The 144,179-nt window shown below is 36.9% G+C and overlaps 1 long non-coding RNA gene across 1 annotated transcript; it reads left to right on the top strand.

Moving 5' to 3' along the window:
• Window positions 1-30,066: 30,066 nt before the first annotated feature.
• On the top strand, window positions 30,067-114,785 carry LOC141543753 (uncharacterized). Its single transcript, XR_012482513.1, has 3 exons — window positions 30,067-30,264; window positions 113,744-113,871; window positions 114,185-114,785. It is a non-coding gene; the product is annotated as an uncharacterized LOC141543753 (long non-coding RNA).
• The last annotated feature ends 29,394 nt before the right edge of the window (window positions 114,786-144,179 follow it).

The raw sequence follows: 144,179 nt of genomic DNA, 5'->3' as shown, positions 1-144,179 counted from the left end.
ACAATCCTTGCTTGAGGGTACCTGACCTTGCTTTACCTGCATGGGGAAGTGTTAGAGACTTGGGTTTTCAAAGGATGGAGGGAGAATGAGCAATTAATTATTTGAAGTCACATTTTAATTTTTTTTTTTTTTTTGCATGGAAGAGGGGCATTTAAGAGCAGGTGGAAGATCTCTCTAGAAAGGAAAAGGAGGAAAAAAGAAGAATCGAAGACTTTTCTTTTGCCTTAAGGCAATAAATTCAGTAATGTGTCTGAAATCACACAGTCAAGATAAACTTGAACCATGATCTTCTTAATTCCATATTGCCTCTATGATAATGGGGATTAAAAAACAAACAACAGATCTTTGCTTTCATTGATGTAGGGACCTTCTAGTGAGGAAATTCCCTCTATCAATGCAGATGGGAAATATATAATCTTTAGAGAACTGTCAAACACATTGAAGGGATAAGTGATTTGCCCAGCAAATGGTTTGAGGGTATGATTTCTGGGTGTACCAGAAGATGTTTTAGGGCCACTTGGGTTATAACTTTCAAGTGATATGAATCTCAGGAGATTTTTCTTTCCTCACTCATGGCATTCCATCTCTAGGACAATTCTTTTGGATAAACAGGCTTCCATACTCCCTCCTGTCCTCCAAAGCTCCATTCAAGCCTCCTGAAACTCCTGCAGGAAGAAGTGCCCTTCCCCATTATCTTATTTTTGCTTTATGTAAAGGGCTGAAACTCTGAGTAGGTGCACTGGAATCAGACAATGGAGCACTTAAGGCTAATTACCCATTGGACAATACTCTATTAGCATATGCTTGGAAAATGGCCCTTCCCACTATTCTGTGCTGACTCCATCTTTTGTTGTATACAGATAATTGTAGGAGGGATTAGGGGGTGGAGTAAAATAAGCCAGAGTCACTTTTCGTGGAAGAGAAGGGAGGTTGTGGAGAGCTTGTGTCCATTCCCTTCACTTCTACCCCTAACAACCAAGATAAAGACTAAGAACTTTTGCTTATCCTGACTCCGGCTGATTCTAAGGCATTCAGGGTGCTAACCCAGATTTCACAGTTTTACATCCATGTATCTTGCAGATACTTACATGTCTATGAATATTAGAGTCAGAATCCAAGAACCTACTTTTGAATCCCTACCACTCACTGCTATGGGACACTGGACAAATCATTTGACAACCCTAAACCTTGGTTTCCTCATTTTTAACAGAAGTGAATCAAACAAAATGGCTTCTGAGTCTCCTTCCAGTTTCAAATGGATAAACCTAGGAATTGATGAACCTGTTTCCCTCCATAGAGTGTAAGCTCTTTGAGGACAGAGACTGTTTCACTTTAGTCTATTAATTGCCAGTGACTTGCACAATGGCTGGCACTTAATGGATGCTTATTGTTGGACAAATTGATCTTGTATGCACCATTTATTAAGACTCCAGGGCAGGATTTTGCTACTCCTGGTGCTGACTTGGAGGTTGGACATGTTTGTTGTTGTTTATTGTTGTTTGTCCTTTGTTCTCAAGATGACCAGGATATCTGGGGGGAAATGCAACTGAACTGGATTTAAGTGATAGAAGCTATTTCAGGTCACCTGCCTCACCTTCCCCTCCAGAGCCATCTGCATCCAGTGGCCAGATCTAGATCAAGATGACTGGAGATGGTCCTGGATGCAGAGGGAGGCCTTGGGCTTTTAAGTTAGGGTCTTCAACAGGTCTCAGTTTGATTGAGGCAACACCCATTCAGTGGGTTAACATCAGGCTGGATAAGCACTGTTGTTTATTGCTAAGTCTACAAGAGTGAGTTGATTATCAGCTGCTCAATTTTGAAATACCAGGAAGAAAATACTTTTTTCCCAGGGGAAGTTGACTTTAACCAGAAACAGGGAAAGAACCTAGAGTTTGTGACTAACCTGTCATGATCCCATTTTTGTGGTTTGTAAGAGATTAGACATGATGTCCTCTGGGGCCTCTCTGCTATAAAATTCTGTGGCTCTCTGAATTTCTAGGTTTCCGGCTGAGTCTTTGATCAAGTTGGGGTAGATTTAAGCATCAAGAGATTCAGAAAATTCTGACTGCTAGAAGATTTAAAACTGTGCATAGGGGAAAATATATCTCTTGAATTCTTTTGGTTTGCAAAATGCTTCATGGATATTGAGTGGGTCTCACTTCAACACTTTGAGGTAGATAGTAGAGATATTATCTCCCCATTTTACAGATGAAGAAACCAAGTCTCAGTATACAAATGGTTTGATCATCATGACACAACTCTTAAGGAACAAAAGTTGTATTTTGAATTTGTTTGTTCATTGTGCTACAAATTGTAGCTTGTTACCTCTCAATAATAACCTTCTTTGTAAATTTTATATTTCCGAGAGAGGAAAGATTGGATAAAATGATTCTTTTTTGTTTGTGATGGGGAGGAGGCAACAGATGGATAGCATGCTGGATTGTGATTGGGAAAATCATAGAATAGCTGAAAGGAACCTTAGAGGCCTACAACTTCAACTCTCTCATTGCATAGCTGAGGAAACGAAGGCACAGGGAAGTTAGATGATTTGCCTAAGTAAGAAGTAGCAGAGGTAGAATTTGAATCCAGATCTTCTATTAAATCAGGCATTCTTATTATATGCTTAAAAAAACTCAGCCTGTTGGCTTGATTTTTTTTTTAAATGAGGGGTCTATGAACCTAGTTGGAAGAGAAAATTATATTTTTATTTTCACTAATGTTTAACTGAAATATAGCATTTTCTTTGATTATTAATTTTAAAATAAAACAAACTCTTTCCAAGAAGGGGTTCCTCCAAAAGGGAGTCCCTGACACAACAGAGGTTGGGAACATTTGATCTTCATTTTAGTGAGTCAGAGGCTTTGCCACTTCTGTGATCTTGGGGGGTCACTTCAATGGGTGGTCATGTATTTATTTGCTTGTAAAATAGAGGGGTTAGATGAAATGATCTTTACATTTATGATTTTATGGGAGAACTTCTTCCAACCAACCAAATGCTTTCCTAAGGGCCCTCTTTGTCTCATTCCTGCCCCCTTGCCTGACCTGGATTGCCAGCTCTGAACGTGGCATTCCCCCAGGTTTCAACGTGCTCTGTGGTCCTGAAAAGTCACTAGACCAGGTGCGTCCGGCCGGAGGAACTGTGCTGGGCCAGGTGCAGAGCAAAGGGAGGCACCTGCCTGGAGCTGGCAAGACTTTTAAGAGCACTGCCGTAATCCCAAATAATAATAATGACAATAATAATGGTGATAATGTGGTACTCTGCATTTCTGCCGAGCTGCTCAATCAGAAGGTCCAAGGACTTGACAAAGATTGTGTCTGCAGTCCAGGATGTGCCGAGAGTGCTCTCAGGCTGTCAGAGAGAGAGGAAAACAAAGGGAGCCTTCTGGGGGAGCCCTATGAATAAAGAGAGCAAATATTGTTAATCCTCATAAAAAAATAATTGTAATTATAATTATATAATTTATAATTCCTGGCAAAGACACTAGAGTGGCTGGCCATTTCTTTTTCCAGATCATTTTTACAGATGAGGAAACTGAAGTACATAAGATTAAGTGACTTGTCCATGATCACACAGCTGTTAAGTGTCTGAGACTGGATTTAAACTCAGGAAAATGAGGCTTTATGACTCCATACTGGACACTATACAATCCAGCTGCCCAGATACAAACAATAACAGCTAGCATTTTATATAGCACGTTAATATTTGCAAACCACTTTTTATACATGCTCTCATTTGGTCCTCAAACAAATCCTGTGAGTTAGGTATTATTTTTAATCCCATTTAATGAATAAGGAATGAAGTGGAATAAGACCCACTGACTTGCCCAGAGTCACACAACCTGTAAGTGTCTGAGACAGGATTTGAACTGAGATTTTTCTGACTACCTTTAGTATTCTTTCCATGTACCATCTAGCTGTCTTAATAATAACAATAACATATTACTTATCCATCCATCCATCCATCCATCCATCCATCCATCCATCCATCCATCCCTCCATCCATCCATCCCTCCAATCCATCCATCTATGCCTTCCTTTATCTAATCATTCATTCATCCATCTATCTTTAAATCTTATTTATTTATTTTAATTTATGTATTCTTTTATTGTATGTGAAGCACTGTGGCTGGTCACACTGGAGAGACAAAAAATTAACATGAAATTTGCTTTTTGGAAAGCTACATTGAATAGCAGAGAGAAAAGCATGTGCGTAGTAAAACAGAAAAGTCAAATTAATCAATGAACAAGCTTTATTAAGCACCTACTATCTACTGGGCATTATGTAAAACTGGGGATAAAAAGACAAAAATATTATCCCTTGCAGAGGAAAGGAAGGGATACTGCAAGAGTCCATATGGTTAAATATTGTGTTAGCTTTTAAAAAGAAAAGGTAGATTCTGCAAAACCTGGGCTGATGTGAATCCTGGAAAAATCCTAGAACCTAGTATTAAAGGAAAGTGGTGGTCATCGTGAGCCTGCATGGACTTATTATGAACAAACCACACCAAGCTAATCTTATTTTCTTTTTCTTTATTTTTTAGGGGGCAGCGATAGGGGAGTGGGAGTTATTAACTTGGTAGATCAGAGGAAGAGAATAAACATTTATTTTGCTTCTTCTATGTATCAGGCACTTATTGAGTACTTTTTAAATATTATCTCATTTGATTTCACAACAACTCACTGAGGTAGGTACTATTATAATTCCTATTTTCCAGATGAGGAAACTGAAGCATACAGAGATTAAATGACTTATTCAACTCACAAAACTAATAAATGTTTGAGATTCAAATCTAGATCTTTCTTCCTGACTCCAGACTCACTGCTCTTGCTATTGTACCACCAAACTGCCCAGATTTCAGCATGCCTTTTAGAAGACTTTTACTATGTTTTTGTGGATAAGAGAGAAATGAGAATCTGAATTCGCAAATGGTTGAATGAATGAATTCTGAGTGCTGATTAATTCATTGTTTCCAACCCAGAGTCTTCTAGTCATCCATCCCATTCTTCATGATTCCTCAAAGGTCACCAACCCTTGCTTCAGCATCATACAGTGAGTTCTATCAATATCTTTGATTTCATTCATCCAGGCCAAATGTCTTGAACTTAGAAAGTTTAGGAGCTTCCTTGACAACTTGTTAAGAAAGTTATCTTGGATTTCAATTCTCTGTTTTTTCCTCTCTATTCCTTTCTTTCCCTTTGGAGAACAATTTTCTTTGATAAGCAATAAAGCAATATAAGAGTGACATAATTTAATTCTCTTATCTGATACCTACATTCCCTAGTAATCTTATGCTTTCTTGTTCTCTCCATAGAGTAATGCCCTTGGTCATGTTCCTACTTCCCTCCCTCCCTTCCTCCCTTCCTCCCTTCCTTTCTTCTTCCTTTCTTCCCTTCCTTCCTTCTTTCCTTCTCTCTCCTTCTCATTCTCTTTTCCTTCCTTCTTTTCTCTTTTTTTCCCCAGAGAACAATTAGAGCTAATATATGAAGTAGAGCAGAGCCCTACAACTTTTTAAAAAATGAATTATCATACCACTTTACACTCTCACATTGGCTAAGATTACAGAAAAAGATAATGATAAATGTTGGAGGGGATGTGAAAAAATGGAACATTAATACATTGTTGGTGAAGTTGTGAATTGATCCAACCATTCTGGAGAGCAATTTGGAACTATACCCAAAGAGCTCTGGTCCAACAATATTCCCTACCCCTTCTCTATACTCCCACAGTGACTGCTTCCACTCCCTGGCTTTTCCAATGCATTTGACGCAGTGGCCAAAATCATCATCTGGCAGCTTCCTTTGGCTCCCTAGTGCCCCTAACATAAAAGACAAACTCATCAGATTGAGTGTAGAGCCCCAACTGGATCCAATCTACCCTTCATGTGCTCTCTGCTTCCTAGTCAAACTAACTTGCCAGTGCTTTCTCTTCCATTTCCTGATGCCATGACTTTGAACAGTCCCATCTGGAACACAATCACTCCTCAACTGTATCTCCTAGAAACCCATGCTTCCTTCAAAGCTTACCTCAGCTTCTGTCTCCAGTGGAAAACTGTTCCCTTTTTTCCCTGATTGTAAGTGTTCTCTTTCCCCTCAGTTATTGTGTATATATTTCTCCATTTCTATGCACTGTTTCCCTAGAAAGTTTAAGCTCCCTGAGACCCAGAGCTATTTTTTCTTTTGTTTTTGTATCTTCATTGTCTAAGAAAGGACATTAAATATTACAGACATTTAATAAATGTTTGCTGGATGAGACTTGGATAATTTTCCATCATTACTTCTAAGTTTCTATTAGGATTCTTTTGTCAAGTCCTTTCTATTACATTTCTTCTTCTGGTCATGGCAAGCATGTCCTCTGTTTATCCACATCTTTGTATCTTTACATTATTTGTATTTTGTATTGTATCTTTACGTGGTTTCAGAAATTTGTTGCTGTATTTCTTAATAGTCCTTATTCTTGTCAATCTTAATTGCATTAGAGTGCTCTATTATATTAATGTTCCACAATTTATTTAATCATCTTCCTATGATTGTATAGCCAGATTGTTTTGTGGGGTTTTTTTTGCAGTTATAAATAATGTTGCTGTAAAATATTTTAATAGCATATTATTTTCTCCATAGTCTTAGCAATGGGGTTATTGTATCAAAGTATATGGCTATTTTTCCAGCTTTTATCATGGATTTCCAGGTTGCTTTTCTAAAATATTCTTCTTGTTGAGTCATGTTTCATTTACATCCAGTTCTTCATGATCTCCGTTGGGATTTGCTTGGCAAAGATATTAGAGTAGTTTTGTCATTTCCTTCTTCAGCTTATTTTACAGACGAGGAAACTGAGGCAAACTGGGTTAAGTGACTTGTGTGATTGTCACACAGTAAATGTGTGAGGCCAGATGAGAACTCAAGTTTTCCTAATTTCAAGTACAGCACTCTATCCACTGCACTACTTAGCTGTCTCCAAGTACTCTAAGGAGTTTTCAATTCTACTAGCAATGAATGTTTACTTCTGAGTAGATTGGAAGTATTTCTGCAAAAGCGCAAGCTCTCAGGATTGGAATGTGAGCTTCCTAAGGGCAGGGACCATGTTTTTCTTTTCTTTTGTTTTCTTTTCTTTTCTTTTCTTTTCTTTTCTTTTCTTTTCTTTTCTTTTCTTTTCTTTTCTTTTCTTTTCTTTTCTTTTCTTTTCTCTTCTCTTCTCTTCTCTTGTCTTCTCTTCTCTTCTCTTCTCTTCTCTTCTCTTCTCTTCTCTTCTCTTCTCTTCTCTTCTTTTCTTTTCTTTTCTTTTCTTTTCTTTTCTTTTCTTTTCTCTTTTTTTCTTTTCTTTTCTTTTCTTTTGCTTTCTTTTCTTTTCTTTTGCTTTCTTTTCTTTTCTTTTCTTTTCTTTTCTTTTTTTTCCTTTCCTTTTCTTTTGCTTTCTGTTCTTTTCTTTTCTTACCTTTATTTGTTTCTCAAGAGCTCGACACCATGTTTCTGTCTAGTTATTTGCATGTCGTCTCCCCTATTACACTGTGAGCTCCTATAGTGCAGGATTTTTTTTTTCACTTTTCTTTAAATACTGAGCACTTAGCATAGGGCCTAACAGGTCAGTTGTTGTCCTTCATTCTCAAAAAATTCCTAAATGACATCACTGTGTTAGTTAAGTTTGTGTGTCCGACTGTGGCTGATCAGATCAATATGAGCTCAGAATGCTCTGCCACAAGTCAGACACAAATAGTCCCTATGAACATAGGGTTCTCTAACTTTGTGCATCTTGCATTTCTTCTGAGCTAATCATTTCTGCCTTGCTCACAGAGCACAGGACCTTCTCTGAGGAGGGAGCCATGCTGGGCGGTCCCGTGCAGGGGTCTCCCATGTTATACAATCAATCCTAAAATTCTTAAGAGAGATCTTGGGAGCATCCTGATTTCTCTTGTTGTGACCACCTTGGGACTTCTTGCTCTATGTAAATTCTCCATAAAACAATCTTTTTTGCAGGCAGACACTTGGCATTTGAACAATGTGGCCAACCCTCTGAATGGCAGACACTTGGCATTTGAACAAAGTGGCCAACGCTTTGAATGGAGTTGGAATGCTGGGCAGGGAAAAGAGCAAGGTCTTGATATCTCATCCTGCTGGGCGATCTCCAGAATCTAAGACAATTCAAATAGAAGCCATTTAGTTTCCTGGCTTGGAGCTGCCATCCTGTCCATATTTCACAGGCAAACAACAAGAGCTCTGTAGACCTTCAGTTTGGTAGTCAGTCTAATACTTCCCTCTCACAAGAAGCAAGTAGCATGTGAATAATAAATCCTTGCTGACTCAAATTCAGTCCTTGCTTCCCTAGTTTACTTCAAGACGCATCCAAGGTTCTACAAGCAGCCTTGTCCAGGATCATCTATTTGCCCTACATACATCACATGTACAGCTACTTGTGTGTTGTTTGCCCCATTAAATTGCGACCTAGTTGAGGGCTTAGCTCAATAGTTGGCACATAGTAAGCACTTACATAATGCTTATTAATTTTTGGAACATATATCAAGCTAATAAGAAAATTAATTCAAGAATATCTTCTTATAACATTCTCAATGAATGGTTTTAGTTCATTTCTTTCAATGACAGCTCTAATTGTTGGGAGTTCTCTCTTTCAGATATCTGTCTTTGTCATGATGAGTTTTTCATGAAGAGGAACCATCCTAAGCTCTGCAATCTGTGAATGTGGACAGTGGATGTTACTGAGAAAAGGCCTTTTGGACTCAGATGTTCTAATTCTTTCTTTTAAAAAATATATATTTTTACATTCATTTAAATATTTTTTAAGTTCCAAATTCTTTCCTTCCTTGCCATTTCTCCTCTATTCACTGAGAAGGTAAGCAATTTAATTATACATGTGTAATTATGCAAAACATATTTCCATATTAGCCATATGGCAAAACAAAACAAAAACCTACAATAAGAAGCAAGAAACATAAAATGAAAACAAGCAAGTTTAGAAAGTGAAAAAAGTATGTTTCAGACTCAGAGTTAATCAGTTCTCTTTCTCTTTCTCTACAGGTGGATAGCATTTTTCCATTATGAATTCTTTGGAATTGTCTCAGATCATTGTTTTAATCAGAGTAAGTTTTTCACAGTTAATCTTTGTTAGAATATTGCTGTTACTTTAGATAATGGTCTGATTCTGCTCATTTCATTTTGCATCAGTTCATGTTTTAAGTTTCCAATTTTTTTTGAAACTATTCCCCTTATTTTATATGAATAAATAATTTTTTTAACAGAATCATACTCCATCACAATCATGTGCCACAATTTGCTTAGCTATTTCCCAACTGATGGGCATCCCCTTAATTTCTAATTCTTTGCCACCACAAAATAAAACTACCAAAATATTTTTTATATGTAAATTCTTTCCCTTTTTCTTTCAGTCCCTCCAATTTCATCATATGTAGTACATTTACCCCTTTCTCCTTTGATGAGTATAATGATTTATACACAAACTGCCTTATTTTAAGGATAAACTATCATGATTTATTTTATTTTTTTCAGCATCTTGATAAAGGAAAAAACCTTTCAAAATTAGGGAGTTTATCAACTTAGTCTGTTGTGTAAGTGATTTGTCTCCCCTAATATTGAGGGAAGGAAATGTCAGTTATGTAAACCCAACTCAGAATTCAGAGAGAGCAAAAGAACCCATGTTAAAATGACATCAGCAAGAAATCACCTGAAAGCCATGCAGATCCCTTCAAAGGGATTAAAAGAAGAAGAAACGTGATTGTTAGAGCAAGCCTTGAATTTATTTGATTCCCTACCATGGCAGCTGTCCATGGAGGAGGGAGGGGTAACCTTCACACTTTGGCTCAAAGCACAAGGAGAGAAGAATTGTGAGCTGAAAACAGTACAGCATTTTCCTAAGCCTATTTTTTTAGTGGGGGGAGAAGCATTTGAAAACCTATTTCTCTCAGGTATCTTGCAGTAACATTGCCTGGATGTACATACTTTTCAAGATAACACTTCGGGGTTTTGAAAAGATGTTTTCTTACCCGTGCCCATATTTTAATTTCCTTTTCAAAAGAGGCGTGTGCGTATTAAAAAAAAAAAAAACAACAGAAAAACCCCTTCATTTCTGTGAGATGGTACTCAGCAGAGTCCATGGAAATAAGACTAGTTGTCGTCATTGAACAACCTCTGAGATGGGGCAGTAGAAATAAAAAGGGGGGAGAGCTTTCAGTGATTTCTATTTTATCAATTTAAACAGGTTGGTCAGATACCATATATGAAGATCTTAAATGAAAGTGAGAAGAGGGAGAAAATTATAGAACCATAGAATTAGAGCTAGAAAGAACTCCACAGACATGTAGTACAATCTCTTCATTTTACAACTAAGGAAACTGAGGTACAGAAGCATGCCCAAGGTTACATAAATAATAGAGAACTAGAACATGAACATAGGATCTCTGTCTCTAAAGTCTTTCTACTCTACCATCTCCCTCTCTTGAGAAAAGATCAACATGAGGTCAGTGTTCTCTCAAAAGCATAGTTTCCCCTCATGGGCATCCTTGAATTAAATTAAGCAGAAACCAGTTTCACTTTTTGCTGGGCTTCCTGGCTTGATTTGACTTGACAGTTGTGTTGAAAATGGATCTAGGGCTAATGTCACATTGCAATTTGCAGTTCCAATAGCAATCTTCCACCATGCAAAGGGATGAGACTGAGAATTATTGATAGAGTCTGTGTTAGGGAAGAGTAAGAGCAATTTTAGGGGTAGGGAAGTAAAAGTTCTTCTAAGCTCTCACAGGATCACATAATATTATTGCTGTATGGCCTTCATTCTCGAAAAAGACCATGACATTAGGGAAGTGATACCATGACATGCCAGTGAATTGGATTTAAGTGAGGGAGCGCTATCCAAGGTCATCCTCTGGAGCCATCTATATCCAGAGCCAAGATATGGATCAGGATGACTGGAGGTGGCCCTGGATGCAGGGGGAGACTTGGCCTTTTGAAGTTGTGTTAGTTTTCCTGAAGGAATGCTCATTCAGTGATTGGATTAAGTAAGAAATGTCAGAGAATGGCCTTTACCTAATTAAAGAAGGATTTCTAAAGAGCTTCTAGTCCACCTTCATATTCCGTTGAATAGGAATATTCTAGGGATAGAATAGAAATATTATAATGTTCCATAGGAATATAGAAACTTCCTATTCTATAGAAAACTGAGAGGAGGATAATTCTTCCAAACTTTCATTGTTTCTAAGTGGAAAAGCCAGTTTCCCAATACTGTGTTGTTTTCTAATTACTATTGTATTTATTTTGAGTTCTTGCTCAAATTATTTATAGGAACTAAACCGTTATTTTTGTTTCCCAATTTACCTTTGTCAGGTTTACCACCCAGAATCCTACTAGTTGCTTGGGGTCTTTTCACATTCTATCAATCAGAAGAGCCCAAGAATCCATCACATTTGTCATATTCATACATTTCCATCTCTACAACATCAAACACATTATTCCAGAATAATGGGCTATCACGGATGAGAATGAACAGTTACCAAATGGTATCCAATTTAACTTCCATTAAAACTTAAGTGTGACCAATTCCATGTTTAATGGAATTGTTTCTGCAAAGAGTTCAGATCGATTAAACTTAAAGGACACTATATAATTGTGTAAAATAGCAGGTTATAAACTGTGATGACCATTGCTGAGCCAGTCCCCACCTGCCCTCACCTTTCAAAGCACTTTCTATGACGGTGTACCCACATGTCCATATTTTCCGGAAGAAACTCTTTATGCAAGCAGACAGACTTCCAATCATAATGTTCCATTTGCCACCATTTATCTTTCCAGACTCTGTTTGATACATGAGTTTAAGCATGCTCACAACCACTCTAGTCACACGTAGCCAACTTACTAGCTCTAATTAGCTCCCTTTCCCCAGATTGACTAAGTGCTTCTCTAGCCACTTAGTGGCTAGAGAACAAGCCTAGCGTCAGGAAGACTCATCTTCCTTAGTTCAAATCCAGCTTAGACACTTTACTAGCTATGTGACTGATTAAGTCACTTAACCTTGTTGCTTCAGTGTCCTCATCTGTAAAATGAAGAGGAGAAAGAAATGGCCAACCACTACAATATCTCTGCCAAGAAAATCTTAAGTGGGATCACAAAGAATCACATGTGACTGAACAAAATTTCAAAAGTATTTCAGCTATTATTAATAATAATGATATTTTAATTATTAATAATACTGTTTTAATTATTGAAATAATTATTAATGATAATATTGACATTTATTTAATTCTTTAAGGCCTGCAAAGCATTATAGTACATTATCTCACTTGAGATGCAGAAAAACCTTGTGAGGAACTTCCTACAAAGATGGTTAATCATATTTTCTTGTTGTTGTTCAGTTTTAGTTACATCTGATGCTATGATTCCATTTCAGCTTTTCTTAGTAAAAGTATAGTAAAATTAGTAAAAAATTAGTAAAAATACTGGAATGATTCACTTTATCCTTTTCCAAATCATTTTACAGAGGATGAAACTGAGGTCCAAAGAAGTTAAATTACTTTCCTATAATCAGAATACCAGTAAATATCAGAGGCAGAATATGAATTCAGGTCTTTTTGACTTCAGATCTGGCACGCTCTCATACCCTACTACTTCTTACTGATCAATAAACATAGCTCTCTAATGAATAAATAAAATGCTTTTCTAATAAATAACTTTAGAAAAATGATGGATTTTCAATTTATAAATTTCTATTCTTCTTCTACTTGAGTCTAAGTTTTACCTTCTTCTCCTGAAATTATTTTGTGGAAGTTCAATGCAATTTGATTCAATTGAGGTTCATTTCAATTCAGTTCAGTTAATTGAGGAGTCATTTATTTAATGCTTACTGGGTGGAGGATAGTATGTTAGATGAAAGGAAAAAAAAAAGATGAAATCAGCCCATCTTTACCTTCAGAGAGCTAGCACACAATCAATTACAATGCAAATTCTACAATAACCATCAAGAAACTATCCTTTACAAAGAAATTCAAGAGAGAAGAAATGAGAAAACATCAAAATTAAGGTACAGTGTAATGGAAATGCTTGTTTCATTCCATAAATTAAAAATTAAATAAATTAAATAATGAAAATGGAACTAACTTCTGAATTGAATCTTGAATGAAAGAAAAGTTTTCTGAGGAGGAAAGCTATTATGGTAGAGAGTACAAGCAAAGGCCCAGGTGTAGGAAGAATGAAAGACAGAAAGTTTGGGACAGAAAAAGAGAAGAAATGTATTGAGAGAAGTGTCTGAAAAGAAAAGTTGGGATCCAATTATAAATTGCCCTGAATGACAGGCTATGGAGTTTGTGCTTGTGGGATGGTTATTGAGAAGGCACCTAAAATTTTTGAGCATATGTGATCAAAGGTGAGCATAAGGAAGACTGGATAGACAATTGTATGGAGATTGAATTAGAGTGGAGAAAGATAGGAGGCTGGAAGATGGGTTTAAGAGGCAAGTAAAATAATAAAGGGGAGAGATGATGTGACATGAACTAGATTGACTACAATGGGATCAGAGAAAGGATGTATTTACAAGAGAGTAGCAAAAACTTAAAATTTTACAATCTAGCATAACTCTAAAAGTCATGAGAAGCCTTAAACAATTGTAGAAACCATTTAACAATATTTTGAAAAAAAACAGAATATCATCTAAAAAAAAACCCTAAAATACATAATAATTTTCTGGACCAAATTATATTCTCATGTGTGGTCACAGTCAGCCATTGCATTTACATTTAAAGATCCAATCATCCATACAACTGTTATTAAATCCAGACATATATAGTAAGACAAAAATTCTATTTTCTTTTATATTCCAGGTGCTTAGCATAATGTCTGGCAACAAAGCAGGGGATTAATAAATGCTTACTGACTGATTAGTACATGGTGAAAAATATTTTATGAGATTTATTGAATTTTCAATAATTGAAATTCATTTCAACTTGGTCAACTTGCATATTTTGGAGAACCAAGTCCCTTAAACAAATGTAACCAAATAAGTCTGTTCTAACTGAGGCCCAGTATGGTGAATTTAAATAGTTTATCCATGCCTTTATCATTTTCAATATCTAATCACTCAAATGCAAATATTAATAGGAGTGCTATGACTAAAAAAAGAAATGATTATGCTACAGCTGGTTTCTGTCCTTGGTCAAGTTTGTCCTGGTTTATTTTCTGTTCGTATGAATTTAGTGTTGATAATAGGTTACCAACATTCGCATCAGACACATACTTGGATGGCTGGTACGTACCCAGAAGAGGACATGATATTTTTTTGACATTCAGATTCATCTTTCCACTTTCTCCCCAATAAAAATATGAAGAAAATGATGCTATAAAAACATGAGACCAGAAAATCAGGAATGAAATGTATGGTTTTGGGTGATGTGGAGTAGTAAGAGTCACATTGCTGGAAAGAGTTCTTAGCAGAGGCATCCATCCTTCAGAAAGTCAGCAGCCTCAAAAGATCAGCAAAGTTGAAGATAAGCCTTGGTGATCTGACCTAGGCACTTGACTTTATCTACAAAAGATGTGCTACCATTGATAGACAGTATGAGTTCCTCAAGAGAATGCTTGGAAGAATGTGTCAACTAGTTGACTTTTACATCCCAAATGTTGGAAGTTTTCATCCTACCATTGTATTATGGGAAGTGATGGGGCTTCTGTAGATCTTGCCCTTCTCAATTTTTGGGGACCTATCATCTTCGTCGACCTATCATCTTCATCTTTGATTTTCCCAGGAGATCAAATAAAGTGTCTGTTCTTATTTTTTTTAATGGGATTAGAAGAAGTTGTCACTGATGCAAATTAAGCCTATATTAGATTAATTTGCCTCTTGTCCAAGAAAGCTCTTAGGAGGTCCCTTTCTCTGCATCATCCCAACCACAACTGGAGAAGAAACAAGTACTTTTACACTCCAGGACAAAATCATCTTCCCTTTATTCTTTATTGCTATCATCAACCATGTCCCACTTTCTAGCCTTGACATCTTGATCCTTTGAACCCAATGATGGTTACCTTAGTTTTTCTAAGTACTTACTGAGAGCTAAGGAATTAATCAAATAAATTGAGGAAAGGGGTCAAAGTGATAAATTCTCTATGTGTAACAGAAGTAGATCAGTAAGCTGAATGGATATGTTAAAGAGGAAAGATACCTTATTCCCCTCTATTCAAAGTATGAGCTAGTATTATCATTATTTCTCCATCAATGAGAGTTTTCTTTTATTATGCCTATATAAAGAGACTTTAGAAGTCATCTAGTCCATTGGTGTCAAACTGAAATAGAAACAGGAGCCACTAATCTGTACATAAGGATCCCTGTGGGCTACATGTTGAATTAATTTTAAAATGCAAAGTTAACCCATGCTTTATGTTTTTCACTTATTTTTATTAAATATTTCCTAACTATATTTAAATATGGTTCTGGCTGTCCTTCGAGCTCATGTGGCCTGTTGGTCACATGTTTGACACTTATGATCTAGTGTTAACTCTTTAGTTTTATAGATGGGGAAACTGAGGCATGGGAGTTAAATGACTTAAACAAGGTTTAAATGATAGTAAGTAAAAGAGTCAGGATTTGAACTTTAGGACCATGACTCTAAGTTCTTTGTAATTTTAAAGTTTATAAAACACATCTTAAAACAAAAAAAAAATGCTATGCATACAAATACACATATGCCTTATGAACATACCAGCACTTAGACATAGAGGTAAATGGACAACAGAGAGAGGGCAATTTGATTCAATGTCCCACCTGAAAATTTATGAAAACACCTGAAAGGGAGTTAATTTTAGCTGAGTATGAATAAGTTGCTCATTTATTTATTTTTGTTGGTTTGTTTTTGTTTTTGTTTATTTTGTTTTGAGTAGTTTCTGAATAGAAAATAAGAGGATAAATTTTCTGCTTTTCATCTTCAATGTCTGGTTTTTGGAGAAGACATCACTCAAAAGCAAAAATATCATCAGGTAGATCTTTCTTGCCTTACTTGGGATTTTATGTATTGCTCCATCAAAAGTAGTCTTTTTTTTTTTTTTTTTTTTTTTTTTTTATGGAATGTGGAGTGGGAGAAAAGGAGGTTGTCTTAAATCATCAGTAACAAAAATAATGATCTGATACTCAATTAAAGAAGCAAAAAGACTTAAACTTTGAGTCTTTTAAATGGATAATTCTTTAAGTAGGTAATTCTTTTAAGTAGGACCCCTTCACAGCCCTGTGAAACAAGAGACCATCCAGGAACTCTTGAACTGTTTCAAATTGTTTTCAAATGGGCCTGGATGCTGTAGAGAAATGCATAATTTACGACCTTAACACTTGATTAGGTGTTAAATGACTGTCAGGAGAGATGTCCTTGGTAATCCAGTTATCATCCAGCTTCTAATTATCACTTCACAGTAGAATCAAGGCTGGATAATTGAGAATCAACATTATTAAAGGCCTTGAAGTAGGGATTTTCTTATGCAGCTAAGAAATTACTTCTCTACCCAGAATAAGTCTAATTTGTGAGAAGAACTACTATTGGTAATTAGGTTTGGCTTTATCTAAAATATGAGAAAGTTTCATTTAATACTTGGTTGTCTGTTTAATTTTTTTCATTTTCACATTAAGACAATGTATGTAGTAAAGGGAGGGAAGAAAGGAGAAAGCAGGATGCAGCCAAGAGAAGGCAGAATGTAATTAAGAGATGATGACTTTACCTCTCCCTTGTCCATCATTACTAAGGATATCCCTCAGTTGAGACCCAATTTCACCTTGTGTGAGTTCCCATTGATCTTCATGAATTATTTACATTACAAATGCTGCATCATCCATTAAATGGAGAATGAAGATAATGGGCCAAATTCTGCCCTTGATTGATAACTTACGTCTCATTCTCATGGAATTCAGGAGGAACTAACAGAGGAGTGACGATAACCCATTGTAACTCTTAGAGCTTCTGAGAGTTCTGAGTTCCAACAATTTTTCATCTTATGACTTTGCAGTTACATTTCCTTGAGTCACCATTGATACCAAACATGTATTAAGAGCTTAAAGATCTCAGAAATGAAGTGGCAACTTGAAATCGGGAAGACCTGGATTCAAATCCTGAGCTCTGTGATCTTGGCCACGTCATGGAAGGTAATTGAATTTCAGTTTTTTCATCTGTAAATGAATTTAAAAAGCATCAAATTCACAGGCTTGTGAATACCAAATGAGAGAATGTATGTAAATTACTTTGTAAATTGTAAATCACTCTATCCATGTGTTTTTAGAAGAATATTTTTATTATTATTATTTTCATTTTCTCAATGAAATTCAGGTTTGATCAAACTACTATTCAACTAGTTTATATTATACACTTAATTTTCTCTGGATTATTGCAAAGTGGAAAAACTGCTTTTTATAATTGAACAAAAAAAATTGGCACACATGGACATCTGTAGGCTCAATGAAAACATGTTTGGGGGAAGTTCCATGGACAAGATGATAAGACATATATACCTCCATTTGCTCCTACATGCTTTTAATTTCATCCTCTCAGATTGCTGTATCCTGAAAAATTTTCAGTTCACGTAGTTTAGAGTCTTTGAGTATTTGGCATGGCAAAATCTGTCATAAATATTGTTTTAAAGATTTTTATGGATTGATGTTATATCTAGGAGATTAATGGCAACAGTTCTTCCTATAATAATTGTCTAAGGTTTTGTTAGCATTGAACTCTTAGAGATGTTTTAAGGTTTGTATTTGTTGTATAGGGATTTATTATCTGTTACTTTATGAAAATAAACTATACATGATCCTAGCCATCATGTTGTGTTCTACTGTGCATTTAAAAGATGCTAAATGATGTTACACAGTTCCTACCATTCTCTTGTATAATTACAATTGCTCTGTAAGTCTTGGCTCCTTATGGATAACTTATCTGTAGTTGTGGAAGTTGATGATCTGGTCTGAAATAGCCATAATAATATATAACATGAGAATGTCAATTCTCCACCTTTTTGATGAGATTTCATAGATGTCCTGGGATATGGTTCATTAATATTTGATGGGCTTTTATTAGGAAATTGTCCAAACCTGTTATGGCCATTACATAGTTTTTGAAAGTATATGTTAAGTATTGCCTAGGTGTTGCTTCAAATGCCTTCTTTCTGTTGAGCTTATAATAATTCTCTTTAACATAGGTAGATAATAGCATTTTCCTTGATAACTTAAAGCTTGATGTGTCTTGCTTGGAGAAATCAAGCTGGAAGTTTTCATTTTTTGTCTTTTTTTGGCATACATTAATAGTTTCACACTTATCAAGTCCAAATAACATTTTTGTTTCATTGGAGAAAGATTCTATGAGATGGAGGAACAGTTTCTTTGTTTTTATAGCATGTATTAAATATTGATATCAAGTACTATAAGAGATTATTTCGATATTTTGTAAGAATTCCATTTTTAACTTGGAAGCCATACTTAATTCTGTTTAACAGAGTATTTGATAGACTTGAGACTAGACAGAGAGAACTTAAATTACCTCCATGAAAGAGGCTACCCTTTATAAAAATTGTTCTTGACATATTTGAAAAAGAGAACAGTTTTTCATGTAGACATGTGATACTTTAGCATTTTTGCTATATTTGGGTTCATTTTTTATATTTGTATATGAGTAAGACATGAGTGCAGAATTGAGTCAGAGGCTCAATTCTGAGTATAATACTCAATTCAGAATATAAATGTTATAATACATTCGATTAGCTCATCTAATACTACTTTAATTGATGACAAGTTGCTTTTTATATCTGTTACTTCTTGGCACACCCTTTTGGCTTCTCAACCAACATTTTGTTTTCTTGTAAATGTTTATAGATATTTTAAAATATATGCTAATCTGTGAATTCTTTTTTAATAAAGCACATAAAACATAATTAATCTATATTTGGAAGGATCCACTGTTATTTTTATCTTTTGATAGTAGATATGTGATACCTCTGTTGAGAAAGGTGGGTCTGAGAGGAAGCTGGTGAAGTGTTTTGCCAGTAATTTGTATGTATCATTATGAGGTATTTGAGTGAACAGTAATTGGTCTGACTTAGTCCCATCCCCTACTTTCCAATTTTAGAAGAGAAGCTAAAGTTTCATAAACTCAGAATGAAATTCTTCTGTCATTCTTCAAATTAGTAAATAATGATTGATTAAGTTAACAGTGTCTAAGCTTTCAGCCTTACACTTGATCCAATTTTCATTTTCATTGGGTTGGACTTCAATGACTATATAGATATTTATTCTCCTTTGGTGTTTCTCTCTTGTTCTGATTTCTTTATTTCTCAAGTGTCTGTAGGTAAAGTTTTTGATTACCTTTGACCTTTTTATTTTGTCCTTTGTGCTGCTTTGACTTCCTGTATTGCTTTAATCTTTTGATTTTTATTTTCACTTGATGATTAAGGGAATATAGAATTTCTAATGCACTTTTTTTTCAGATTCAATCCTATGGTTTTCACATTCACATTCATGGTTATAACTAAGTTTGTTTCCATCCATCAAATCATTTTATTATATTTCTTAATTTTCTGCCACTTTGCTTAAAAGAAAAAGAGACAAATCAGCATAATATTTTTGTAGTTTATATTGCTTAGAAAAATCTGATGGCAGTCTTCTCTCCTTTTTCCCCAGCCTAAATCTAAATGACTAGATCTTAAATGTTCTTTTCTTTTCCTTTTTAAATTGGCTTGTGTAGCTTTGCTTGAAATAGTCCTATTACTAATTTCATCTCAAACTCTCTCTTAAAAACAAGAACAGCCTTTTACTAAAGGTGGATTTGAACCTGTGAAGATGGGTCTTTTAGATTCTAAGCCCACTTCTCTAATCACTGTGTCATTATTTGCCCAATTGGCTTTTAATTTTTTTAAAAGCACCCAACTTTACTTATACTTAAGGATGGTAGAAATCTAAAAGGATAACAATTTTCCCTCCTTTTTTTATAATGTAAAATAGCTGGGTCATTGTTTTCAAATTATTCAAATAATGTCATTCTCAAATTTTTTTTTTTTTTTTTTTTTTTTTTTTGGTCCATAGTCATTTGCACTACGAATCTCCCCCCTGTAGAGGTATGAATTTTTGGAAATTATCAATTCTATTAAAAAAGTTCATTCTTTCTCCTCTTCCCAACTAGGCTAATTCAAACTTTTTAGGACTGTTTAGTATTGGGCATAATTAATCTTCATTGGCTTTTCAGGGTATTGTATTGCAATTTTTATTTTCCTCTCTTGTGTGATTCTCACTGAGGTTCCTTAGCCAAAATATTCCTTGCAATATTTTTCTTTTAGAATTTGTAAATCATATTTATGAATGTCTTATGCCTGGAATTTTTCTCTGATAGTGTAATATGGATTTTATTATCTATATTTTTTCTTCTATTTCCAATATTTTGGACATCTGGAAATTTTTTTGTGATTTTTTTTTTCCCCTGAAGCATGGTGCTCAAATGTTTTGTTACTTCATGCTCTTTTGGGAGCTTGAGATCTCTTAAGTTATCATCTTTCTAAAACTTCTTATCTAGATCATTTTTGATATTACATATATTATGTTTTCTTCCAATTTTGCTATGTTTTTACTTTAATCCATTATTTCTTATCCTTTTTAATTTTGACTTTCATTTCTTCCTTTAAAAATTTTAAATGCCTCATGAAAAATTAACATATACTATGAATGCCCTTCATTAAACTTTCCTGTCAGCTATTTACTTTAAAATGAACCAAATTTAAGGCATAACAAAATAGCATAAAAGTTATTGCTTCTAAGTTTCCTCTATTCATTTTTTGTGAGTGACCACCATTTTACTTAGGCATTTTTAAAAAAAGAATGTTTCATATTATTTCCCCCTACTATTTTGACTCAGAGATCTAAATTTCACTAAACATATATACTTATGTACACACATACACATATATGTATATTTTAAATCAGTTTAAACCATTCTGTGTTGACATCTGGCCATTTCTGGGCTTCTAACAATAATTATTATTTATAGTTATTACAGAATCGTTTTCTCTTCTAGAATTTTATACTGGTATTATGTTAGAATTATACTGGTAGACAGGTTGCCAAGATAAAATCACTACAATCTGACAAATGATTGTATATATAGGGGAATTAGAAAAGTTTTGAATGTTGACAAGTTTATTATCCTGGGTAACTGGGAGGATGATGGTATTCTCTTTTTCCAATTTTACTTACTCTATTTTTAAGGCCTGGTTTTCTTTAGAAAATTTTGGTATCTCCTTTTCCAAAGCTCTCATTTCCTTCCCCCATTTTTCTTCTCTTTTAGATGCTTTTTGAATTCTTTCAAGAAAGCCTTTTGAGTTGGAGACCAACTCGTATCATCCTCATATCACACTTTGAAGCTTCATCTGGAGATGTTTTGCCTTTAGTACTTTCAGGGTTTGGGGTCTGTTCTTCCTTGTCTCCATAATAGCTCTTGATGGTCAGAGCTCTTTTTTCTTTTTTGCTCATTTTTAAAGATGGAGGCCTGCTCTTTGGGTAAAGGAGAGATTGTTCCAAGCTTCCTCTACAAGGGAACAATGGCCTCACAACTGCCCTGGGGCCAGTGCTGCTGGTTTCCTTTCCATACTGGGTGTGTGTGACCAAGTCCCGCTCATTAATATTGGGGTTCAGGAGCTCATTATTTATCTTCTGTAGATGTGTTGGATGTCTCACAACCAGTCTGCTGAACCACTGATTTCTGAACCAGGGTAGAATAGCCATTACTGCTGTATTTTGCCTAAGGGCCTCCCACTAGATTCCCCCTGTGTGTGAAAGGCTTCCCTGTGCTGTGGCTGCTGGACAACCTCTCCCCATTCCCCCATCCCCCTGTCCCTCCGACCCTGATCGATTGAGGCGGACCTCTCTTCCAAATATCTTCTGCTGAAAATCTGTTACACTCCAAATATTTGTGGCTTCTGTTATTCCAGAACCCGTTCAGAGGGAGGATTTGGTGTTGATTCTGAGGAAAGCCAGGAAGAGCTCAGGCAAAGACTTGCCTAGTATCCACCACTGGAAAAAGGACAGACTGAGAAAAATGGAATAAATTCCATTTTAAATATGAAGAACTTGAAACATCAAAGGGTTTTCAAGTGGAGAAGTCTAGCAAGAAATTGGTAACACCAGCTTGGAGTTCAAGAGACACATTAGGGATTCTATGTTGTTCAATAATGTCAGACGCAGCTGATGGGTTCATGAACCCATTTGGGGTTTTCTTGGCAAAGATACTGGGTGGTTTGCTATGTCCTTTTCCAGCTCATTTTACAGATTAAGAAACTGAGAAAAACAGGATTAGGTGATTTATCCAGGGTAATAGAGCTATGACATGACTTGAGACCAGATTTGTATTCAAAAAATGAGTCTTTGTGACTTCAGATGTGGTACTGTATCCACTGTGTCACTTAACCCTTTATTAGAGAAAACAATTTGTGCATCATCTACTTAAAAATAATATAATTGGACCAATGGAGATAAATAAAATCATTATTAAAGAAGAAATTATAGAGAGATTGGGATGAGAACTCAGGGCAAAGATTCATATCTTTGAGCTGCATGTAGATGATGAATTAACCAAAAAGATGTACCTGGTTAGAGATATTACTAAGGAGGAATGGCCTATTCTGCAACATCATTAGAAATCTCTTTTTCCTTTACTCCATTAGCATGTCTAGCACTTTATAAATTAAGCTGCTATAAGTAAAGACAGTAGCCTTTCTAGGCTCCTGACTTGGTGACTCAGATGGAACTAGAATTTTATATCTCTTTCATCCTTTTAAAGTAGAGGTTTTTGGGGATATGTAAACTTTTTAAAAAATATGAAAACTCATTTCAGTTTAGTTTTCTTTGTAATCTTATTTTATGTAAAATAAAATATGTAGGATTATAAGGAAAACTAATATATAAAACACATATAAAACTATATAACTATAACTATATATTTATATTTATAGTTTATCTATCTATCTATCTATCTGTCTAAAATACTCTTGTCTGTGGGCTTCACCATACTGCCAAAGGGGTCTAAGATATAGAAAAAAGGTTAAGGACTTATGTTTAAAGTCTTTTTTAGTTGGACTTGTGGTTCATGCATTTTAAACCTTGAACTTTCTTTGCTGTTGTTTAGTTGTTTTTAATGATGCCTGACAATTTGAAGTTTTCTTGGCAAGATACTGGAGTGATCTGCTGTTTTTTTTTCTAGTTCATTTTACAGATGAAGAAACTGAGGTAAATAGGCTAAACTGACATGTCCAGGATCACAAGAGGCTAGATTTCAACTATTCCTTTTTCTTAGTCCTATACTCTATGCATTCTGGTGTCACCTAAGTGCCCTTTGAACTTTCTCAAATGGCTTGTCTTATACCATGTCTACACAATTAGGAAAGGAACTAAAAACAATGTTATAAAAGCCATGGGAAACAAGAGTAGGTAGGAAGAGGAAGCTACTAACATTGTTAAAAGCTACATACTGCTCAAAAAGGAAGAAGAATGAAAAAAAGGCCATTAAAATGTAAAAATTGTTCACCTTTGCAAAAGCATTATTAGCTAAGTGAATAAACAGTGATGGTGAGGAATTAGGGATAGCAAATGTAGAACTCTGTCTCTAGGAATTTGGCAATAAAATCAACCAATTATTGAAAGGAAGCAGTGGAGTCAACTGAAGATATATTTTAAATGTTTTTAATGTCTTTTTTCATTTTTTAATGTTTCAATATTTACTTTTATAAGATTTTGATTTCCATTTTTTTCTCTTCCTCCCTTTGCTCCTCCCACAAATGGCAAATGATATTACATAGGTTATTCATGTGCAATGATATTAAACATATTTCTACATTAGTCATGTTGTGAAAGAAAAATCAGAACAAAAGAGAAAAGCCATGAGAAAGGAGAAAAAGTGAAAATAGTATGCTTTGGCATACTTCAGACTCTATAATTTTTTCTCTGGATGTATCCACATTTTCCATCATGGGTCTGTTGGAATTATGAAGATTTTTTTAAAGGATGGGAGTAAATATAAGCATGTTTTTAATCATCAGTAAATATCTATGAAGTACCCACAATGTGCCGGGAGCTGCTATACTTTTGGAAATAACCATTGGATAGGTAAGTACTAGAGATGAATGAGAGAGGAATGGTGGGATTAGCCTTGAAAAGGGGAAGGGTTGTTTCTTTCTCAGAGGAAATTTAAGGAAGAGAAGATAAATGATTTTGTAGAGAGCTTTTGAGACATGGAGTAGAGGAGAAGAGGGAAACATGTCCCTGACCTCCAATAAAGTAGGAGAGAAGCATTGGGATGAGGCATTTTCAATGAAAAATTCAACAAAGGGATTATATATTTAGTCAGAAGAGAGCAGCAAGGTGGTGCAGTGGACGGAGCACCAACCCTGAAGTCAGGAGGACCTGAGTTCAAATCTGGCCTCAGACACTTAATATTTCCTAGCTATGTGACCTTAGGCAAGTCATTTTAATCCCAATTACCTCAGCCAAAAAAAAAAAAAAGTCATTAGAGGTCATATAGTCCAAATTATTTATTTTACACGTAAGGAATATGAAAGATTAAATAAATTGCCCAAGATCTTAAAGGTTGCCAAAGATTCTAAACAATCACTTTGAGGAACATAATGGGAGACAGCATCCTAAAATGCAAGGTTACTTTAACCAGTGATACCCAACAGCAGTTTTCACTGCTCATGCTACTCTGTCTATGGTGCAAAATGATGCAAAAGATTAATAATAATTTTCCTTAGTTTAATAAATATATACATGGCTCTTTTAAGAATTAAGAAGTATGATGAAATGGGTCAAGAACTAGGTTGGGGCTTAGTTGGTTCAAGTCTAGCCTCTGATCCGGATTGGCTGTATGATCCTGGGCAAATCACTTAACCTCTCAGTGCTTCTGGGTGATTGTCTAAGGCTAGATTGTAGAGCAGTCCCATATCTGCAATGGCAGGAGAACTCACTCTATTGCACACTAGTGTAAGCAAAGCTCCATACCAAAAAAAGTGGGGAGAAAGGAGGAGGACGTCACAAAAGGCAAACAATATTAAAGAGGGCACAGTCCTACTCTCCCCCATTCTGACACTTACCGTGTGTCTCTTACTTTCTTCAGCTATAAAAGGGGTAATAATGGCATCTACTTCTCGGGTTGTTGTGAGGCTCAAAGGAGATAATACTTGTAAAATATGTAGCCTAGTGCCTAGAACATAGTAGGCAGTTAAAAAATGCTTCTTCTACCCCCTCCCCCAAGTGGAATTCAGTCAGCCAGGATATTAGTGTATTGTAGATGGGAATTCTACCTAATGAGACCCTGTTGCCACGGATCCCATGATCTTTTAGTCAACATTTGCCCACAAGGATGAGAAATGAAACTAACCAATAACAAAAAGACAAATGTTTCCTTAGGACTCACACTTGGGCATGGTGCTACAGTGTTACAGAAACGCTCATAATTTGCTGCCATGATCTCATTTGATGTTCCGTGCATCTTGTGCAATAGAATGGTAACTGACAAAATGGAAATGTGGCTTGAAGGGTCTGCTCTTGGTGCAAATTTCCATTCATGGCCCAGAGTCTAGTTTCCTTCATTCTTTTTCATTGCTATTGCATGCAGGCCAACAAGTAGTGAAATTAAGCCTTGTTCTCCCTCCTCTCCCGCCTTTCTCCCCCATTTTGGCAGGTGTCTCGATTTCTATCTTTGAACAGGACAATGGAATGGCAGATGATCCGGTGAAAACAAACACTACGGTCCTGGCGGTTATTGTAGCTCTCGGTGAATAGTTTCCAAAAGCGGAAAGGCTCCATGTTTTAACTTAGTCATTATCCTCACTATTAAGTTGCGGCTAATTATTTATAAGTTAAGAAGGAAAGCACACTGGGCTTAGTGAAGAGTTGATTGCTATAATAAGTCAGAGGGCTAGACAGGAGTCTGAGTGAGTGTGTGTGTGTGTGTGTGTGTGTGTGTGTGTGTGTGTGTGTGTGCGTGCGTTCACACTTCTCCATTTCCCCTCCTCTATTTGTTAATGTGAATCTCTCCCACTTTCAGACCACAGTACACCTCTGCAATTTTGGAAGATGAACATCTTCACAGATCAGGTTTGCTGGAGTCAGATTTTGTCAGGATTCACATCCACCATTATTTTTCTTAGTCTTTCTCATTAAAAAAAATCAGAGGCAATGAGAATGTGGGGGAATTGAATTCAGTCAAAGTTGGATTTTATCCCTTTGCCTTAGGATTTAGCTTTAGTACTGGCTACCCCTAAAATAAGGCCTTTTCTGATTCCTCCAGGTGATAGTACCTCCCAAAAGGGACTAAGAAAGGAGCCCGTGCTTAGTACAAGAAAAAGAAGCCTCTTTTAAACTCTCAAAGTCTTTCTTTCTATTAAATAAAATCTATAACAACCATTACAGTCAGGACTTTTAATTTTTTGAATGTCAGGGACCTTCCTGGACAGTCTGGTGAAGCTCAGGAACTCCTCAGAATAATGTTTTTTAAATACATAAGATAAAATGCATAAGATTAGAAAGGAAACATTTATGCTGAAGTTTAATTATGAAATCATTAAAAAACCCTAGTGTGTGGGCTTCAGGTTAAGAGCCCCTGACTTAAATCAATTTCCTTATTTTAAAGATGAGGAAACAGAGGCCCAAGGAGGCTGTCATTTGCCTAAGTATCTCAGGTAATAAATGTCTGAGGTGGAATTTGAACCTATCTGTTTTCACTCTATAACCGGGTATCTCTGTTGTGTCATTTATTTTGCATTTTTGCATTTAGTTATACATACATACATACATGCATACATACATACATATATACATATATATGTGTATATATACATATATACACATATATATGTATATATATGTGTATATATATACATACATATATATATATATGTATATATATATATATATATATATATATATATATATATATATATATATATATATATATATATATATATATATATATATATATATATATACATATATATATATATATGTAAAACGTAAGCCCCTTGAGGGTAAGGACTATTCCATTTTTGACTGTGCCTTAATAACTCATATGGCAGATAGCCAGCACTTAATAAATGCTGTTTGAACTTAATAGATTTGTGTTGAAAGGTTTGAATTAAGAATGTCCAGAAAGATCAGTCTACTAGTGTATTTTTCAAATTAAGAAAGTAATGGCAAAAAACCCACATTATATTGGAAAGGATTTTCTTTAATTTAGTTTTTGTTATTTCTGCTAGACTTTTTCACTTAACAGAGAGAATGAAACTCTCCTACAGAGGATTCTCTTGGATATTCTATTTAGAGGGACTCACTTTTAAAATTCTCTTTTAGGTATTAAGGTGTTGCTGTACTATAGGTTAGATTTTGCAGATGTTTTCTGTTCCTTTGAATTGGGCCTTGTAAAAATCAGCAATCACTAGGTTTTTTTTGGGGGGGAGGTGTTTTAATGGATTTTGTATCAACTGAGAAAGCAAAGAATTCTGGGCAAAAATAAGGGATTTGGATTAGAGTCTTCCTGAGGTGACTTTCAGCTTGAAATATCCTGATTCTAAGAGCTTTCTGGCTTTCTAAATGTGATTGGGGAAATTAGACTTCCAGATCTAGCTTGTATCTAACTCTATGACTAGGGCATCTCTTTTGAAAGTAAGACCTCAAAAATCTCTTAAGAATTCCTTTGGTTGTAACACTCTATGATTTTGAGATCTTTATCATCTACCCTTTCCAGAACTGGGAGAAATAGGGAATCTACCACTTAGATGGGTATTGTGAGCTCAATCCAGATTTCTCCTCTTTCACAGAGATGATGTTGATCTTTCTGGTTCAAGGCTAATGTGACAATGGCTAGATGATTTGCATAAACTACTTTGAGCTCTTGGGAAAGGGGGAAAAAGCACTATGTAAAAACATACCTATTATTGATAAAATAAAAATAGCAATGCAAGCTTCTTAGGAGTCTCTGGAGAGTTTTCATATATTAATGGAAAAATTAAGTGTTATATTAAAGACTAGAGAAACTGTTTCTAGGTTTTCCTTTTGTTCCTGTAATTGTTGTTCCATTGAGTATTCATAGCAGCAAAATAAACCATCCCAGATATTTGTCTCCACATTGAGGATGTTGAGAATACAGATGACAAAGGGCATAATGAAAAACCATAGATATGGGATCCACATTCAGTGGTGCTGCTGCTGGTGGGGGGGGTCACTACAGATTTTTAAAATAAGATACAATCATGAAATTATGAGAGCTGTCTTTAGAAAATATATTTCTACTCTAAGAAAGATAATCCAAAAAGAAATGGAGTCTACAAGAGAGGCTGAAAGGGTTAAAAGCAATAGGGAAAGAAATACTTCCCCCCTTAATTATTATGTGGACTTGCTCGGCAAAGTGGATGCTCTTTCCAGTCTAAAGTATAGAAAGTGACAGATGGATCAGCAATAACTGAGAAACAGTTGCACATATCTGGCCAGCATGGTTTTGATTGTGTGTTGGACAGTAAGCCAGCCACAGACCAGACCTATTATTTTAGGAGCCTGGAAGGGAGCTGTCCAATGTCATTGTGCTAGATGGAAGGTGGGATGAGAGACATGCACATACACACACACACACACACACACATGAAGTAGTGGTACAATTGTGTGTGATAGTATATGTGTGTGTATATGTGTGTGTGTGTGTGTGTGTGTGTGTGAGAGAGAGAGAGAGAGAAAGAGAGAGAGAGAGAGAGAGAGAGAGAGAGAGAGAGAGAGAGAGAGAGAGAGAGAAAGAAAAAGAGAGAGAGGCATTAATAATCTCTACTCAAACACTCTCATATAACGAGGGACAAGTCATTTCTATTCTTTGAGCTTCTGTTTCCTTGTCTGTAAGACGAGGAAGTTAAACTAGGATGTTTTCCAGCTCTATACCTTTAAGATGCTAAACTCTTCCTGGCTCACTGATTGTTATTAGAGAACAAGTAGCATCTCCTTCTACTTAGAATGAGAGGGTGGCTACCTACTGAGTTTGTGAGACCCAGTGAAGCCCTATCACAAGTGGAATGTTAATAACATGAAAACATTTGTATTTCAATAAGAGATCTGCTTCTTGCATGATATTTTGTGGACTGCCTGTAATCACACAGAAATTTACAAGAAGGAAAATATTCTGGCGAGGTATTTAGTTATTGTTGTGATCATGATAAACATGACAGAGTTGTGGCAAAGCATGAGATAATGAAATATTTTGGCTTTAATTATAGAGTTCTATCTCAAATGATCCCACTAATATTTCGGTCTCAATTCTCCTCTGAGTCTGTTGTGTTTTTATATTGGGGTTGAGAGAAAGGAATATTATGGTATCAGGAGGTTCCCTTTGAATACATTAGTATGCAAGAGGGGTAGCCCATACTCCTCAGCCTCAAGTAATGTCAGTAACAGGCTGCTCTATGCCCTATTATCTTCATCAGCTGGGGACATCTATTTGATTGAGTTATAGAATCAATCAAACAAAAGGGTAAACTAGGTGTGAACAACTCCTAGGCACCTTTATTGAATCAATCAGTCAATCAAAGGTATTAAAGGTAGTTATTAATTGAATGACAGTAGATAACACCACATAGGAAATGTCTATTGGCTGTTTGAAGAGAATCATGAACACCTGGTGGGGCTCAGATAAAGGAATAAGCTTGTTCAGAATTCTAGCATCCCAATATCAAGTCAGCCTATTAGTGCTTTTTTCCAAACAAACTTCTTGAAAAGAATCACTTGTAGTGTGGAGGGAGAAGAGGGAATTTCTCTGTTTATGTTTCCTTCCCTCTCTCTTTATTCCTTCTTCCCTCCATCCCTTCCTGACTCCTTCCTCCCTCTGCTTCTCTTTCTCTCCCCCCTCCACCTCTTTCCCTCTCCCTACTTTTCTCCCTTCTCTTCTCCATCTTGTTTTTCCTTTCCTTTTCCCTCTCCCTCCTCTCTTCTTCCCTCTCTCCTTTCCGCCCTCCCTCCCTCTCTCTGTCTCTGTCTCTCTCTCTTCCCCCCCCCCACTCCAGAGAATAATTTTTCAAACTTCAAAAGATTAAAAGATTTGGACTTTCTAGTAATGTACTAATAGTACCTTTAGAACAGGGTGACAAAAGAAGCAGTTGCTTTGTAATTTAAGGACAAACCAGACAGAATAAGAAAAGGCAGCTTAGGACTCTTCAAGGACACTGCTCCTTGGAATCTAGCAGAGAGTTACACACAATAAAGAAGATTACACAAAAGGAGAAGAAACTGTGAGTTAACTTTTTTTTTTTTTTTTTTTTTTTTTTTTTTTTTTTTTTTTTTTTTGCCATGTGTGAGCATTAAACTTGATCCCATCTTTCTCTGGACTTGTGGGAGACTATATTCTAGACTTTTGGGGGAGATATTTTGGACTAATATATATATTTTTTTTTTTACTATATTACCTTAGTAAGTACATCTAATTAAATCTACTCAAGTCTAGGGTAATAAATGTACCAAGTCTGGTAATCAATGGTGGGGGAGAAGGGGAGAACATTGTATGGGAGCTCATGAACAACAGTCCTAGAACTCTGAGGGAAGAACTCTTTGGGGACTAAACCCACCTGTGGAAGTGGGAGTTGGGAATTAGCCCTGATGGTACTGTTAGAATGTGCTTACTCTTTTTCTTAGGATCTGCCTAGGATAATCTTTATAGTAGTAATGTTTCTTCCTCTTTTTCTTATACCACTACCCAACACAATACCCATTCAGTGGACAAGAAAGAGCTTTTAAATGACGGCCATAAGCAACATAACTCCATTGTCACAAAACCGTGGCCAATAATTGGAAACTTGTAGTTAAAATGCTGTTTTGGGGTGCATTTAGGAGTTTCATGACATTTAGCCCAATTTTGGGTTTCTTACTTAAAGAGATTGTATCTTGAAGCAAAATAGATGAGGTGCCTGATCAGAAGCTTGCTGAACTTCTGATAGTTCTATCACAGAAGATCTATCACAGGTCAGAATGAAGTCCTTCAAAATCCCAAAGAAATTAGGGAACTACTTTGCCTTCCTTTGAATCCCTCTCAAATGTCTTCTCAAATCTCTTCCAGGAAGTTTTATTTTTACCTGTCCCCCAGGTTGTTGACCTTCTACCTCTGACCTCATTTATGACTTTGTTTAATAATTTTCTGAACTTATATAATTATAAGTTATTTGAAGTCATATAAATATAAAATATAAATTATATATAAATAATAATATGAATTACTTTAATTTGAGTTTCTATCTTATCCCCTTACCTATCCATGAACTTCTTTAAGCCAGAGATTATAATACGTATATTTTGTCATTATATATTATATTATATATGTTATTTAAGATATGATTGATACTGTAGGTGCTTATTAAACATTTATGCTATCTGTAGCTACCTGAGCTTGTGAGTTTCTGAAGAAACACTCTTCACCAATATTACCAGTTATTATTTAGAGATTTAAATTTCACATGTATAATCGGCATACTGGCAAAGGTTTTGCTGGTACCATCTGTTGCTCCCATAATTTTGGGAATTTCTTAGATGACATGCTCTGGGATTGCCTTCTCTATGGAATTCATGATGAAGCTCTTCATTGGTGCCTTTGGCCTGCATTAAATTTGTCATTTATGTTCGTTTACGATGAGGACAGAGATAAAATGATTGTATATCACAGGGATGAGAGGAAGAGCTTCTTATATCAATGCTGTCCAGGATACATAGGCAGAAGACTCTTGCTCACAATGGGGTAAAATTCATGCTTCCTCCTATCTTTAAGTCAGCTTAGAGGCATCAACCCTTAGCAATGGGGCTTTTCTCTGATATTGCTGTATTATCTTCATCTTTATGATCTGGGATTAGGTGTTCTCAATGCAGATGTCTAGAGAGTCAATGACAGGAATATTAGTATTTGAAACTGTATACCTGGATGGAAAGGTACTGAGGCACAGTGGATCTAGAGCTTGCCTGGGAATGAATGAGACATGAGTTCAAATCCCAACTCTGACACATACTGGCTGTGTGACTGGGCAAATCACCTAACCTCTCAGTGTGTTTAAGTGCCATAAATTAAAGATCAGGATCAACCAAAACAAAACAACCCCCCAACCAAACATATTAAAAATGAATTCTAGGACCATGCATTTCAAATGGAAAAGGATCTTAGTGACCTTCTAGTCCATGTCTCTAATTTTATATTTCAAGTAGAGTTCTAATCCCCAAACCAGTGTTCTTTCTACTGTATTAAGTGACTTCTGCCTTTATGGAGAACAAGATGAAGGTAACTTGAATTATGTGGTGGATCTTTAATTTATATGGGTATTTTCCACAATATTTGCTCATGAATGCTTCAAAAATGACTGTGGTCATTTTATTCCACTGATATCAACAGGGGCCTTCTTCTGAGTCTTCAGGATGGCCATTTTGTTAGAGAATTTTCTACTTTTCATTGACAAAGGACAATATAAAAGCTGGTTAGCAAAAAACTAATTCAATTAAGTATTGCTGTTGGAGGTATTTTGTTCCTTTGGAATGGTCTGAGTAGGGAAAAATTTTGAAGTATTTGTATCTTTTGAAAATTAGCAGACTTTCATGCTTCCTCCCAGGTACTAGAGAAACAAGTACAAATCAAAAAACCATTACTGCCCTCAAGGAGCTTGCATTCTACTTTATGTATACTCAAATAAAGAGATGAAAAACAGGGATTTCCGGAGAGTGGAGCTGGAAGAGGTCTTATAAAGGGTTTTACAATTTTTTTTACAACTTTACAATTTTGGGAGCCTGCTATAGTCAATATTCTCCATGACCCAAAAGCACTGCCTACGGCATGCCTTAGAATGTGGCAAGGTTCTGGTTGGATCAGTAAAAATTGATTCTTTGATCAATAAAAATACTTGCTTTAAAATCAATGACACCATTTTTCCTCAAAATATTTGACATTTACTAGCTGTGAGATCCTTAACCCCAATTGCCTCTGGCTGTGTCTATTGCTTCTTCAGTGGATTGGATGCTAGAAATGGGAAAAGAAGCACATGAAACTCCAAGGATGGGGAACTATTCTTCCTTATCTGAAAAGTCATTCTAAGCTGGGGATTGGCATAGAGGAGTTTCTGCAGTAATGAAGTTTAGCCATGTTGATGGACTGCTCCTCCCTTGTCTGCCTCAGATGATAAACCAGGCTCTTCTGAATGCCATCCCAAATGGCTGAGGTCTTATTTGAATGCCAAGAGAACAAACGTTTACATTTAGCACCTAAAAAAGGATTGCACATCTTGATAAGTCTGTCAAATCAAAAAGGCCATTAAGAATAACCTGAAAATGTTTGTCTTGCTACTTGTCCATCAACACACTTTTCTATAAGTGGTTTAGAAGGTGCTGAGTTTCAAGCATGATGTCAAAATCAGTCAAAACAATCTGAATAGTCTAGACTCTGGAAAGAACTCTGCACCTTTGCTGAGGTGCTGATAGGGTTTTTGTCACCCTCCCCCCCACCAGCCCAGTGAATCTGTCTGTCAACATTACAACTCCTCCCCCCACCATCTAGAATTTCCTTTTTTGTAGGAAGAGATGAAGCTGGAGACGGTTCCTTATTAGAGAAATGAAGGGACATAATGGGCCAATGTTATGGGCAAGGGTTCAATACCGCTTAGCCTTCCATAAAACTGAGAATAGAGTGTCTCTGATAGTTTCCTGGATGGGTGAGCATAGGGTCTCCCTACTGCTGGAAACCAGGTATGGTGGCCCCCCACCTGTAAGCCCAACTCCCACAAAAGCTAAGTTGAAGATTTATGTGCTTTTACAAAGGGCTAAACTTATCAGCCGTTTGAACCAAGCCTGGCATTAATATGGGGAGCTCCTCAGGGTGAGAGGAAATCAGATAGTCTAAGGAAGAACAAGCCAAGGCAGGTCAGAAAAAGAAACTGGTCAGAACTCCTGTGCTTATCAGAGGGGGCTGTAAGTGGTCCCTATATTTCAATCTAAGTGACATGGAAAGACTCAGTTTTTAAAAAGAAAAAGAGAGGAAACTGGTAAGTTGAGGTGATTATACACATTGACAACATGTATCGTTATCCACGTCAATTGGGTGTGCCGGTTTGGTGCTAAGAGAGAATGCTTCTGGTTTTGTACCATCACCTGAGACCTCTGACTATATGAAGCAATGTTCTTCCTGACTCTCCATGACCTTGGTGGCTCTTACAGGACATATATATATACACACACACACATATATATATACATACACACAAACATACATACATACACACATGTATATATATTATATGCTTTATATTATTATATTATACATATATATTATAACTCGGCATCTGTTAGCATTTGAGATAATATATCCTAGAGACAAAGTCATTTCTGCAAAGCTTGCCTCTTCGCCCTTTTCCAAGGCTCATCTATCTGATTGCATCAAACCTTTCAAACAGTTCCTTCTGGAACCAGCCCTTCTATCTCTGTGTCAAAACTAAATTTCTGTATTACAGACAATTCAGAGACCAGCCGACCATCCACAAGATTACAACAAAACCCCCAATTCTGGCTAAGCCAACCGGTCTAGACATTTGCCAGAGAGGTCTGGATAATGTTAAATCTTAAATGCCAGACAAAGATCTGCCTGGATGGCATATGAAATTAGCACTTTAAAAGATGGCCAGTTTGTGACTCTTCAGATATGGGGAAGATACCATCTCAGTAGTCTTTGTGGCTAGGGGAAAGATGGCTAACTTGATGCTCAGTTTCCACTTTTAAGTCTATTCTGATCTCAGTGTAGGATTCCCTAGGTGAAAAAGAAAGTACCTTGAACCCCAGTGCTCCCCCCCCAAGCCTTCCAAAAAAAGCTTTTTGCTGTGAGATCTGACAATTTTACAAGTTCCCCATTTTGGAGTCATTGATACTGGGTCCTGAGGGCATGCTTTGGCTAGTCTAGCTGAATAGATGAAGTATGGCTCCCTTATTAACTTGTCAAAGTACGATGCAGCTGCATCATTTGCTCACCCATTTGCTTAACTTAAATAAAGGTTGGTGGTTAGGCTTCTGTTGCATTGTGCTCTCCTGCTAATTATCAGTGTATTTGTTTTAGAGACAATTAGCCACCTGGTTCATTCCCCCATTGAAGTCAGGTCATCATGAGTTACATCTGCTTTCAGAACTCTTCAAGTCCAAGACATAATAAAAAGATGATGGCTATGATTATAAAAATCGTGCAGGCTTGGGCGTAAGTCGTGGAGAATATTGAATTCCCAAAGAGGATTGGGTTACATCTCTCTTGCCGTGCCTTTGCCCGGCATGTCATGGAAGATGGATGGGACCCGAAAGCTGCTCTGCAGAGCCAGAAAGTCCTTTCGCCTGCAAACAGGAAGAGGATTTGCAAAGGTAGACACTGATAATGGCCAGGCAAAGTGAGACATGATTTCTCCCCAGGGCGCTCTGCTGATACAACAAAAAAGCGACAAGTAAGCACGTCTCTGTACTTGCAGAATTTGCATAAAACTCAAGTTGTTCAGACCTGTGGGTGTTTCCTTTGGTTAAAAATGTGTCCTATAAGATGACATAATATTATGCAGGATACACACTTACTTTTACAATCCCATATGTTCTGTTCCGCCCAAACTTGGCGTGTTGGAGCTCGGTTTTCATTGTACAAGGACTTAACCAAATTGCATAATGCACAAAAGGACCCATGTAGATTTCCAGGCCTGGTGAGTTGTTGATGAATGACATTTTGGTCTCTTAACCGGCCTCCCTATCCTTAATCCTCCCTCTAAGAGATCTTTTGCACAGGGAACAACAACAAAAAAAAATCTTCTGGAGCCACAGATCTGATCTTGCTACTCTCCTGCTCAAATATCTTTAGAGGCTCCCTATTGCCTCTGATGGAAAAACATATATATATATACACACTCAGTGTGACACTTAATACTTTCCTATTTTTCCAACCCTTTTTCGTATACTCCATTTCAAGAACACTATTTTCCAGCAAAACTCTATTACTTGCTGTCTCCATCTCCCATCACTCCTGAGCCATTTTCACAAGTGTCTTCTATGTCCAGAATTCAGTTATCTTTATCATTGGTTCCACTCTCTTCCTTCAAGGCACAATTTAGATGACACTTCCAGTCTTTCCTTATCTTAAAAGGAAATTGTTGATAGTTTTTTTTTTTAAACAGTTATTCAGTCAACAAGCATTTTTAAAACACTGACTGTATGCCTTCTGGGAATAAAAAGAAAGGCAAAACTCAAATAATTAGTATTCTCTAGGAACTCATAGTTTAATGGGAAGACAAGAGGCAAACAATTGTACATCATTTTCACTTCCAAATATTGTCCTTTCTTTGCCTTTAGTCATGTCTTGGAATAAAGAGAGAGAGACAGAGAAAGAGACAGAGACAGAACCCAAATCAGCAAAACTCACCAACATTCAAGTCTGGCAATCCTTACAATATTCCACACCCATAGCCTTCCACTTTTACAAGGACCAAGGGACAGAGGTTCATTTTCAACTCTTTAAAGTCAACCTGAATCACTCAATGTTTAATTGTTGTTATTTGCTATTATTTTTATTTTTATTCTTTCCATTCCCATATTATAGTCATTGTATAGATTATTTTTCTCATTCTGCATACTTTAATTTGCATCAATTCCTATGCTTTAAACATTTAAAAATCATTTTATTCTGAACTTAAACCTTTCCAAAGAATATTCCAACATTTCTTAATGACTAAAGGAAAGAATTCAGTATAAAACTGTGACTCTCCATTTCATACCTCCTGCTTCATAGAATCATTTCTGTATTCCTCTTGATAGTCATTGTTTCTTTCATTCTTTCCTGGGTTCTACTTCTGACTCTTTTTTTCTCCACCAAACCACATTAGCTTTTTCTCCCTGGAAGTTCACTTTACCCCCATGGCTTCCTCACTCTGAAAGTTCACTCTTCTCCTGTCCTCACATTGAAAATACAATCTGATCATGAGATTCCCATCCACTGATTGGTTATTTACTCCCAGACCAAATATTTTAAGGAAAGTGCCCAGGCCAACCATGCCTTCATTTCTTTCCAACTGTACTCCTAACTCTCTCTGAACTTTCTCTACCAAGCTTTGCCCAGGTACATTTCCCTTTCAATGCCTTTGTTTTTCTTTCCCCCATTGGAATAAAAGTTCTTTTCTTCAATTGTATTCTCAGCACTTAGCACAGTGCCTGGCACAGAAATAATAAATGCTTGTTGACTTGACTTGACAACATGGTGGTATTTCATTACATTTGTATCCTATAAACCATTCCCTAGTTGATGGCAGTATAAAAGAATAGGTCCTTAATGTTTGTTGAAATTGGATGCTTGTTGGATCTTGATTCTAAGGATGACCTGTTACATTCCAAGGAGCAGTATTGGACCATCCATGTATAAATGAGACCTTAATAGCTCCTAGCGGAATGCTGTAGTCCAATATGGAGAGAAGGTCAATGGACCCCACAGAATATTTTCAGAGTCAGGGCTAAATGAATGTTAAAAGTACAATAGGAAAGTGAATTCATTTAGGCAGCTCAGCATTTGAGACTGAAGGGCGTTGAGTCAGATGCAGCTGGGGAGCAGGTCAAGCACTCATATGGGAGGAAATAAGGCATCTTTAGAAATGTGTTAGTTATAACAACCCAGCAGGGTTTACTGCAACCAAATCTTTGATGAGTCAGAGGACCTGGATTCAAATCCTATCTCTGCTTCTTGCTCCCTTTGTGACGTACCACTTCAAATTCTCTGAGTCTCACTTAGCTATAAAATGAAGAGCTGGGATTCAATGATCTCTGAGGGCCTCCTACTTCTTCATTCTTTGGTCCTTTGTGCACCAGCTAAGCATATAAATGCAGCAAACTTTAAATTGAAAGTCAATCTTTGCTCAAAATAAGGTCTTACTATGCACCAGGCTTGAGTTACAAATAAAGGCACATCCAAACAAACAAAAACCCCACAACTATTCTTGCCCTCAAGAAGCTCACAGACTCATGGGGGAAACAACCTGAAAACAAGTATACACATAGAAGGTGTATGCAGTACAAATGGAAATTTCAGAGGGAAAGGGATTAATAGTGGGGAAAAGACCCCCCCCCCCCCCCCGGGAAGGCAGGATTTCAACTAAGTCATGAAAGAAACCAAGGAAGCCAGTATCCCAAGTTCTTGAGATGGGAGTACAATTTCCTCACATTACTATTGAAGAAAGAAACCCAAAGGGGCTCATTGGTCCAGACTTGGCAAACTGATTCATTTTGTACAACAGTATAATGTTCATGATTAGGATTCCTATATGGGTGGAAAAGTAAACTGTGGAAAATTTTCTAATTTCTAAATTATTTTTGGAAAATCTTTTGATTTCTAAGGAATATATAAAATTTCAATTTGACAAACTCTAAGTACCTACAAAGCATTGTATTTGCTGCTAGGGATACAAAAAATGAAAAAAAAAAAAAGTAATTCCTGTATTCAAGGAGCTATTATTTTCTTGGAGGAGATCAGAAAGTGTAAATCATATATGAAGTATTTTCAAGAGGGAGAGACTTCTAATTCCTAAAGATTTTTATATAGGAGATGGCACAGTTTATTGTATAGGAGATGCTTTGAAGGAAATTGTGGGATTTTAATAAGGTTGAGGTGAGGAAAGCCTGTACCACATATATAATGTTATGTATGGGGGAACGATTAGTTAGCAAGTCAGTTGTATTGAAATGGAAAATGAAGGAAACGGGGCAATATGAAAAAAAATAAAGTTTAGGGGGCAGCTAGGTGGTGCAGTGGATAGAGCACCAGCCTTGAATTCAGGAGGACTTGAGTTCAAATGTGGGTCAGACACTTAACGCTTCCTAGCTGTGTGACCCTGGGCAAGTCACTTAACCCCAGCCTCAGGGGGGGGGGGGGAGAAAGTTTGGAAAGATAAATTGGAGCCAGATTGAGATTGAGGGGTATCCTGGACCTGGAGAAAAGAGAGCCATTAATAGTTTTTGAGAGAGAGAGAGAGAGAAAGAGAGAGAGAGAGAGAGAGTGTGAGAAGAGAGTGACAGAGAATGACAGAGAGAAGGAAGGGGGAGAGAGAGAGACAGAGACATGGCCATATTTTGTTGTTTGTCCTTCATTCTCGAAGAGGACCAATGACATCAGGAAGGTGCTGCCATTACATACAAATGAATGGATTTGAGTGAGGAAAGCTGTGTAAGGTCACTTGGCTCACTTTCACCTCCAGAACCATCTGGGTCCAGTGACAAGATATAGAGCAGGATGACTGGAGATGGCCCTGGATGCCGTGAGCGAAGGTTTGACTGAGGCAACCCATTCAGTGATTAGGGATAGGTAAGAAATAAGGCTGAGAATGGTCTCTTGATTAGGATATGGTCATATATAAGTTTTAGGAAGATCCATTTGGCTGTGGTATGGGGGGATGAATTGGAGAGGAGAGGAACTAGAGACAGGAAGATTAAGCAGGTGGTTGTTAAAATAATTTAGATACCATGTGATAAGGGCTGAACCAGGACAGAAGTTGGGTGGAGATAGGGAGGATATCAAATGAAATAAATTGTAGTGTTTACCCAGTGCATGGCAGAGAATAAGATCTATTTAATTTTTTAATTAAGGTGTGATGATGATGATAAATGTGAGAGATTCTATGGAGGTAGAAGGGCAGTTCAGCACCTGACTGAACATAGGGGTTGAAGGAATGAGAAGAATTAAAGTAATTAAGGTTTTGATCCTGAGTGACTGAAAAAATGGTACAGCCATAAAAAATGGTACCGCCATCAACAGAAGTAAAGAAATAGGGAGGAAGCATGGGTTTAAGGCGAGGGAATAAAACGAGGCTGTCTCATTTTGACTATGCTGGCCAGAGTGGGGACACATTATAAGAATAAAACCCGATTTTCAAAGTGTTTGAAACAAATCAGGTCTTCAACATGGCCAGAAGACAAATGAAGGAGTTGACATTAGATGACTCTCCTGCTCTCCTCTCTGCAGGAAACCGATCTGGCCACAGGTAGGAAATACTGACCTCTTTCTTTTCAGTGCTGTTGACAAGTGACCGATTTTTAAAAATGAACGTGTTAAGGAACTCTAGGCCACAGCTAGAAACGATAAGAAATAATTCCACTAATTGAGATGAGCGGTAGTCCTGCAATTCTTGATCACCTGCATGCAATCCATTAGACGAAGATATATTAGGGGGAACAAAGGGAGCATGAGTAAGGGCAATTGGGTGGGATTGGCCTAATTTACTAATGCATGAATAAGTCATTCGGCTTGATTGTATATCACCACGGGTGGCACATATTCCCACTCCTGGAAAACAGTTGCCAGTTACATAACAACGCTAGGCCATGTGAAACAGAAGTAATATCCGGGGAGCACAGAGGATGGGCAATCTTCGGCTTATAGTTTTGCTCACACACAACCCACCCCAAGATGGACATAAAGCTGGGGGTGGGCACAACCTGAGGGGCTGAGACCCAAACGACATGAAAATGCATTTCCGTTGTCTGGGTCTATTTTTGAATGACTGGGTTTCTACAGACTCATCACAGGGCTGCCACAAACTTAATCCTGTTTAGCAATTATGATTTACTTCAGTTGGCTCCACTCGTTAGACAGTTTAAACTTAGATTTAAAGAATAATATCCACTTTGTTGTTCTACATAAACTTTGGGGGAAAGAACACATACTTAAAATGGCATTCTTGGCACAGAACAATTGAAGACAGAGACAAAAGCTTACTGTACTTTTAATATACATTTTTAAAAGGAGTTTTTTTTTTTTCCTTTTTAATGGGAACATCAAAGATCACTCTGTTCTAGCTAGGGGTGAGGTGGGGAGGGGGAAGGACTCATAAGCCAGTTACAGAAAGGATGTATGTTGTTTATTCGGACTTAAAGGAAAAATATATTTTTTCTTAAGAATTAAAAAAATATATATATAAAAGCAATCCCAGGAGTTTTAAACCTGTTGTTTCACTCATGGAAGCCTGATAGTACATGAAAGAAGGTGAGAAATTAGTGGCTTTTCCCCAACCTGAGGCATTTAGCAGAAGAACATGTACTTTGAGAAGGCTGTTTCTCAGGTTGCCTAGTGGGTGTAGTGTGTGATTATGGGTCTGTGTTGTGACACAGCTCCTGTTCTGTGTGGTATTTTTCAGCCCTCCTTCTTCAAGGGTATCAGCTTACGCCTTGCTAGCCTCATCTCTTAGAGTTATAATTAAATAACTTTGAGAGGGTTGATAATGGGAGATGGAGGCATTAGGAGGGAATGAAAATGGTATGAACTTGAAGGAAGCCTGCCAAATTTAGGAATCTATTATTTTTGTGTTGTTATCTCCTCCCCACTCCCACCCCATCCTCATTCTTCTTCCCTTCAAACACCCTCAAAATGGCACACTCAAAATGGTATTCTGTGTGTGCTGAAAGAGAGATGGCTTAAAAAAGTGATTCTCTTGTATTCAGCGCTGTGGGATAGAGCACGGGACGTAAGATAGCCATCTACAAGCTGTGGGATCCACACCAAATCACTTACTGCCTCGATTTCCTCATTTGTAAACTTTAGTGAACTAGGCTGGGCTAGTTATTCTCCAACATCCCTTCTTAAAGGGGATGATCCTATCATTTTATTTAGTGAATCTAAGCAATCTACTTTATACTTCAATTGTTCAAAGATTTCTCTCCTTTATCCTGGTATGGATATTTCACTTATATATGAAGATAGAAACTTTACTTCGAGTAAACAATTGTGTCTGAGCTTGGGTCATGATATTCCCCACACTGAAATAGGCTTGTCCTTAGATGATGGTTACTCATTCTATCCCAGATCCCTTTCATCAAAGGCCTTCTGAAGGGCCTACCCCGGTCCCTTCTCTGATAAATGAGCCCACAAGACCTCTCTTCCAGGCTCTGATGAGGTCATGGACTTGAGACAGTGTATCTAGCAACAAACATATTAATGCTGCCATGATAATCCCCGAAATGAAAGTTGGGTAAAATCTATTACAAAAAGAAGAAAAAATTTCATAGGTTAGCATTTCAGAATAAAAAAAGGAAAAGAAAAGAGATGTCATTAATCCATTGCATCTTAGTCATGTGGGAATTTCTTTTCATTAATGCATAAATTATTTTTTGTATAACTTTTCTTCCATCTAAGGCTAATCTTCCTATTCAAGCTCATCTTTGGTCTCATGGATAGTAGATCTCCTTGAGTGCATACAACTGACAGTCCATAAGCTAGATTAGATAATTCCTCTGCAAAACGGGTATAATAATATTATCTTCTTCCTAAATTTGTGGTAAAGCTCAAATCAGATAATATATAAAATACTTTATAAACCTTACACTATTTCTAAATAGTAGCTGTTGTTATTATTTGCATTTCATATGGCTATCAACTAGTGGCAAAGATTGATTTTAGGATCAATGATACGTGAATGTGACTTTCCCACCCCTCTTGTCTGAAAAATGTTCAATTAGGGATACTCTTTATTCCTACTCATTCCTATTCATACTCCTAAAGAGTATGAAGAATATTGATCTCAGAAAAGAGGCATGAGAATAATATAATCTTTAAAATTGAAACTAAGAAATCCTAAACATTTTTCTAGTACTTATCACCATTATCAAATGAATATTCTTATGATATCTTATACATGTGGTTCTGTATTAGTTATTACATCCTCTGATGGAGTGTTATAGCCTTTTCTTTCTTAAGATGGGTCAATATTACCATTGGAATACGTTAATACATTAAGGACTTGAGATTTCATCAGAGTGAGATTTCTCTTTACAGATGCATATTGTAACCCATGTAACAGTCTTAGAGAATTTCCTGAGATTCACAGAGGTTAAGTCCCTTGTTTATGATCACACATTCAATCAATCCTAGGGTTTGAGCCTAAAACCAGCAGAAGGCAGTATGCTACTTTGTCTCTCTAATGGTTAGATAGATGTATAAAAATAGATTCCAGTTTTGGCTAATTAGCTCCTAGTCATTCTAGTAATTCAGAACAAACCCATAATTACTTAGATAGTGGAATTCTTTTTTTTCCCATGAATTATCTAGGTTGGTTAGCTACATTACCTATAGACAGTGGATTATAGCACAATCCTCTACTTTGTTTTCACAATAGACAGGCCTAGTGAAGTTCAGCAATGAACTGATGAATTTTGATTGTAAATTCAATTAATCATTTATTAATTTATTTACTTGTTTGTTTTTTTTCATTCATCATTTATTTGTTGGTTTATATATTCATTTATTTATTTACTTATCTATCTATCATCACATATTTATCTTGTGCAAATTAGAAGCTCAGGGGCTACCCACAGGCTCTATCCTTATATTGATTGACATGACCTGCTGTGTTTCTGATCTGGATAGTCCCCTCCTCTGGCAGCCTGATGACCCTCTGCTTCTGTGGCCTTCATCATATTGGTGCCTGATTTAGTCTGAACACCTGATCAGCTTTAGCCCTATTGAGACTTGTAATTAATTCCCAAATTCAATTGATCCATCAGCCTCAGTCTCCTCAGTGGGCAAAACTACAGACATAATCCCAATGGCTAGATTCAATCAATTTATACAATAGGGAAAAGAAGGAAGAAACTCAAACCCAAATCCTCTTCCCTCAGGAAGATATTTTTCATTCATTACATAATTACTTCAATTTTCTATTTTTAGAAAATAAGTTTATTTTTTGCTATGCAACTCAAGGTAACTTAACTTTGTGAGGTTTTAGTTCCTTCCCTGGAAAATGAGAAGATTGGACTAGATGGCCTCGATTGTGCCTTGCCAATCTAAAGCTATGATTCTTTGAAAGTCTTTTTAGATTTGATATTCTATTGAAATTGTATTGGTAATACAACTTATGATGTAGCTATGAGTCCAGCAACTGCATTAGACACTGTATGGAGTTGTGTAGATCGAAGGGGTACAAGACAAACAGAAGATATGGATACTGTTCTTGAGAGCTTCCTATCTTGGTAAAGAAATGGAGATGCTTCTATAGAAAATGGCTAAAGAATAATGCAAGATGATAATGGTGAAATGCCAAAACATGTGAGAGAGATAACAAGATTCAGGAAGATTCAATCTATCGATCAGCAAGCATTAATAATTGTCTACTAGTACCAGTTACTGTAATAGTCACTTGGAATGCAAAGAAAAAAGTAAAGAAAAACAGAAACATTGTAAAAGTATGTACTAAGTACTAGGATAAAAATATGAAAACAAAAGCAGTTCCTGCCTTCAAGGCGGTTTCATTCTAATAAAGGGAAATAATAAACATATGGTGGTGGTAGGGTTATTTTGATCTGAATATAACAAAGATGTGGATAGGAACAGAGAAGAAATAATTCATAAAGCAGAAAAGATTGTGAAGAACCATAGTATAGAAAGTTTTGAATTTTGGAATAAGAAATGAGAAGTTGAGGTGGTCAGTGATAGAAAACCACTGAAGGTTCTTCTCCTTTTATGCCCTGAGGTTACATGATGAAAATTTTATTTCAGGAACATTAGTCAGAGAATTGTACAGGATGAGAGAGTAAAGTAGAAACAATGAACCCAATCAAAATTTCCAACTGTAACATTATAAGTTTTGAACAAATATTCTACCCATGACAATAAAGAAAAAGGAATAAATGCTTTGAAGAAAGAGTAAAAAGTCTTAGTGATTGAATTGAGGATACAGAAGAAAAGAGCTAGGAGACAACGGTAATGTCAAAATTTTTGTGCTTAAATATATGTGAGAATGGTGTTTTATGAATAAAAATGGGGAGCATGTGGGAGAAAACCAGTTTGGAAGGGACAGATATTGAGTTTAGTTTTGAACAAGTTAAATTTGAGTCCATAACTGGAAATCTCTATAATGTTCTGAATCTCTATCAAAGTTCTCCAAAAGTAAAAATTCAGATTGACCTAAAAGATTTGCTTGTGGAGCAAGAAGAAAAGGTGGCAGATGGGTAATATGAATTTTGTTCTGGTACCCATGTCATTTTTTAGATTCTTGATTTAATTTTTAAAAATGAGCAAAAATATATATATTTTTCCTACATCTTTCCAAGTGAAAAAACAAAAAGGAAAAACAAAACTCCCATAAGCATGGTTGAGCAAAATACATATGCATATGTGCACAAAATTAGTTATATCATTAGTCATGTCCAAAAAAAATATGTTTTGATCTGTAATCTGAATTCTATCACTTTTCTAGTAGAAGGTAAATAGCATGTTTTATTATGGATCCTCTGAAATTGTGATTGATTATGGCAGAGTTCTTAAGTTGTTTTTCTGTTATTATATGAGTTGTTTTTTCTAGTCCTGTTCACTTCACTCTGTATCAATTCCCACAGATCTTTTCAGTTTTTCTGAAACTATCTCTTTCATCCTTTTCATATACTATATCTTGTTCAGCCATTTCCCCAATTCGAGACCTTTTGTTAGTTTCTAGATCTTTGCCACCACAAAAAAGAAAGTTCTAAATACTTTTGCACCCAAAGCTCCCTTTCCTTTTTGATCTCTTTTGAAGTATAGGATTGTATGCTGGGTCAAAGGATATACATACCTGAGGAACTTTGGAGCATCGTTCCATTTTTCTGCCAGAATGGCTGTGCCAGTTCACAGTTCCACCAATAACAAACCTGTATTCCACAGTCCTTCCAATGTTTCCATTTATTAGTCAACTTTACTAAACTGATGAGTGTGAGGTGAACCACTGAGTTGCTTTAATTTCTATACCTCTGGTTAGTAGCATTTTGGAACATTTAAAAATATGACAAAATAAAAAAAATGTGGCTATTATTTAGCCAAAAATATGGTTAAAATACATGCCTATACATAAAAATATGTATTTCTTCCTTCCTCATGTAATGTTAAAAGATCAATGAAAAGACCTTTAGCACATTGGATAGATCCCTGATTATAACTGGTGAGAGGATGTGCACAAAACCCACACAGGATGGGTAAAGTTGGATGCCTTATAATCCTGTTGGAATCCCTGCTGGAGGAACTATCCACTTAATTTTAGATTGACCATCTATATGGAGATGTCTTATGGAATATATGCTTAAGTTCAAGGGAAAGGATGAACATGTTCCACTTGGTTTGAGCTTAGATTCCTGTTGACTCGAGTATTTACTTCCAACCATAAAACAGATGGGTAGGAGCAGTGGATCTCAAATGTATTGGGCGAAATTCTACATGGGTGAACAGGGGTGCCAAAAAGGCCAGGGAAAATGTTACCAGGATTCAGAAGATGGTAGATAGCACTCTATTCTACAAGAAATAGGGCAAAACATTGAAAATTGCTTTCTTTTCTAATTCAGACTCATCCTGGAGAATAGATGGCAAAATAACTCCCAAGTCAAGTGCTTATTGATGTTTTTGCTTATGAAAAATGTTGGAGCCACTTAGCCGCCTCTGTATTGTGTAGGTTCTTCAGGATGAGTGGGTAGCTGTGTTAGTCAGAAAGAAAAGCCATATGAGCTAAATAATAAAACTACAGATAAGCTTTTGTAAGAGAACTAATTTAAGTTGTTATCCTAGCCTCTTGGATTCTTTGCTTTGCCCAAACCAACTAAGATAGTGCTCTCATGATCACATAAAAGGGTAGTTTTATTGACTTGAACTGGGCAATATATAACTAAATTAAATGCATAATAAATGACAAAAATTTGAATTAAAAAAACCTTTTAATTACTAGTAACCCAATTAACTGTAATAAATCTTTAGCCTTCTATTTTGAAAAGAAAGAGTCAAATGATAAAAGCTGATATGTTTTTTGACATCACACTAATTTCCAGGATCTATGCGTAGGTATTGCTGCTAAAATGTTACTCTGATTTTTCATCAAAGTATGGAGATAATCCAGATCTTTGAAGGCAATGCCAAAAGAGTTTATCCTTTGGTCCATACGACAATGCTGGCAAGGCTTTCAGTGCAGACTTGGAGAGGAAATGGCTTTCTATCACTCAAGAAGTCAACATGATCAAGCTTGGAGGGACTCATTGCCAGGTCACAGGATGGCAAATGTTTGATTCATAGAGAATTGTCATTGTTAGGGGCATACGATCCCAGTGAATCACAGATATGAATTACTCAAGACTTTATTCTAAGGTTAGGGTCTAAGGCCTTCAACTTTTCTATTAGAAAGAACTCCTTCTCATGTTCATTTCCCCAAAAATTTGAGATTACAGTCATATCAGGCTTGTGGGAATGGGCTTCAGGGGGTTGAGGAAGGAATGCAGGTAGAAGATTTTGTAGCCTTAATTTAATCATTTCTTCATAGGACCCAGTCAAGCAGGAGATAAGAGAGATCTCGAGAATCAATTGTAAAATCAGTTTACCTCCTTGGAACTCAGTTTCCTTCGCAAATAAGAGTATGGACGTCTCACACTGAATACTGTCAAAGATAAGAAGAAATTGAAACAGTTAATGTTGGTTAGACTATGGGGAAAATACATTGTTGGAGAGCTGGGAGTTGGTCCAAATGTTTTGGATATCTTTTTGAAATTATGTAAGAAAAGTAATGATGATTATTAATAACACTATTTATGGAGAACTTTAAGGTTTTCAAGTCACTTTATAAATTATATCACTTGATCTTCATAACAATACTATGAGGTAGGTGCCATTATTCTTGCCATTTTGCAGATGGGGAAGGAAAGAAGGAAATAAGCATTTATTTCATATTTACTCTGTTTTAAGTATTGTGACAATCCTCACAGCAGTTCTGGGAGGTAGCTGCTATTATTATCTCTTTTTTACAATTGAAGAAACTGAGGAAGATAAAGGTTAAGTATTTTGCCGACAGTCACATAGGAAGTGTCTGAACTTGGATTTGAACTCATTTCTTTCTGTGTTCAAGGCCAGAACTTTATCCCCTTTTTGTCCTAAGTTGCTGGAGGGAGTGATGAATGTAAGGAATTCAGAGAAACATAAGAATATTATGAACTTCTGCAAAGAGAAATAAGTAGAATTCTAAAAATTCTAATTTTTACTCTAAAATTCTAATTCTAAAAATTCTAAATTCTAAATTCTAAAATTCTATGTTCTAAAAAATAATAGACAATGATGACAATAAAAGTAAATGAAAATATCTCTAAAAGGAAGACAAACTTTGGGTGACTGAAAAACTAGCAATAGTTCCAGAGAATGGAAAATGAAACAGCTCCTTTCTCATAGCAGGAAGGTGGGGAATCACCAGGGCAGGATGTTATATATGTTGGCAGAGGCTATCATCCTGTTAGGTGATTTGGTTGTTGTTGTTGTTGGTTTTTTTTTTTTTTTTTTTTTTTTTGTTACAAGAAATAACTCAGTCTGGAAGATGCAGGGGAGTATAGGAGTTTTCCCACAGGAGATGATTCTGATAAAAGGTATCAATAGAATGATTGTTTAAAAAAAAAGAGGGTTGTTTTAGCTTTCAAAAGTCCCATTCAGCTTTTAAATTCAATGAATCTTAGTTGAGAAGGGAAACCTACCATATAGAGTTTAAGATCCCAGTCTTTGAGGATCTTGTAACATCCATATCTATGTGTGAATTAGAAGCCACTCTAGAAACTATCAACTTAAAAGGACAAAAATAGCAAAGGGAGAGTCTAAAAATTTCTTTTTAATATACTACAGAAAACATGGATCAACAACTATCTCTTTGTGCAGATGGAGAAACTGAGGCAAACAGGTTAAGTGCCTTGCCCAAGGTCCCACAGTTAGTAAGTGTCTGAAGCCAGATTTGAAATGAGGAAGATGAGTCTTTCCACAACTCTGTACACTATGGTATTTTCTAGCTACTAGGGGCAGTATCTTTGCCAAGAAAATCCAAAAATGACATCACAGAGAGCAGAACATGGCTGAAAAACAACTGAACAACTACAAATTGAAGATGCCATCAACATTTCTACCATCCTCCATCCCATACGAAGGCCATATCACTATAGTACATGGCCAAACTTTGAGCCATCACTGAATCTTCTCTTTCCTGGGCAGTTGCTAAGCTCTATCATGCCTTTTAAGTCTGTCCATTTCTCTATTCCCATTACCTGAAATGTCTCCTTCGACACTTTGGTCTCTTGGGCTTCCCTTGTGTCCTTCAGGTCTCAGCATAATCGCTACCTTCTGAAGACCTTTTCCAGTTCTTCCTTTCTTCTTCACTCCAGCTCCCCAAAAGCTGGAATTTATCTTTGGATACCACCTTTCATCCACCCTCTCTGTCTTCAGTGAACATATTGTTTGTTGTCTCTCCCATTGGACCTCCCCATTGTCCCCTCTTGAGGACAAGGACCATGCTTTTGCCTTGTTTACATCCTGAGCACTTAGCACAGCATCTGGAACACAGTAAGGACTGGATTGCTTGGTGGAACCTAACTGGACCATTTGTTCTTGCCTTCTTCTAGATCTGCACGTCCTCTTGCCTCATTGCTCTCATCTTGATTGGGAGATTGGTCTTTCTTTCAAAGTCCAGCCTAAGGTCTGTTTCTCCATGAAGCAAGCCCTCCCTCACCTACCCTAGCTTTTCCTGTGTTAGCTCCCTCTCCCCTAGCCTAAGATTCTGTCTGTAGATGAACATTTCCTTTCATTAGATCATAAGCTCTTTGATAGGAGACCCCATGCCATCTGTCAGGATATATTTAATGCAGAACCTTGAACACTGTAGGCATTTGGTTTTTTGTTAAACCGAATTAGGTTGTTGAATGCAGGGAAACCCAGGCATATTTTGGTGATCCATTTTCACAAAACTGGACTTTTTCCATGGCAGGGTTCATCCTTGCTTGTCATAAAATGACTTTTCTATCCTGCATAATTCATAGAGCTGGATGTCGCCACATGATTATATAACAATGAAGCAATAAATCAACTGGAGAGAAGTAGGGCTATCCCATTTCACTGACCAGATATTTTTACTAAATTGTTGCTGGCTTATATTTGACCAGAAGCCTAATCCAATCTAATGTAACACATTTATTAAACACTTATTCTTGACAGAGGGCAGCTAGATGGCACAATGGATTGAACACCCAGTGTGGTGTCAGGAAGATCCGGCCTCAGATACCTACTAGCTGTGTGACCCTGGGCAAGTCGCTTAACCCTGTTTACCTCAGTTTCCTCATTTGTAAGATGAGGGAAATGCCAAACCACTCCAATATCTTTGCCAAGAAAATCCCAAGTGGGGTCACAAGGAATCAAATACAACCTAAAAGTGACTGAAATAAATTCTTTACCAGTAACAGAATGAGGTTCTGGGGATACAAAGACAGAAACAATATAGTCTCTACCATAAGCCTACAGTCTACTGGGTTAAGATAAGCAAACACATATTTATGAACATAGTAATTGGAAGAATTATTGTGTAGAACACACAACTCAGTCTTCCAACTCCCCCTTTTATCAGCAGGTCTTGGCTGCTATTTTTCCCTTCAAAGTTTTGGGGGAATCTGAGGGGCAAGGAGGTGATTTTCAGGTTTTGTAGTACACAAATCCCCATCAGTGTGCTTACTCCATGATTGCTAATTGATATCAATTAGAAGGCTAGACTTAATTAATTTTTAGTAAAAGTATAAGTAAGTAAATAAAAGAACGAGAATTCAATACTAGTTCTCTGCTTTTATTTCACTCCATCATATTACTTTCCATGTTTGTGCCAATAAAGTGCATCCTATTGCTTTAAACTTTTATCTCTTCTTTCCCAAAGTCCATCCTCCAAAACTTCTTCTTTCTTCCTCCTATCTCCCACCCGATCTCTTTCTACATCTCTCTGCTCTCTGGCCCATTGTATGCTCCATCTAGTCTTTTGTATCCACCCAAGTATCATTTCCAGAATAGTAGAAATGGTATTTGAAATGTGGATCCTTGATTTGTTAGTTAAATAGATATACCTCTTCTCTATCCTTATAGATATGAAAAAGAAAGTAAGTATTCTGTGAGTGGGAAGAGTCTGTGAGGCAATTTAGGACTGGGGTTCCAATTCTGGTTTTGGCCTTCCTCTGACCTCAGTTTCCTTATCTGTAAAATTAAGCAGAATGATTTTAAAGGTCTATTCCACCTCTGTCAAGTTGTGTGCTTGGTGCCTGGAGAGCATTTCTCGTACTCCTGGCTTTATCATCTCTCAGTTGAAGGTACTGGAAAAGATGGCTTCCAAGGACCCGTCCAGCCCTGGAGCTACAATGCTATATTTCTTGAGCAGGAATGAATGCTGTTTGCAAACTGAGCAGCCAAAAGTAGAGAATGGAGCTCTTTCAACCATTCTGCAATGTTTGTGAAAAGGGTAATCTGTGGAAGTTAGGACACTTTCATCAAAACCAAAACAAAGTCTTCTGATGTTTCAGAAAACTTTTCCCTTATTTTTTAACCTTAACGCTCTTAATTTTCCAAGGAGGAAAAATTCTTCTAATGGTGAACAATACAGGCAGGAGGAACAGTGAGTTCCAAACTGTCTGCTGCTTTTCAGCCTGGCTTGTATGCAGTTTATGTCAAAACACTTCAGCAAAGAAATACAAATACAGACTAATGTTTGAGTTCTTTTGTTGTGTTGAACTGGAGCCAGCAAAAGTATTTATATATAAATCCACTTGTGAAATGCATAACCCTCTCAATGTGACTTCTATGTCTGAGGCTTAAAGAGAATTCCAGCTGATTGACAGAAACTACAGCTCTCTCACAATGTTGGGTGGTGTGCCTGTGCTCATGGGAAGAACCCGCAATTCATTCTCCTCATTGAGATGGTTTCTGAGCTAATTAAATGGGAGTTCCTTAGAGCTGAGCCTGTAGCTGACCTACTATGTGCAATGTGCAAAAACAGAAACCAGCCTTGAACTTACCTTCCTCTTGTTCTTAAAAAGAGAGAAACAAATCCCAATTCCAATAGATGTACTGATAAAATCTACTTAGTGAAATCTTGTGACAAAACATACAGCAGTTCAACTGTACCCAATGTCATGTCAAATTCAGAGGTCCCCCTGCTAAGGCTGTCTGATTTTTTTTTTATTTTTTTCTTTCAATTTTTCTATCTGAGAGAGAGAAATATGCTTCTAATTTGCCTTTCATTTCACAAGAAAAAACCTAGACTTACTTATTGCATTACTAAGGGACAATATGAAATTGGATTAGGGATCCTCAGTGTTCGAATCCCACCTCTGATTATTTGCTTTGTGACCATAGGCAAGCTTCCTAACTTCTCAGCCTCTGCGCTGCTCATCTGAGAAATGGGAATAATAGCATAGCACCCTTAGCTATTCCCTCACAGGGTAGTTATGAAGCTCAAATATAAGCTAAGCACTTTGGGAATTTTTGAAGCACTACATAATGGCCTGCTATAATTATTGTTTGACTTTGAGCTCCTGGGGTCAGTACTGCCATAAATGAACATCAATACATTCAGTTTCTTTGTGACCTGGGAGAGAAGACATTGCTGCACTTTTTACCAGCTGATTCTCCCTGCCTTTGACCCCTTGCCAGATGTTCAAGTCATTTGCAAAATGAGAATAACTCTGTCACCAACATTACAGGATTGTTGCAATAAGAAAGTTCACATAAAGCACTTCGCAAACTTTGAAGTGAAATGTAAAGGCAAACAAATTATTATAATCATCAGCAATAATAACAATAGATATTATAATTGATTTTTGATGCTGGTTGATAATTATTATCAATAACATAATTAATATTTACTTAATCAATAATAAAATTATTGGTAATAATGAAAACTCACTGTTTACATTTTAGACATACAAAATTCCACAATAGATGAAAGCTGGAAGGGAGGATCATGAGAATATAGGCCTAAAGCTGGAAAAAACCTGGAGGACTATCAAATTCAACTTCCCCCCCCCCATTTTACAGATTTAAGGAAACTGAGGCACATCTAGTTTTAATGATTTTCCTAAGGTTAGGGGATAGTATGAATCGGAGGTTCTTCAAAGCCAGTGATCTTCATGCTGTAATCCATTTAGACTATCTCAGAACATTCTGTGGGAAGGTAAGATTTGCCCATCTTGCTATCAGATTTGAGAAGCTATATAGAGCAGTAGATGGAATGCTATATATGAAATCAGAAAGGGCTTGGCTCGAATGCTTCCTTTAATTTCAAATTATGTGACTATTGGTAAATTACTGACAAGCTTGAAGCTTCCCTTTTCTTATCTGTAAAATGGGTATGATAATAGTATCTTGTGAGGCTGCTTTAAGATTCAAATGAGATAAACTACATTTGAGACAATTGTTAAGAGATATACTCTGAGTCTTCCCCTTAACAAACTATCATAGATCTATAAACTCTCATAGATTTATAAATTGATTTGAAATCTCCTTGAAATTTAACAATATTTTTCATCAATACCATCCTTTTGGACCAATGATTTCCTTTATTTTAAAAAATATATATATGTATATGCATGTAAATGTATATGTATACATATGTGCACATATACAGCACTTATACACATGTATATGCACACATATGCAATACATGCATAAATGCATGCATATATGTATATGTATACACAAAATGCACATTTTTATGTGTGTGTATGTGTGTGTGTATATGCCTATTTCTATTCTTAATCCTAATGTCTTTCTTATTTTTTCACAAATTTCAGCCACTACCAATGATCAGTTTTGGTTTTTCTTGACTAAAAATTCTAGTTATTAAGCTATGTATTAACTTTAGGAGGGTCTAAATTGTAAGTGACCCAAAGGACAATGAGAAAACTCATGGTGGATGCATATAGACTGTTGTGTCTGGTCAAAGATACAATCTAGTATGTCTATGTTTGGAAAAGGAAGTGAGAAAAGAGGGAGTGAGAGGAGAGAGAGAGAGACAAAGCAAGAGACAGACAGAAATAGAGAGACAGAGCCAGAGAAAGCCAGAGAGAGACAGAAAGACAGAGGTAGACAAGAGACACAGAGAGAAACAGAGAGAGACAGGAGAAACAGAGAGAGAGAGACATACACACACACATACAGAGACACACAGAGAGACAGAGAGACAGAGACAGAGAGTCACACATACAGAAAAAGACAGAGGATAGAGAGGCAGAGAAACAGAGAGAGAGAATAAAAAAGAAAGAAAAAAGAAGATGGAGAATGAAAGAGATTGAGGAATATTTCCAGTACTTCATTGATAGTCACAAATTTATTTTAAAATTTATTTATTTAATGTTTTCCCCCCCAGTTACATTTAAAACAATTTTTTAAAATATTAAAAAAACTTTGAAAACTTCTAAATTCTCTTCCTTATCTCCATCCCCAGCCTCCATTAAGAAACCACAACACAAAATGTTTCAAAAGGCAGAGGATTGCCTCTAATGTGTTGGGCATATTTTCTCTCTAGATGTATAAGAGGATATGGACAAGACTTACAGAATGAGAAGTCAGAAAAGATGTGATCTGCATCAATGATCAGTGTGATCTGTATCCTATATATCATACTGATCTATTAACATATGTTCATAAGAAGCCCCTTCCATCTCCTTGTTCATTTGTTCTCTGAATTAAACTGAGGCTTTCTAGAAACTTTAGGACTAGAATTTTGGAAAGCACACCTTGGATTTGTAGAGGAATAATGAATGAATGGAAAAGCATTAATTCATTCAGCCCTTACTGCATGTACATCAGGAACTGTGGCAAGTTAAGGTACAGATGCAAAACTGAAGACAGGTTCTGTCTTCAAGGAGTTTACATTATAAAAGGGGGAGACTACATCCCGAGGGGAGTGGTGACCAAGGAGGTACCATTAATTTGATAAGTAGTGAGTTGTAGAGGAATAGATTGGCACACCCTTTCTAAAACAATGATAGACTTTATTTGGTTTTGGTTCCACTAGGGAGTGGGAAGATAGGAAGAAGGCGAATGCTACAGGGCGTGTTGACTGATGAAATGTCTAGAGAGGGAAGTCAAGTGGGGCTCAATTAGTCCTAGGTGTAGTGAGAAACTGAAGAAAGAATTAATCAGTGTGACAGACGTCAAGGTGACAGTTATAGTCACAAAAAGATTAAGTCCTCCAGGGTTTAGTTTCTGGGTTGGATAAAACAATGTTTCCCTCCCATTACACAGATGACAGCAGAATGCCATTGTATCCAAAATGTGTCAGTTGAGATGTTCTCTGATCATTTGACCAAAGATGAGCTCTGAATTTTATGGATCCCTCTTACCTTTCTGCAGAATTCTGGGTACACAGTTTGCTCTGTTTATATGTTTTATTTGGGAGACTCTCAATTTCAAAGATTTCTCATGGATTACTGAGATGTGATTTCTCCTTGTAGAAACTATACTCCTTTTTCTCCAGCTGGTTTATAAGTAGCTATACTTTATTATAGGTTTCTTATTTATTTTATAATGTTTGACCATGAAGTAAAAAGATTTTTTTTCATAATTCATTTAGGAAATTAACATCATGACTCAATAGTCCCAATCCATATAATCAAATACAGGAAGAGAAGAGTCAGGAACATGAATTTGCTTGGATTATTTCTGAGGGTCCTTCCTATATATAGGTATGATAGCAAATGTACATATGACCTGTATTGACAGTATCTTTATGAAATGGTGAAGTGATAGAGGAATATCTATATTATTCCACATGTAACTGTTGAGTCTTGAGAGTTAAAAAAAAAAACCCAATATTTAGAATTATTTGTCTATCAAATCTGCAAATATATGTTATCAGTTGAAATGACTATTTCCCTAACATGAATTGTTTCTCACCATGTAAATTTGTAGGGTAGTGACTTTGCATTCTTGAAAGCTGAGTTAGTAAAATGCAACCTCTTGAGGGTCTGACCAAGGTAAAAAAGTGTTGAATATGAGTTCATTCATAAAATGAAAGCTTGTTATCTTACAGCCAGGTTAATTACCTTTGAAGAGGTAATTATAAGTAGACTGAAGGATCACAACAATTTTTGATCATAACATCTGATAATCTGAGAGCAGCATTGTGATCTCATTTGGTGAAAGGATATGATATGAAATCATAAATTCTAAAAATTGGAACTTTTTAGTTGAGAGACTAATTTCTTTCAAGAAAATTCTATGGCTTGTTCTTATGATGAAATATACTTTTTCTTTTCTAAAGTTTATATTCCAATAATAATCCAATGAATCTATGATCTCATCAATGTGGGTACTCAGTTCAACAATGTAGGTTAAAAACTTCTTGCCTATGTCTTTCCCCCACTGTCATAAATCCTCCATGGAAGATCTATTCAATGGGCTAATCACTAAATAATTGGATGTAGAAAGCAAATGACATATTGTTTTCTCTGAGAGACCATAAGATCTGTAAAGCTATCAGTATCCAAAATGAACTAAACAAAGGCTTAGTTTTAATGCCAAGATTGACAACATCCTAATAACTTAGGCATAAAAATAAGCACTAGCCCAAATGTTCAGAGTCTAAAAGAAATTAAAGTAATAATTTTGATTTTATGAAATTGAAAAGCTTTTGCAATAATAAAATTAATGCAGCTAGGATTAGAAGGTAAACTAAACTGGAGGAAAACCTTTACCTCAAATATCTCTGAGAAAAATCTGACCTCCAAGATATATAGGGAATTAAACACAAATATATAAAACCAAGATCCATTTTCCAATAGACAGGTAGTAAAAATTAGTCAGTCAGTTAGTCAATAAACATGTATTAAGAACCTATTATGTTCCAGGGCTAAGTACTAAGGATATAAAAAAAAAGATGAAAGACAGTTTTTGCTCTGAAAGAATTAAAGGGGAAAAAGACATGAAAACAACTATGACAAATAAGATCCACCCACATTAATTGAAGATATTCAACAGTGGGTTTTGAAAGGGCATAAAAATGTATTTCAAAAGAATTGCAGACTATTAAGAAACATGAAAGATTGCTTCCAAGCATTAATAAAAAAATAAATGCAAACTAAAACAACTTTAAGGTTTAGCTTCAGCCCAGAAAATTGGTGATGATGACAAAAGCTAGAAATAAGGTTAAAGGGGCAGAGGGAAGATAGATACTCTAATGTACTGTTATTGCATCTATGAATTGGTTCAAGTCATTCTGGAAAATAATTTAAAATTATATGAAAACTGTCTATATTTAACCCAGAGATCCCTAAGGAGACCAAAGACAGGAGAAAAGTTTACATATATGTTTATGTATGTAGGTGTTGTGTGTATACCATCCATATGTATATATGAGAATATTTATTTATGCCTACATATGCAGGTAAGTTATTTACCATAGTTTATCTAGTATACTTGTTATATATTATGTATGTATAACCTATAATTCCTTATTCTCCACACACATATATACACTTGCCTGCCCTCTAAAATATTCACATTAACCCCTTTTATTATAGCAAAGAAACAAAAGTATAAGTTCAGGATGCCCATGCTTTGATAAACACTTCAACAAATTATGGTACGTGAATGTAATGAAAGCCTTCTTCAACCCCTCTTAAATCTAGTGCCTCCTTTCTACTGATTCCATATGTGTGTGTGTGTGTGTGTGTGTGTGTGTGTGTGTGTGTATAATGAAAGTCTTCTTTAACCCCTCTTAAATCTAGTGCCTCCTTTCTACTGATTCCATATGTGTGTGTTTGTGTGTGTGTGTGTGTGTGTATAATGAAAGTCTTCTTTAACCCCTCTTAAATCTAGTGCCTCCTTTCTACTGATTCCATATGTGTGTGTTTGTGTGTGTGTGTGTGTGTATAATGAAAATCTTCTTTAACCCCTCTTAAATCTAGTGCCTCCTTTCTACTGATTCCATATATATAATATATACATATATTTGTACATACACACACACACTCACACACACATACATGGCATCACTTAGCAATCTAGAAATAAGCATTTTGTATGGACCCTTTATGGAGGACTAATTTGAGGTGGAGGAATGACTTGGACATGAGCAGCATAGAATATGCAAGCATAGAAGAAAGATTATTATTATTAGAAGGAGGATCTACATCAATGAGCTCATAGATCCATTCCATGGATTGTCTTTTGCCTCTATTTGTATCCCCAATGCTGAGAAAGGTGGCTGGCAAATAGAAGGTACTGTGTGTGTGTGTGTGTGTGCGCGCGCGCATGTGTATAAATAAATATATGTGTGTGTGTATAAACATATATATGTGTGTGTGTATTGATTGTGCAGTAAGAAAATTACATATAGACAAAGGAAGATTTGTACGAACCGATGCAGTGAAGAAAATGGAATTAGGAGAAATATATATATATATATATATATATATATATATATATATATATATATATATATATATATATATATACACATATATAAATATATATATGCATATATATGTATATATGCATATATATATATATAATGATTGCAATAATTAAAGTGAAAATAATAGTAAAAGAAAACAAATCAAAATGCAATGGCTAATATTGTTTCCAGAGGTCAGATGATAGTTCTATGCAAGCCTCTATTTCAGATGGAGGGACTGGATTAGCAAACCTAAATGTTATATGTGGTGACAGACATAATTACATAAAAGGCCAGTTTCCTTGTTATGGGGGAAATGGGTACAAGACAGGGCTGATATATCAAAAAGATCAGGGATAAAAAAGTGTCGATTTTTTTTTTTTTTTTTTAAAGGACAAAGAACCAAGGGTAACTAATTCTACCGCTAAACCGCTTGTTGCTTTTAACCAAAGTGATGCTTTAGTAAGTAGCTCTATCCCTCTGAAATTTAATTATCTTGCCTGTCGAGAGAGACCACTAATGCCTTACCTTCTGCTGATGATTGTTGTAAGGGTGGAATGAATCTATGAGCTCATTGATGTAGGTCCTTCCTCTAATAATAATAATAATCCCTCTTCTATGCTTGCATATTCTATGCTGCTCATGTCCATATCATTCCTCCACCTCAAATTAGTCCTCCATCAAGGCTCCATTCAGAGTGCTTATTTCTAGATTGCTAGATGCCAACATAGCATTGAAGTGAAGATTCCTTGAGAATGGCTAGGAAAGAAATGGGATGGATTTGTAAAAGTGACAGGAGCTAATGGAGGAGCTCTCGTTTGGCCAAGGGAAGTCTGAAAAATGTTTGAAAGACTCTAAAGGTTGCTTTCCCTTTACCATCAGTTCAAGATGATGTCTACTCTATAGCACAAGTAACAGTTTAAGTTTCTGCATGCTATAAAAGTCTCACCATGCTACTTAACTGTGAAATATGGCGTATTTGTCACTTCTTTAAGAACAATGCACTGTGTTCCCCTTTTATTTGATTTTATTAACTATGCAGAGGGCTTGATGGGGTGAACTATATCTTCTCCAGATTGCTTTTATACCCATTTTATTTTGCAAACAGGATTTTTCCCTGTTCCACACAAGAAACTAATACTTAGTTTTGTGTAGATGGCACTGATAAAGACCACATCATTTTAAATTTTGCCTCATATCTAGTTTTTTTTTTCTTAGATTCTCCCACTCAATTCCATGACTAGCAATTTGTTGAAAAGGAGTAGCTGACATCACCTTCAATGGAGTTTTCTTAGCTCCTATCTGCCCTTCATCCTTGTTTCTATTAGGTAGGATCATGGTAGGAGCAAAAATGCGTGGGGAATTTTGCTGCTCACAATGAGTTTAGTCTTCTTTAGAAACATCTGTGCTTCAAGACTTATAGTGACATCAGAAGGGAAGCATATATATATATATATATATATATATATATATATATATATGTACATATATATACATATATACACACACACACATACACACATATGTATATATATATATATCTCCCTGTGGCATAAACACTAATACAATTGCTATTAGTAAGCAGTTCCAAGTCAATCTGTGAAGGCTTAGGAGATAAAAAGTGGTGTTGGTGCTTTGGATTTCCTGTCCATATTTAATGATTTGGGTACAGCATTCATGAAAGTGTCTAAACCTTTGTGTGGCTGAATTTAGATGTGTTATTGGCTATTCTTTTATATCTAAGAGGTTTTCATGGGTCTCTGGTGAGAATATGATAGGGTTAAAGAAGTGATCAAAGAAATTAGAAGGAATTCTCTGTGGGATTTTAGTCTCATTTGAATAATTCAATGAGCACCTACAATAAACCAAATTTTGTCCTAGAAACTTTATCTAAGAGACAGAAGGAAACAGTTAAGGAAAAAAAAAAAAGCTTAGACTTTAGATTCAGAAGACTAAGATCTCACTTTCCAATTTTTAAATATTTATTTTATTTTTAATTTATGGAATAAAACAAGTATTTCTATAACATAGTATAATAAAAAAGATGATTGTACACAAAACTGCAAATTTAATATGTACAACATTCTATTCTCTTTAAATATAAAATAAAGTTGTCATGTAAATTTATTTTTTATTTTCCCCTATTTTTTTCTTTCCCCCATCTCTATCCTAGGATTCCTATCATTGGACACAAATATATACATACACATATGTGTGTGTGTGTGTGTGTGTGTGTGTGTGTATACACACACATATATATATATATATATATATACATATATATGTATATGTAGTTATCCTTTCTATATTGTGACTTTCCCCATTAATTTTGCTATATTGAGGATTAGCACAGAAGGGAATTTTGGAGGAATTTTGTGGAAGCCACAGTAACACATGAAAGCCAGCACACAACCCAAAGCCTATGACAAAATACTTAATCCAAATTTCATAAGATGTTGTAAACATTGTATTTAAAAAAAAAAAAAAAAAGAGAAAAGTCAGACTTCTCTGGTACAAAAGGAGAGTCAAAAATTTTTACGTGGATTTTTCAGATTGCAGGGCTACTACACCCCAAACTCCTATGATGTGGAAGGGCTAATGGTAAAATTATTGTTTGACCTTAGACAATCCATTTCACTACATTTTAATCTCAATTTCTTCATCTATAAAATGAGGATAATAATACTTGACCTCCATCCCTCACAGGACTGTCAGAAGGGTAAAAATGAGATAATACATGTAATGCACTTTGTGCTCTAGAAAGTGTTATATAAATGTACAATATTCTTTATCTACTATATATAATTCACACCAATTCAAAACCATTACCTATCACCCATCAGTTTCAAACAATGAACATCAGGAGAGAGGCAGGTCACATGACAAAGTAAAGGAGAAAAGAGATGTTTGTAGACAAGATTGAAAGATTTGTCTTCAACAGTAGCAATGACAGTCAAAATCAGTAGAATTTGGAGGTGATTATTTTGATTCGTGTGAGAAATGAAAAATCATTTTTATGTTGAACATCAGGAGAAAAGATAAGTCGCTTTTCAGAGGAACGCAAAGCTGAGCCCAGACAGAAGTATATCCATAATATAAAGAACTACATGAAAAACAAGATAGAAAATGGCCATGATAACTGTGCTCCCAATAAAAAAAAGAGTGGGGAAACAATAATGATTATTCACTGATGGGGTGAAGGATGGTAATGGCCAAATCAGCCATTAGGTACTCAGCTAGCAGCACTGCTCACAGAGCACCATTTCTGACCAAGAGAAGTATGATCCGGGCAAGGAAAAAAAAAGGGGGGGGGAACTGATTATTAGCTGGAGATAATGATCAGCAGCTCGGTCAGAGCAGCCATCCACTTAGCCAGTGAAACGCAAACTGGAGAAATGGATGATGAAGTAGGACCAGCAAGAGAACAAGACACATTGTGCAGTTTGAAATAGTACCTTCCTTCAGAGGAGTCAGAACCCCACTCCCTGAAAATAAACATGCATTGTCTGCCCTGGCACCTTTCAGATGAGGGCTTTGTAGAACATGGGTTTGAATTACTTTCTGAGCACTGGGTTAGCCAGTGTTTGTCTATGTTACAAAGTGCATTAAAATGCTTTGTTCTCCACTGGCTGCCATTACCATCAATAGGTGACATGTTCAAATGCTAGCAGTTCTACACGTCTTTTTTATTTCCAATATATGTTGAGAATCCCAGTGAAAAAGGTGAATAGTTTTCCCCCCTGGGTTTTCATAAAATAGTGTTGACAGAAAAAAATGACATTCTAAGATGTTTTTTTCTTATAATACAGGGAGGGGGAAGGGAGGGAAGAGCAGACGTGTTAGAAAGCTATGTCTTATTGAACAGCATCATATTTGAGGGGAAAACTGATTGAACGGTCTCTCGACAGTCTTGATGGAAGGCAAACCAAATTTCCCTATTTGGTGCTTTGACGGTGACCGGTGCTTAATGCTTTGTAGAAGGGCTAGGACTCCCATTGTGCCTCCAAATTGTGCAGTAGTGCCCCTTGGGGAGAAATGTCTTTCTGACCCCAGCTTGCAATCAATTAACGCCATGAAGCATGGGACTTTACAGCTCTTATATTTTATTTTATCTCAGCTAGGGAAAATCTGGAAAACGCCAATGCTATAATGAAGAATATGGATGCTATTTGATCAGCTGGCCCAAAGGTTCCTTTTATTGTTCTGTATTGTGAGGGCAAAACCAAATGACACTGTCTCCAAAGTTAATGCTGTGTGGTTTTCTTTTTTTTAAACAAACTTCCAGTGTCTAACTTTTTAATTCTTGCCATAACACCAGCTGGCTCGTAATTAACCGCTGGCATCATCAATATCTCGTCAAAGTTAATGAGTTTTTAACATAATTTTTAACTGCTCTGAAGAGGTTACTGAATTAAAAGAACAAGAATAATGTATATATTTATTCACAGACAAACAGACGAATGAGTGTTAAAGGGCCTACTTTTAAAGCCATCGGAGCTGGGAATTTCAGAGTTGAGACCGACAATCCTATGGTCTTCACCATGTTCTCACCAGTACCTGTTTAATTTTTCAGCCTGTGTCATCGAGGCTGGAAGACTGGGCATCCCTGCTGTCTAGCATACGCTTCAGCATTTCTGAGGAAGAGCTTATTTGTACCCTTATTTGGAATCATCTGCCCTTTCCAGAGATTCAGAAGCAGAGGGATAAATGTTTAAAGCTTTGGCATTTCCATTCACCACCAATGCCATTTGTAGTAGCAGAACAACAATCCATTCATTGCCTTAAGGATGTTTTCAACTCAACATTAAATGGTACATTTAATCAGAGGACTCTAACTTCATCAGTTTATTCTCTCTCCCCTTTTTGCTTTTCACTCTATAGTACCAAATGGGGCCATAGGAAAAGAAAATAATTACTCGAAGGAGGCAAATATGAAACTTGAGGATGGCCACCAAACATTCAGAATTTTTGTAGTCATTGTTTGTGGTTCTAAATGTGTTAGGTGACCCCAAATAGTATTTAAAAACAAACTTACTAAAATTGATTTTAAGTGACATTACACAACTATACACAGAATGTTCTTATTTCAAAACTCATAACAAATTAACAAAAATCCCTCAAACCCTAAATTTTGAGGTGGGAAGGGACCTCAATGGCCATCTAATCTAACTCACACCTGAAAAAAGAATTACTACTACAACCTAGTCAACAAATGGCAATCCACCGTTGACTTGAAGACTGAGGGCTAATATACTATTTTTGGGGGGCAACCCATTTCACTTTGGTATGGTTCTAATTGGGAAGGTTTTCCTAATAAGACTAAATTTGTCTGTATAATTTGTACTCTCTGTTTCTGACTCTCTCCTCAGGAGCCAAATAGGACAAATCTAATCTTTCTTCTATATGACAGATCTTTACATACTTAAAGACAGAAATCATACTCCTCACTTTAAATGAATATCATAGATCTAGGCACTACATCATATGACTGCTAGAATTAAATCTATATCAAATGTCAGCAGAAAATGAAATCACCTGTCATTGACAGAAAAATGTAATGCAGAGTAATTTTTTTCTCATTGAATGAGGAAGACTCTGGTTTTATGAATGACAAATCATGACCCACTGGGCCTGGGATCATCAAGGAAAATAAGTAATGCAGGAATTCAAAACAATAGGAAATATTTTCATGGGGTTTAAGGATCAGTGATTTTGTTGAAATGTATATTTGTGTTCTATAGAACCTTTAATAAATATACCTTTAAATTTTACTTACTAAGAAATAGGTTGTCAAGGACTTAGCTACTTCATTCCCCTACCTGTCAAAATTTTAAAAACATATTAAAAATATGATTTATTTGGGGTAGCTAGGTGGTACAGTGGATGGAGTACTGGGTCTAAAGAGTCAGGAGGATCTGAGTTCAAATCTAGCTCCGAAGCTTACTTAACTGTGTATGCAAATCACTTAATTCTGATTGTCTCCAAAAACAAAATGAAACTTAGAACTAAGATCAACAATGTGATCTGTGTTTGAGAATTTTTTTTTAGAATTGAGCAACATTTGTTCTGTTTGATATTGGAGGGTTGACTTTTGGTTAATAATTATAAGTTATAGAAAAGAGGCAGATTTTGACTTAGCATGACGAAAAAAGGAAAAAAAAAAAAACTTCAAAATTGGATTGTCCCAAAGTAGCCTGATAGGGTGGTTGGACATCTTCAACTCAGGATCACTTTCCATTGTAGAATCCCAAGATTTTTTCAAGTTTTGATTGAGTATTACCATCTACACAAGGTTTTTACTTGATATCTACAGTTGCTCAAGTTCCCTTCCATCAAATTCCTTTGTTATCAACTTTGTATTTTATACTGACACAGGAACTTGTTGATTTTCTCAGTAGAATGTAAACTCCTTAAGGGCAGGTACCATTCCATTGTTCACAGTATTTTTCTACGATTAGAACATTGTGGTTTAGTCCTATCTAGGGAAAACTTTGTTCTCTTTATTTGAATGAAATTCATGAGACTTAAGGGGTTTGTCATTTCCATGCCCTTTTTTCAGTATCTGCCTTTGATCCCCTGTGTTATATAAACCCCTCTTATTATAACACTGATTTCTCTCATTATGATCATGCTTTTGCTGACTCATCCTGGCTCATCCATGTTTTCCTGTAAAAGCCTAAACTGGAGACTTCATAATTTTATTGCTATTCACCCCCTACTCTAAGAACTCTGTGTTGAGAAGAGGAGCCAACATGTTTATATTTCAGATAAGACCTTCTTTTCCACCTAATGCTTAGAAGAGAAAAGGCCCAAGCAGAATCGATCGATTGGGAACTAAAGTCATTTTAGTCTCTATAGCATTTGGCATATGAAGACTCTCTGGGTATAGAGGAATTTGGAAATCAAGGAGACTTACTTAATTTCAACTGCTTCATTTTTGACAATTGCTTCTCCAAATGGGTGATTTTATGGTGACTTGGTATCCCCACAAGAGAGGAGAAAGTCTACACACAACTTTACTTCATAAAATTAGAGTAGTTCTAAGGAATACAAAGGCAAGAAGAAAATATTTGTAGTATTTAAAAATTTTCTTAACATTTGAAATTTCCATAGAAAGTAGCAATTTAGGCTATGATTTCATATGATTTATATAAACATATCTCTATATATGTAGATATGTGTGAATATCTTATCTTTCTATCAAACTAACTTGTCTATCAATTCAAACACACATACAATCTACATTTGAGTTCAAATAAATCACCTAGATGATTTCCAAGTTTCTTTCTCCTTAAATCCTATGATTTGATACCATCAGGTTATATCCAAAATTTGAATGATAATAACAATAATAATGATAATAGCAATAACATGGGGAACCTAGGAGAGGGAGAACCTGGGCAATTAAGAAAAGAGGCCTTCATTCTGGAGAGCAATCTGGAACTATGCCCAAAAAGTTATCAAACTGTGCATATCCTTTGATCCAGCATTGCTGCTATTGGGCTTATATCCCAAAGAAATACTGAGGAGGGGAAAGGGACATGTATGTGCCAAAATGTTTGTGGCAGCCCTTTTTGTAGTGGCTAGAAACTGGAAGATGAATGGATGTCCATCAGTTGGAGAATGATTGGGTAAATTATGGTATATGAAGGTTATGGAATATTATTGTTCTGTAAGAAATGACCAGTAGGAGGAATACAGAGAGGCTTGGAGAGACTTATGTCAACTGATGCTGAGGGAAATGAGCAGAACCAGGAGATCATTATACACTTCAACAATGATACTGTATGAGGATGTATTCTGATGGAAGTGGAAATCTTCAACATAAAGAAGATCCAACTCACTTCCAGCTGATCAATGATGGACAGAAATAACTATACCCAGAGAAGGAACACTGGGAAGAGAATGTAAATTGTTAGCACTACTGTCTATCTACCCAGGTTACTTATACCTTCGGAAGCTAATAATTAATGTGCAACAAGAAAAAGGTATTTACACACATATATTGTATCTAGGTTATATTGTAACACATGTAAAATGTATGGGATTGCCTGTCATCGGGGGGAGGGAGTGGAGGGAGGGAGGGGAAAATTTGGAAAAATGAATACAAGGGATAATGTTATAAAAATTACTCATGCATATGTACTGTCAAAAAATGTATTAATATAAAATTAATTAAAAAAAAAAAAAGAAAAGAGGCCTTAAAGATGGGCAGGGACATGATCGAATTTGGATACCTCACATAGCTAATATGTTGTTCCCCTGTCTATATGTCACTCCAGAGGCAGGGTTTGAAATTTTATGTACTGTGGATTTTGACAGTCTGGTGAAGCCTAGGAACCACTTCTCAAAGTAATATTTTATAGTGTGTGTGTGTGTGTATATATATATATATATATATATATGTATATATATATATATATATATATACATATATATATATATACATATACACACACACACACACACACACACACATATATATATAGTGTATGCATATAAAATTCCAAAGGAAAGTAAGTATATTAAAAGACCATCATCAAATGTTACAAACAAAAACAGCAGCAATAACAATAACACACAAACACATATACACAGGCTTGATAGTTCTCAGGCTGACGAGTCTCTGTATTGGAAATGTAGGGTCTACACAGGGACACTCATGCAAAACTATGGAATTGAAAAAGATCAGGACCCACTCATCTTTTTTTTAACATAGCTATATTCACCAGTTAATGAGGCTGCTATCAAGAAAAGAACAGTTGCATCTTTTCTTCTTTGTTATAGTATCGATCCTACTAATCAAAACTATATATTTTTGGAGCATTGTTTTCACCTTAAGTCTAGATGCCCACTTGTCAGGGATGTTATAAAGGAGATGGAGTTTTACTTCAGACAAGGAGTTTGTACTACATGATATCTGAAGTCCCACTCCGGGGCTTCTGTGGTTCCAGGACTCTATGGAAGATGATAACTTTTGAGGTAAGATTTATTCTGTGACTTCCTTCTTGCTTCAGAGAAACGAGTCCCAGCACAAATTCCTTTCTATAAATTTGCAGAAAATAACCCCTCTGCCTCTGTTCTAGAAGATGATAGCATTTAAGAAGCACATGTTATGTGCCAGAAATTCTGCTAAGCACTGGAGATGCTGGGACAAAGGTTAAAAGTCCTTGCCCTTGGACTGGAGTTGACCACATGATTAGCAGGGTCATTGACTCCTTGATGCAGGGGCTGCTGAGACAATAATTAGAGCTACATGCCTAAATTTCCCAACAAAAACAAATCCATTTTCATTTTCAGAAAACTTGCTGTTTGGTCTATGTTTCCAATGGCTTCTTCCTTGTTTGCCTGATCTGGAACCATTTTCTGACTTGAAATTAGCCCATGGACCCTGGACTGGCACTGGCACTGTGTCTGACACTCCCTTGGAGAGTGTTTATAGTCTGTACAGGGTCTTATCGGTGAATGATTAAGGGGCTTTGTTTCTGTGGACTTGATATTTACCCACCAACTACTGCAGGCTCTGACAATTAACGTAGTCGTAAAAGAACCAAATGACAAGAAAGTAGTATTTGCCACATTTTAAGAGCTTTTCAATATTTAAAATATGTGTAGAAAATATCAACTCAGATATACTTAAAATTATTTTATAGCTACATATATATTGTATGTTATATATTATCTTATATATAATACATGTATATTATATATTGTGCATATATTATATATACATACATTTACATATACAATGTGCACATACATGTATATGTATACCAAGCACCATTTAGTAACAAATAAATTGAGCCAAAAGTTTTTTGATTATTTTCGAAGTTTATCATAGTTCAGTGAAGGAGTTGGGTTTTTTTATATCTTGTTCCCCTCATCGCTTCTCTTTTATTTTTAAAATTATTTTTATTCAGGGCAGCTAGTTGGTGTAGTGTATAGAGAACCAGCCCTGAAGTCAGGAAGACCTAAGTTCAAATCTGGTCTCAGACACTTAACGCTTCCTAGCTGTGTGACCCTGGGCAAGTCACTTAACCCCAATTGCCTCAGCAATATACATATATATATATATATATATATATATATATATATATATATATATATATATATATATATATATATATATATATATATTTGTTAAATATATTACACTTGCATGCAAAATTTTTAACAGTCATTTATATAATATATACATATATATATATATATATATATTTGTTAAATATATTCCACTTGCATGCAAAATTTTTAACAGTCATTTTTTAAAATTCTGAATTCCAAATTCCTTCCCTTCCTCCTTCACCTCCCCTCTCACTGAGAAGGCAAGTGATTTGATATCAGTTATACTTGCGAAGTTTTGCAAAACCTATTTCAATATTAGCCCTTTTACAAAAGAAAATAAAAAGTAAAACAGTAAAAATAAAATTTAAAAAATATGATTCACTCTGCATTCAGAGTCCATCAGTACTCTCTCTGGAGATAAATAACATTTTTCATCATAGGTCTTTGGAATTGTCTGAGGTCATTGTTTTGATCAAAGTAGCTAAATTATTCATAGTTGATCATACTTACTATATTGCTATTCTCCGTACAATGTTATCCTGGTTCTGCTAACTTCACTTTGTACGCATTCATATAAATCTTCCTAGGTTTTTGTGAAACCATCCTGTTATCATTTCCCATAACACAATAGTATTTCCTCATCACTTTATACCACAACTTGTTTAGTCATTGTGCCCTTGAAGGATATTCCCTAAATTTTCAATTCCTGGTCACCACAAAAAGAACTGCTATAAATATTTTTGTTGGTCTTTTTCTCTGTTCTTTGATCTTGGAATTTAGTAGTGGTATTACTGGATCAATGGATATCCATAGTTTGATATCCCTTTTGTATAGTGCCAAATTATTCTCCAGAATTAGACTAGTTCACAAATCTACCAAGAGTTTTTCCACATTCCCTCTAGCATTTGTCATTTTCCTTTTCTGTCATGTTAGTTGATTTGATAGGTGTGAAGTGATACCTCAGAGTTGTTTTAGTGTGCATCTCTATAACCAGAAGTAATTTAGAACATTTTATGACTATTGTTAGCTTTGATTTCTTCTTCTGAAAACTGCCTGTTCATATCTTTTGACTATTTATCAACTGGAGAATGGTTCTTATTTTTATACATTTGGCTCAGTTCCCTATATATTTGAGAAATGAGGCTTTTAACAGAGAAACCTTGCTGTAAAATCCTGACCCCCTCCCTTGTTTTCTGTTTTCCTTCTAATTTTGAACTACATTAGTTTTGTTTGCACAAAAGCTTTTGAATTTTATGTAATAAAAATTATCCATTTTATATTCTGTAATACTTTCTCTTTATTTGGTCATAAACTCTTCCCTTATACATAGATTTGATAGATACATTTTCTTTTGCTGCCCCAATTTACTTATGATATTACCCTTTATGTCTAAATCATTTTTTCATTTTTATCTTATATTGGTATAACATATGATATGTTAATCTATGCTTAGTTTCTGCCAAACTGCTTTCCAGTTTTCCTAGCAATTTTGTCAAATGTTGATTTCTTACTCGAAAATCTAGGGTCTTTGGGTTTATCAGAACCTATATTGTAGTTATTCCTTTCACATCACAGGGATTCAGGATGTAACACCCCCCATCTGGAAAATCTGCTTGAAAATTTTTAGACCTTCCTTCATTCCAGAGAAGTCTGTTTTATTTCTTTTTATTTTTTGGAGCATTTACAGTACTTTATTATAAAATTTCTGTCAAATATTTGGTCATAGACTGTGATCTGCTGGTCTTCCCATGTTGTCTGAGGGTTCTGCAAAACTATCCCCCAATTTCTTATGCTAACCCACAATATAACAAAACTGCAATGGGGAAGGGATAACTGTATTATCATTATTTACTACTATGTACTGTGTCCTGATCACTGATCCACCACTCTATTCTTAGCCAGTACCACATTGTTTTGATGATTACTACTTTGTAATATGGTTTGAAATTGAAAAATCTAGGCTCACCTTCCTTCACATTTTTTTTCAACAATTACCTTTATATTCTCGACTTTTTGTTCTTCCAGATGAATTTTGTTATTGTTGTTGTTTTTCTAGATCTAAAAATAATTCTTTGATACTTTGACATGGCACTGAAGAAATTAAATTTGATAGAATTCTCATTTTTATTATGTTGGCTTGATCAATCCAATGAGCAATTAATATTTATCTAATTAGATTTGTCTTAATTTTTATGAAAAATGTTTTGTAATTGTGTTCCTATAATGGATTTGTCTTGTCATATAGGCTCTCAAGTATTTTATATTGTCTGTCATTATTTTAAATGGATTTTTTCTTTCTATCTCTTTCTGCTGATTTTTGTTGTTAGTATATGGAAATGCTGATGATTTATGTGGGTTTATTTTATATGTTGCATCTATGCTGAAGTTGTTGATTGTTTAAATTATTGATTCTCTAAGGTTCTCTAAGTATACCATCATACAATCTGCAAAGTGATAGTTTTGTTTCCTTATTGTCTTTTCTAATTCCTTCAGTGTCTTTTTCTTGTCTCGTGTGTGTGTGTGTGTGTGTGTGTGTGTGTGTTTGTGGTGAAGTGAGGGGCAATTGCAGTTAAATGACTTGCCAAGGGTCACACAATTAATAAGTATTATGTGTCTGAGGCTGGATTTCTTTTTTTTGTCTTATTGTTATAGTTAGCATTTCTAGTACAATACTGAAATGATAGTGGAAATAATAGAAATTCTTGCTTCACTCTTGATTTTTATTGGGAAGACTTCAAGTTTATCCCCATTACAGATAATGCTTCCTCTTAGTTCTAAATATATACTACTTGTCATTTTAAGAAAAGTTTCATTGATTCCTATACTTTCTATTTTTTTAGTAGGAATGGATATTTTATTTTATATACATTATATGTACATACAATATGTACATTTTCTGCATATATTAATATGACCATTTGATTTTTGTTGTTATTGTAATTGATGTGGTTAATTATACCAATAGTTTCCCCAATATTGAGCCAACCCTGTATTCCTGTAATGTGGTCTTTGTGATGTATTACTGTGACTTCCTTGATAGTATTTTATTTAAAATTTTTGCACTGATATTCATTAAGGAAAGTGGTCTGTAGTTTTCTTTCTCCCTGGCTTACATATCAAAACCATATTTTTTTTTTATCATAAAAGGGCTCTTTTACTTATTTTTTCAAATTGTTTATGTAGAATTGAGATTAAAGTAATATTTGATAGAATTCACTTATAATTGGGGATTTTTTTTTTTTTTAGTTTATTGATGGCTTGTTCAATTTCTTCCTTCCTTCCTTCCTTCCTTCCTTCCTTCCTTCCTTCCTTCCTTCCTTCCTTCCTTCCTTCCTTCCTTCCTTCCTTCCTTCCTTCCTTCCTTCCTTCCTTCCTTCCTTCCTTCCCTCCTTCCCTCCTTCCTTCCTTCCTTCCTTCCTTCCTTCCTTCCTTCCTTCCTTCCTTCCTTCCTTCCTTCCTTCCTTCCTTCCTTCCTTCCTTCCTTCCTTCCTTCCTTCCTTCCTTCCTTCCTTCCTTCCTTCCTTCCTTCCTTTCTTCTGTTACTTAAGATTTCTGTTTCCTCTCCTGTTAATCTGGGCATTTTACATTTTGTAAATATTCATCCATTTCACTTAGATTGTCAGTTTTATGGGCATATAATTGGGCAAAATAACTCCTAATAATTGATAGAATTTCATCTTCACTGGTGATGCATTAACTTTTTTCATTTTTGATAATGGCAATTTGGTTTCTTTCCTTAAAAAAATCAAATTAAACAATGGTTTATCTATTTTTTTGTTCTTTCTTCATAAGACCAGTTGCTGGTTTTATTTATTAGATCAAGGGTATTTTTTACTTTTGATTTTAATGATATTTCCTTTGATTTTCAGAATTTTGGATGCTAGTTGAGAATTTTAAATTTTTTTATTAATTTTTTTTTGGTTGCATGTCTGATTCATTAATCTGTCCTTTCTCTCTGATGTACACATTTAGAGATACACATTTTCCCCAAAGTTCTGCTTTGGCTGTATCTTACAAATGTTGGTATATTGACTCATTGTTGTCATTCTGTTTAATGAAATTATCAGTTCTTTCAATTTGTTCTTTGACTCATTCATTCTTTGGAATTAGATTATTTAGTTTATAACAAACTATTTTTTAAAATTCAATTTATTATTTGTTTACTTTTTACTATTCTTTTCTTTTTAAATTTTGAGTTCCAAATTTTCTTTGTCCCTCCTACCCTTCTCACACCCATAGCATTTTTTTTTTCATCAAGAATCTTTTGGAATTGTCTTGGCTCATTGCTTTGATCAGAGTAGTCAAGTCTTTCTCAGTTTGCCATTATTACAATATTGCTGTTACTGTGCACAATGATCTCCCAGTTTTTCTCACTTCACTTTGCATCATTTCATAAAGGGTTTTGGTATGCTTTTTTACCTGTTCTTCCCCCTATCATTTCTTACAGTGTAACAATACTATATCACAATCATGTGCCACATCTTATCCAGCCATTCTTCAATTGATGACCATATTCTCTGTTTTCAATTTTTTGACACCAGATAAAGAGCTGCTATAACTCTTTTTTTTTTTTGTACATGTATTTCCTTTTCCTTTGTTCTTTCTAGTAGTGGTATTACTGGATCAACAGATATGTACAGTTTTACAGTCCTTAGAGAATAGTTCTAAATTGTTATACAGAATGGTTGGACACATTTCACTATTCTGATGGGTTCATTAAAGATATCCATTTTTCTTTCATCCCCTCCAGCATTTGTCTTTTTTGAAAGATGTAAGGTTGTTCCTCAAAGTTGTTTTAATTTGCATTTCTTTAATTAATAGGGACTTAGAGCATTTTTCATAAGACTATACATAGCTTTCATTTCTTCTTCTGAAAACTGCCTTTTTACGTTGACCATTTATCAATTGGTAATGACTTTTTTTTAATAACTGATTCAGTTTTATACTTCATGTGTATTTGAGAAATGAAATCTTTATCAGAACAACTTGCTATAAAAAGTTTGATATTACTTGTCTATGGTTCCTTTTAATAAAATGTGATTTCTCTGATCATTTCTTTCAAATAGATCTATTACTGATTTTGTTTTGTGTGAAATCATTATTGCTATCCCCTACTTTTTTACTTCAGATGTAGCATGGTAGATTCTGCTCCAACCCCTTCTCTTCTATTTTCTATTTCATGTGTATCTCTCATAAACAACATATTGTTGGATTATGTTTTTTAATTCATTCTACTATCCATTTCCATTCTATGGGGAGCTCAGCCCATTCACATTCTCAGTTATGATTACTAACTTTATTTCTCTTCATGCCATTTTCTCTTCCTCTTCCTCCTCCTCTTCCTTTTCCCCAATCTCCTCCTCCTCTTTCTCCTCTTCTTTCTCCTCTTCTTTCTCCTCCTCCTCTTCTTCTTCCTCCTATTCTTCCTTCTCCTTCTATTCCTCTTTCTCTTCTCCTTCTCTTCCTCTTCTTTCTTCTCCTCTTCCTTATCTTTTTTTTTTTTTTGATCTCTTTTTCCAGTGGACAAATCTTCTTTTAAAGGAAATTCACCGGCAAATTTTTGTACTTTCTTTCTCCTTTGGCCAATTATGTTTTTTTTTAAGGTGTTATTATCTGCAGTATTTTTTGGTGCTCCTTGCTTCTTCATAATGTTTCTTTTGATTTAATTTCTTTTATTTAATTTTTCCTCTACCCATTTATTTGATTTTGAAAATCATTTTTAGTTTTTCCAGGATTCTTGTTGGGCTTGTATCCAACTTACATTTTTCCTTGAGGTTTTGCTTATAAATGTTTTGACTTCATTTTTCTTCTTCTGAATTTGTGTTTTGAGCTTCCTTGTCATCATAGTAGCTTTTTATGATCACATTTTTTTGGTTGTTGCTTGCTCATTTCCCCACCATCTTTTCAATTTGGAACTTTATGTTAATATTGATTTCTGTAATTGGCATGAGGGGGAAGGCAAGAAGGGAAGGGGCATTTCTTAAGTTTCATACTTTTTTCAAGCTGCTATTTTCAGAGCTAATTTTAGGGGTTTGGAAATTTTTGGTGCTTTCAAGGTAGTTTGATCTGGTAAGAGGTGTAATCACTTTTTTCTTGGTATGCACTCTGGTCTTTATCTAGGGAGGGCTTTTGAACTTCTATTTTGTTGTTAGCATCAAGTCCCATCACTTGTATTTTATCCAGTGGGCTCCAAGTCAATCTCTTCCCCCATGTCACAGATCTCTCTTTCTGATCTCCTATGTTGTCTTGGTCTGGAAGAATGTTTCTTTGTGATCTTTTTTGTTGGCTCTGCTAACTCCAGAATTAGATTTAAGGCATTATTTCAAAGTTATTTGGAGGAGAATATTGGGAGAGTTCAGCAGAACACTTTCTCTACTTTGCCATCTTGCATCACTTCTCCTCCTCCTTCTTCTTTTCTACTATTTCCTTTTCATTTTTCTACTCTTCTCTCTTTTGTTGTGCTTTTTCATGGTTGACATGCAAATATATAATTCTCATATTTTTGAAGAGACATTATTTTGACAGTATTTCTATTATACCCAATAATTATTCTACTCAACTTTTTTTTCAAATTCTTCATCTTTGATTTTAAAAATATTTTTGTGTATTAATTCAATTTTATAATCAATATGATTTTTGTATTTGTTTAATCCTATTTTCTCTTGCAATTTTACACATCATTATTGTGTCTAAAAATAAAAATAGAGCAATGTTGGCCTCTTACTTTCACATTTTAATCTTAAAATATTAATTGAAGCATTGAAAGTAAATTATCATAAGTCATATAACTATGTCTGCTTTTCCAACTTAAAAGATGATGTAGTATTTGAATTCTTTTCAGTATATCCTAGTTTTGTGATGAAAGCCCAATCTTTTTTTTTCTACCCAATCTTTCAGTTAATTTTCATATGGCATAGACTCAAAGACATCCATTAATTTTGTCGTCCTCCTCTGAATATTTTCCAGCATATAAATATCCTCTTGTAAACTACAGTTCACTAGAGAGTCTTAATTCACTAAGGTGGACCCTGAACAAAGCAGCCCTGAGTTATGAGGATCCAACTTATGGCTTAACCAGCATGGATGGTCCTTTCCATGGCCAAAATTATGGTAGGATGTCAGGAACAAGTTATATTCTAGTTGGTGGGAGGTAGCTCAGAGGCTACTGACTGGTTAAACCGCTGAAATGGTGTGACTGGGGGAACATTATACCAACAACACCCTTTGGGGGAAGTAGGAACTGAGTATGGGGTTTTCTTGACAAAGAATAGAGAGGAATCTTTGCCGAGTAAGGGGCACTAAGAATTCAGATAGGAAAGTGCGAGAAATGAGGAAAAATAGAATTTAGGACCTAATGTGAAGCTGACCGTCGCTGGGTCCATATCCAAATAACTCAACTACTACCTCAATGTCTTGGACAAGAAATTAAGCCATCTATTCTACTAGTACCATGTAACAGGGGACAGGTGCCCTCCTATTAACTCTGCCAAAAGGTATGCCTGATATCTGATACTATCCCCTCCAAAAGCTCCCACATCCATAGAAACCAATAAAAATAGGCTGGTGGCTTCTAGCTACAAATATGTATAGTCTGTCCAGAGATACATATATCTCATCATTTTTCAAAAATTCTCCAACAGGATAACAATGAACATGCAACTCTAGTGATTTGTGATTCTACCATCAGCCCCTCAAGCTGTTTCCTTCCCTTTATTTATTGCCTTTCCATGTTATAGATCTTATAAATATAAAACGAATGAAGTGGTGCAAATGAATGAGCTATATTCCTCATGGCCCATTTCCATCTCCTTTTCTGACACCAGGGCAAACAAAGATGCAGCTCACTGATCAGAGGGGAGACTGAGTTATTCCAGGAGCAACTACTCTGCCCACGGGGCCAAATGATGGGCCCAGAGACATGCTGTTATTTGAGAAAAATATTCATGTTGAAGAAAATATTGAAGGCAAGAGGAACCATTTTCAGAAAATACATTTCTAACTTCAGTTTTTAGGATGTCAACGGCTGACATTTTCCTAAATCACAGAGATATAGAAATATTCAGAAATTTCTACCTTAAGGATCAACCTCAACCTTTTTCTGTCTGAAAGTAATAATGAGGAACCATAACCAGCTTGCTAGTTATCCTGGTCATCATTAGAGAATTTTTTCTCAATTCTTCCCCTTTCAAGAAATTTTTATTCAGAAGAGATTTCATGTTTATTCTCTTTCATAAGTATTTTGAGCAGTTAGGTGGGACAGTGAGTAGGGCACCAAGCTTAGATTCAGGAAGACTTGTATTCCAACATGGTCTTAAATACTTACTAGCTGTATGAGCCTGGTCAAGTCACTTAATCCTGTTTGCCCCAGTTTTCTCATCTGTAAAATGAATTGGAGATAGCAATGGCGAACCACTCCAGTACCTTTGCATAAATTCAAGATCCTTGACAGATAGACTATCTATCTAACTGCATATAATGATCTGAAAAATAGGTGTTATTCATCCCTTTGGTCTTTCCTATGTAAATAGGTAGGTCAAATTCTTTTGAGTGATTATTGATTTCATTAAAAAAACAAAATGAGTTCACAAAAAGTTGAACAAGAATGCAACTATTGAACAGCAGCATCATAAGTACAAATAATCTTTACAACATTTCTGCAAATGCCTGTCAAATTTTGCCTTGAATATCTTTAATGATGGGGAACTCACCAGGCAGGCTACATTCTACTTTCAGATGGCTCTGAACATTAGAACATTATTTTTCCTTTTATTCAATCTCTTGAGATTGAATTTTTTTTTGTCTTTGTATTTCTAGTTTTTTTAGACTATAGTAGGGACTTTAATTAGTGTTTGTTGATTGATGGCTTCCAAATTTGTGCTCTTGAGCTACATAGAATAAGTCTAATCACCCCTGCACATAACTGACTTTACTGTTTTGATTAATCTGTAATCCGATTGATGTGGGCAGTCTTTTCTGCATTGAAGAATTCTATTCATGTTTTATAATTCTTGCCCATTTTCTGTAACAACCTCTAGAGGAGGTCCACCCAACATACTAGGGGCCTTGTGTATCTCCTGACATTTTATGGAAATAAGTGAATCACATGAGTTGCCCATTAATTATTTCTTAGGTACTGGTCCATCTCCTTTTCCAAATATATGTCTGTCTCATGAAATTCATTATTCAATTCTTCACCAATAATAAGACTCAGCCTGCTCAGACTCCTCATTATGGACCTCACAACAACTTTAATTCTTCAGTGTAATTCCATGACTTAAAATCATATATCAATAACAGAAGAATATTGATATTAAGGAGACTAATCTTTGTTTCAAGAGGAAGCATAGAGTTACTAAAAGGACTTTCCCAAAAGCAATGCAGCCCTCTGCCTTCTTTGTATTTAATTTTAGGCCCACTTTACATCTTCATTTGATCTTAGTGTATACATTCTTTTTCTTCCCAGATACAGACATGTATCCATACATATGTGTATATACATAATATATTATATACACATAATATATCTTTGACAAATAGACGATCTATCTAATTGCATATGATGATCTGAAAAATAGGCGTTATTTATCTATTTGGTCTTTCCTATGTGAATAGTTAGGTCAAATTCTTTTGAATGATTATTGATCTCATTTAGGAAGCTTTTCATTGGTCTGGGAAATTATACAATTACTCCATGTACAATTTCATCTACAAATACTACAATTCAATTATATTTTCATCATCATTAATTTTGTAAATTCAATATGCAAGACTGGTTTATCCTAGGTGTTATAGTGATAGGGTGCTAGGTCTAGAATTAGCAAGGGCTTAGTTCATAGGCAGCCTCAGGTACTTACTAGTTGTGTGAATCTGGGCAAATCACTTGACCTTTGTTTACTTCAGTTTTTTCAACTGTAATTGGAATAAGGCAGCATTTACCTCCCAGGTAATATGAAGATCAAATGAGATAATAATTGTAAAGCACTTAGCATGGTAGATGGAACATCAGTAGGTACTTAATAGGTACTTATTTTTCTTTTTCCTCAAATATAACTTCTTAAAAATGGAACTCTTTAGAGAATGTTTATAATAATTTCAATTACAAAATTTATCTTAAATATTATATTATCTTTGTTTGAAAAATGAAGTAATATTCCTTCATGATAAATAAATTCATAGCTATTTGGAAAAAAAAAATAGTCCAATGGAGCCAATGAGACTAACCAAGCAAAGCAGTTTAAGTAGTAGAAATAGACACAAAAAATAAAAAGCCTAAATTCAGAACATATGGACCATTATACTTATCACTGGAAGAGCAAGTACTGTCATTGACAGAAAAGAAAGGCTGCTATATTTGCTTTATATACGTGCTGCAGATAGCATAAAACATAATAAACAGAAAGTGTATATCCAGAATACATTGGAATGGCAAGATAATTTTTCTAGAGGAAATTGGATGCTTATAATAAGCAAAAAAAAAAAAAAAACCTTTTAAAAGTTAGGTCTGTTTGCATTGTATCAGATCACTTAAGAAATGCTGAGAAGACAAAGCTTTAGTTCATAGAAGATATGTTGATGCTACCTGTTCTGCTCAAATCATCATGTGGTGAATCTTATGTAAAACAGCTTCTAATGACTACTTGCAAATAATACAGTGGGAGGAGAATCACCCATACATCTAAAGACTTTTGCAATCAATTAGTTGAAAAACTAAAATCTTCCTATTTTGCATTGCAAGTGAATGAAGTAACTGAGAAAGATATTCATTTGACTTCAAATGCATGATAAGTTATTAATACTGATGCTGGGGAAGATTTTTATTTTGCAAACCTGTTGATGATAATTAAAACATAATTGATGAATTTTTAAATGAGAATGCTATATAATAGGAGAATTTGTCTAGTCCCTGCACTGATGGAGCTAAGTGGCAGGATAAAATGAAGATCTACAAGCACCAATTAACAAGGATTCCCTGCGTGTGATTTAGACACATCCATGTTTCACAGACAATCACTCATAGCAAGAAATAGGAGTAAAGTCCTATTCAGTTTTTCAAGTTTTGACAAGAGCAATAAACCTTATAAAACAGTATATTAAAAGCAAGAGCATGCTGGAATGAGTTCATATTGTTTTGAGGGAGCCAGTTGTTAAATTTTCAATGTAAGCATTTACACTTTGGAAATTAGCAAACTTATGGCTGATTTATCATTTTGTTGATTGTCAAGACTCAGTGTTTTGGAGAAATGTTAATAATGCATATGAAAGATTTGTGCCGTGTGTACATTTTGGGAGAGAGAGCCAGTTGTTAAAAATTTAACAGCACACTTTTGGTTTGAAAAAAAGAATCTAGGATGAGATGGGGGTAGAACACAAGACATTACCTTGTTATTGAAAACATAAAAGCTATTTCACATAATGTAGGTTGAAGTACATTTGAATAAAATGAAATATCCATTTTTCTTAGAGTTAATCATAAAAGAATAAAGTATTATCAATTTTATAATAGACATTTCCACTGAAATTTATTTAGTTAGTGGCTATTTATTTTTTCCTGAGGCAATTGGGGTTAAATGACTTACCCAGAGTCACACAGCTAGGATTGTTAAGTGTCTGAGATAAAATTTGAACTCAGGTCCTCCCGACTTTAGGGTTGGTGCTCTATCCACTGCACCACCTAGCTGCCCCTATTTAGTGATTATTTTTAAAAAATAACACCATCTTAGTACTTCAGATAAATCAATGCAAGTTATTCAAATTCATATTCTGATCCAAAAGGATACATTTATAAAAAAGTTATAATTATAGATAATGATCCAGAAGAATACATTTTGGAAAGGTTAGAATTATAAAAGTGAATTTGCAAAATAATATTTTTGATATATTTCTCAATTAAAAATATTTCTTGAAGATGAATAGAAGGCAGTTAAGACTTGCTTACTAATCACTTGAACAGTGCATAGATGCAGCTGTCATTCTATTTTAAATAGCCAGTAATTTCTAAATATAAAAGAATTTACTTCAGAAAAAAATACATTTAGTTTTACTCACCTTGAACAAGAAAAGCCAATAGACTTGTCTTGTGATAGTACATTGAAACATTTTTTAAAGATGAAAGATCTTATGATTTGGCTATGAGTGAATAAAGATGTCTCTGCTCTATCAAAGTGATATAATTTTATTACTACCATGACATATTATTTGTGTGAAATGAGTTTTTCTGCTGGAACTGTTGAGAAGACAAATTTCCATCTTACTAGTGAAAAATGATGAGTATCAGTGTCAAAATGGTAGTATATTTTGAGATACTTTGCTCAGAAAAAACAAATCCATCAAATTAATAAAATTATGTAACAAATTTAAATATATAAAGGATTGTTATTAATAAATACAAGGCATCTCAAAAATCTTAATGTAATTTTATCCTTAGCTAAAACTTACAAATGCAATAAAAATTTTGAGACTCCTTGTATATCTTTGTTAGCTTTTTATAGAGTTAAGAATTTATAGAGTTGACTATTGCATTAAAAGTATAAAAAATTCTTAATTTTATTTAAAAATTTCTATGAAATTTTTTTGTGTTGATCAATTTATGAAAAGTATGTGGGGAAAGAGAGAAACTTTTTATAAAAAAATTGATATAATGCTATATGAAGTTTTAGAATCATTGCAATAGTGACAAGCTAAATATTATGACTTTCTTTGGCCAAATAATCCAGACTTTGGGGTTTGGAGGTGCTAACTTTTGGCAATGAAATCCATTTCTTTGTGTTTTTTGTGGTCCTTCTCAAGATCAATGTTCTCAAGAGACAATTATATTTAGAATTTACACATTTGTAGACTTTTCTCCTTCTCTACTAAAATAAGGTGGCAATAAGCCAGAAGACAATGTAAATGGCAAAAGCCCTTGAGTTTGTGCCTTGAGGATTAGTTGAAGGTACTGTATATAACAGGGTTGCAAGAGGTGACATGATAGCTGTTTTATGGTATTGGGAAGAATATTAGATGGAAGAGCAACGGGTATGATTGCAAAGAGAAAAACACTTAATTTGATTTGACTTCAGAAAAAAAGAGAACAACCCAACTTTCTATAAATTAAAGCAACCTTAAAGTGGAATGAGCTGCCTTGGGATGTAATGGGGCTTCCCTTATTTAAATTAGTCTTTAAATTAAAGTTTGATGACCATTGTTCACGTATGTCATAGATGATATTGTTGTTCTAGTATATTTTGGATGAAGTGACCTTTAAGATCCTTTGAAACTTTGAGATTCTATGATTTATTGCCACAAATCTGTCTGTCTGTCTGTCTGTCTATCTATCTATTTCAAATCTTTACTTATTCAACACTGGAACTATAACTAGAGTAGAGCAACTGGCACCTTGCCACAGGATATCAAAGTTAGATGCTGCTTTGGGTTTTGGAAACTGATGCTTGACATGCAGCCTGGCATAATGGAAAACATGCTAAATTGGGAGCTGGATAACCAGGACTAAAATTCTGGTTCTTGTTATGTGTGTAACATTGGACAAATAATTAAATCTTTGTGGGTCTCAGTTCCTCGTCACTAAAATCAGAGATTTGGAGTCAAAGTCCTCTAAACTCTAACTCTAACCTCTAGCTCTAAATCTGTGATCTAAATTGAAAATCTCCTTCTAAAAGGACAAAGAAATAAGAGACTTGAGCCACTAATGAGTAAGGATAATTAAAGGAGGAACATTTCAGATAGTACACATTAGAGTGAGGTTCTCTCCTATTCCATTCTAACTCTATTTCCCAACCCTGTCGGTGGCCTTAAGTTACTGTCCTATGGTTTCTATTTCACCAGGCTTTGTACCAAACCCTGTCCCTTTCATCAAAGGGCACACTATGTGCTTCTTGCTCTTGTACGTGGATTGTTCTTGCTCTTGTACATGAATTGTTCTTGCTCTTGTGCATGGATTGTTCTTGCTCTTGTGCATGGATTGTTCTTGCTCTTGTGCATGGATTGTTCTTGCTCTCGTGCATGGATTGTTCTTGCTCTCGTACATGGATTGTTCTTGCTCTCGTGCATAGATTGTTCTTGCTCTCTGTAGTTTAAAACAACAAGTTCGGGTTCTCCTAATATACCAAGTTCTATCAAGTAATGATGAATTTAGGACCTTAAAATTCTGGTGAAAAATAAGAAACCCTTGATTTTTGCTAATCGATCCCTAAAGCGTTACAATTACTCAACCAAATTTCCAAGGGTCACATTTATTCAGGTAAATTGATATCTCATGCCTCTGTCTAGCCCTATGGCTAAATCATGTGGCTGTGATTTGGTGAATCTAGTCTAATGTATAACCCAGTCCTTGCTGAGTAAGTGTGACATAATTTGTATGGATGAAAAATCATAATAATTAATTACAGCCGAGATGAATGAAGAATGTTATTAGCTTCTGTCGACTTAGTTCCTTGGTATTTTTGTCTTGATATTCCTACTCCTATGCTTGGCACATTATAGGTATATAATAAATGTTTTTAAAATTATAGGATCTCATCATTGGAAGGGAACTCAGAAACAACCTTGTCTCCTCCTCTTATTAGAACCACATCAATATCATTTCTCAAAAGTAGTCATTCAGTCTTAAATATATATTTCCATTGAGACTGTTGAATGTAACCAAATTGTTCATCTATGCTGTGTTTTTTAACTAGTAAGATGAATAGATCCTATTGATTCATTTTGCTTGAGCTTTTTCTTCTGCCTTATCATATGGTAGAAAAAGTACTGGACTAGGTAGGTATCAGAAAAAAATTTCACTTTGAATCTTGGCTCTGCTAAGCTTGGAAGTCAGTCAACCTTCTGAGTCTTTATTTCATCATCTTTAAAATAGTATTTTTTAAAACCACAAGATTGTTGTCAGGATCAAATAAGATTCTATCAAAGTGTCTTCAAAACCATAAAATGGCATATCCACACATCAAGTGTAGCCATTAATAATCATTTTTAACAATTAATTATTAAAATTATTATTTTGCTTAATAAATGCTTTCTGATTGACAAGATGAAAGATTTATATTGACCTAAATATACGAGTCATCTCATGTGTGGGTAGAACTCATTTTTTCATTGCAAGAGAATATATCGAGTGATACATACTCAGTTAATCCTTGTGGTTTGCAATTTTAATTTGCTTGCAAATGTTGGGGCTAATAACTCAGACCAGACCCAAATACATAATTTTTATGGACTTTACATTACCAATACATGGATTTAAGAAATAATAATGCACTAATGTGTGCCTTTTCTGTCTCTGAAGTGTCGTACATTGTTAATTAATTAATGTTAGCAAAGATTTTACTTTTTTTTCCCATTGTAATCCAGATAAAGCTTTTAAAAGATGGAATTAGCCCACTTCACACCTTGTAGCTAATTTTTTTAATACAATTCCCCTTTGGATGACTATACTTCTGAATTAAATTATGAGGTCTGAATTAATGCCCTTAACCCTTTCTTTCTACCACAGTCTCTTTTCAATACAAAGAATGTAATTTTTTAGGCTAGCTAATTTTGTTTTTATTTACTTTGGGAAAGGAGAATGAACACACTACTGGCTATTAATCCCTTTGTTGGCTTTCTGAAAACTAATCACCTCTATAGCAGGCCGTTAACAGTATTTAAATCATGTACACTCCTAGTATTTCTATTACAATTTTACATGGGGCTAAATTCTGGATAGAGATAGTGTGACTGAGGGGTTGTAGTGCTAGGTTTGGAGTCAGACCTGAGTTTAAATGCCGTCTCTGATCTTTACCAGTTATGAGAACCCAGTCAAGATGCTTAACTTTTAAATGCCTTAAGAAACTCCTTAGAACTTAACATTGATCAGGATGGGGTTGTGATCTGCATTTGTGCAGGAAGTTCCCAAATTGGAAATTACTGCACACTGGTAAAATTACAGGATCTTTTCATATTTGTGTTTAATTATAAGGATCTAAATGTGGTGTTATTTTTTCATAGGATATTTCAGGGCAGGTATAGTGCACTGAGCTCTGTGCTTGGAATCAGGCAGCCTCATCTTTCTGAGTTCAAATCTGGCCTCAGACACTCACTAGTCTTGTGACCCTGGGCAAGTCACTTAACCCTGTTTGCCTCAGTTTCTTCATCTGCAAAATGAACTGGAGAAAGAAATGGCAAAAATACTCCAGTATCTTTGCCAAGGAAACATCACATGAGGTTGTGAACAGTTGGATATGACTAAAAACATCAAAATGTCAGAGCCTTATGAAGCATTTTAAAAGAATTATTTCTCCCTTTCACCCTATTCCTCATCCAAACAAAAAACCCCAACAAAACAAAACCTTCATGATATATTTCCAAAATCCAACAAAGCAAATTTCCACATTGGGTTTGTCCCAAAACACACATCTCCTTTTGGATTTTAAGTTCATCATTTCTCAAACTGGAATTGGGTAGATGAGTCATAATCAGTCCTTTGGATACATGGTACATCATTGCATTAATCAAGAGTTCTCAACTGTTTCAAAGTTATTTTTCTCACTAATGTTATTGTCATTGGGTAAATTGTTTTCCTGGTTAAGATCACTTTGTATTTGTCCTAAGAGGCATAAATAAAACAGCTTGAAGGATTTGTTAAGGGGATGAATTAGAAAATTCTGTAACATTTTCCAATTGGAGAGTTCCCACTTCTCCAGCTAGATCATAGTTGTTTACAAGTGAAGAAACTGAGAACTAGGAAATTTCAATGACTTGTCCAAACTCACCCTAGGAAATCTGAGTCTTCAATCTCAAGACCCAAACCTTTTTCCACCAGTCATCACTGCCCTCCAAAACACTTTGCATTACTATTGATTAGAGTACCCTTGGGGCAGCTAGGTGGTGCAGTGGATAGAGCACCAGCCCTCAATTCAGGAGGACCTGAGTTCAAATGTGATGTCAGATACTTAACACTTCCAAGCTGTGTGACCCTGGGCAAGTCACTTAACCCCAGCCTCAGAGGAAAAAAAAATTGCAGAGATTAGACTATCCTCTTTTATTAGTTATTTCTCCCCCCAAAGGTTGCATTCATTTTTTCAGTCAAACTCTTTAAGGATAAAGTTCATTTCATTTTATCTTTTATTCCCAGAAACTTAGCATAGTACTTGACACAACATAACTCATTGACAGAGAAATCAAAGGATTAAAAAAAAAAAAAAAAAAAAAAAAAAAAGAATAACAAGGTATTCATGGAGCTATGGATGGAAACCAGAGCATCTCTGTTTTCTTCATTAGGTGAACAAAATAAGACCCATGTAATTCACTTATTTAACAAATACTTTTTCTTGAGCATTGTCAGCTGTAAAACATAGTTTACCTTGTATATCTAACCTTCCTTGCCCCCATTCCTCCACTCTGCTTTGCAACCTCTTTATTAGGTAATTTAGAGAATACACGAATTTCAATGATCCTTCAGATAACAAGGATATCTTTCCTTGATGTCCATCTAACTTTTCATTTAAAATGATATAGATGGTTGATTCTTGAAAGTCTGCAGGACTTCAACTGGAGTGAGGATACTCACCCTGTGTACTGTCCACTGTATTCTGAGACTGTCCCACTAGCAACTATTTTCCTTCTTCCCAAGTGAGTAGCAGTAAAGTTTGGTAGAGCTAATTTGGATGTTACTTTTCATCTGAACTTCCCTGCCTATAAGCCCCTATTGTGTGATGAGAGTATGTGAAATAAAAGTATATCTCATGATTTTAAGAACTTTCCCAATTCACTTGGGGAGCTAAACACTGTTCAGTAAGAATGGAGTCCTTAGAGCTACCCATTTTAAAGAGATGCAACTTGCTTTGGAGTTAGAGAAGGGAAGAGGTTACTTCTGGCTGGAAAATCAGGGAAATTTCACAGAGAGGAAGCATTGGAGCTGAATGGAATTTAGAGAGGAAGATAGTTGAAGTAGATTTTCTCAGCAGAGGGAATGATGTGAATATGAGAAAATGAAAGGTGTTTGGGAAAACAGCTCAACAAACATTTATTAAGTGCATCCTTAAGTGCTAGGTTAGGTACTGACGATATAAATATAAAAGTCAGACAATCCCTGCCCTCAAGTATCTTGTGTTTCACAGTACAGAGATGTATTGAAGAAAAGAGCTGAGGGGGAATAGATGGGAGAAAGTGAATGGAAATAATGTGAGATAAAATTGAAAGATGGACCAAGTTATAAATTGGGTCTGGTCTAAACCATCAACTTGAAAGAGAGAATGAAGAAAACAGGTTTTGTAATTTGGCCTAATTCATTTTCATTCCATGGTCTTCGTTACAGATCATAGAATGTAGGTGGGAGAGAAAATCCAAATGCCCAACACAGTCAAAGGTCACTGATTTGACAACATCGGAAGAAAATTCTTCAGATCACTTGCCTCAGTGAACAGGATGTAAGAGCAGACTGGGGACGCTTGTGGCCCAGTTCCTGTTTTCATGGTTGTCAAGGACCTTAACCTTGACTGAAATACTGTCTGGTGGCTGGTAGATGCATCCCACTCTTCTCTGAATCATTGCTAACTGATGGTTTTTCCTTGGACCTTTTGCACATGGTCAGGGTGAAGAAGCTTCTTTTTCCCATCTGTGGTCAAAAGAAACATAGTCTGGTGGAATTTAAGCGTGACTTTGCTTTGCTTGCCTTCCTAAATGAGAAACAGCTGTCAGGGTACCCTGCGTAACTGCTTAGCTCTTAATAACATTGCCAGGCATCAGTTCTACAATAATGTGTGGTGCCTTTATTGGTGCATTCTTGGAACTCTAGAGAACAAGACCTCCTTCCTGGTGACTTCTTGTGGGAAATAGATTTAGCTCAGGATGCATTTGGAGGAAATGCCTCTGCAAGCTGCCTATGTCCTTCCTCTAGGGGTTGGAGGACCTGCCTTTTCCAAATAGTAAGTTAGGCAAAATGAATGAAATACTTTTCTGGAGCAATAACTTCATCCATCTTGGTTATATTCAATTTTGTAGGCTTCTAAATTTAGAACTGAAAGTGAAAATAGAGCACATTGATTTCAAATCATTCATTTTTCAATTATAAAAGTGGGGCTCAGAGAAGCTATGTTATTTACCCCAAATTGTCCAAGCAATAAATGGAGTTTGAGAATGCAAATGTAGGTCTTCTGATTGTACCCAAAATCTGTTAAGAAAATGTAAGCATAGATTGGGATTTTAGTCAATCTAATGAGAGGCAGTTTAGTATAGTGGTTAGAAAGCTGGCTGGAGAAAGCAGAAAGAAATTTTGACATATATTGACAGTCTGATTATGGACAAATCATGTAACCTCTAAGTACTCAGTTTCCTTTCTAAAATTACACATTTTTAAAAATTAATTTTTATAATTATAACATTTTCTTTGACAGTACATATGCTTAGGTAATTTTTTTTTCTTTTTACAACATTATCCCTTGTACTCCCTTCTGTTCTCAGTTTTTCCCCTCCTTCCCTCCACCCCCTCCCCTAGATGGCAGGCATTCCCATACATATTGAATGTTATAGTATATCCTAGGTACAATATATATGTGCAGAACTGAATTTTGTTGTTGTTGTTGTTGCAAAGGAAGAATTGTATTCGGAAGGTAAAAATAATCTGGGAAGAAAAACAAAACAAAACAAAACAAACGAACAAAACAAACAAACAAAAAAAAAAAACAATGCTCACAGTTTACACTTATTTCCCAGTGTTCCTTCTCTGGGTGTAGCTGATTCTGTCCATCATTGATCAATTGGAATTGGATTAGCCTTCTCTATGTTGAAGATATCCACTTCCATCAGAATACATCCTCATTCAGTATCATTGTTGAAGTGTATAATGATCTTCTGGTTCTGCTCATTTCACTCAGCATCAGTTGATGTAAGTCTCTCCAAGCCTCTCTGTATTTCTCCTGTTGGTCATTTCTTGTAGAACAATAATATTCCATAACAATCATATACCATAGTTTACCCAACCATTCTCCAACTGATGGACATCCATTCATCTTCCAGCAAGTAGCCACTATGAAAAGGGCTGCCACAAACATTCTGGCACATACAGGTCCCTTTCCCTTCTTTAGTAGTTCCTTGGGGTATAAGCCCAGTAGTAGTATGGCTGGGTCAAAGGGTATGCACATTTAGATAACTTTTTGGGCATAAGTCCAGATTACTCTCCAGAATGGTTGGATTCATTCCCAATTCCACCAACAATGCATCAGTGTCCCAGTTTTCCCACAGCCCCTCCAACATTCATCGTTATTTGTTCCTGTCATCTTAGCCAATCTGACAGGTGTAAATTACAGATTTTTCAAAAAAATTCTTTAAAAAAATTTTGTAATCACTTCTCTTTCTCTCCCATTGTATCCTCCCCTCTCAATTGAACAACAAAAAGAAAATACTTATATGACAGATGTGCATTGTCCAGCAGAACAAATTTACATATCAGCTATGTCAAAAATGTATGTGTTATTCTGCATTTTAAATCCATCATCTCTCTGGAAGGAGGTATATGTCATGATTCATTTTTAGTCTTTTTTGATATGGTTTGTCATTGCAGTGACCAGAGTTTTCAAGTCTTTCTTTCTTTTTTTTTTTATTATAAATTCCTTTTAAAATTTTTTAAAATTAATTTTATAATTATAACATTTTTGACAGTACATATGCATAGACAATTTTTTACAACATTATCCCTTGTACTCCCTTCTGTTCCGAATTTTTCCCCTCCTTCCCTCCACCCCCTGCCCTAGATGGCAGGCATTCCCATACATATTAAATATCTTAAAGTATATCCTAGGTACAATATATACATGCAGAACTGCATTTTGTTGTTGTTGTTGCAAAGGAAGAATTGGATTCAGAAGGTTAAAAATAACCTGGGAAGAAAAACAAAAAATGCTCTCAGTTTACACTCATTTCCCAGTGTTCCTTTTCTGGGTGTAGCTGATTCTGTCTATCATTGATCAATTGGGTTTTCAAGTCTTTCAAAGTTGTTTTTCCTCCATAATATTCTTGCAAATGTGTAAATTGTTTTCCTGGCTCTGCATCAGTTCATATAAATCTTCCCAGTTTTTTCTGAAAATGACCATTTCATTTACACCTCTTAAGATGCAGAGAGTGGCCAGTCTGTACTGGTAGAAGGGACCTTCATAGTAGTTCTCCACACCCATGAGATCACAAATCTGGACCTGCATAAAGCCAACATATACATGGACAAATGGTTCTCTGTCAGACCACAAAATGTGGGGGGGAAATTAAAACAAACCAGAAGACTTTAATAAGGAGAATGCATGTAGATGAAAAATCAGTCAGTAAGACAAGATGCCAGAGATGTTTTCCTCTGGAGAAGAAAAAAGTAATGAAAGACAAGAGAAGCCAAAGGCAAATAGAGCTTAGAACAAAATCATTTAGGCAGTTTTCATGCAGGTCCCAATATCATGCTGCTGCTGCCGGGGTGTGTGTGTGTGTGTGTGTGTGTGTGTGTGTGTGTGTGTGTGTGTGTGTGTGTGTGTGTGTCTTTGTCTCTGTCTCTATCTCTGTCTCTCTCTGTCTCTGTCTCTCTTCTCTGTTTTTTCTCTCTCTCTGCCTCCCCTCTCTCTATGTCTCCTTCTTCCCCCCCCTCTATTTCTTTTTTACTAGAAAGAGAAGTAACAGAGTTGATGGTAAGAAGTCATATGAGCCAGTAGCAGCTTCTCCCTAAGAAATTCTAAGCAGGTAGTTTCAAATCCACTCACCCTGAATGAGGTCAACTCAGGTGTTAGGAAAAGCCAATATTTTATCAAGCAGTATATGAGAACAGTTTAAAGTCTTGTTTTTTAAATATTACTCTGCATTACTTATTACTTATTACTTATAAGCTATTTAATAAAGGATTCTTTTATCTTTTAATTTTTTTTCTTTTAAATTTTATTTTTTTATGAATTAACACAAGAATTTCCATAACCTTGTAGGACAAAAAAAAAATGATTGCACATGAAACTGAAAATCTGTTATACACAATTTGTTATTCCTTTTAAATATATAACAAAATTATAGTGTAACTTTCTTTTTTTTTTCTTCCCCCCCCTTCTCGTCTAACTTGAGATGGCTATCATTAGACACAAATATGTTGGTAAAATAGGTATGTAAAATAGTTTTTTAAAAAAAGAGGTTAAGTATCATTAAGAAAGAGAGTACTCTCTGTAACAGAGTTATCAAATACCTCCTCAGAAGCTAGTTGTTTGGGAACCATAAGGCTAATCAACTGGGGCAGATTACTTGAATTGTAGGTAAAATACCCAAACTTTTTGATTTTGTCTTATAGACCGCAATAGAATAGTAAAGGTGGATTCAGAAAGATTTGCGTTCAAATCCAGCCTCAGACACTGACTAGTTGTGTGACTCTGCAAAGTTATTTAACCACTGTCTGCCTCAGTTTCCTCATCTGTAAAGAGGTGTTTGTCAGGATAAAATGAAAAAGTGCTTTGCAAATTTTAAAGGACTATATAAATATCAGCTATTATTCTAGTCTTGGAAAGACCAAACTATAAAAAGATAGCAAATGTCATGGGAGCTAATGGAATTCTGAGCTGGTGGAGATTTTAGAGATGATCCCTTTTTACTTTCTTATGTTACAGAAAAGATAACAAATTTGGGAAGTAGCATGATTGCCTAAAATCACACAGATAGAAAGATCAGGTATTCAAACCCAGATTCTTTGATTAAAAAACCTGAGAGAGGGTATATCATCCAGCCTGTTCTTGAATAATTTCAATGAAAGGAAGCTCATTACTTCTCTTGGCAGCCTAATCCATTCTTGGACAGCTTTAACTAGAATATTCTCTTCAACTTCTACCTTTTGGTGGAAGAAGCCACCATGATATTTATAAAATAGTTCTGACACTGAAAGCAAGCTTTTTACAATATCATCTTTTAATTACTCTTTGGTCAAATAATAATAATGACTGATATTCAAATATTGCCTCAAGACTTTCAAAGTACCAGATATGTGAAAACAAACTAAGGGTGATATTTAAAACTGTCCTAAGCTTTCTGGGATGCCTTGTACTTGTATAAGATACGTGGCCACTTATTACCAAAGCTCCCGTGGCTTCAATTTCATTAACCATTTTTTCCCTTGTTGGCTACAATTAATAGAAGCAAAATCCACCTCATAATTATCAGATGAGTCTTCAAAAAAATCTGATATTAAAAATACCAGAGATGGAGGGTGCTCTGTAGGCAATGGGCTATACTGATGTTTTGTCTCAAGGGTCTGAAATCTGGTGGGAAGAGAAGGGGCAACATATCTTTCGGTTTACCCTCTTTATGCTTCATATGGATCCTCAGCTGGCTCTATCTTGCACAACCATCACCATTTCCTTGTCTACTCTTTGGGCTGCCACATTTAGGGTCCCATCTCAGTAATGTTTGTCTCCCCAGGTCTGTCTTTTCTTCATCATTGCACTCTCCTCATATTGTTCCATATCTCTTCAACTTTAATATTTTATTTTTTCCAATAACACGTAAAATATTTTAAACATCTTTTTCAGTTCTGAATTCTCTTCCTTCTTCCTGCTGTTCTCTCTTCCTTGAGAAGGCAAGCAATTTGATATGTTATACATGTGCAGTCATGCAAAACAGATTTCCATATTAGTCATGTTGTGAAAGAAAGCACAGACAAAAAAACACCCTAGAAAAAATAAAGTACTTGAAACTCCTAAGAATTTTATAATTATTAGGGCAGTAAGAAGGAGAATACATAGACAGAAGACATGGATGTGAGTCAACTGCAGTGGGATAGCTTTAAAAAAATAAATTAAGTGTGAGAAAAGAGATGCATTAAGAGAAGGGGAAGAGAGATAGAATAGGGTAAATTAATAAAAGAGACATGAAAAAACTTTCATAGTGAAGGAGAAAATGAGGAGTGTGGCAGACAACACTTGAACCTTGCTTTCATTTGAACTGGCTTAAAGAAGGAATAACATATGCATTCAATTGGGTATATAAATCTATCTTACCACACAGGGAAGTAGAAGGGGAAGGGGATAAAAGAAAGAGAAAAGTGACAAAAAGCAAATCAAATTGGGGGAGGTGGTGGTTAGAAACAAAACACTTTTGAGAAGGGACGGGGGAAAGTAGAGAAAGAAAAAATAAATGGGGGAGAATGGAGGGAAACAGTGAATAATCAGAACTATGAAAAAATTTACATCAAGTTTTTTGAATGAAAACCTCATTTCTCAAATATATAGAGAATTAAACTACATTTATAAAAACACATCATTCCCCAAATGATAAATGATCAAAGGATATGAACAGACAGATTTCAGACAAAGAAATTAAAGCTTCCCATATGAGAATGTATCCCTTATGATGTCTCTTGTTTGTCTTTTATACTTCTCTTGAGTCTTGTATTTGAAAACCAAGTTTTCAATTCAGCTTTTATTTATGACTTGTTTCTTTGTAGCTGCCTGCAATATTTTCTCTTTGACTTAGGAACTCTGGAATTTGTCTATGATATTGCTGGAGATTTTCATTTAGGATTTCTTTTAGGAGGTGATAAGGGAATTCTTTTAATTTCTATTTTACCCTCTGGTTCTAGAATATTGGAATAGTTTTCCTTAATATGTTTTTGAAATATGACTTCTAGACTTTTTGTGATAATAGCTTCTAAGGAGTCCCAGTAAGTCTTAATCTCTCCTGGATCTATTTTCCTGGCCAGTTATTTTTCCAATGAGGTAATTCACATTTTCTTCTACTTTTTTAAAAAAAAATTCATTTGATTTTGTTTTATTGTTTCTTGCTGTCTCATTAGCTTCCACTTGCCCAATTCTAACTTTTAAAAATTTTCCTTCAGTAAACTTTTGTATCTACTTTTCCATTTGGCCAATTCTACTTTGTAAGTAGTTATTTTCATTAGTGAATTTTTGTATTTTTTTTTTTTCTATTTGGTCAATTCTGCCTTTTAAGGTGTTTTCCTCAGTGGATTTACTATGTGTGTCTTTTACTATTTGGCCTGTTCCATTTTTTAAGAATTTCTCTCTCTCTCTCTCTCTCTCTCTCTCTCTCTCTCTCTCTCTCTCTCTCTGTATGTGTGTGTGTGTGTGTGTGTGTGTGTGTGTGTGTGTGTGTGTGTGTGTTTGTATTCACCAAACTATTAACTTAAAAAATTAATTTTCTTGCATCATTCTCATTTCCCCCAAAGTTTTCCTTTATTTCTTTTATTTGATTTTTGTAATACTTTTTGAACTGTTTAAAGAATTCTGAATTTTTTTGGTGAGGGAAGAGAGAGGGCTGAGACCAATTCATAATTTTTTGGGGGGGCTTTGCATATAGCTAGTTTGGCTTTGTTGTCTTTTTTTTTTTTACTTTGGGTTTTGATCTTCCATGTCCCCATAGTAAATTTCCCATGCACATTTATTTATTTTTGTTGTTGTTCATTCATTTTTTTAGCCTATTTATTGGCTTTCAACTTTATGTTACATTTGGGCTCAGCACCAGGAATGGAAAGGCAGTGTCCCAAACCTCAGGTTTTTTTATGCCATTGTTTTCAGAGCTAGTTCTGGGAGTCAGTATGTTTTCAGTCCTTACAGGGAGGAGAAGGGGAAGGTATGGCCAATGCTTTCCCGTCTTGTCCTGTCTTGTGCTCTGGTACCACAAGCACCCCTTTCCACCTGAGACCTGTGATCAGGATCTTTGCTTCTGCTAATGTAACTCCTTGACTTGGGACTGAAACTTAGCACTGCACATGGGCAATTCAAGAGTTCTCCATGCAGTCCCAGCAAAGGATACACCATAATCTCCTTCTGACCAGTGTTCAATCTTTTGGGGTCTGAGGGATCTGGCGGCTGCTTCTTCTTACTCAGCAGGCAGGGACTAGCACTGGACTGGGCTCTACTATTATCCAGGGAAATAGACTTTCCTGCTGATCTTCTAAGTTTGGAAAATTGTTTTATCTTGTCCTTTTGTTAGTTCTGCTGCTCCACAGTTAGTTTTCAGCCATTATTTTAATATTTGGAAGAGAATGTACAGGTGAGACCCTGTGTTTACCCTACTATACTGGATCCACTCCCAGATCTCTTTACTTTCACTGGACTACTACAACTCAGAGCTAGGGAAGGGAAGGTCTTGAACCTTCCTGGCTTTAGTTTTCAAGTGGCTGGGCTCTTTATTCTTCACTAATCAAAAAGTCTTACTCTCATAGCATAGGAAGATGAAATGGAGATTTTGGGAGACTTAAGGTGGGTTTTAATATCATGCATGCATTAATTACGGCGCCAGTTAAGTCCTGGGATAATGTTGTGTGAAATGAGAGTTCTGAGCAGCAATTTTTCTTATTGCTTCTACTTTTTGAGGGACGCAGCTTTTAGCAAGAAAGTTTGTCTGATGACTGTTAGAACCCACCAGAGGGCATCACATCAGGAGACAAAGGGTTAACTTGTTCTGCAGTCTTCAGAGAAGCCAGTAGAGGACACTCCAATCTGGGCTAATTAGGATCCACCATGCTTTGTGATTTTAGATATCTCAGCAAAGTCCTAAGTCCACAAAGCAAAGACAAGTTTAGGAGCCAAAAGTTTAGCTTCAGATTGTCCTCTAAAATTATGACGTCAATGTTTTTATTCTTTCCCTTATTTCCTCATTTCGAGAGTGCTAAGTAATTAGTTATAGTGGTACAATGCTAGACTTGATCAAGAAGACCTAGATTAGAGTCCTGCTTCAGGAACTAGTTGTGTTAACCAGCTGTGTGCCATCATGTGTTCAGGGACACCTGGTGGCAAAGTGGGAAAGTGGGTAGTTGCCTCTCTCAGCAATTCAGCACCTGAGAATCATGGCAACTTCCCTGAACTTCAGTTTTGTGTTTTTTTTTTTTTTTTTTCTTTTTTTCTAGAGAATGAAGACAATAATGTGGGTAGTCATAGTTTTATGCCTATGTCAAAGGGTTGTTAAAAATTCTCCCAGGACCCAACGGGGCAGACAACCTAGCACAATCAATAACCTGCTAGATTTGGCATCTAAGGAATTGAGTTCAAATCGTGGCAGCTAGCCATGCAGATTTGAGCAAGTTCTTCCTCTTCTTTGAGACTCAGTTTCCTTATCTGTAAAATAAAGGAGCTGCATTCCCTTATCATCCCCATTTGTCCTGTAAGGTTGGGTTGCCACAGAGAAGCTGACTACCTTCCACCTCAAGGTTCTACAGTAACCATAAGGGGTTTGGATTTTTATCCAGTTAACTCCTCAGTTAGATTTCTGTCCAATTAACTTCTCAACAATGATCAACCAATCGGTATCAATTAGCTTTTGCAAAAGGAATATTTACTTCAAAGGTATATCATTAACAGAAATAACAGAAATATCCCCCCAAATTGGGAGTGCCCTTTTTCCTCTGCACATAAGTGGAAGACAGTAGAATCAGATTGGACATACAAAGATAGTGAGCCACACATGCAGGGAACATGTCAGACTGAGAAGTATACCATGACTCTTGGCTCTGAGAATCCTTTCTCACTTTGTATTTCCCTTGCCAGTTCACTTCTGGATGGCATCGATGATGGACAAATCAATCTCTTGCTCAGCTCCTTTCAGAGGCTGATGTCTCAACTGATGGCTCAATCCACTGCTGGGCTGGGTCAGGTAGGGTTTTTAGTTGCTACACCATCTGTTCATCTGACTTGGCTATTCCTGTTATGAGGCTAGCAGCTGAGAGGATCCCTGGTAGTTCTCACAGGCTTTCCAGTATTACCAGTTTTGGGACACTTAACTCTTGGAATATTCTTTCTTATAATGGCAGAAAAGAATAAACATTAAAAAAAAAAAAAACAACCCGATGATATCATGTGTTCATGGACACATAGTGGTCAGGTGGAAGACAGGTTATCTATGATCCTCTCCAATTCAGTATCTTGTCTAAATCTTGATTTTGAAGGAAAAGTGACAAAAAGATAAAAAGGGAGAGACAAATAATTAAACTCAGTTCTGGCTCAGTCCATCTGGAATCATTGACTCATCTGGTCCCATAGCCAACCAGAAGACTCCTACTCATCATACACTGCTACTTCCCCAGGCTTTCATGGCTAAAAGTTGTCTCTTAAGTTTCCACATACAATTGTATTTGAAGTAGGTCAGGTACACACACTCTGTATAGTTCACCAGGAAAGGCAAGTATGAGCGTGTTCTAGAATAAGGGCTCCCATTGGCCCACAGAAAGTGTGTAACAAACTGAGGAAATTTCTGGTGAAAATCAGATTTCTCACATTACCTCGATATTAAATCCTGAAATCTGATGCCAGACCATGCCTTTTTGGTGGTCCTCTTTGGGCATTGTTGTTGAATCTAACCTGATTTCTGATCTGGTGCCATTTTCTCCCTTTGGCTTTTAGTAAAGAACTGAGTTTCCAGTTGCTGATTTTGACTTATTACATTGCATTCCATCATCCTTTCTTCATGGGAAACTCCTGGCCCAGGACCTAGTTTTGGCTCTGGTCCCAAATGGGAAGCTTAAACTATTTTTGTGAAACACTTTCCCTCGTGGCCTACATCAGGTTCCATATTTGGTCCTTTCATGGAAAAATATGCCCATACTCTGTATTGGGATAAAAGGGAAATATTATAGGATACAGTACAATGAATTTGAAGTCAAAGGATCAGATTCAGGACCTGATTCTATCAGTGACTGCCTGTGTGATCCATGGCAAGTTACTTTTAGTCTCCGGGTTTTGATTTCCTTTACTCATAAACTAAGGATGCTATTCAAAATGAGCTCTAGGATCCCTTCCATGGCATTTTCTTTCCAGCTGTAAATACATGATGCAATGACGCTTGGAACCCTAGCTGGTTTGTCATGGTAGATGAGTGATGGGTTAAAGATTCGTGGAGCTTCATTCTGGTTGTGACTGCTTTCTCTGAAGTTCTGCTCAAATTGCTAAAATCTTAGTCATTCCATCAGCAAGAAGGAACCTAATAAAACACTGACATAAATCACCATCTTATAAAAGTCTTCATAAACATCTGAACATCAGTTCTAATGATTAAATTGTGAATAATCCAAATCTGGTGAAGGCCAAAGGGAAATAGCTGGGTAAGATCTTCAGAATTATGACATTTCAACTGGAAAAGAGTAGCAAGATCTGTTTGGTCTATTGGGAAAGAGCACCATGAGCATGAAGGAGAGAGATTTTTTTCACCTCCCAGAAAAAAAAGGAGAGATGAAAGGGGGGGGGGCAATCAGCAGCAACTCATGATGTAAGAGACAGAATGTGACTAAATGCTGTCTGGTCTTGGGTGGCTGCTGGGGAAGCTCAGTTATAATGCTGCCCTCTGAGGGGTACCTTTGTGAAGTTTATATTCTTAATGTTTGTAATTAAGCTCTTAGCTATGATGGTGATTGGTGTCTAGTAAATTTTTATAGTAAATAATATTGCAAAAAGAGAACATGGAGGATTTGAAATACATATGGAACGAGCTGAGCAGAGTGCAGCTGATGGCCTACAAAGAAGAGGAGTGGGTTGGGAGGGGAGTGTAAAGGGAAAGAGGGAGGAACTTACAGAAGGCAAGGAAACAATTGGAGAAATGCCAAAATGTAGGCCCTTTCATCATTCCAGGAAAGTAAATGCTAGGAGGCACCATGAACACCGCAGACATCAAAAATGAGAGAAGAGGAACGAAATCAGCCCTAGGTGAAGCAAGTGACGAGTAGTGAAGGGACTAATTAGGAGTGTAAAGAGAAAAAGGCACCACTCTCACATATGGAGTAGATCTTTAATTACTTTAAATAGGCTGAAGACTCATTACAAATTAAGATTTTTCTCCCTGGACATCCTCTGATATTAAGATTTTTATTTTTATCTACTCCTTCCCTCCCCTCCAAATATTGGACACCATCATGTCACTTGTGAGAGCACATGGTGTTTGTGGGAAATGCCAGGGGATTTTCTCAGAGTCCAGTTGGAATGACCAATTGTCTTTCCAGTATGGCAGCTCTTTGTTGCGTTATGTAACATTCTACAGGGAGGCAAAGGAAGGAGGGAGGTCTTTCTAAGACGAGGGAGGATTCAGTCACAGAAGCATGTGCTCCAATTTCTGGTATCGTTACCTTCTCAGAAAAGATGTGGGGTGAAGGACTGATGGTTCCCTCATTCTTGAGAAGAGGCTCAAAGAGATCACCAAGGTTCTCCAACCTGTGTCCACTGACTTGTGCCTCTTCAAAATCAACACCATGTTTGCCTTAGCTCTATATTCTTAGTTATCTCACTGTCCCGACCCTAAATGGTCACTTGAACAATTTACATACAAGGGTTCTCAAACTACTGCCCGTGGGCCAGATGAGGACGTTTATGCGGCCTGCCGGGTTATGGCGAATGGGCTGAGGGGCAGAGACAGAGTGTGAGCTTTTGTTTTTACTATAGGCTGGACCTCCAATAGTCTGAGGGACAGTGAACTGGCCCCCTATTTAAAAAGTTTGAGGACCACTGGTTTACAAGATGGCAGACTAATTCCTCAGTTGAAAAAGACAACAAGAGAGTGGGAGCAAGATACTTGAATGTTACAAAAACAATCCCCCCCCCCCAATCTCTTCCTTCTATTTCTTTATGGCAGCTAGATGGCCAAATGCGTAAAGGTTGGACCTGAGTCAGAAAACTTGAGTTCAAATGTAGCCATAGACATTTACGATCTGTTAGATCTTGGGGAAATCATCTAACTGCTCTTGCCTTCAGTGACCTCATCTTTAAAATGGGACTAGTAATAACATTTCCCTTTCAGGATGTTTGTGAAGATCAGAGGAGATATATTTCTAAAGCATTTTGCAAAATTTAAAGTGTCATAGAAATGCACTTTTATTTCTCATCAACATCATTTCATTATTTATAGCCAAAGGCACTTCTTTGTTCTTGGCTTTTGTCATTTCTGTTTTTAAACACTTAGTCTCAGGAAAAAAGATGGAGGTGGTGAGATATACATGGAGGGAATATGATTCCTGAAAAGTCTCTCATGACTCATTTTGCACAATTCTCTTGCAATTTACTTCTGGACCAGGGATCGGGAATACTTGACTTGAAATCTCAACTCTCCTATTTCCTATGTGACCATGGCCAAATCACTTAACCTTTCTGAGTATGAGTTTCCTAATCTATAATAATATGAGCTATATCACTGAGATAATAATATCTATTATACCTATCTCATTGGGTAATTGTGAGATTCACATGAAATAATGTATACAAAGTCCTTTAGAAACTTTCAAATGATATAAAATGCCAATTAATATTTATTTTTATTCTAGAAACAAGGTAACCTTTCCCCCTTGTTCATAGTCTCCAGGCATATCGCATTTGGTAGGGATGAAGGGAAAGAACTGACCATTTCATTTGTGCAACATTTATTAAGTCCCCACCATGGACAGAGGCCAATGGAGATGAACCTGGCATTCATAGAATCTTTGGAAGTCCAGGAATATCTTGAATGAGGAAAATGTTATCTTTATTTTCAGTAATTTCTAACTGAAATATAGCATTTACTTCAAATATTAATTTTTAAAATAATTAAAATTTAATTAAAAAATTAAAATAACTCCACAATGATTCTGAAATGGGGTCCATAGGCTACAGCAAATCACCCATGGGATGTATGACATACCAAAATCTCGAATGTCTTTGAAATTGATGATAGATTTTAGACTCATTGGAGGAGTTGAATTGGGGGTTTTGAGGGAATGGAGCCTTAAGTCTGTAACTGAAAATGGTTCAGTGAGGGAGCTCACAGAGAAGAGATCAGTTCCAGATTAATCAAAATAGACTCTGAGGGCCAGAGGCAATGGAACATGGCAGCAGGGGCTGAAAGGATGGAGCAACCACAATTCAGGGGCCACAGAGGGCCAGGCTAGTCAGCCAAACCCAGCACATAGCCTTCCACATGTGCTTCATAAATGTCTGTTGAATCAAAACCAGACACAAGGAAGATTAAAGACAAGGGTTCTGAGAAGCATCAAAGAACCTGGAGGGAATCTGCTTCCCTCAGCCAATTGGTTGGATGCCCCAAGGCTGGGCACATACTGCTGGTCCCATCTACCCCATCCGTGGCGGGCAGAGTCTAGCTGCCCACCATTCTTTGTTCTAGGATTCTCAGTGGACTGGGAAGCCAGAAGGAGATCCCACCTTCAAGGGCTTAGAAGGATTGAACTGCTTGGAAAATCTCAATAGATTTTCATCACCCAGAATCAGTGCCAAAGTCATGCCCCATGGGATCTGGACAAAATAAGTGAGAACTAAATTAGTTTGCTGCAGAAATTCTTAAGAAGGTAATAAATGTGCTGTGCCAGGGGTTAAGAATTCAATCTGGAAAACTGAGTCTCAAATACAATTTCCTTCCTCTCTGGGTATTCCCCATAGCTGCCTTAAATACTTCTCACAATCACTTTTGTAAAGGCACATATACAGTGAGTGACATTTAATGATGAAGGTCACGATGATCCTGACAATGAGGGTAGTTGACATTTGTTCAGTGTGTGAGTTCTTAACTTGGATTCTGTGAACCAGTTTAAAAAATATTTAGATAATTTATATTTTAATATAATTGGTTTCCTTTGTAATTCTATATGTTCATTTGATGCATTTAAAACATTATTTTTTGATGAGGTCTGGAGGTTTCATCAGACCTTCAAAGAAGATCAAGGAAGATAAAAAATAAAGGAAGGAAGGAAAGATAAGAAAGATAAGAAGGAAGATAAAATAAAGGAGGAAGGAAGGAAGGAAAAGAAAGAAAGTTAAGAACCCTGAGTATAGGGCTTCAATGTTTACAATTTTCCAAATATATTTACTTAGAGTGCTAAAATTAGAATCAGGAAAACCCAGGTTCAAATGCCACTCTAGAAACATTAGCTGTGTGACCATGGACAGGTCCCCTCAGCTCTCTCAGGTTTTTGAATTTTAAATCTCCCATAAATTAGGGAATAATAATTGATGTTACTTACCTCACCGGGTTGTTTATAAGGCTCAAATGAAAATGTAAATATAAAGTAGTTTTTAAATCTTCAGACACTATATAAATATCATTTATTTTTCTTCTCTACTGATGAATGAAAGCCAGCTTTCAGTTCTGGAAGCCCAAGTTCAAATCTTGCCACTGACTCATACTGCTTGTGTGACCTTGAGCATATCACGGAATCCTAAATTAAGAGCTTGGACCTTCCTCTGAGACTATCCAGTTTACTTTTTTTTCATTTTACAGATAAGGAAACTGAGACTTAAAGAGATTAAATGACCTGCTTCAGGTCATTGTGAATAAGAATCAGTATTGAGACTGAAGCTTTCTCCACTGGTTCTTTCTGTGTCCCAGTCTCTCTAGGATGTATAAATATCATAATAATTATAAAATAGCAATAATCATAATAATAATGTGTGTGTATACATATAGTGCTTTAAAGTCTGCAAAGTACTTTATATTATCAGCATTGGAAAAGGGAGGGGTTTTTTTCCTCAGAGAAAGTTTGGGAAACTAAATAGATAAATGAATAAACAAGCACACACACATAAACATTCGTATCGAAATGCACACAACCATAACAACAACAATAACTACCATTAACATTGCAATTTTAGGTGTGTAGAGCACTTTAACAAAAAATTCTCTTACATTTAGTCTTTACAATGACCCTCAGAGATAAGTGCTATTATTATCTCCATTTTATAGTTGAGGAAACTGAGGAATATTAAGTACCCAGGGGCACTTATCAATTAGTGTCTGAGATGTGGTTCAAATCTAGGTCTTCCTTACTGCAGTATTAACACTCTAATCATGGCATCACTTAGCTGCCTAATTCATATAGATTTATATTATAAATTTATATAATTTCATATTATTCATATTCATATATTAATGTGTACATATCATATAAATATAGATTCATATAACATATATATACAAATATAGATTTATGTTATGTATAAATATGACACAGATATAGATTGATAGGATACATAAATACATGTATATAAAATAAATGTAAAATATATGTGAATATATTGTACAAATATATAAAAAAATAAATGAACCATATATTAGTATATCTAAATATATATAAACATATATATAGACTCATATAATACATAAATGTATATAAAATAAATGTCAAATATGTGAGAATATATTATATAAATATGAAAAATATAAATATGCCACAAATATATAAGTATATCTAAATATATAATATAAATATATGTAAACATATATAGAGATTCACAGAATATATAAATACATGTATATCTAAATGTGATGTATAGATTCATATAACATAGATTGATAAATACACACACACATGTGTGTATTTCTTTCTTACTCTCCTTACTCACATTGTCTCCTCCCCTTCTTTCTTCCTCCTCTTTTCCCTTCCCTGCCCTGCCCTGCCCTCTCTTCTACTTCTCTTTTCTCCTCTCTTTTTCTCTCCTCTCTTTTTTGCTGTTCTCTTTTTCCACTTCTTTCTTATTTAATCCCCATGATAGCCCTGTGAAGTGTTGCCCAAATAGTATTATTTCCCTTCTACAGGAGAAAAACCACTATGGAGAATGGCAAAATGATTTGCCTGAGATCATATAGCTATTGGATATGCTCTTGGAAGACTGGAAATGGTTTTCAGGAGGGTAGAAAGTAGGGAGGAAGTTAGACTAACTTGGGGGGGGGGAGGTCTGCAAAGTTCAAAAGGCTAAAATGGTCTCAAAACATTCGCAGAAAGGCCAGAAATGCTGAGCTCCAGACAGGATTCAGGGCAGCTGTGACATGTGGAGCCAACTCCTGGTTTTGGAGCTATCATGCCATCCCACCACCCAGCCAGATCTCCCTCTCCATCTTTCTTTAGTTGCTGCCCATGTGGTAGTATGAGATAACTCAATTAGTACAAACAGATAAGGGCATATTAGAGTCCTGGGAGGAAGACATTCCTAGTTGGAGTCCCTAATGCATACAAGGAAAATGGTTAGATAAAGCCTTATTTAATTATATTGCAGGCGGGAAGGGAGGTACAAGGAATCATGCTGTAGTTAAGTATTTTTTTAATGAACTCTTCATAGTGGCTGTGTGGTTCTTGCCAGCTTGTCAGAGAGTCATCAATTACTCAGTCCAGCCATCCCTAGACATGCAGATATCCCCTCCCCCAAGATTTTTCCATTATTTATGAACATCTATTGAACTAGACTGTGCTTTTCCTCTGAAATATTTCCTAAATATTTATCCCCAGTGAGGTGCCCTTATCCTTCCACGAGTGAACTCAGTCTCCTCTTCTACTCACCCGGCCTTTGGACCTTTTAGTGACATTGTCTTAAGTTTATTTTGCCTTAATTCTTTTGGGTCCCAAGAAGGTTGTCTACAACGTGGACAACAAGTGATGATCTTGCTCCTGTGGGAAGTCCTATAGGAAGAGGACCCCTCTACCTTCAGAGGCCAACAGTCCTCTTTGAGCTGCTCAGATGGTTAGGATGTGTCCTCCACCCCCCCCACCCCCCAATTGGGCTTATGGGACTTAAGTCTGTCCCTCTGCAACGTCCATCAGCCACTTTGGTTCTGCTTTTGGGGACCGGTAAAGCAAATGTAGCCCTTCTTTCGCAGGAAACCCTTCAAAATGACGAAAGCATGGCCCTATACTCCATTCTTCTCCAGATCCATTTCCTTTGACCTATGACATGGTCTCTAGCCCTCTCTTCAATCTGGTCCCCTTTTACATATATTTTAGCTTGGCCATATCCTTAGTGCAATGTGGCACCCAGAGTTGAACCTAAAGTTCAGGTTTGACTAGTCTTATGAGTCTATCACCTTTCTGATTTGGGGTTCTATATCTCTCTGTGGAGCCTTTTGGGGTGCTATATCATAGTTCATATAGTTTAACCTGCCATCATCATCATCCACAATTACAAGCATTTATTATGCCCCAAAAGGAGCAGTTAGGTGGTTCAGTGGGTCAAATGCCAAGTCTGCAGTCAGAAAGATCTTCCTGACTGGCCTTGTATTCTGGGCAAGTCACATAAACCTGCCTCAGTTTCCTCATTTGTAAAATGAGCTAGAGAAGGAAATGGCAAACTACTCCAGTATCTTTGCCAAGAAAACCCCCAATGGGCTCACAAAGAGTCAGACTGAAACGACTGAATGACAATAAAAATATTCTTCCAAAATAACATACAGAAATATTTGGTGCCTTTAAAGGATATATTCAATTTCTCCAAGTCCCTGTTTTATTAGCTTACGTATCAGGGACTCTGATCACTGTGTTCAGTGGCTCTATAGTATTGCACTAGGTTCTAGACAGCTGGGTGATTGAGTGAGGGTGGGGAACAGGGTATCAGGACATGGAGTTCAAATCCAAATCTGATTTCAGACTCACTAGCTGGGTGACCCTGGACAACTAATTTGTCTAATTTCCCTCAATTGTAAAATGGGGAAAATAACTCCTACTTTGTTAGGATTGTTGTGAGGATCAAATGCGACTTGATTTGTAAAGCACTTAGTGTAGTGCCTGGCATGTAATAGGCACTAGATAAATGCTTATTTCTCTCCCCTTCCTGTTGCATAATGATAGTTGGTACTTAAGCTCCAAATAGACTATCCTCCCAGAATTTGGTAACAAGACCCACAAATGTCACCCTGGAAAGGTGAAGTTAACTGAAGCGTGAAATAGAAGAGATTAGCCATCTGCAGAAGTAACCCAGTCTAAGAGATGCTTTCTAAATGTGTTGCTCATAAGGCTAGGGCGTGTCCCAGATTTCAATTCAGAGTTCATTAAAGGCTGGGGTTTGCTCCCAAATCTCAACAATTTAAATGAAACTAATGGAAGAGATAGGAATCTTGGGAATTGTAAACTGGGGGGTGACTAGGGCAACATAACCGAGGGTGGTGGTGGTCTGTCTCTAGTGGGTTGGTTAAGTGCAAATTCACCAAAAGGTCACAGATTGAGTGGGGAGTCATCTTTCAGATAACTGTGTCAGCCCCTCATGTTGCGAGACCCGGAGAGCCTAAGTGACCTTCCCAATGTCATAAAGATTCTCCATCTTCAAGTACAGGGTTCTCACCATTGCTGCATCTGAAGCACTATACTGAGAAAAACCAGTTTCTGAAAATGCTGAGAATTAGAATTTGAATATGGAGTCATGTCAGTAGGCCCCAAACAGCCTGCCCAGGAGCTCTGTTCTGAACAGCTAGCCCTGACTGGTCTCTTTGACTTTATCATCACCTTAGCAAATGAGTTCATTTGCCAACTGTGTTCCAAGGGTGGTGCTGTACCACACATGCTCAGTGAGGCAAATAGGTGGTGTAGTGGATAGTGCTGGGAGTTGTAGTCAGGAAGACAGACTTTAGTTTGAATCCTGCCTTAAATATCCATTTAAGCACCTGCAGACTCAGTTTTCTCATCTGTATAATGGCAATAATAATGGCCCCTACCTTACAAGTTGTGAGGGTCAAATGAGATACTGAAGGAAAAGCACTTTAGAAATCTTGAAGCAAAATGTTGGGGAGAAGACTGGACCTCTGATTTCACCAATAGAGATTGTTGTTGTTTGTCCTTGTTCTCAAACATGACTTCAGGAAGATGATTCCATGACATGTAAGTGAATTGGATTTCAGTGAAGGAGGCGCACCAGCCTCTCTTTCCCCTCCAGAGTCATCTAATCCAGTGGCCAGATTTGGATCAGGACCATTGAGGTTTTAGCTTCAAAGGCCCAGGTCTCCCATTTCATCCAAGGCCATCTTCAGTCATCCTGATCACCATTTGACCATTGAACCTGGGTGGCTCTGGAAGGGAAGGTGAGGCAGGTGACCTTGCCCAGCCCTCCCTCAGTGAAATCCAATCCACTTACATGTCATGGCATCCCCTCTCCGATGTCAAGGTCTTCTTGAAGAATGAATGAAGGGCAAACAACAACAACAACTGACTGTGTCCCTTGATAAACTAAGAGGTTAAACTCTTGGGGCCCCAAGTGATTCTCTAAGACCTTTAAGCCACAGGTAACTTAAGGAGCTTTTACACAGATAAAATAAACTGCCACTCTAATAATAATCCCCTCTTAGAGGGGCTTTAAGTTTTATTGAGCGCTTCACATGCACTATCTCTTCCTCAACAACCTTGCCAGGCAAACGCTGCTATTATTCCTATTTTACAGATGAGGATAATGAGGTTCAGTCCAACCAATAAGCATTGTGCCTCAGAGAGATCCAGAGAGGTCAAATAACAAAAGACCTTGCGCACATCACGGGGTGAGCGTTGGAGACAGGATTCTTGAATGCCAAGTTCATCCCTGTAGCCCCTCGGCTATGCCACAGGCTGACAGAGCAGTAGCATGGCAGCAGCCCCGATCACACTCTGCAGGGTTCTAAGTTTGCAGCCCTTCCCTGAATGTCTTTCTGTCCCCACTCGGGGAGCTGGGTCCACTTCCCGTGATCCCTCAGGCCCTGCCCATTAAGAGAGAGCCAGCAGCCGGGTAATGCGGCCCAAGGCTCGGCCTCCCCCGCGCGCCCTTCCACCTGCCAAGTACCCTTTGCTCCCGCACTCTAGGTGGGCTGCGACGCCTTTTATTTGGCTTTCTGGTGCTGGTGGTCGCGGACTATCCGGACCACTCTACCTGGTTTATGGGCGGAGCTGCCCACGGGGCGGGAGGAGCCCAGCTCACTCCCGCAGGTGCGGAAGCTGCCCCTTGGGATAGGAGCGCTCCACGCGCGCTCCACTCTCGCGGGCTCTCTTTGACCCGCTCCTCCCTCCGGTCACAAGTAGGTGCCCGGCTGTTTGCTCTGCCTGGCTCCCGTACCTGGGGGATCCCATAACCTCCCAGTTACGTCGCAAGAAGAAAATGGCATTTAGACTTTAATAAACTCCCCCTCTTTCTTTGTTACAGGAAAAAAGGGAAGGGAGGGGGCCGGGAGCTGTCCAAACAAACAAACAAGGAGGAAGCTCGCGGTCCCCGGGCCAGGTGGGGCGGCGGGGCGGGGCCCGGCGCAGGGGCGGACTTCCGCGCTCCTTCCTCCCCGGAGAGCGACCCCACGTTCCTCTGGGGCCGGGCCGGGCCGGCGCGTCTCTCCGCGACACCTGCTCCCGCCTCCGAGCGCGCGCACGTGCCGGGGGTTTGCACTCCCACGGTTTGGTGCATTTTCATTTACAGTAGCATGTATATTTTATAAGTCTCCGTGTCCATATTTCTTGGTGATTTACTTGTAAATTTCCTAAATGGGGAAGCCACACAAAGGTCGCCAAGCTGTGGTCTGAATTAAATCGCGTTTCCTAATAGGAAATAATAACGCAGACAGCAGAAACATATAGGCAAGGGGGGAAATGCATTCTCAACTGGAAAGTTATGGAGTGTTTATAATCAAGGAGCTGATTCAGAAGGGGGGGGGGTCCCTGTCATATAAATCACTGAATGCTCTTAAAGTTGTCGTCCTGAAGGGCTAAATCTTTCTAGCCTCCGCTTCCCAGTTGTCCTCGACAAATAATATATTCACAAGTACACATGTGTGCCTCCTTCTCCTTGGATCCCCCTCCCCCATCTTGCACATACTTTGAGGGTGGTCTCAGGAAGTAAATTTTGCAAATGTTATATTTGTAGGGTCCCTAACAGTGGTCCGAGCTTTAGGAACGCACTGTTTTATTTATCATTATGATTATGTATTTTTATTATAATATATTTATTATTGTTGTTATCATAAGTCTTATTATTGTTATTATTGTAGGTGATGGCAGGAGAAAGCCATTTCAAACAGTTCTGATTATTATTAGTTCACCTGTCACAATCTCAAAAGTGTTAGGTGCCGTGGAATCCCATCTAAGATCAATAAATATGTTGGGGAAAATAAAAGAAAGGCAGTGTACTACTATTAGAAGAGACCTGCAGCCTTTTGCTCTATTTGGGCTCTTTTAAAAGCACAGTGAATGGAACACTGGGCTTGGAATCAGGAACACTCATTTTCCTAAGTTCAGATCTGGTTTCAGACACTAGCTGTGACCCTGGGCAAGTCACTTATGTTTTCCTCAGTTTCCTCATCTGTAAAATGAACTAGAGAAGGAAATAGCAAACCACTTCGATGCCTCTGCTAAGAAAACCACAAATGGGGTCAAAAGTTGCACATGACTGAAATGACTCATCCACAACAAATTGCCTTTAAGGAGCATGGAATGGATACTAAGTTTCTTGAGGGCAGAGAAACAATTTCCTATTTTTGTCTTTGTATTTGTGGTAATAGCTGCCACATAGTAAATACTTTATAAATGCTATTATTGTAATAGGAGGAAAGCAACATCAGAGAGCCTTTAATAGAGCTGGAAGGAACCTTAGGGGTCCTTTAGCACAATTCTTTCACTTAATAGATAAGGAAACAGACTAAATACTTCCCTATGTCACATAGCTATCAGAGCAGGGATGTGAAGTCAGGTTTTTGGATTTCAAATCTGATTCTCTTTTTGTAACATGTAGCTCTTATCTCACAGGACAACTAATTATAAAATGATATAATGCTGCTTATTATTATTTTGATTATGATTGGGATTATTACCCAAAACCTTGTAATATTACAAGTAAGAGAATTGAACTGGATGTTGTCTAAGACTCCTTCTAGTTTTAAATCTATGATCCCATTTTGTGAGATTCCAAGCTTTTCTTTCATGACTGGTACTGCATCTGATTAGTCTCTGAACTAAGAGATTGTCCTTAGGGATACAGAGATGAAATGGCCATCTACTCTATTCAATTGCTTCTGTGGTAGTTTTTATTACTTGAAATGTTTCTATAATTTTCAGAAGCCCAACTTCTTGCATTTGCTTTTGAGAATTTTAAGTTGGTTTGAGGTTGTGTGCCTCTAGGGTTAATGGCTCTCTGTTTCTCCCATATAAGGAGAAGGAATTATGCTTTTAGAAGGTTATTGGAAAGATGATGGCCATCTAAAAGGAGGGAGAAAAGTTCAAGAAGATTGGTTATTTTCCATTGTAATTCTTGCTTATCCATTCTTTACCTATAATGAGTCTGTTCCTTGTTCTCAGGGGCATGCTTTCAGACCATGTAGAGGCAAATAATAATAATAATAATAATGATAATAATAATAATGATAATGCAGAGTTATCAGGAGTGTTCTTGGACAATTCAAGTAAAGAAAGTTTGGTCCAAAATCAGTTCCATTTGTTCAATAATGAAGAGAACCAGCTACACCCAACAAAAGAACTCTGGGAAATGAGTGTGAACCATAGCATTTCCACTCCCTCTGTTTTTGTCTGTTTGCATTTTTGATTTCCTTCTCAGGTTATTTTTACCTTATTTCTAAGTCTGATTTTTCTTGTGCAGCAAAATAACTGTATGGATATATATATATATATGTATACACATATATTGTATTTAACATATACTTTAACATATTTAACATGTATGGGTTTACCTGTCACCTAGGGGAGAGGGTGAGGGGAAGGAAGGGAAAAGATGGAACAGAAGGTTTTGCAAGAGTTAATCCTGAAAAATTACCATGCATATATCTTGTAAATAAAAATAAATAAGCTACAATTTAAAAAAAAGAAAAATTGAACTTTTTTTTTTTTTTTTTTTTTTTTTTTTTTAAAGACAGTTTGGTCCTATTTTAACTGATGAAGAAACTAAAACATAGACCTTATTAGGTTAGGACTGTCTCAGACCAATCATAGATGGGTGGATTGGAAGTGGTTTAAGGGCCATCTCATCCAGTCTCTTTAATTTGCAGGAAATGGAGGCTTTCCTAAAATGAAGATGTCTTGGTCTCTTGTCTTTAATGCAGTGCTCTTTAATTAGTCTAAAACTATAGTGTGAATAAGAGGAGATCCAAGTGGACAATGTGTACTTCGAATTTTTTGTCCTTATCCTGATCCTGATTATTAGTGCTCTCACTCCCCTATTGTTTTGTAATTACTTTGCATAAGTATTTTATTTACGCAGATGAAAACACTTTCTCCCAATAGAATTTAATCTCCTTGAAGACAATTTCATTATTTTGTCTTTGTATTTCTAACATTATCTTTTAGTATTTAGTAAATATTCTGTACATTCTTGATAAATAAATGGTTAACTATAGTAACAGATCTATTTATTTTTTGATCTTTTCTTACCAAGGATATCTGGAAACACAATATTATGACTACTGCATATTCTACCCATTTAGAAGATCTTAGTAAGATTTCCCAATACAATGGGAAAACACACACACACACACACACACACACACACACACACACACACACTACTTCCATAGTCAGAGTACTATATAAATGGTATTAAATAAGATCATTTATGTGCTTCAATGCTCAGGCTTTGATATAGGTGAGGTTGTCACTCTTTCTGGATGGAATTAGCTTTCTGTGAGAGAAGCATGGCTTTCAAATTTAACTTCCTCTGATAGGTTCTAAGATCTAGAATTAGAAAGAACATCAAGGTAGAACACCTTTTACATAATACTAAAATACTTAACCTGTAGTATTTCATTTCATCATCAGGACAATCCTGTGATGCTTTTATTATTTATTTACATTTTACAAATAAGACATCTGAGATTAAAAGGTCTTCTTGACTCCAAGTTAGTGTTCTACCCACCATTCCAAGACGCACCATCTTGTTTGATTATTTTATAGCTGAGGACACTGAAGCCTAGAGAAAATAAATGACTTATTAAAGAGTGTGTGTATCCTAAAGGGAAGAGCTGGGATTCAAATTCAGATCTGGTGTGCTAAATTCAGAATTCTTTCTATTGAACTACACTGCCTTTTCTTTTTAACCTTCACAGTTGACGGAGCTTCTCCCAGTTGGCTTTGCCCAGGGGATCCTAATAGGCTCAGTTGGGTTTCCTAGGAATTAAATATCCTTTTTGGTTGCTGACTGCTCTGGGAGGCCCAAGATCTGTTCTCTTGGGAAGCTTGGGTTGTGCACTTTCTATGAATAATTCTGCTAGCAGGCAGTGAAGGCTTTCTAAGGACATAGTGTCACCTCTCTCCTGAGCCAGCCAAGCTCACTGAGGTCCTGTCAAGCAGAGAAATGTTTGCCTGTGAGTTTAATAATGGTAGGCTATTTGGGAGAGCCAGAACAACAAATGGGGACAAGGAGGGACAGCCTCCAATTGAGGGGAACATATGAGAAGTCTTTGAGACATAGAGATTTCATATCCTTGGAAACAGGAATGAATGATTTAAAGCTTATTTGTTTATGTTTGTTTATCATTTGGGTGCCTAGTGTTCCTATGATATAATTTGCTTCACAATTTTAGGATCCTATTTTACATACTAATAACACCTTACACTTTCTGTATATAGTGCATTTCATCCAGAGACTGTGTGGGTATCTATCTATAGATACACAGACTCTCCTGTTTATCTACACTGTGTAGTTAATACTGTACATAGAGAAGGAGAGATACCAAGTTACCCACCCCTGACAAACTCTTCATCAATGAAATGTTCCATTGGAGGAGGATAAAACATAGCAACAGAATTCCTATAGGCTTTCAGGGCCTGCTGACTGCATTGATTGAGTAAGCTGAAATGTGAATTCTTTCTCTCTTCCCTTCCACTGAATTCAACCCTGGCCAGGTAAATGTAGCAAAGGGAAGAAATGTGAGTTTTGCTTTCCATCCAGAGGGTCAGTCCTTTGTCCACTGTAGTCAATATTCAGTCAAAAATCATTTATTTAATGTCTGCTTTGTACCAAGCGCTGTACTAAGTGTTGGGGCCTGACTAACTGATTTAATAATCTAATAAGCATGTTATGGATACTTAGGGAAGAGTCTGTGTTTTTTGTTCAGCATGGGGAGCTATTGGGGTGTAAACTCTTCCCAAGAAAATTACAACTCATCTCTGATTTCTTCCATAATTCTCAGGGAGATGTTAGTTCTACCTAGAGGTCAAGTGGCTTTTCCAGGGTCACACAGCTGGTAAGTGGCAGTGGTGCTATTGGACACCAAGATCTTCCTGACTCTAAGTCTAACTCTTTGTCAATGATATCTACTCTGGTTCTTAAAAGTGGGAACTTGGTAAAATTAAAATATCCTGGAAAAATGTATTGAGTTCCAAAATGTCCTCAGAATATAACTCTGTAAATTGGCTTTATTATTGTACAAAGTTGTGTCGGTCATCTTTCTTGACATTTGCCAAATTTTGGACACATGCTTTGATATGACCTAGAGATGATAGACCTGATTTGCTTATAATATCACTCTTTATGTCTAAATCATGAACCCATTTCAACTTTATTTTGGTATAGGGTGTCAAATGTAGGTCAATGCCTAATTTCCAATTTTCCCAATAACCTTTGTCAAATAGTGAGTGCTTATCACAGAAGTTGGGGTCTTTGGATTTATCAAACACTAGATTACTATAGTCATTGACTACTGTGTCTTGTGAGCCTAATCTATTCCACTGATCGACTACTCTATTTCTCAGCCAGTACCAAATGGTTTTGATGATCACTGCTTTATGTAGTTTTAGGCCCTACAGCTGGGCCACCATCATTTGCATTTTTTTTTCATTAATTTCCTTGAAATTCTTCACTTTTTGTTCTTCCAGATGAACCTTGTGATTTTTTTTTCTAGCTCTGTAAAATAATTTCTTGGGAGTTTGATTAGTATGGAACTGAATAAGTTCATTAATTAGGTAGTATTGTCATTTTTTATTATATTAGCTCGGCCTTCCCATGAGCACTTGATATTTTTCCAATTGATTAGATCTCAGTTTATTTGTGTGAAAAGTGATTTGTAATTGTGTTCATATAGTTCCTGACTTTTTGTTGGCAGGTAGACTCCCAAATATTTTACATTATTTACAGTTTTTTAAAATAGATTTTCTCTTTGTATCACTTGCTGTCTGGGTTTCTTTTACACTTGGCAGGCGTGAAAAGCTAAACTGGTCCTTTAAGGGGATGGGGAACCCTTTGCCTGCCTTGTCATTTAAAATGGAAACAGACCTGATGCAGAGAATATACTGAGTTTCTCCTGTGGAAGGTGGGAGGTAGGGAGGAGAAAGCAAAGAAAGACATATTTTAAAAGTTCTTGACCTGATGACTGGAGGAAGAGGCAAATAATAGCTCATATACTTTTAACATTGAAGATGGGGATTATCTCCATTCATCCTGACCGATGTCTTGACAATGAATTCAGATACCCTGAAGGAGAGAATGATGACTTTGCACAGCCTTACCTCACTTAAATGCTGCAAGTCAAGACATCACCCTTGTGAGAAGGAAAGCCAAACAGAAGATATATCTTTTAATTTCTTAATTAGCTGAATATATTGTATTCCATTTTACAGAATATGTATTCCATTTTAATTCTAGAGTTTGATTCATTGCTCAGGCTTAGATTACCCAGGATTCCACCCAGGACAGTAGACTTCATTCTTCTATATTTCTTCTACATAATTATTATCAATCTCAGATAGGCTATCTATGAGAAGGCTGGAGGAAGGATAGGGAGGAATAAAATTAGGAAGGGAGAGATGAAGTACTTATGGTCAGAGCTACAAGAATATTATGTGTGCTAATTAATATCCATTTTGTCTTAGGGTTAAGCGGGATTCTTTGGTGCCTCCACTGAAAAGAACCACTACTGCTACATCTGGAAAAGGCCATCCATATGTGGAAGAAAGTACCATTCCATCACCCTCAGAACCTAGAGGTTTCTGGATCCAAGGTATCAATTATGTTTCTTTTGTTCCCAAATAACATAATGTAGAGTGGAACAATGACATACACACAGCCCACAACACTTCTGATGTGGACTGAACCAGACCAAAATGTGGATTCTCTCTGAATTTAATATTTTTAGATATAAATATATATATGTGGTTTTCTAAGTCAACGTGCAGCCCTTAAGAGGCTTGTTATGGGTTAACAGTCTCCATTTCTATTTGTCTTTGACATCATTAGTCTCAGGTTTTTTTATCTTTGAAATGAAGGGATAATTGGGCATATCATGTGTTAAAGCACTCTGTTCTGCCCTGCAGATGGAAATATCATGCACATCCCTGTCCCTTCTCTCTGAAGAACTCAGTCCCTATAACCTCTGGGGTCCCTAGGATCCCTGAGGATTGGTAGCTATTATCCTGGACTTACAGAACTCTCTTACTACAAAATCCATGGGAATCTATGGAGTTGTCTCATCACCATCATGATTCAGTAAGTGAATGGGTGGTTGCAGAGTCATATTAATGTTGGGGAGAGGTTCCATCATCCAACCATCCAGCAACTTATTCTTTCCCATGATGAAGCAGAAGAGAAAGACGGAAGGCTTTCCTTTCCTCATCTGTGAAATAAGAGTCGGTCTCATTGAACTTGAAAGATCTAGCTAGCTCTAAAGTCAGGCTTTCATTCTATCCTAGGACTTAACCATGGCTTGGGCTTTCCTTTATATTGTTTGCAATCCTGCCCCCCCCCCTACAAGTGGTGAATATGGATTAACAACTTGACTTGTAGGCCTGACTTTAGCCCAGGGTAACAGAAACCTGCTGGGATATTATGCCCCCTCCCCAACCAGTATTTATAATAGGAATAAGCCCTTACAATAAAGTCTTTCCAACAGGCCTTGTAATGATAATCACACTAGCAGGTGCCACCACAATAAAGAAACCAGCCTCCCCATGAACAGATATTAAATTAAAAAGATCAATCAATCTGGATCCCAAATTCTAGTCCCAGCATCATTCCTTCCAACAAGGGAGGGCAACCCAGTTCATCAGTACATGGTAACAGGTGAAAGACCTTTGGATTGGCTGGATTCTTTTTGTAGCCTGATAATAGGCAATTCTACTGTGTTTTTTTTCTCCTTCTGATTGCCATTTCTGAGTTGGTAAGTAAATGATGCTGGAACTACTCATGACCCCAAGCCATGAGGAGAGCATCATATTCTCTCTCTCTCTCTCTCTCTCTCTCTCTCTCTCTCTCTCTCTCTCTCTCTCTCTCTCTCTCTCTCTCTCTCTCTCTCTTTCTGTCTCCCTCTAATTCTATGTCTCTGAGCATCACTCTCTCCTCCCTCATTGTTTCCCCTCCTTTTTTGTTCTGTTCTGTTCTCCTCTCTCTCCCTTTCCCTATCTACCTTTTCTTTCTCCCTTTCTCTGTCTCTCTCTTTTCTGCTTCTGGGTCATTACCTCTGTTTCTGTCTCTCTCTCCCTCCTCCTTTCTCTATCTGTCTGCCTCTTTTTCGCTCCATTTCTCCTTTACCCATATTCTTTTTGTCTCTCCCTTCTCTCTGTGTCTGCCTGCATCCATCTCTCTATCTCTGTCTCTCCCTCCCCTCCTTTCCCTTTCTCCCTCCCCTCCTTTCCCTCTCTCTTCCTCCCCCCTCCCTCTCTCTCCCTCTTTCTCCCTCCCTCTCTCCTTTACCCATATTCTTTTTCTCCCCTTCTGTCTATCTGCCTGCACTTATCTATCTGTCTCTGTCTCTCTTTCTCTCTCCCTCCCTTCCTTTCCCCCTCTCTCTCCATCTGTCTCCCTCTTTCTCCCTCCCTCTTTTCTTTACCCATATTCTTTTTGTCTCTTCCTTTTCTCTGTGTCTGTCTGCATCCATCTCTCTGTCTCCCCATCTCCCTCCTTGTTGAAGTTGTGGCCATTGCTGTGATGGACTGGTGAGTCACAGCTCATTGGTCTCTCTGCTCCAGGAATGCCACAGTAGAACAGTTTCTTCTTTTAAAAGTATGACATCACCTAGACTAGCCCTTGATTCAATTACCCTCAGAAACACAGTCCACTGTCTCCTGCTTTCTTACTTTTCTGCTGCTGTCATTTATTTATTTATTTATTTTGGGTGCCCCGTATCCCTTAGTTACAGGGCAAGGAGCAGTCCTGGAATGCATATCCCTCTAAATCCCCCTGTCTTGTTGCTCTTGCCCCCCACCCCCAATTCTGTTTTCTCATACAAACCTCGCTCTTCCCTAACCCTTTTACTCTCTAAAGCTTAGCTCTTATTAAATGCTTTTTGTCTGCCTCTCCATTCTGCTGAACTGACAAACAGGTGGCATCTATTAATGTCTCAGATGGTGTGATTGTATTGGGATGGTCACAAGAAGCAACTCCGAGGCCTGCAGTGGAATTTTAACCAGTCCCTCGATGTGGACAAAGGCCCCAGGACTCTTCTTGTCTAATTCCATGCTGCTTTGGGCAGGATCCCTTGGCAATTACGGTTGGGTCCCAGATATTTGCCTTTTGAGTCTGGGAATATTTCCATAGAAATCTGGGAATCATCTGATCCTGATCATCACCAGAGGATTCAGTCCCAAGATATTCCTCTTTTAGGGCTGATTACTGATCAGCATGGAGTAGTGGACAGAATACCAGTCTTGGAGGTAGGAAGACCTGCCTTCAGATTCTGCCTCAGACACGCACTGCCTTGGTCACTTCTCAGTGGCCCAGGCAGCTCTCTAAGATGCTAGAGAAGTGGCTGATTTGTATCCATGGACGAGATTTGCTCACAGGGAGCTCTCCACACTCATTTGCCTGGTACATAGCAAGTGCTTAATACATTTTGCTCAGAAGAAAAAAAAAAAGAAACAAAATGAGAAATATCTCGAGTTGTCTCATTCAGGGTCAGTAACATGCTATATTTTCCCGTCGGGAGATCTATGGAATTCACTTGACAGTTATATTGTTTTGATCTTGTCCCTTAAAGTTCTGTAGTGAAAGTATAAAATATTAGATTTCGACTGGGAAGACTTGGCTTCAGGTTTCCACTGCACCAGTTATAGTTCCCCTTCTTGGTCTGGGGTTTGATTTCATCCTAGTAAAGGAAATCCTTGGTGGGGAAATTCCCTCTTCTGAAGCAAATTGGAAACTATTTGGGGCCTTTTACTTTGAGAGAGCTATAATAGAGTCCAAGGGATTTGCTTGGGATTGAATAGCCAACGTGCTCAAGGCAGCACTTGAACCCAGAACTTACTGCAACTTGTGCATCATACCACATTCCCTCACATGAGAAAAATGAACACACTAGGCATTATTATTATTATTATTTGCTGAGGCAATTGGGATTAAGTGACTTGCTCAGAGTTACCCAGCTAGGGAGTGTTAAGTGTCTGAGGCAGGATTTGAACTCGGGTCCTCCCGATATCTGGGCTGGTGCTCTATCCACTCCGCCACCTAGCTGCCCCACCTTGGGCATTTTTGTAAAATTTTAAAGTTTGCAATATATTTTGCAAACCTTATCTTTCTGGACCTTTTACACCGACCCTATGAAGTAGGAAAGGCAAGTGTTAGTTTTCTCATTTTGCAGATGAGCTAAGTGAGTTAAGCCACTTGTCCATGGTCAGTTTAGCCAGGATTAGCAGCAGAATTTGAACTGACACCCCTCTGACTTCACATTCACCTCCATAGCCATTGGATTACGCTAATACTTCCTGCCTATATAATTCCATGGCAAATCATTTCATCACTTTGAGCTTCAGTTTTTTTCATCTATAAGCTGGGAATAGTAAAGAGTCAGAATAGTTTCCCTATAAGGTTGTTGTAAGGAAAATATTTTACGCAAATGGGAAGTATTTTAGGAGCTATCTCTTCTTCTGGCTAGATATCATTGTTTATTTAATTTGAAATTATCTAAAAATACAATAATATTATTTTGGAGATACTACTTAGAATTTTCATTTGTGACAGATTTGTGAATAACGATTTGTAACTGTAAAATAAAAGTAAACCAAGTTCCAAATGAGTGAATAAAAAAGAAAAGTAGGGAAAAGAACATTTAAAAATCCAACTAGCAAAAACCCCTCACAAAAAGACATTCATTTTCTTCAGCATATGCACCAAAGATCTCTCCCCCTTCCTTTGATTCAGGACATGATTCACTGGTGATTGAACTTTGAAGAAGAGAGTAGGATATGCAAACTAAGGAGAGGAGGGGACTATTTTTATTAAATCATTTTATCAATCACTGACTGAAATATCCACCCTCCCTGCTGTTCCCCATTTTGAATGTTTTCATGTTAAGAAGGGAAGACATGCAGGTGCAAGCTGTCTGCCTCCCTCTCCCCAGTCAGAGTCCAAACCAATTTACCCTTCTCCCCCACCCTCTCTTCTGCTCCCTGAATGTTCCACTCCCCTTCTACCCTCCCCCCAAAATGTTGCCTAATCTATGGTACCAAAATATTTCATGCAAATTAAGGCTGGGTTCAGAAAAATACCTGTGAAGAGGTATTCCACCATATTTCTTGACTTGAGATGATGTGCTCATTTCCAATGACATACTTCTTCATCATTTTGAAAATGTATAAAAGTTTGCTAAAGACAATTTTATCCACCTGATGGAGATTGTGAAAAAGGAAATACTTTTCCCTAACTCAACCATTATTCATCACAACTGGAAATCATTTTGGAGAGAAAGGGTTGTGACCCAAGTGAAGGCTGTTCCTTGGGGCTTGAGTTTCCCAAAGGCTTAAGGGTAAAGAGGAAAGGGGGCAAAGGAGAATACGAAGGGTATTTTTTAGGGATACAAATATATGGGGAATACAGAAATTTTGTTTGATGGGTGGAAATAGGACAAAAGTTGACAGCTGCTTGTGGACTTTTTCAGTCAACTCCTAACTCCTACTCTTACTGCTATTATTCCTACTCCTAACTCCTCCTCCTCTTCTTCTTCTTCTTCCTCCTCCTCCTCCTCCTCCTCCTCCTCCTCCTCCTCCTCCTCCTCCTCCTCTTCTTCCTCCTCCTCCTCCTCCTCCTCCTCTTCTTCCTCCTCCTCCTCCTCCTCCTCTTCTTCCTCCTCCTCCTCCTCCTCCTCTTCTTCCTCCTCCTCCTCCTCCTCCTCTTCTTCCTCCTCCTCTTCTTCCTCCTCCTCTTCTTCCTCCTCCTCCTCCTTCTCCTCCTCCCCCCTCCTCCTTGTCTTCTCCTCCTACTGCTCCTACTCCTACTACCATTCTACTATTATGACTATGACTACTCCTCCTACTCCTACTCCTACTATTACTACTACTGCTACTCCTCCTCGTACTCCTCCTAACTCCTACTCCTACTCTTACTCCTATTACTACTTCTACTCCTCCTCCTTTTCCTTCTCCTCCTCTTTCTAACTACTCCTCCTAACTCCTACTCCTACTCCTATTCTGACTCCTATTACTGCTCCTCCTCCTCCTCCTTCTCCTATTCCTACTCCTGCTACTACTATTACTATTACTACTATTACTCCTACTACTATTACTACTCCTACTCCAATTATTACTACTATTGCTACTCCTCCTCCTATTCCTATTACTCCTCCTAACTACTCCTCCTAACTCCTACTCCTACTATTCCTTCTCCTCCTTCTTCTAACTCATTCCTCCTAACTCCTCCTCCTCCTCCTATTCCTACTCCTGCTACTACTATTACTATTACTACTATTGCTCCTGCTACTGTTACTCCTCCTTCTCCTCTTCCTCCTAATTACTCCTCCTACTCCTACTATTACAATTACTTCTACTCCTCCTCCTTCTCTTCTTCCTCCTCCTACTCTAATTATTACTACTATTTCTACTCTTCCTCCTTCTCCTAATTACTACTTCTAACTACTCCTCCTAACTCCTACTCCTACTCCTACTCCTGCTACTACTATTACTATTATTACTTCTACTACTCTTACTACTCCTACTCCTGCTACTACTACTACTACTACTACTACTACTACTACTACTACTACTACTACTACTACTATGATGACTACTACTGCTACTATTATAATGGTAGCAATAGTAGTGATGATGATGGTGATGGTAGTAATAATGGTAGATAGAGGTAGTGGTAGGAATGTCGATGGTGGTGTAGTAGTAGCAGCAGCAGCAATAGTAGGAATAATAGCAGAAGTAGTAGTAGTTGTAGTAGCAGTAGGAGCAGCAGCAGCAGCAGCAATTGTAATTATATGGCCAGGGAAATTCATACATCTCTTGCTTCATAACCAACAGTTTTTCTAATATTAGAAATACTCTCACTGTTGAGCTGGGGTCCTCTGCTACCCTCTTCTCCCTACTATGTTTTCTTACTCCCAACCCAATATTCACAGGGAAAACATGATTTGACAAAATAATCAAGTTGGTAGCATAATGAGTTATTAAATAAAACATCTAAAAAGTTTAAAAAATTCATTTTGTTGTTTATAGTTTTCTCCTAACAGTGCCCAGTCCTGTAAGACCCTCTCTTCTATCAAAAGAAAAAGAATTAAGTACAACTTCCTGACACAGTGGCTATATTCGATGGAATATGCAACATTCTGCCCTAGCTGTCCTTCACCTTTGTACCAAGAGGAGAGAAATGTATCTCCTCATTTGTTCTGAGGGATCCAGATCAGTCATACTGTGGGCTGTGTTTTACTCAGTGGAAATGCATATGTGCATGTTTGTGTGTGGCATTGTACTGCGTAAAATAGATGCTAAATGAACATCTATCTGCCCGCTGGAAAGGACATGCTGATTATGCTCATCACTGTGCTTTTCACTGACCATCGGAGTCTGTATTGCCATTTATGGTGCTTGTTTATTTTTGTTCATGGCAAAAAAGTCTGGCTCTTGGGACAGATGATCAGATTCAGTCATAACTCTGACATTACCTCAATAATCTCAATTTCTGTGAGCTCAGTTTTTTCAATTAATAGAGAGGAATTTGTGAACCACCTACTATGTGTCACCTATTATATCACCTGCACCTACTGTACACTATGCTACATGCTGGGGATAAAGTTTCTCTTCTGAAGGAGCATTTATTTTAATTTAGGAGATTTTATAGAAGACTTTGTACACAGGATAAATGGTTCAGGGAGTTTAGGGATGGGGAGATAACTAGTAGTTGGAAAATCAGGAAGGATTTCTGTAGAAAGTGGTATGTCAGCTGAGTAGGAGGTAAGGGATCCTACTAGGAGGAAGAAAAGAGAGGGCACATATCACGGAAATGGTCAACAAGATCTCAGAAATTGAAGTGCTTCAGGTGAGTTTATCATTAAACACAAGGAGACTGGACTCAGTGATCTCTGGCACAATAAATGGTGAGGCCTTAAGGACTGGATCCTATGCCATCCTTTCCATCCTTCCAGGTTGCAAATCTCTGACTGAGGCCGTTCCATCACTCACTGATCTATTATGTACTATAGTTTTCCTCAGAAAGCATTATCTCTTGATAGATCAGTAGATGGATAAGCCCCCAAAGAAAAATATGAATTTGCAGGGTTTTGGAAATCCTAGGCTTTAAAAAAAGTATTTTAAGATACCCAAATCAGAGATTACTTTTCTATTAGTTCCTCCTGAATATAATTTTAAATATTTAGCTTAGAGAGAAGAATACTTGAGGAAGATTGGGCTGATGTGGTAGTAACAATAACAGCATCTGTCTTCAAGTATTTAGAGTATTATAATATAGAAGAGGGATTAAATTTATTTTGTTTGGTCCCAGAGAGCAAAACAGGGATTAATGGGTAAAAGGTGTAGAGAGCCCAATTTCATCTTGATGGATGTAGGGAAGTTTTTCCATCTGCTACCCCAAAGTGGAATGGGCTGCCTTGGGATGTAGGCCATCAGCAGAGCTCTTCAAACACAGGTTGGATCACCTCTTGGGTCCAGAGCAAAGGGGGTTTTGTTCAAGTGTGGGTTAGACTAGCCAATCTCTGAAGTTTTTTCCAGTGCTGAGATCCTGCAATTGTGTGATTCTATTTCAGAGTTTAGTGTTTTTTTTTTTTTTTTTAAACGAATGGGCACTCCAAACATTGAAAATTACATGGAAGTGTTACAGAACACAGGAAATCTCCCTAAATCTACTTGACTCTGCAGTAGTCTACCCCGTAATTACTTTCCTTTGTAATACTTGTCTTCTTAAAAAATATATAGTATTTGTATAAATATACACATGAACAGAGTATATGTATTAGCAGTGAGAACCAGTTTGGTGGCTTGAACCCTAAATTCACTCCTCTCTTTGTAAGGAGAGCCCACTTAAACTCCTCTAATACCCTGTTCTTTGGGGGCTCGGGGACTTGCCCTTCTTCTTGTCTTCTGCGGTTAGTCCTTGTAAATCCCCTCCACTTGGCTACCTAGAAATTGGGGAAGTTCTCAGCAAATTCCCTTTATACTTTATTCTTTACACAGGAATGTAAAGCAAATGTGTTTCCAACCTTTTTAAATAATTAAGGTCTTCGAGTCCTTGTATCATTCTGGCTGCCCTCTGTTGTACCTTCTTGATTTCGATAATATTCTTTTCATATTAATGCGATCAGTCTTGTAGAACTGCTCTCACTGCATTCCAAATGGAGGCTCACCACTGGCCCCCCTCCATTAGAGTGTGATAATTGTCTTTGACCTGCATTCCGCAGCTGTACGCCTCGCACTCTGGTTTCTTATATTTCCAAGGCCAGGTTTCAATTCCTCCTGCTCCTGCTCCTTCCTATCCCATGCCTTCCTTGGCCATTGTAATCTACCAAGTCCGAAGTTTTGGAGCGATCTGTACTCCTTGTGCTTGCTTGCTGTCTCTGTCTCTGTCTGACTGTCTCTTTCTGTCTGTAGATCTTTTTTTCTCTCTCTGTCTCTGTCTGTCTTTGTCTCTCTGACTGTATCTCTCTGTTTTTCTTTCTCTCTCTGGCTCTGGCGCTGTATGTGTCTTTCTTCTTCCTTTTCTTCTTCCTCCTCTTCTTCCTCTTCCTCCTTCTCTTCTCTTCCTCTCCCTCTGCCTCTCCCTTTTCCTCTCTTTCTCCCTCTCCATTTCCCTCCCTCTCTCCCTCTCCTCTTTCTCCTCCCTCCTCCTCTTCTTCCTCTTCCTCCTCCTTTTCCTTCTTCTCCCTCTCCTTCTGCCTCTTCCTCTCCCTCTTCTTCTCCCTTTCCCTCTCTTTTCCCTCCCTATTTCCTCCCTTTCTCCCTCTCCCTCTTTTCCCTCTCTTCTTCCTCCTCCTTCTCCTCCTTTTCCTCTCTTTCTCTCTCTCTCCCTCCCTCTTTCTCTCTTCCCTTTCATCTTCCTCCTCTTTCTTCTCTTTGTCTCTGTCTTTCACTCAGTTACTGTCTATTTCTACTTCTCTCTGTCTCTGTCACACGCAGTCACACACAACTGGTGCTGTTAAAATCCACTTATTTTCCATGAGTTAGTAGGGATGAGAATAAAAGAAGAGGTTAGGTAGAGACAGAATTTGGACTCAAGGGTTCTTGCTGCAAATCTTATTGCCTCTTATGCTTCCTAAATGGGGAGATTTATTTATTTATTTTTATCAACAATTGGTTATTATGATTATAAATAAAAAAAATTTTAAGGTACCAATAATTACAAATAAGATTCTTGAATTCGAAGCATCTCTAACCCGAGAGTCCTTCTGACAGTGAGCCCTCTGGTTTCTTTTAGAATGTGAAGCAGTGTACACAGGAAGAATGCCCTACCCACAATGGGGGACAGTGGAAAATCCATATTGGGTTCCAGGTCAGAGACCCTGAGTTCAAATCCTGGTTCTGTTACTTACTACCCATGTGTCTTTGGGTTAGTTAGCTGACATTTTCTGGGCCTCTGTTCCCACATTTATAAAAAAGAGAATGGTATGCTCCATGACTTTTGGGGGCCCTTGCAACTCTGTCTATGATCCTATGACTTTATGAACTTTTTAAGAACTTACTGTGCAAAGGACCAACATCTGAACTTTTTTGTCCTCCCTCTCTTCCCGTCACTTTTATGAATGTAACTCATCCCATGTATCAGTGAAGACCCAAAGGGGATATGGCATTCACTAATATGTCATCATTATACGCAAGGGAGAGGGATTTCCACATTGGCTGCCCAGGTCAGGAAGACATATTGTTTCTTTAAATTCAGCCTTCAAAGGAGAATTTCTACTTTTCAATATTAGATAAATAACAGCTTACCTTTATATAATGCACTATGGCTTATAGAGAACACTTGGTTCTAAATGAATGTTTTTACTGTATAGCGCCATTTGGATCTAAGTGACTTATCTATATTTGGATCTTTGGTGGATGTGCATTTGTTTAAGTATATAATTGAATTGTAATTCATTTTTTTTTCATTTTTTAAATTTTTTATTCATTTATTACGAGTGGCAGGAAAATGTACAAGTCTTTCATCTTCATGATAACAAATTAAGAGAGAAATGAGTCTGATCTGAGAACTGAGATTCTTTGGTGGGGGGAGATGGCAAGTTGGGAATCATTGGAAAAGATGGTGTGGGCAATATTGGATTGCGTTGGCTAGATCAATACTATTTGAAAAATGTACTTAAGATCATATGATTTAGATTTTAGATCAAAGATTTAAAGCTGGGAAGCCATTTTATCTACTCCTTTCTTTTTAAAATTGGAGGAGGAAGAAGAAAGCTCAGTGGTTTTCTCAAAGTTAAACTAGAATCAAAAGGCAGGATTTGTACCCAGGCTTTCTGGTTAGAGTGCTTTTCTTATCTCCCCCTCTCTCTTGTTCAATCCAATACCCCTTCCTGTTAGTCCCTACTTTCTAGACATTAAGTAGAGCCAGTGATGACCTAAGAGATTGTTGTTGTTCAGTTATTTCAATCATATCTGAGTCTTTGTGACACCATTTGGGGTTCTCCTGGCAGACATCCTCAAGGGGTTGGCCATTTTCTCCTCCAGCCCATTTTACAGATGAGAAAACTGAGGCAAACAGGGTTAAGTGACTTATCCAGGATCACATAGCTGATAAGTTTCTGAGGTCAAATTTGAATTCAGGTCTCAGCTGGCACTCTATCCACTGTGCCACCAAGTTAAGAGATAAACAGCTACATTTATGGATCCATCCAGTTAGGCTGTTGGTTGATCTGTCTTCAGATAAGACCTCTACATGGACAGCTCTATATAGTTATTGGATGCATATTCAGCTATGAACATACAGACTTTCACTCTGATCCCTCAGTGGGGTGAGGAGGTGAATCTGAGATCTGGGCCAGGTTCTTCTATATTGGAGAGGCTTTGAGTGCAACCCCAGCAGCAGACTGAGTTTGCTTTCTGAGGTTATTAAAGAGAGACTCTTCATCAGTAGGCTGGCCAAGTATAATGAACATTTTGGCCACGACAACCCCCAAAACAGAGAAAAACCCAAAATTATATTTAGTCCTACCTTGCCCCCTTTGCTTTTGAAGTGATAGTAACAGAGAATCAGAAAAGGAGGCTGAAGGTGCTAAAATCACACAGTTTAATTTGGTTTTTAGAGCAACTAGGTGATGATGGTTAAGAATGTTGGACCTGGAGCCACCTAGTTTTTGTTTGCCTCAGTTTCCTCAATTGTAAAATGGGAATAGTAATAGCATCTAATCTCACAGTATTGTTATAAGAATCAAATGAAATAATCTTTATAAAGTATTCAGTACAGCATCTGATATAGGTTCCTTAATAAATGTCTTGTTATTATTATTATTCTTTTGGCCCTCTAAATATGAAATTCTTATCCAATAATTAATAGTATATTATTGGAGAAAGTAAATTATAACCATCTTATTGTACTTGTGTAATAAACTCCTTGAGGCTATACCACCTTGCCTTTGTAGATTGGATTCCCAGAGGGCAACTCCTACAGAAGGATCAAGGGGTACCCTTCAGTATTTGCTCCTACAGTTCTATTTCACAAGCTCCCACTGAATTTCATTAATAATCATCCAGTAGATTCGATTAGCTCTTTTTGAAAAGAAAATAGTATGTATGCTTCAATCTACATTCAGACTTCATAATTTCTTTTTCTGGGTAGCATTTTCCACCAGGAGTCTTGAAATTGCCTTGGATCATTGTATCCCCGAGAAGAGCTAAGTCAATCGGACAATGTTGCTGTTATTGTTCTGGTTCTGCTCACTCCACTCAGTATCTGTTCATGGAAATCCACTTGCTCCTCATTTCTTATAGAACAACAGTATTCTGTTACATTCATACATAACATTTTGTTTGACTGTTCCCCAATTAATGGACATCCTCTCAATTTCTAATTCTTTGCCAGCACAAAAGGAGCAAGTGTAACCTGGGTCTGCCCCTCCCGCAAACTTTGATTGGTAGGTGTTTGCTCAGTCCCAGTGGCCACTATTACAGTGATATTTCAATTCAAGATTCCACAAGGGCTTACTAATGCTGGAGCCTATTTTATTTTTTCTCAAGTGTTTTATTTTTTCAATTACCCATAAAGATTGTTCAAAATGTTCATTTTTGTAATATTTTGAGTTCCAAATTTTTTTATTTTTTCCTCTCTTACCTCCTTCTCCCATGATACCGAGAAATCTGATATGTTATACATGTGCAATCATTTTAAACATATTTCTATATTTGTCATGCTGTAAAAGAACAAAAGGGAAAAACCATGAGAGAAAAAGCAAACAAATAAAAGGTAAATCAAATAACTCTTAATAAAATTATTTACTAATGTGGCAAAGTAATAGCTATAAAACATTCCCCTCATGAACGTGAGATGTAATACTCTCCCACTGAGACACGTAACATTTATGAAAAAAAGTGGACACAAATTTAAGAGTACAGTAGTAATGGGCACTCATATAAGGCTGAGGTGTCTCACAATTCTGGAACTGTAGACCCTCAAAGCCCTTTTCTCTTTATTCTGTCCCCTTTACAGCCACAGTGTCTATTGCCAGGGCTAACTGACCTTTGACTCCAGGGCTGATATTTGTTTATGCTGTTAGGGGCCACAGTTTTTAAAGTTTCTCCTGGCCTTTGGTGATCATTTCTCTGTATGTTGCATATCTTCCACTACTGACCTTGAACTTTACTGAGAGGACTCTCTGCTGGGATGTTTTTTCCAGGATAGGTAATTTCAATATTACACATTGTCCCTTAAAAAGTAAGTAGATAAGTTCTTTCTAACTAGTGACTTTTTTTTTTCTTTCCAACTCACCCAAATGGCCAAACTCTTTAAATTCTGTATTTCTCCACTGATTATCTATTGAAAGATACTAAGTGAACATTTTTTAAAATTGTTGTTGCCCAACTAATCAAGTTGCCTTTTCTGACTCCATCAGAGGCTTTTATGTGTTATAAAGGGATCATGGTGTAACTTTCTGGGTACCATGTCAATAATTCATTGTGACTACATCTTATGTCTATTCATCTAAACTGAGGGACAGGGAATCAAATCCTTCCCATCTAACTCCTTGCATATGCTATAGGTGAAATAACAAGAAATATATAATCTGCAGCTAAATGGAACGATAGATACTCCTTGAAGAAGCAATGTTAATAAGATCGGTTGATAAAATATGTCCGAGGGCAATAAGAAATAAGAAACATTATTTCTCAGAATAGCTATTCATCTCATTACAGCAGTGATAAGTCTTTGCAAAAAGACCACCATGAAAATAATTGCAGATTTTTCAAAACATTTGAGGATGAAAAGGAAAAGAGATTCCACAAAGAACTTGTTAAAATTCTTTGAGATAAATTAACATATGCTTAATATAAGGGTGGGAAAAGTCAAGAATGACAAGAATATGCAGGAAATTAGATTCAGGGAAAAGGACTTCGAGTGGTCAAAGTCTTCTTATAGATTACCCAGAAGCCTTGTGTCTTTATATCCTAAACGTTTTCTTCATGAAAAGAATTGGTAGGTCCATGGGAAGCGAGTCGACACCTTGACAAGCTCTGTGTCTACATACAAGAGATACCAATAAAAGCCAAAATAGGTTCTGCCCTAAAGGAGCTCATATTCTTTATAAAGGAGACAACATGTAAATAACCAAGTGCATACAAGAAGCATACATAGTAGATGGAAAATAGTGTTAGAGGGAAAGCATCAGAAGCTGGGAAAACTGGGAAAGTCTTTCTGCAGAAGGTGAGAATTAATATAAATTTTGAAGAAAGCATGGGAAACTTAGAGGTGGAAGAGCACCAAATAACATTGCCAAAAATAGATTATATTTTAAAACAGAGAAAAAGAGATGCTATGGAAATAGGAATTATTTCTGAATGAGCTACCTGTGTAGAGATCACCAAGTTCTTAAAGCAAAGATCAAAATTAGAAATGACAGTGAAATAAATAATAACTTTATACAGCAGTTTATATATATATATATAAATTCATTGCTACAACATGAAAATCAAAAGAGCCCAATAAGTGTATTAATTGGCAGATTTATTTGTCAAGTAAAGAGAGATGGTGACTAAAGACAATTCAAATTTATAATATGAACTCATTTGTAGAATCTTGTGAAGGATGATCATGACCAGAATCTTCTGAAAAAATAGAAAATACTAAAAGCAACTTAAAGGAAGTTTAGCAACAAATCCATTAAACGGAATCATCTTTGGGATATTTAAAGATACTATTGGAAAGATAACATAGAGAAGAAAAATGGAAAATATTTGTAAAGATGATTATTGCAATTTTACTAATCAAGGATATTGTAATTAATATGTATGTTTGTGTGTGTGTGTGTGTGTGTGTCAGAGAGAGACAAAGACAGAGAAAGACAGAAAGAGAAAGAGACAGAAAAAAGAGAGACACAGAGAAACAGAAGAAGAGAGACAGAGAAGAAAGGACATAGAGACACACACACAGAGACAGAGAGAGACAAAGAGAGAGACAGAGAAGAGAGAGACAGAGAGACACACAGAGACAGAGAAGAGAAAGAAAGAGGAAAGAGAGAACATGAAAGAGAGAGACAGATAAAGACAGAGACACAAAGAGAGACAGACAAAGACAGAGACATAAAAAGAGCCAGAGATAGAGAGTCAGAAATAGAGAATAGTTGAAATGAGGAAAACAACAGCAAAAGCATCTGGATTGGACCAAAGTGATTTATGCCGGAGAAGACACAGCATATCTGTTGACAAGTTGATATACAAGGAGAAGAAGAAACCAGAGGAAAGGAAAATACTCAGACTTTGCTAATGCCAAAAAAAGTGCAAAAAATTAAACAATCTATATGTCTATTCTCCCACCTGTACAAATTTGTTATGGAAGACAGTTATACAGTATTCAAAACCATCCTGTTAGTAAAGAACAAGCAGGCTTTTATAAGCAGTAGTTAACAATGGTCTAAATCTCTGTCATTTCATAATTAACTAAAAGATATTGAGAATATTTTTATATTCTCATCTCATATTTCATTGTGCTTATAATTATTGATTATGAAAAAAGCCTTTGATATGTGAAAAAAACTACTTTAGGTACCGTATCCATCCAACAAAGCCATCTAAGATTTCTTGAAAGATGTAGTAAGAGGAGACATCAGACATATTAAATAAGGAAGATATATGATTCTCAAAGGTATTTCCACTATAATAGAAGGGATTCAGCAGTGTCCAAGTTGAAGAAGACTTTCCTGTGGATGGTGAGATAATACTGTTTTTAATAATAAGTCCCATACCAGCTCAGAACCTCCTTGAAGAGATAAGTAATCATTCAAATTAGTTCAAGCTGACAATCTACATGGGAAAAATCAAGTGGATGAAGAGTTTTGATTGCTGCAAGCTAGGCATTCCAAATTATACATGTATGTATGTATGTGTATAGGAAACAGAACAGATGGATAATGAGTTGGAATGCATTTGAGTATAAAATCTATAATCTACCAATCTATATGTGTATATGTGTGTGCATGTGTGTGAGATGGACAGTACAGATGGACAATGAGTTCAAAAGCAACACTCCCTTTAAAAAAGAGAATTTTTGATATGGAAACTCCCTTTCTGATGTAGATCAGTTTTATATCCTAAGGGAGTACCCTCTGATCATTAGAATGTCATGTGACTTTCTTATGGTGATATAACTGGTATGTCTTCTTGCCCTAGTAGGTGGAAGACCTCTAAGACCAGGCCTCTTATCTACTAAATGAGCTGGCTGCCTCTCTAGACAATCAAAGAAATCACACACACACACACACACACACACACACACACACACACACACACACACACACCCTTTTTTTGTATGGGAGACCAATTTTTCATTCTGTGAATCAACACAAAAAGTACAAATTCATTCTTTGCTAGATTTTTGATTTAAAAAAGTGAGATAGAAGAAAGAGCATCCCAGACAGGTGGGTTCAAAGTGGGAATGTGTGGGGAAGGGGGTTAGTCAAAAAGTCAAGTATTTTCTTTTCTTTTTGCTTTCTTTTTTTTCCCCAGGGTCACACAGCTAGGAAGTGTTAAGTGTCTGAGGTCAGATTTAAACTCAGGTCTGCCTGACTTCAGGAATGGTGCTTTATCTCCTGTACCAAATAGCTGCCCCCAAATATTTGCTAAGGCTTTTTTGTTCTCTTGTGTTTGTATGAGGTTGTCCAAAGCTGGACATATGTGGCTGACTCAGAATACTTTCTGTATCGCCTTTGGAACAGATAAAAGTCATTTAATTTAGCTTGTTTCATGAAAACCTTTTCTATCAACTGTCTTTGGTTTTTATTTTATGTTCAATCTCCTTTTGAAATATATATATATATATAATACATATACATGTATGTGTTCATATATGTATATATATACGTATACATACATGTATTTCCAAAGTATATTCCAACTTATTTCTCAATCCCTTGTAACAATTTGTGCTTAGTGCTTTTCAGCATTTGTAAAGATTCAAGCAAACGAATATTGTCTTTGCTTACCATCTATTTACCATATGCATATAATGCATGAACCACATCATTTTCTTTGTGTGCTTTCTTTCTTGTTCGTTCTCTCTCTCTCTCTCTCTCTCTCTCTCTCTCTCTCTCTCTCTCTCTCTCTCTCTCTCTCTCCTTTCTCTCTCTCTCTCTCCTTTCTCTCTCTCCTTTCTCTCTCTCTCTCTCTGTCTCTGTCTCTGTCTCTCTCTCTCTCTCCTTTCTCTCTGTCTCTGTCTCTGTCTCTCTCTCTCTCTCTCCTTTCTCTCTCTCTCTCTCTGTCTCTGTCTCTGTCTCTCTCTCTCTCTCCTTTCTCTCTGTCTCTTTCTCTTTTTCTCTCTCTCTGTTTCTTTCTCTCTCCCCCCTATTTCCTGCATTCATACACATCTATGTGTACACAGATAGATACCTACCTGAAACTTCAAAAATTTCATTAGGAGAAGGGGACCAAACTAACTTTCACCTATAAATAAATAAAATATAGATTTAATTAGTGAGGGGGAAAAACACACACAGAAAAACCATCTTCTGAAGAACAATATATTGTAATCTGGAGCCACGTAACTGTGTCAAGGATGTAGCGTGCTATTACCAGCTCATATTTATACTTCTTATATATGCTTTCCTAGCCAACACCACGAAGCCCAATGCTGTAATTAGCATCTTTTCTGCAGCAAATTGTCATGTTCCACCCAGGCTAATGAAGGAGGGGAAGTTTTACCTGCTGGAAACTGTTGCTTAGAAAAAAAAAAAAAAAAGGAGAAGAAGAAAAGGAGGGAAAAAAAAAAAAAAAGAAAGGGAAAATCACCCAATCCAACCCTGAGCAGCGCCTCCTAGAACATGATTTCTCCCTTTGAAAAACGCCTCTGTTATTACCTGCGGTAGGCTGGGAACGCTCCCATGCTATTTTGTTGATTGCACTGCCCTGAGAGACTGCACATTTGAATCCCATTTGTGGCAACGGGGCTAGCCCAGAGATTCGGAGCTGGAGGCTCCTGGGATTCCAGTCTCCCAGCTTCCACTCCAGCAAAAACCCCTAAAGACACTGGCACCGATGCCAGCCCTGGAGAAAGGCAAAGATGGCTCAGGAGAGACTGAGAGCCCACACAGGATGGAAGTGTATCTTTAAAAAATCAATGCACAGTTTTTATTCTCAGTCCCCCCCATTTCTCTTAGCAGAGAGATAAAGGAGAGGGTCCTCGGTTGATATTCGATGAACCGGTCGCATTCAGAAGAACGCTATCATTTTAATGTCCTTTTGGAAAGCGCACCCACAGTGTCTGAATTCCCATTAATGCAAAGTTCAGATAAAGCTGATGAAAAGCAGCTGCCATCTTGATAGTTGCCATGGCAGATGGCATCAGCCTTTATGCCTTTATCAGTATTAGTATCAGAGCACACTCTGTGTTCCAAGCTGAGATAAAAATCACTGAAGCTGTACCTGGAAAGGCAGAGAGGGGCTCCCCACTGCAGGGCTCCCCCCATGCGGAATCTTAGCTTTGCCCTCCCAGAGATGCCCTGAGACAACACATTCTTGGGCTGTGTGGGTTCTGTGGGGCTTGTGGTACAAGCCTCACTGTGGACAGAGCTGTCCCATGGAGCTGGGCCCTTCTCCACCCCCAATCCCAATCTCCCAGTTTACCCCCAGGAAAGTCCCATAGAGTGCCTGGCTCAGCTTGGCCAGCGTGTGTGTGTGTGTGTGTGTGTGTGTGTGTGTGTGTGTGTGTGTGTGTGTGTGTGTGACTGCCAGTCCCCTTTGATGACCCTACAGATATTCCCCAACCACAGGAAGCATCCAAGAGGGTGAAAAGGGCTCCCCAAATATCAGGAGCATGGATCACAGATTAGCCTGGTGGGCTGCTACAGATGCCTCACACAGACTTCCAGTGGTTTATGAATTTATATTGTGAAACCTACTTCTAGCCTCCTATTCTGTCTCTCTGCCTTTTTGTCTGTGTGTCTATTTTTGCCTCTTTCTCTGTCTGTCTCTATCTCTGTCTCTGTCTGTCTCTCTCTGATTCTGTCTTTTCTTCCTCCCTCCTTCTCCCTCTTTGTCTCTCCCTCTCTTTGTCTCTCTGTCACTTTGTTTCTCTCCATGACTCTGTCTTTATTTGTCTCTTCTCTTCCTCTTCTCTTCTCTTCCTCTTCTCTTCCTCTTCTCTTCCTCTTCTCTTCTCTTCTCTTCTCTTCTCTTCTCTTCTCTTCTCTTCTCTTCTCTTCTCTTCTCTTCTCTTCTCTTCTCTTCTCTTCTCTTCTCTTCTCTTCTCTTCTCTGTCTAGGTCTCTGTCTCTCTATCTCTTCTTCCTCCCCTCTCTCCCTTCCTCCCTCTCTGTCTGTCTTTGTCTTTGTCTCTCTGTCTCTTTTTGTCTCTCTGTCTCTTCTTCCTCCCCCCCATTTCTCCCTATGTCTCTGTCTTTGTCTCTCTGTCTCTTTCTGTCTCTTATTCCTCCCCGCTCTATCTCTCCCTATGTCTCTGTCTTTGTCTCTCTATCTCTCTGTCTCCATCTCTCTCTTTCTGTCCCTTCCTTCTCTCTCCTCCCCCTTGCCTTCCTCCCTTCCCCTTCTCTCTCCCATCTCCCTTCTTTCTCTCTCCCCCCTCTTCCATTCTCTCCTGCAGCCTGCCCCCACCCCTTAGCCCAAGGGTGCTGATAGCCCCATGTTGGCACCCAGCTCCCCCAGCTCTCAGCCTTGGCCCTTGTCCAAGGGGTCTCTGTAGCCTGCACAATGGCCTGCGCGGTCCCCCCCAACCCTGCATGGTGACAAGTGCCCCATAGAAAGTGATTTCCCAATATTAAACCTTTCCTACCCCCCCCTTTATTGCAGGTTTCAAAACATATTGACAAATCTCCCCCTGCTCCGGCTGCCCCCCCCACTTTTTAGTTATGCATATAGTTATTTTTGGTAACATTGTTGCTTGATAAATAGAGGGGTTGTTAGATCTCGAGTTATTATGCAAGTGTTAGCGACACAGGCTGCTAAACCATTTGGCTGTTGCTTCGGTGGGGATAGGAATAATAACAAAGGGGAGGAGGGCATGGGAGTTATTTTAAATTAAGTGCATATATATGGATCTATATGACATTAATAATAAGGGTTGAGAGCCATTGGAGTTGGCTTTCCTCTGGCATCCAGACGCTTCTAGGAGCATTTTAAGAAAAAGGGGAATAATTTCCCCATTTTGCTCTCCCCGCCACCAATGGAGTCGTTTCACAAGGGTTTCCCTCACGTGCCTCGTGTCTTGACACTAGTCCATCCCCACGGCAGCTGCCTCCGTCCATACCCCCCAAAGCCTCCGTCCCAGGTGCCCGCCCTTCTGGGGAGATGACCTTATTTATTTTCTTCTTTCAGTGCTCCAAGCAACTGCACTCCCCATGCCAGCTATAAATGCGGGCACAGGGGAGCCCTGGATTTACCTCCAGCCTGTGGGGTAGAGTGTGCTGAGGCTGGGGCTCTCAGGAGATCCATATTTTGAGTTTATGGAAGTGGGGTTGATGGGAAAAGATTTGGTGTGGATTTGTGGAATTTGGATCTCTGTTGGTCACTTTGACTTGCAGATTTTCCATATTAGAAATGATAGGCTGGAGACGGTTAGCATGGAGAGGAGATTAGGGAGCCTGTGGCAGGATAGCTTCCTTGAAGTAATAGAAAGTCTGGGATCAGTGTGCACAGCATGGTACCATGCCCATTCAGTCCCCCGAGAGTTACCAGAGCTCTTGGTAGCTCTTTTATACTCAAGTAACTAGGAAGCTGGGGACAGGTTGGTGGTACAATGGACCTAGTACTGGGTCTGAAGTCAGGAAGGTTTGTTTTTCCTGGACTGTATGACCCTGGGCCAGTCACTTAGACTTGTTTGCCTCAGTTTCCTCACCTGTAAGATGAGCTGGAGAAGGAAATGGCAAACCATTCCGGTATCTTTGCCAAGCAAACCCCAAATGGGATTATGAGGAGTTGGAAATTATTTAAAAATGACTAATAATAAATATTAAAATAAATAAAATAATTAATACAAATGACTACAAAAAATGACACTGCCACCACCAGCTTCCACCACTATTTCCATCATCACCACCACCACCATCACAACAACAGCAGAACTAGGAAGTCATATCATAACTTGAACCACAATTTTCAGCGATGACTTGAGTGCTTTTCCAGGTAAAGAACTAGCTCAGCCCATATAATCAGTAGAATGAAATGCTGCTAGATCATTCTTCATTATATCAGGGTTGGCCAGATGTTGCATCATTAGGGAAAAAAGTACAGGTTCTCCCACATGCTACCCAAAGAAAAATGCCCCATCACCTCTTGTTTATGCCCCATTATACATTTTGGTCCTAGAATCAGACAAGTTGAGAAACTAGCATCAAAGTCACTAGCCATTGATTTCAATATTATCTTTGAAAGGATGACAGAGGGGAAATAGGGACTAGGTTTAGAAAGGAAGGGAGGACAGTAAGGGACAGTCCTTTGAAGGGTAGTGTAATGGAGTACAGGGATTCTCAACCATTTCTTTCCCATGGACCCTTAAGCATTGGGCCCTTTTCCAAATTAAATGCATAAGATAAAATAGGATCATAAAGGAAACCAATTATATTGAAATATAGCTATCAAAAAATATATTTTTTAAATTCACAGACTCTTGGATTAATTCCTTCTGGTTTGGTGGAAAGAATATTGGACTTTGAGTCAAAAGGACTTGGATTTCAATCCTTTCTCTAACACTTCATAGCTGGGCTATCACTTAAGCTTTCTTAGACTCAGTTTCCTCATCTGGAAAATGAAGATAATAAAAAGTACCTGCCTCATGAAATTGTTATTATGATCAAATTAGAATGAATATGTGTATATGTATATGTGTATATATATACACATAATTTTGTAAATCTTAAAGTATTGTATCAATGTGAATTATTATGGTAATTATCATGGTGATTGATTAAAAAAAAACGAGACTCTAAATGTTTCTCAACATGGCCCTAACTTATTTTCAATTAAAACTGTACCTGGGTTGTGTTCTCCAGGATTAAAAAATGATGACCAACTTGAGACCTTGGTGAGAGATCCCTAAGAGTTCTGCATTTAAATGTAAGTAGCTGAAGGAGGAAGATCCAGGACAGTTGTGGCAGGTTGCTCACGTCTGGTCAGTTCTCTGCACTGCCACAAATTTTCCATGTGACTTTATGAAAAGGCCATCACCTCTTAGGAATGGTACCTCTAGTATTGTTATGTAATACAGGGACCAGTAAAACTGCCCCTCTAAGAAGCCCAGAGAAGATGAGTTAGGGAAAACTGTGAATTGGGTAATTATCCTTGTGAGACTTAGAAAAATTCAGTGCTGAGCCAACACCAAAATGAAGCTGTTCCTGAAAAGTGCTAGGGTAGGTGTCTTTTCTAAGGCTGAATTTGGAAAATTTGACCTCTTGACTATAGCATTTAACTAATTAAAAAAAAAACTATTGAGTTGTTGAATTTTTTTCCTTCCTAAAGTAAGTAAACAAAAGGTCTGAAGGACTTCAGTAGAAAAAGACCCAGCTGTAGAGATGTGGAGTGGCTGTTGCTATTGTATTTCCTTTTGGGACTGCAAAGTGCTTTCAAGGTTATTTTCGTCAAGGAGATAAGCAAAGTTTTATAAACATCATAATAGCTGATATTTATACCATGCATTAAAGGTTTGCAGAATGTTTTACAGACATTATCTCATGTTATCTTAGAATCCAGAGCTCTCCAGGACCCAGATCTTAGCTTCAATGGGAAGCCTTTCTTGATTCTCTCAGTTGTTGGCATTTCTCCTCATGTTCTCTGAAATAACTTAGTATTTATTTTTTCTATAGACTTATCTGTGACCGAGTATCTCTCCCTATCTCTCTTTTCCCCCTTAGAATGTAAGATCCTTGAGAGCAGAATGTCTTCCTTTTTGGAGGGGCTTATTCCCAATGTCTAGCAGTGCCTTGCATGTAACCAGTACTTGATAAATTCTTAGTGATTTGGACTGGTTTAGAATTCTCAAAAGATCCCTGAGAAGCAAGTATCTCAAGTTTTGTTATTTCCATTTTACAGATGAAGAAATTGAGGTTTGGAGGGACTAAGTTAATTGCATCTGATCACATAGCTAGAAAATATCAGAGGTGAAAATCCAGTTCTTGATTCAAGGTCTGCCACTTCATGGCCACGATGCTTTGCTATGTTCGCCTAAGTATTTATAAAGCACCTGATATGTGAGAGGCACTAAGTTGGGATTAGGTACAAAACAAAAAATACATAATAGTACCTTCCTTCAAGGAGCTTTTTTCTTCTTTTTATTTATGGCATGTGAATGTTTTGAACCATTGCTGGGCCATGAGAAATGAGGATTGTAATGTATTCAGAGAATTATGGGAAGACATATATAAACTGATGCAATGTGAGGAAGCTTTTCATTGGATTTAGAGGGAAGAATAATGAGTTCTGTTTCGGATGTGTCAGGTTTGAGATTTCTTAGTACAACAAATTGCTGGAGGAACAGGACAAGGAGAGAGACCGGGACTGGACAAATAAACCCAATTTGAAATAATAATATGTAGAACATAGGGATAGGAAGTGGTTAAGGACCAAACTCATGATTTAGAAAATGAATTCAAGGAGATTTTTTGGGGAAAGAGCCATGAATAGCTGGGATGGAGTTAGAGGGCATAATGAAGAACTTTGTATAAAAGGTGGTACTCGAGATTAGTTTCAAAAGATGAGAGATTTTAAGAGGTAAGGGGAGGTACAGTCCAAGATGACTAGTTCCAAGATCTAGAGATGAGATAGAGAGCTATGAGCAACAGCAGAGGCAGTTTGGTGGCCCATAGATGGTGGGAAGGGGAATAATATATGGAGAAGGTGGAAAGATAAGTTGGGGCTGGGCCCTGAAGGGCCTTCAGTATCAAGCAGTGGAGTTTATATTTGATCCTGGGGGTAATAGAGATTTAATCGGATTATTGAGTAGAGAAGTGCCTTGGTCAGATCAGTGATTAAGTCAGTTCAGTAGCTAGAGGATGAAATGGATTGAGGAGATATTTAAAGGAGGGAATTTAATTAGGAGGCTGTTGGGATGCTTTAGGTGAGACATGATAAAGGTCTGGACTAAGATGGTGGCTGCATGGGGAACAAAACAATAAGATTCGACAATATGTATGTAGGATGAGATAGAAGGAGGACTTGAGGATAGTGGCAAGATTACAAACCCAGGAGGCTGCATGGAGAATAGTGCCCTTGATAGAAATAGGGAGATATGGGTGAAAGGGCGAGTTTAGGGGGAAGGATAATGAGTTCTGTTTTGGATGTGTCAGGTTTGAAATTTGTATGGGAATCCAGTTTGAAGGATGCAACTGTTGGAGGTATAGGATAAGTACAGCACAAGGAAAGAGACCAGAACTGGACAAATAAATGTGAGTCATCTTTATTGAGATAATAAGTAAATGTATGGGTACTGATGAAGTCACCAAGTGAGAGAAGATAAAGAGAAAAAATGCCTTGGAGTACTCAGAGGTATTGAGATGACATAGATGGTAAGCCAGCAAAGAAGATTGAGAAAGAGTGGTCAGGTGATGGAGATCCAGCTGATAGTAGTGTCACAAAAGCCCTGAAAAGGGTGATTGACTATGCCAAATGTTGCAGAGAGGTCAAGGGAAATAGTTGTAGATTCAGGAAAAAAAATTCATCAGATGAAGAAACTAATGTTCAGAGTGGTCACACAGCTAATGCTTGTCAGCCTAGATTTAAAGCTAAGTCTCTCTCTTCATTATTTATTTATTTTTAAATTTTATACTTATACATTTTTTTGACAGAATATATGCATGAGTAATTTTTTATAACATTATCCCTTGTATTCATTTTCCCAAATTTTCCCCTCCCTCTACTCCCTCCCCTAGATGACAGGCAATCCCATACATTTTATATGTGTTACAGTATAACCTAGATACAATATATGTGTGTAAATCCAATTTTCTTGTTGCACGTTAAGTATTAGATTCCGAAGGTCTAAGTAACCTGGGCAGACAGACATTAGTGCTAACAATTTACCTTCACTTCCCAATGTTCCTTCTCTGGGTGTAGTTGTTTCTGTCCATCATTGATCAACTGGAAGTGAGTTGGATCTTCTTTATGTTGAAGAGATCCACTTCCATCAGAATACATCCTCATACAGTATTGTTGTTAAGTGTATAATGATCTCCTAGTTCTGCTCATTTCACTCAGCATCAGTTGATTTAAGTCTCTCCAAGCCTCTCTGTATTCCTCCTGCTGGTCATTTCTTACAGAGCAATAATATTCCATAACCTTCATATACCATAATTTACCCAACCATCCTCCAATTGATGGACATCCATTCAACTTCCAGTTTCTAGCTACAACAAAAAGAGCTGCCACAAACATTTTGGCACATACAGGTCCCTTTCCGCTCTTTAGTATTTCTTTGGGATATAATCCCAATAACAGCAATGCTGGATCAAAGGGTATGCACAGTTTGATAACTTTTTTGGGCATAGTTTCAAATTGCTCTCCAGAATGGCCGGATTCTTTCACAACTCCACCAACAATGCATCAGTGTCCCAGTTTTCCCACATCCCCTCCAACATTCATCATTATTTGTTCCTGTCATCTTAGCCAATCTGACAGGTGTGTAGTGGTATCTCAGAGTTGTCTTAATTTGCATTTCTCTGATCAGTAGTGATTTGGAACACTCTTTCATATGAGTGGATATAGTTTCAATTTCATCATCTGAGAATTGTCTGTTCATATCCTTTGACCATTTATCAATTGGAGAATGGTTTGATTTCTTATAAATTAGGGTCAGTTCTCTATATATTTTGGAAATAAGACCTTTATCAGAACCTTTAACTGTAAAAATATTTTCCCAATTTGTTACTTCCCTTCTACTTGTGTTTGCATTAGTATTGTTTGTACAAAAGCCTTTTAATTTGATGTAATCAAAATCTTCTATTTTGTGATCAAAAATGATCTCTAGTTCTCCTCTGGTCATAAATTCCTTCCTCCTCCACAGGTCTGAGAGGTAGATTATCCTCTGTTCCTCTAATCTATTTATTATCTCATTCTTTATGCCTAAATCATGGACCCATTTTGATCTTGTCTTGGGTATATGGTGTTAAGTGTGGATCCATATCTAATTTCTGCCACACTAATTTCCAGTTTTCCCAACAGTTTTTTTCAAAGAATTAATTTTTATTCCAAATGTTGGTATCTTTGGGTTTGTCAAACACTAGATTGCTATAGATGTACCCTTTTTTGTCCTTTGTATCTAATCTGTTCCACTGATCGACTGGTCTATTTCTTAGCCAATACCAAATGGTTTTGGTGACTGCTGCTATATAATATAGCTTTAGATCAGGTACACCTAGACCACCTTCCTCTGACTTTTTTTTTCATTAGTTCCCTTGAAATTCTCGCCCTTTTATTCTTCCATATGAATTTTGTTGTTATTTTTTCCTAGGTCATTAAAATAGTTTCTTGGGAGTCTGATTGGTATAGCACTAAATAAATAGATTAGTTTGGGGAGTATTGTCATCTTTATTATATTCGCTCGGCCTATCCAAGAGCACTGAATGTCTTTCCAATTATTTAAATCTGACTTTATTTTTGTGGCAAGTGTTTCGTAATTTTGCTCATATAATTCCTGTAAGTCTCTCTTTTCTTTAAAGTTTGTACTGTTTCCATCCTAATGCACTGTCTGTTATAAAATATATTTATGTCTAATGGTAACCATCTCAGGGGCAGAAATGGGTGAAGAAAGACAAAAAATAAAAAGAAATGTACACAGTAACTATTATATATTTAAAAGGAATAACAAGAAGGCACATAAAAATGTAGTTTCATGTGCAATCATCTTTTTAAATTATATTGTGTAATGGAAATGCTTGTTTTATTCCACAGATTGAAAAAATAAAGATTCTAGGATGGGATAAAGTCTATTAGAGATAGCATGTTTTGGTACAAAGAATACTAGAATGAGAGTCAGGAATCTTAGATTCTTAGCACTTACTAGTTATTATAGCTAAGTAATTTATTTGTTCATTCAAGCAGCATTTATTAAGTTTATATTATAAGCTTAATTATAATTACATAAAGTGTCAAGTACTGTACTAGGTAGTAAGGATCTGAAAACAACAACAAAAGAGTTCTGTTGCTCTTATGTTCTATTAAGAGAATATAACAAATTTACTGATCCATTAATATAAATTATAATCTAAAGTAATTTTTGTGAGGGGTACTTTTAATAAGGGGGATCATGTAGAAGATAATATCTAAGCTGATCTCTGAATGGTGTGAGGGATTCTGAAAGCCCAGGTCAGAAGGGAGAACATTTTAAACATGGGGAACAGACAGCCTGTTTAATTTGCGAATCTTGATTTTTTTCATCAGCAAAATGGAAGACGGAACAAAGGGTGGGCTAAATGGTCTTTTCAATTCTAACAATCTCTGATTCTAAGACAAATCATCATGGTGTGTATATATTATTGTGTAGTGAAACTCCCTCACTGGGGCACCAAAGGACCGTTATGCAAGTGGGAATTTTATTTCAGATTTATAGCAATATTCTACTGCTAATGCTTAGGAATAAAAAAGTAAGACTTGCCACCTACTCTGACTTAAGACCCATTCTGGAAGCAAGAAAATGTACCCTTGACCCCATCTTTCCTTTGTCTGTATTTGTTCCAAGATTTTCTTTCTGGTTACAAGAAGTAATAGCATTAAGACATGGCCAGAAACCCTCCTCCCTGAAAGCATAACCCAGTTGAGTAATCAACTGGAATTTTAGAATAGCTCTAATTTTCTATTTACTCTCTTTTTGGACCAAAAAAGAAGTGGGTAATTTTCAGAATTTTTGGGATATTACAGATTAAAGAGAACTTCATCAATACCCCGATTTTATCTGATGAGGAAACTGAGACAGAGAGAGATGAGTGATTTGCATGAGGTCACACAGTATGGCTCCCCAACTATTAATCTTTTAAAAGGAAATAGGGTATAAGTCAAGGAATGATGAATTTGGAGGTACAGGCTCTAGATTCAAGACCTCCTTCTACTTTTTATGACTATATCACTTTGTTGTCTCACTATGACTCAGTTTCCTTATATGTAAGATGAGGGGATTAGACTAGACATGCTATGCAGGCAGCTAGGTCACATAATAGATGGACTGCTGGACCCAGGAGTTTGAAAGACTAGAATTCACATCCTAAATTTATCTGTGTAACTCTGGGCAAATTACTTTAACCCCTCTCAGCCCCAGTCTTTTCATCTATAAATGAGTATATTACTACCTAATTTCTAGGGTTATTAAGAAACTCAAATTAAATAACACGGGTAAAATGATTTGCAAAACTTAAAGTTCTTTCTTTCTATTAGCTGTTATTTTAATTAAATTATTATTATTATTTGATGCCTTTTGAGGACATTTCTAGTTTTTAATCTGATTCGAAGATTACCCCTGAGCTTCATGAGAAGCAAAATGTTTCATGGTGGCAAGATCATCAGATTTAGCATTAGAAAATGCTTCAATACCTTGTACTTTAACACTTCTTATTTTGCATGTGAGGAACCAAACTCAGAGAGGCTAAGCAATTTTCCCAGTGTCCTATAAGTAATAAATAACAGAGTCAGGATCGGAAATCAGCTCCTTTGGCTCCCAATTCAGTGCCCTTTTTATACCACCACATTGCCTCCTGTTTTCCTCATCTTTATTTTAAGTCCCTCAATATTTCCTAAACATCTCCTATGAGATTCCATCCATCATGAATGAAAATTATCACTAAAACCACTCTGTTTCACCTGGTTATAAGCTGAAGCCTGTTAACAGATTTGGAAGAACTACTACATCTGCAATATAGTTCTCCACAGCCCGGCTGTCCTAATGCCTCCAGCCAGTCTTGCGTTCCAAATTAAATGGAGTAGCTCTCCTAATGGAAGACATAGTGTGCTTCCATTAAAATAATACTGCCTATGCTTGAGTTTGGAATTTATGTACATATTTATGGACTGATCTGTCTATTGATGGATCTCATTGATGGCTATTCTGCTGTAAAGTGAATGCAAGTCTGGCGCCATGAAACGGTCTATTGTGCTGGAACTCTGCCATTGTTAGTGCACCCACTCCAATGGGCTCGACCCACCCCCATCCCTACCCTCCATGCCCAAACAATCATTGTCCATGAGAAGCTCCTCAGGTCAAGTTTTCACTCCAGACAATTGAAGATAGATCCAATGATGGTGATGTGCCCTGAAGTGCCCCTACCAAATTTTTGTATCTTTTAATGACTTGCCCTATAGCTTGGCACATAAGAGTTAGCTAGAGAAGATTATTTTCAGTGGACGGCTTTCATTCATGAGCTGTGGCCAGACCAGAGAAGTTATGCTGGTGTCATAACGGATTCTGTGTCATCTGCCCCGTTTTGAGAATGCTTTAGTGTTAGGAATCTCCCCTTAATGATTTATTTCATCAGTAAGTGAGGATTTAGGTTATTATTTGCTACAGACTCATCAAATACTAGCATTAGAAGAAGCCATTGTAATCACTAAGTGGAATATCTTGCATACTTTAGATTTGGAAATGAAGCTCAATGGTTTCCCCCAGATCATATTATTTTGAGAGATACCATCTCTATGATGAGCTGAAAGTAAACAAAGTAGGACCATGAGATTTTGTTGATGTCAGATAAACATTTAAAAAAGGAATATGAACTAGCAGTTGAAATAAATGACTCTTCTTTTTTATAATTAGTTTTTGTTCTGATTTCTAGTTTCATTTGAATGCCAATCAAAGAAAGGTCTTGATAGTAAGGTTTACTTTGTATACTAAAGAATGCATTTTTTTTTCTAAAACAGAATTCCTATTTTCACCTTTTTTATTTTGTTTGCTTTTTCTTTCTTGTTTTTTTTTCCCTTTTAGTCTGATTTTTCTTTTTTTATTTTATAATTATAATTTTTGACAGTATATATGCATGAGTAATTTTTTTATAACATTATCCCTTGTATTCATTTTTCCAAATTATCCCCTCCCTCCCTCTACTCCCTCTCCTAGATGACAGGCAATCCCATACATTTTACATGTGTTACATTATGACCTAGATACAATATATGTGTGTAAATCCAATTTTCTTGTTGCCCGTTAAGTATTGGATTCCGAAGGTATAAGTAACCTGGGTATATAGACAGTAGTGCTAACAATTTACATTCACTTCCCAGTGTTCCTTCTCTGGGTGTAGTTGTAAAACAGAATTCCTGAAATGACTTTTGGGTTCTTGGGAATTATAAGGAATTTTCTAAGCCTAAGTCAGATAGTTTCTGGGACCAGTTGAATCACTTCTAGACAGCCGGCAATTAAAATAATAGAATTAATCTTAGCCTGAAACATTCTTCTGACTTTTTTTGGTTGTTGCCCAACTGGACTGTCAGAAAAAAACAAACAAAACCCCCCCCCCAAATCAACAACAACT

The sequence above is a fragment of the Sminthopsis crassicaudata genome, chromosome 5 (genome assembly GCF_048593235.1).
Source record: "Sminthopsis crassicaudata isolate SCR6 chromosome 5, ASM4859323v1, whole genome shotgun sequence".
Taxonomy (NCBI): domain Eukaryota; kingdom Metazoa; phylum Chordata; class Mammalia; order Dasyuromorphia; family Dasyuridae; genus Sminthopsis; species Sminthopsis crassicaudata.
Note: the sequence above shows the minus strand (reverse complement) of the source record. Positions and strands in the feature narration are given on the sequence as shown.